The 143,392-nt window shown below is 51.7% G+C and overlaps 3 protein-coding genes and 1 pseudogene across 5 annotated transcripts; 1 reads left to right on the top strand and 3 right to left on the bottom strand.

The window, feature by feature from the left end:
- Positions 1–20,321: 20,321 nt before the first annotated feature.
- LOC131754885 (protein SYS1 homolog) lies at positions 20,322–21,367 on the top strand (annotated as a pseudogene).
- A 40,979-nt stretch (positions 21,368–62,346) lies between these two features.
- PLPP2 (phospholipid phosphatase 2) lies at positions 62,347–70,461 on the bottom strand. Its single transcript, XM_059060950.2, is given in 7 exon segments — positions 62,347–62,755; positions 62,758–62,836; positions 63,089–63,265; positions 63,500–63,557; positions 66,788–67,062; positions 67,243–67,394; positions 70,338–70,461. Coding segments are annotated over 7 exon segments (966 nt in total). The 5' UTR covers positions 70,390–70,461; the 3' UTR covers positions 62,347–62,582.
- A 7,202-nt stretch (positions 70,462–77,663) lies between these two features.
- Positions 77,664–99,251, bottom strand: MIER2 (MIER family member 2). Of its 3 annotated transcripts, none has more exons than XM_059061493.2 (14): positions 99,184–99,251; positions 91,705–91,795; positions 90,888–91,030; positions 87,482–87,607; positions 86,926–87,049; positions 86,300–86,391; positions 85,962–86,031; positions 82,434–82,585; positions 82,240–82,321; positions 82,055–82,149; positions 80,539–80,663; positions 80,322–80,455; positions 79,086–79,524; positions 77,664–78,639 (listed from the first exon to the last, which is right to left on the bottom strand). In XM_059061493.2, exons 1-14 carry the CDS (start codon positions 99,190–99,192, stop codon positions 78,618–78,620), a joined length of 1,704 nt encoding a protein of 567 aa, XP_058917476.1. In that variant the 5' UTR covers positions 99,193–99,251; the 3' UTR covers positions 77,664–78,617. The 3 variants fall into 3 exon arrangements, with proteins under 3 accessions (XP_058917476.1, XP_066889387.1, XP_058917479.1); XM_067033286.1 differs by having other exon boundaries at positions 85,971–86,031; XM_059061496.2 differs by having other exon boundaries at positions 87,482–87,602; positions 99,184–99,216.
- A 7,898-nt stretch (positions 99,252–107,149) lies between these two features.
- SPMAP2 (sperm microtubule associated protein 2) lies at positions 107,150–122,504 on the bottom strand. Its single transcript, XM_067033332.1, has 10 exons — positions 122,471–122,504; positions 122,081–122,420; positions 121,081–121,197; positions 120,861–120,932; positions 120,321–120,382; positions 119,595–119,664; positions 117,985–118,102; positions 115,740–115,899; positions 107,279–107,425; positions 107,150–107,244 (listed from the first exon to the last, which is right to left on the bottom strand). The coding sequence occupies exons 1-10, from the start codon at positions 122,502–122,504 to the stop codon at positions 107,150–107,152; spliced, it is 1,215 nt and encodes a 404-aa protein (XP_066889433.1).
- Between the last annotated feature and the right edge of the window lie 20,888 nt (positions 122,505–143,392).

The raw sequence follows: 143,392 nt of genomic DNA, 5'->3' as shown, positions 1-143,392 counted from the left end.
GAGGAGTGAGGCTGATGATGGGGTGAAGAGGCCTTCCGGGGAAGGGGCGGGGCTTTTTCCAAGGGGGTGGGGCACCACCTCCTTTTACCCGTTTCTGGTCGTTCATGTCCAGTCACGGCCACCGGTGGCTGTGTCACTGAATATGCTGATATAGTAAATTCAACACGTGATGAGACTCAGTGTCTGTTGCAGGTCACATTCGTTGCCATCTTGGTCCCAGCTGGTTCCATCTGTTTGTTTGTTTGTAGCTTCCTTTCTTATCTCTGGACCCGTTAACTTAAATACTTAGGTGAACTCCTGCTGAAGGTGGGGGTGGAGGACAGCCCTGTGAAAGGTGGGTGCACAGGTTTTGAGCAGGGCCTGCAGCAGCTCTGACAATAGAGGCAGAGCCTGAGACGGGCGGTCAGTCTGACGCCCGCACCGGGGCCTGTGGTCGGCTTGCGGAGGTGGTCAGCTGGGGCACGTGTCAGGGGAGGCTCAGAGCAACAGATACCCGTCCTCTCTCAGTCCTGCAGACCAGACGTCTGACAGCAAGGTGTCCCAGGCCCGCGCTCCCTCCGGAGGCTGCAGGGGAGGGTCCTGCCTGCCTCTTCCAACTTCTGGGGGCTCCAGGCATCCCTGGGCTTGTGGCCGCATCCCTCCTGTCTCTACCTCCATTTTCACATGGTGCCTCCTGTGTGCTTGTGTCTCTCCTCTGGTCTCTTAGAAAGACACTGTCACTGATTTAGGGCCACCCTGATCCAGGATGACCTCATCTTCAGATCCGTAACTAATTATACCTGCAAAGACCCTACTTCCAAATAAGATTCCATTCTCAGATTCTGGGGGGCATGATGTGGACATAAATTCTGGGGGCCCCCATTCAACCCACTGTAGCACCCAGTTCCCAGACGCCAGCCGACCTTCCTCAGAACAGCATCAGGCTGGTGCTGTTCTGTGTTTCTGCACGGAGTTGTCTCTTGTTTCCTGTGGTGACACTGAGGTTGGGTGGGGGGCGCTTCTGGCCGACCTCCCGGTCACTCCAGGGACCACGCTGATGTGTCCTTCCCGGGAGGGTGCGAGCACAGCCAGGGCTCCCTGGGACTGCTCCACACCGACCGCTCGGTGGTCAGACACCTGCATGGACTGGACCGGGCCCCGGACCTCTGCACCTTCTACCACATCCACAGCCTGGTGGACTCTGTGCGGGCCTCTGACCAGGAGGTGTGGACTGGCAGGATCGGTGCGAGCCCTCCTGCCTGTCACGTGGCCTCCAGCCCACCACAGACCCTCCAGCCCTGCCATGGACACCCCCATCGCATTAGCCCCCAAGAGGGCTTCTGGGAGGGGTGAAACTTGACCATGAAGACAGGGCAGGCCCTAACTGCAGCAGGTGAAGGCAAGGACTGGGGGTGCTTGGCTACTTGTCCCCAAAAGACCCAGAATGTGGGCTCTGACTTGAGGGGTCCACCTCCACCTGGGCTCACCTGGGGGGTCGCTGCAGGGAGAGCACATCCTTGGGTGATTTTTCCAACTCTCCCCCCACCAGCTTCACCGCCTGGGCCCCCCTGGCCCAATAATAGTCTTTAAAGAGTGTCTCTCACCCAACAGGCCTGCGTGGGAGATTTTAGTATTGTGTGGGAGTCAGCGACCAGCGCCCATGGGTCCTGGGTGTCTTGGGAGGGGCGGGAGCCTCGCTCTCACGTTCCTGCCCCAGTGCACCTGGGGTCCGGGCAGCAGACCCAGGCTCTGTTCTGGCAGAAGCTCCCTCTCTGTGAGCAAGTCTTCCCCCGCTCCCCTTATCCTCACTGGAGGCTCAGGAAGCCACAGCATCGGGGCACCTCCAGCACCAGGACCCCACCCTAGGGAACTTCTCAAGAGCAGGGACCAGGCCTGGAGGTGGAGGGGAGGAGTGGGCAGCCTCTTCAGGATCCCCGGGGCTAGATGCCTCCTACGCAGGAGGGCCTTGGACTCAGCTTAACTACCACCCAGGTCTCCTACCCCTCCCTGGTAGGGGGGCTCTTCAGATTCCAGGGCCCCAAGATCCTCCCCATCAACCTCTGACACCAACTGAAGAGTCAGGGGCCCAGAGACCCCCTCCCCGGCTTCTCTTTTCTTGGAGGCTCCCAGATTCCCCGAAGCTGTTATACCCCGGGTTTATTATGCTGAAGGATGCAAGTTAAAATCAGCGAGGACGGAGGCGACGAGCAGGGACCAGCCTCCTCGGCCGTGGCCGCCCAGGGAAGCCCACCTGAGTCCTGAAGTGCAGGGTTTATTGGGGTCTGTCACGTCCATGTGGGGACCACCGTGTGCCTGACCTTGGCCTCCGGCCCCCGGGGGCGACTCAGGAAGCCCCACCGTGTATCACGCCGTCAGCACAGACCGGCCTGGAGCGAGGCCCACGGAGCACGGACACTCCCGTCGGACTCAAGGTGACCTCTGGAGCCAGGACAGAGGCCCGGCCTCTCTGTGGGCAGGTGAACCCACACCGCACGGGCCCTGGTGCGGTGCCCGTTCCGTGGGGGCAGCTGGGTGCACGCGGGTCAGCCAGTGTCTGTGTCTCAGCCTGTGACCACTGACCACACTGTCCTGCTCTGCTCAAGAGAGCGAGGCCAATGGAGGGACAACGGGGGTGGGAACAAAGCCGGGTCAGGGTCAGGCTGGGTGAGAAAGGGCCAAGGAGCGAGAACAATGCTGCCCTTGCCTGGTGAGCCGAGCGTCGACGTCCGCCCTGTGGGCAGCCCCTCTCCCCACGTCCCGAGGCAAGGCTGCCTTTCCTGCACCCTGGGGCAGGGTCATGCCTGTGTATACAGCAGGACGCACAGCCGTGCACGCAGCGGGCCCGATGCCCGCCCTGGACGTGTACATGGGGGCCTGGTGAGGGTGGACCATCCCGACAGGACCTGGGCCGAGCCCGGGGAGGATGGAGGGGAGAAGCGTTCGGCAGCCCCTACTGGGGGTCCTCACCTGTCTGCACAGGTGGACTGAGGACACCGACCGGGGGTGGGCAGCCGGGGAGCCCAGTCCTGGGTCATCCCTGAGGCTGACGAGGGCTGTGGAGCTGGGCGTCATGGCGGTGGGGCGGAGGAGCTGATCGCAGGACCCTGTGGAGACAGAGCACCCGAGGCACCGGGGAAGGTGCAGACCGTGCCCGACGCAGGACGGAGACACCAGCAGGCGGCGCTGCAGGGGCGGGATCAGGGCTGCTCCCTGCAGGGCGGCCCCCGAGCCCCGCACCGCTGGAAACCCCGCGGCGTCCGGAGAGAACCCCAGAGGATGGGGGGCCGGAGGGGCGGGAAGAGTTTGGAAAAGTCACGCCATCTCCACATGTCCTGGGGGAGGGGTCCCCGCTCCAGCCTCCGTCCTTAGACTCTCCCCACCTGGGGAAGTCCGCGCAGTCAACAGCCTTGGAATTTGTTGGGAGGATGAAAGGGAAGGGGGGAAAGGAATGAAAAACAAGCTCTACGTGCTTGGACAGCACATGCCACTCTAATTTCCAATCAGGAAGAGGAATTTCTCAAAGGCTCAGGTTGCCCCGGTAACCAGAATGGTGGGGCCTGAAGCAATCCTGCCACTTTGGTGGCCGGTTCCAGAAACAAGTTGAAGACACTCGCTCAGGGGCACCGCGATCCGCAAGGCCTGCAGCGTTGTAAATGATAACTATGGCGGGGGGGGGGGGGGGGTGTCTTGGGGTCAGTAACTGAAAAGGACTTGAAAACAAGGCAGAATTGCAGGAACCAGATTGCAAGAGGTAGATTGGACTCGCCGTTAAAGCACATGAAAGCTGCTCAACATTGCCTATGATTCAGTTGGCCAAAAAGGGCGCACAGGTGTAAATCCATACGCCCTTGTGCCAACCGAACAGGCAGGAAATACAAATCAACACTACAAAGATGTATCGCTTTGCCCAGTCAGAATGGCCATCCTCACAAAGTATAAAAACAAGAAATGGAGGACAGGACGTGGAGAAAAGGGAACCCTGCTACGCTGATGGTGGGAATGTCAATTGCTAACAGCCACGCTGGTGAAGGGTATGATGTTTCCTAAAAATTCTAAAAAATAGAGCTATAGGGACTTCCCTGGTGGCACAGTGGTTAAGAATCCAACTGCCAAGGCAGAGGACACGGGTTTGAGCCCTGGTCTGGAAAGATAACACATACCACGGAGCAACAAAGCCCATGCACCACAACTACTGAGCCTGTGCTCTAGAGCCCGTGCTCCACAAGAAGAGAAGCCACTGCAATGAGAAGCCCATGAACTTCAAAGAAGAGTAGCCCCAACTTGCTACAACTAGAGGAACCCCGCACACAATAACAAAGACACAACCCAGGCAAAAAATAATAATTAATTTTTTAAAATAGAGCTATAGAGCATACGGCACTTCCACTCCTGGGTGTATATCTCAGGATAACCATAAATCCATAAGACACAGGCACTTCAACTATTAGCGCAGCCCTTTTGCAGGAGCCTCTACTTGGAAACAATATAAATGTCCTTGGAAGGAAAAACTGGATAAAGAAGATATGGTACTTATGTACAATGGAATATTACTCAGCCATGAAACGAATGAAATAAGGCCAGTTGCAACAACTCAGGTGGACTTAGGTACGATCATTCTAAGTGACATAAGTCAGACACAAAAAGACACTCAGCATAAGATATTACTTATAGGTGGAATCTAAAAATGGCTACACATGAACTAAATTACAAAACAGAAACAGAGTCACATATTTAGAAAACAAACTTATGGCTGCTAAAGGGGAAAGGTGGGATGGGGTGAGGCATAAACCAGAGGGTTGAGATTAGCACAGATATATTCCAAAGACCAAATAGGTAATCGACAAGACCTACTCTATGGCTCAAAGAACTGGACTCAGCACACTCTAGCCACCAGAAAAGAATATATACGACTGGTAAAGACCTGAAAAAGAATTTATGAATGTCTCTCTGTAAGTGAATCAAGTGGATGTGCAGCAGCAAGAAAGACAGCATTCAAAATCAGCTACACCCCATTATAAAAATAAATTACAAAAAAAGACACAGAGAGAAACTGTTACAAAATTCGTTCAGGGGCTGTGATGCAACCTGCATTGACCCCATCTAGATCCACAGCTAGACGGGACATAAGGCTGGACAATCGTGGGGCTGAGAGTTTTGGTGAGGATGGGACAGCAACTGCAGCCCTTTTAGAGTAATACTGCCTGGTCCCCAATCCATGGGTCTCAAACCTTCAGGTGCAGGGGACACTTCGTACAGCTACAATATGCATGAGACACACAGAGGATAGTACGCCGTCGGTTTGGGAAGAGTTTGGAAAAGGCATCTCATCTCCTCATCTCCAGGGAGTCGGGTTCACCCCTCCAGCCTCTTTCCTAACAATCTCCCCACTTGGGGAATCAGCACCTACAATGTCCTGTTTCGAACAGTTTCGAATTTGTCCAGAGGATGAAGAGGAAGACGGGTAACCAATGAGAGAAAAGCCCTAGGTGTTTGCACAGGCACATGTCACTCTAATTTCCAATCAGGAGGATGAATTGACCAAAGGCTCAGCTTGCCTCCAAAACCAGAATAGGGCTTGAAGCAATCCTGCTATTTTGTGGGCGGTTCCCCAAAAATCAAGTTAAAAAATGGAGCTCAGGGGCACTGCAATTCACAGACCTGCAGGGCTATAAATGATACCCATCCTGGAAAACTATCTTGAGGTAAGTCAGCGAAAAGGATTTGAAAGCAAGGCAGAATTGCAGGAAAGGGATTTCAACAGGTAGATTGGCCTCGCCCTTAAAGCACATGAAAAGCAGCTGAACTTTGCCAAGGATGCAGTTGGCCAAATAGGGAGTATGCGTTTTTCCTGAATATATTCAGGAAAAACGCATACGCCCTTTTTTGCCAAACAAAAAAGCGGACAGGGCTTCCCTGGTGGCGCAGTGGTTGAGAATCCGCCTGCCAATGCAGGGGACACGGGTTCGAGCTCTGGTCTGGGAGGATCCCACATGCCGCGGAGCAACTAGGCCCGTGTGCCACAACTACTGAGCTTGCGCGTCTGGAGCTTGTGCTCCACAACTAGAGAGGCCGCGACAGTGAGAGGCCCGCACAGCGTGATGAAGAGTGGCCCCCGCTCGCCTCAACTAGAGAAAGACCTCGCACAGAAACGAAGACCCAACACAGCCAAAAATAAATAAATTAATTAATTTGAAAATTTTTTAAAATATATTTTTTTAAAAAATTTTTAAAGAGGACAGTGCAAATCAACACTACAGAGGTATCACATCCCAGCCATGAGACGAGCCATCCTCACAAAGGGTAAAAACCACAAATGCAGGACAGGGTGTGGAGAAAAGGGAGCCCTGTTACGATGAGCGGGGGGATGTAAATTGCCAACGGCCCCTCTGGAGAAGTGTATCGTGTTTCCTAAAACATCTAAAAAACAGAGCTACAGAGCATAGGGCACTTCCACTCATGGGCATATATCTTGGAAAAACCAAAAATCGACAGGACACAGGCACCCCAATGTGTACTGCTGCTCTGTTTACAAGAGCCTCGACCTGGGTACAACTGAAATGTCCCTGGAAGGAAAAAATGGATAAAGAACATTTAGTACTTATGTACAATGGAATATTGCTCAGCGCTGAAATCAATGAAATAAGGCCAGTTGCAGCAATTCAGGGGGACTTAACTACAGTCACTGAGAGTGAAATAAGTCAGACAAAATGAATATTATCGTAAGATGTTACTTATAGGGGGAATCTAAAAATCGCCACACATGAACTGAATGACAAAACAGAACACAGTCATACATTTACAAAAAACACTTATGGTTGCTAAAAGGGAAAGGTGCGGTGGGGTAATGCATAAACCAGGAGGTTGAAATTGGCACAGATACCGTTCCATAAACCAATACTGGAATCGACAAGACCTACTCATTTCTCAGAAAACTGGACTCAGCACACTCTATGCACAGGAAAAGAATATATCTGACTAGGAGAAACTGAAAAAGAATTTATTGATGTCTCTCTGTAAGTGCATCAAGTGGACGTATAGAAGCAAGAAACAGCAATGGAAATCAGCTACAACCCCTTATAAAAATACATTTTAAAAAAACACAGTGAGAGAGAGAGGAATTCTTACGAAATTCGATCAGGGGCTGCAGTGCAACCTGGATTGACCACATCTAGACCCACAGCTGGATGGGACCTCAGGCTGGACACTCGTCAGGCTGAGAGGATTGGTGAGGATAGGTCAGCAAATGCAGCCCCTTTAGAGTAATACTGCCTTGGTCCCCATTCCAGGGGTCCCAACTCTCCAGGTGCAGGGAAATCTTCCTACAGCTAAAACATGCATGGGACACAGAGAGGATGGTCCACCCTCAGTTAGGGAAGAGTCTGGAAAAGGCCCCTCATCTCCTCATCTCCTGGTGCTCGGGTTTCCATCTCCAGCCTCTTTCCTAACAATCTCCCGACTTGGGGAATCAGCACCTTCAACATCCTGTTTTGAACAGTTTGGAATATGTCCGCAGGATGAACTGGAATGGGGGGAATCAATGAGAGAGCAGCCCTAGGTGTTTGCACAGGCACATGTCGCTCTAATTTCCAATCAGAAAGACGAATTGAGCAAAGGCTCAGCTTGCCCCCAGAACCAGAATAGGGCTTGACGCAATCCTGCTCTTTTGTGGTCAGTTCCCTAAAATGCAAGTTTTAAAATGGAGCTCAGGGGCACTGCACTTCACAAACCTGCAGGGCGGTAAATGATACCTATCATCGAAAAATATCTTGAGGTAAGGCAACGAAGAGGATTTGAAAGCAAGGCAGAATTGCAGGAAAGGGATTTCCAGAGGTAGATTGGACTCACCCTTAAACCACATGAAAAGTGGCAGAACTTCGCCAAGGATGAAGTTGGCCAAAAAGGGCGTCTGCGTTTTTCCTGAATATATTCAGGAAAAACGCAGACGCCCTTTTTGGCCCACCAGACAAGCAGGCAATACAAATCAACACTACAAAGAGGTGTCACTTCGCATCTGAAAGAAGGGCCATCTTCACAACTGGTAAAAACCAGAAATGCAGGTCAGGGCGGGGAGAAAGGGGAGTCCTGTCAAGCTGATGGGGGGGAATGTCAATTGCTGAAGGCCACTCTGGAGAAGCGTATTGTGTTTCTTAAAACATCTAAACAGCACAGCTACAGAGCATACAGCACTTCCACTCGTGGGCTTATAGCTTGGAAAACCAAAAATCGACAGGACGCAGGCACCACAACGTTTAGTGCTGCTCTGTTTACAAGAGCCTCGACTTGGGTACAACTTAAATGTCCTTGGAAGGAAAAAATGGATAAAGAAGATCGGGTACTTATGTACAATGAAATATTACTCAGCCCTGAAATCAATGAAATAAAGCCAGTTGCAGCAACTCGGGGGAACATAGGCATGGGCATTGAGAGTGAAATAAGTCAGAAAGAAAAAGAAACATCATAAGGTATCACTTATAGGGGGAATTTAAAAATCGCCACACATGAACTGAATTACAAAACAGAACAGAGTCATTCATACATTTAGAAAACACACTTATGGCTGCTTAAGGGGAAAGGTGCGGTGGGGTAACGCATAAACCAGGAGGTTGAAATTGGCACAGATACCGTTCCATAAACAAATAATGTAATGGACAAGACCTACTCATTGCTCAAAGAACTGGACAGCACGCTCTATTCACAGGAAAAGAATATATCTGACTAGTAGATACTGAAAAAGAATTTATTGATGTCTCTCTGTAAGTGAATCAAGTGGATGTACAGCAGCAAGACACAAAGATTTGAAAATCAGCTTTACCCCATTATAAATATAAATTTTTTTTAAAAGACAGTGAGAGAGGAATTCTTACAAAATTCGATCAGGGGCTGTGATGCAACTCGATTAACCACATCTAGACCCACAGCTGGATGGGACCTCAGGCTGGACACTCGTGGGGCTGAGAGGATCGGTGAGGATAGGTAAGAAAACACAGCAGCAGTTAGTAATACTGCCTGGTCCCCATGCCAGGGGTCCCAAATCTGCAGGTGCAGGGGAATCTTCCTACAGCTAAAACATGCATGGGACACCGAGAGGATGGTACACCGCCTGATCGGTAAGAGTTTGGAATAGGTACCTCACCTCCTCATCTCCTGGTGCCTGGGTTCCCACCTCCACTTCCTTCCTAACAATCTCTCCGCTTGGGGAATCAGCACCTTCTAACCCTCTTTCGCACAGTTTGGAATTTGTCCGGAGGATGAAGAGGAAGGGGTGGAACCAATGAGAGACAAGCCATAGGTGTTTGCATAGGCACTTGTCACTCTAATTTGCAATCAGGAAGACGAACTGACCAAAGGCTCAGCTTGCCTCTGGAACCAGAACAGGGCTTGAAGCAACCCTGCTGTTTTGTGGCCAGTTCCCAAAAAAGCAAGTTGAAAATTGGAGCTCAAGGGCACTGCAATTCACAGTCCTGCAGGGTTGTAAATGATACCTATTGTAGAAAAATATCTTGAGGTAAGTCAACGAAAAGGATTTGAAAGCAAGGAAGAATTACAGGAAAGGGATTTCAAGAGGTAGATTGGACTCGCCATTAAAGCCCGTGAAAAGCGGCTTAACTTCATCAGTGATGCACTTGGCCAAAAAAGGCGTATGCGTTTTTCCTGAATATATTCAGGAAAAACGCAAACGCCCTTTTAGGACAACCAAACAAGTGGGCAATGCAAATCAACACTACAAAGAGGTGTCACCTCGCATCGGACAGAGGGCCACGCTCACAAAGTGTAGAAACAAGAAATGCAGGACAGGGCGAGGAGAAAAGGCAGCCCTGCTATGCTGATGGTTGGAATGTAACTTGCCAAAGGCAACTCTGGAGAAGTATATTGTGTTTCCTAAGAAATCTAAGAAACAGAGCTACAGAGCATACGGCACTTCCACTCATAGGCCACTCATAGGCGTATATCTTGGAAAAGACAAAAATCGACAGGTAACAGGCACTCCAACGTTTAGTGCTGCTCTGTTTATAAGAGCCTAGACTTGGATACAACCTAAATGTCCTTGGAAGGAAAAAACAGATAAAGAACATGTGGTACTTAGGTACAATGGAATATTACTCAGCCTTGAAATCAATGGAATAAGGCCAGTTGCAGTGCCTCGGTTGGACTTGGTTTGATCATTCTAAGTGAAATATGTCCAACAGAAAAGAGACTTCTTATAAGATATCACTTACAGGTGGAATCTAAAAATTGCTACACATGAAGTAAATTACAAACAGAAACAGAGTCACATATTTAGAAAACACACTTTTGCTTGCTAAAGGGGAAGGTGGAGTGTGGTAAGGCATAAAGCAGGAGGTTGAAATTAGCACAGATACATTCCAAAGACCAAATAGGTAATCGACAAGACCTACCCTATAGCTCAAGGAACTGGACTCAGCACACTCTAGTCACCGGACAAGAATATATACGACTGGTATGGATCTGAAAAAGAATTTATTTATGTCTCTCTGTAAGTGAATAAAGTCGATGTACAGAAGCAAGAACCGGGCATTGAAAGTCAGCTACACCCCATTATAAAAATAAATTACAAATTAAAAAAAAGACACTGAGAGAGATAGAATTCGTTCAGTGGCTGTGTTCCAACCTGGATTGACCACGTCTAGACCCACAGCTGGATGGGACCTAAGGTTAGACACTCGTGGGCTGAGAGGCTTCATAAGGATGGGCCCGCAAATGCAGCCCCTTTAGAGTAATACTCCCTGGTCCCCATTCCAGGGGTCCCAAATCTCCAGCAGCAGGGGATCCTTCCCACAGATAAAATATGCATGGGACACCCAAAGGATCGCACACCATCTGATCAGGAAAAGTTTGGAAAAGGCACCTCATCTCCTCATCTCTTTGTGGTCGGGTTCCCCCCTCAAGCCTCTTTCTTAACAATCTCCCCACTTGGGGAAATCAGCACCTTCAACATCCTGTTTCGCACAGTTTGGAATTTGTCCGGAGGATGAAGCGGAAATTGGGAACCAATGAGAGACAAGCCCTAGATGTTTGGACAGCCACATGCCAGTCTAATTTCCAAACAGGAAGAGGAATTGACCAAAGGCTCAGCTTGCCCCCAGAACCAGAACAGGGCTTGAAGCAACCCTCCTGTTTTGTGGCAAGTTCCCTAAAAAGCAAGTTGAAAAATGGAGCTCTGGGGCACTGCACTTCACAAACCTGCAGGCTTGTAAAAGATACCTATTGTTGAAAAATCTCTTGAGGTAAGTCATCAAAAAGGACTTCAAAGCAAGACAGAATTGCAGCAAAGGTATTTCAAGAGGTAGATTGGACTCGTCATTAAAGCACATGAAAAGTGGCTGAATTCGCCAATGATGCAGTTGGCCAAAAGGGCGTATGCGTTTTTCCTGAATATACTAAGGAAAAACGCATACGCCCTTATGGCCTATCAAACAGGCGGGCAATGCAAATCTGCACTACAAGCAGGTATCACTTTGCCTCAGTAGAAGGGCCATCCTCACAAAGCGTAAATACCAGAAATTCAGGACAGAGCGTGGAGAAATGGGAGCCCTCTACGCTGATGGTGGGAATGTATATTGCCAACGGCCACTCTAGAGAAGTGGACCGTGTTTCCTAAAAAATCTATAAAACAGATGTACAGAGCATACGGAACTTCCCCTCATCAGCATACACTTCGGAAAAACAAAAATCCGCCGGAAACAAGCACCACAATGTTTAGGGCCGCTCTCTTTACAATAGCCTCGAGTTGGTACAACCTAAATGTCCTTGGAGGGAAAACATGGATAAAGCAGATGTTGTACTTATGTACAATGAAATATTACTCAGCCATGAAATCAATGAAATAAGGCCAGTTGAAGCAACTCGGGTGGACTTAGGTACAATCATTCTAAGTGAAATAAGTCAGACAGAAAAAGAGACTTATCATAAGATATCACTTATAGGTGGAATCTAAAAATGGCTACACATGAACTAAATTACAAAACAGAAACAGAGTCATACATTTAGGGCCTTCCTGTTGGTGCAGTTGCTAAGAAACAGCCAGCCAATGCAGGGGACTCCGGTTCGAGCCCTGATCCGGGAAGATCCCACATGCCGTGGAGTAACTAAGCCAGTGCACCACAAATACTGAGCCTGCGCTCTACAGCTCACGAACCACGACTACTGAGCCCGCGTGCCACAACTATTGAAGCCGGCACGCCTAAAGCCCGTGCTCCGCAACCAGAAAAGCCACCGCAATAAGAAGCCCGTGCACCACACCTAAGACCCAACGTAGCCAAAAAATTAATCAATTAATTAATTAATTTTTAAAAAGACAAGTTGCCAGCTGCCTTACTGTCTGGTGAGGGACCAATTTCTGGTTCATCATCTGAGTTTTCTGGCTCTGCAATGAAATGATGTAATAGGCATAAGATCTTCTGTTGCTACATTTAGTAGGTCACTAATTCCATGTTTGAGGTCTCTAGCCTCATGACCTAATCACCTCCCCAAAGCCCCATCTCCTAATACCATCAACATGGGAGCTGGGCTTCAAAATTTGAAAATTAGAGCAACAATATGTTTACACCATAACAGGGATCACAGAGTTAGATGATTTTTCCTTTCATGTTAAACGTTTTGCACATATATATTTATTTATTTTTTGCACATATATATTTATTATATAATCCTCAAACCCTTGTTTTTTTTTAAGATTCTTTTCGCGTATAAGCCAGTACAGAGCATTGAGTAGGGAGAGTTCCCTGTGCTATACAGCAGGTCCATATCAATACTGATCTATTTTATATATACTAGTGTGTATATGTCAGTCACATTCTCCCAATTTATCCCTCCCCCACTTATACCCTGGTAACCATAAGTTTGTTTCCTATATCCATGACTCATTTCTGTTCTGTAAATAAGTTCTTTTGTACCATTTCTTTAAGATTCCGCATATAAGCAATATCATATGATATCTGTCTTTCTGTGTCTGACTAGCTTCACTCAGTATAACAATCTCTAGTTCCATACATGTTGCTGAAAAACCCTTCACTGTGGGCTTCCCTGGTGGCGCCGTGGTTGAGAGTCCGCCTGCCGATGCAGGGGACGCGGGTTCGTGCCCCGGTCAGGGAAGATCCCACGTGCCGCGGAGCGGCTGGGCCCGTGAGCCATGGCTGCTGCGCCTGCGCGTCCGGAGCCTGTGCTCCGCAACGCGAGAGGCCACAACAGTGAGACGCCCGCGTAGCACACACACACACACAAAAAAACCTTCACTGTTAAGGATAACTCTCAATTTTTTCCAGTATCATCAGCAGTTCTTTCTGGCAGACATGTGATAACATTTTTTAAACAGAGATATTGAAACCAAGTCTCCTGACCTGCAAACAAACAAAATATCATTCATACAGTGAAAACGTCGCACATCAAAGAATGAAAGCACTTGGTCTCTATCTTTTTCCACCCACTGCTAACAGAGGGCAGAAGAGTTTGACGCACTAAACTTCCTTACGTGCACTTCTTCCTAATGGGGTATTTCCACCTAAAACTTACAAGAAGCGGGACTGAATCATGGAACTCACCAATCTCTACTACAGATTCTGAAGAAGCAAAAAAAAAAAAACATGATGAATCCATACAAAGGGTTATGTCTACATTGTGACATTGGTTTCCCTCACAGTGTGAACCCATTTCAATCCCTGTCACTTGAAACTGTTTTTATTTTTTTCAACCAAAAAAATGTTAATCTGCAGTCACACGCACCAGTAATGTTACACTATCCCTTGTGCAAGTATGTAGACATTCGAGGAGCTATGGGAGGCTAGCATGAGAGGCTGCCTAGAGTAATTGGGACATTTGTTTCTGAGAAGAATTCTGTAAACTCAGTTCCAGTAATGGCACTCTTCCCCAAATCAAAGGTTTAACAAGGGGGATGCAAGCAGAATAATCATGAAAACACAAAGCAATACAACAGCAACAACAAATTTCTAACTTCCAGTAACAGCTCAATTTAGAAGAGGGTTTATATCTTCAGAACAAAAGCATGCCTCCTTGACATTCTAACCAGTCAAAAGATGTGTATTCAACAGAAAATCTGTGCTGTTATTCCCATAAAACTACCCTTTACTGCTTCTGCCTCCAGTAGATTTCCTAAGCACTAGTGTTTTAATGTACAGGTTAAAAACAAAATCCTAATGTGATTTATTTATAATGTGTGTGTTCTTTGTCTTAACCTAGTATCTAAAGTCTTCTCCATGGCTGGACCCCAAATAATATTCCTTTACATACTAAGTGATATCTGGAGAGTGGGAGAGTTTAATAATTACCCTGCCCCTAAAGCGTACCCTAACCCTAACCCTAACACTCACCCGTACACTAAACCGTACCCTAATCCTATACCATACCCTAATACTAAACCGCACCCTATCCCATACCCTAACACTAACCCGTAGCCGTACCCTAAACTGTACCCAAACTCTAACCTAACCCTAACCCTAACCCTCATCCTCACCCGTACCCTAACCTATAACCTAACCTGTACCCTAATCCTAACCTGTACCTTAAGCTTAACCCGAACCCTTACCCGTACCCTAACTATAACCTGTACCCTAATCCTAACCTCTACCCTAACCCTAACCCATACCCTAACCGGTACACTAAACCCTACTTCTTACCACTAACTTAATTTATTTTTGTATTTTATAAAATATTTTCCTGGGGTTAAAACAAATTAGCAGAACAAGAAAATAAAACAAAGTAACCAGAGTGTCCCTCAAAAAGCTAAGACTGAAATACTTGGTACTTCTGTTCTATGGACTGTTATGGCGCCTATAAAAAGTGTAAGAGCTAAATCTGTTTTTCTACTGTGAGACACGTGATGCTCCGGATGTAAGGAACACGTGGATAAAACGAGAAAGCTACACGTTATGCTGGTCGTTTCAGGGAGTGGGAAAGGATGGCAAGTGGTAAAATATTATCTTTTCCATTCATCTTTTAAAATTTCATTTCTTACAGAGAACTTGAATTATAATTGTACTTTAAAAAAGTAACAATGGAAATTTAAAAGATAAAATATATATTGTGTTTAATTACATTTCATAGAATTATTATCCCTGAATCCTAATTCTGTTAGTACACCAATATAAAGATTATTTCTTAATATTTAGGTATAAGGAGAAAAACAAATACCGTATGCTAACACATATATATGGAATCTAAGAAAAGAAAATGTCATGAAGAGACTAGGGGTAGGAAGGGAATAAAACACAGACCTACTAGAGCATGGCCTTGAGGATACGGGGAGGGGGAAGGGTAAGCTGTGACGAAGTGAGAGTGGCATGGACATATATACACTACCAACCGTAGGGGGGACAGCTAGTGGGAAGCAGCCGCAGAGCACAGGGAGATCAGCTAGGTGGTTTGTGACCACCTAGAGGGGTGGGATAGGGAGGGTGGGAGGGAGACGCAAGAGGGAAGAGATATGGGAACATATGTATATGTATAACTGATTCACTTTGTTGTAAAGCAGAAACTAACACACCATTATAAAGCAATTATACGCCAATAAAGATGTTAAAGAAAAAATATTTAGGTGAGAACCATTTCCTTGTGTTTTTGAGAATAATTCTGTAAACTCATTTCCAGTAATGGCACTCTTCTCCAAATCAAAGGTTTAACAAGGGAGATGCAAGCAGAATAATCATGAAAACACAAAGCAATACAACAGCAACAACAAATTTCTAACTTCCAATAAGAGCTCAATTTAGAAGATGGTTTATATCTTCTGAATAAAAGTATTCCTCCTTGACTTGCTAACCAGTCAAAATCTGTGTATTCTACAGAAAATCTGTGATGTTATTCCCATAAAACTACCCTTTACTGCTTCTGCCTCCATTAGATTTATGAAGCACTAGTGTTTTAATGTACAGGTTAAAAACAAAACCCTAATGTGATTTATTTATAATGTGTGTGTGCTTTGTCTTATCCTAGTGTCTAAAGTCTTCTCCATGGCTGGACCCCAAATAATATTCCTTTACGTGTTAAGTGATCTCTGGAGAGTGGAAGAGGTTTAATAAATACCCAAACCTAAAGAGTACCCTAACCCTAATCTGTACCCTTACCCTAAACCGTACCCTAACCCGTACCCTAACCATACCCAGTAGCCGTACCCTAACGTGTACCCTAAACCATACCCTAACCCTAACCCGTAACTTAACCCATACACTAACCCTAACCCATAACCATACCGTAAACTGTACCCTAACACTAACCCGTACCCTAACCTTAACACTAACCCGTACCCATAACCTAGCCGGTACCCATATCCTAACCCACAGGCTGGCAATCCTGCACTCCAGCAATATTTACCATAGCCAGCACTTGGAAGAAACGAAAATGTCCATCAACAGAGGAATGCAGAAAGAAGAAGTGGTCCATGTATACAGTGGAATATTACTCCAATAAAAAAATATAAATTAAATTTAAAAAACAAACATAAGTAAGGAGACATAAGCTTTGGGGGGTTTATCAGGGCACATTGCACTCTAATTTATAACTGAGAACACCACTGGCAGGAAGGTCTGTTTTCCTAGGTACCCGAGTGGGGAACGTAGAAATGCTGCCACCCTCTGGCCGATACCTGCAACAGCAGCTTTGAAATCTGTGCTAATGGCCACTTCATATGCACAAGTGCTGCAGGGCTGCAAATGAAACATGCCCTCAACATGTCTTGATGCAGGTAAAGGCCAAAAAATTTCAAAATGTGGCACATACTTCAAGAAAACAATTTGGGGCTTCCCTGGTGGCGCAGTGGTTGAGAGTTCGCCTGCCGATGCAGGGCACACGGGTTTGCGCCCCAGTCCGGGAAGATCCCACATGCCGCGAAGTGGCTGGGCCCGTGAGCCATGGCCGCTGAGCCTGCGCGTCCGGAGCCTGTGCTCCGCGGCGAGAGAGGACACAACAGTGAGAGGCCCACGTACCGCAAAAAAAAGAAAGAAAGAAAAAGAAAACAATTTGAAGAAGTAAGCTGTAATAACAGTTTGAAAAATAAAAGGACATGCCTGAAAGCTGAATTTCAATACATGCAAATCCAACCACAAAGAGGTATCAGCTCACACCACTCAGAATAACCATCAGCAAAAAAACTACAAACGATCAATGCTGAAGAGGTTGTGGAGAAGTGCATACCCTCAATTTGAAGTGGGATGTAACCTGGTAAGAGCCACTAATAGGAACGGAATGGAGGAGCCTTTAAAAGGTAAACACTGAGCTACTATATGATCCAGCAGGCCCACTCCTCGGCCTATAACCTAAGAAGGCAGAATTGGAAAGACACAGGCAGGCAAATCTGCATTGCAGCAGTATTACAATAGCCAAGACATGGAAGCAACCAAAAAGCCCATCAACAGATGAGTGGACAAAGAAGAACAGGGACCTGTACAGATGGAATGTTAGCCAAGGAACAAAAGGAAACAATGCCACTTGCAGCAACATAGGTGAGTCTAGAGGTAATCATACAACTGGTAGTAAGTGAGAAAGCGAAAGACACATGTCCTATGATATCACTTACAGGTTATAGGTGTTCCCTAAAAATTGCTACCAGTGAAGATATTTCCACAGAGAAAGGCAATCACAGATGCACTAAACTGACTTATGGTTTACCAAATGGAAAGGTGTGAGGATTGGATACATTACCATATTGAGGTTAACAGAAATATACAAACACAGGTGAAATATATAATCACCAAAGACCTACGGAACACCAAGGGAAGGGTACTCAACATTGTGTCATAAGCTACATGAGAAAAGGATCTGAAGAATAGATATATGTATATGTGTAAAAGAACCACATCTTGCACACCTAGAGCAAACAAAACATTGTAATCAAATTTGCTGTGAGAAAAAATAAAAATTAAATTAAAAAACGAACAAGAAGTAGTGAGACACAAACTTAAGGGGCTTTTCCTGGCACATGCCATTCTAATTGACAACCTAGAATACGACTTCCATTATGGCTCTGTTGCCCTAGTAACCAGATTTGGTAAGGAGAAATGCTGCCGTTTCACACAACAGCAGCTTTAAACCCAGCGCTAATGGTCACTAAATATTCAAAATAATTGCAGGCCTGTAAATGACACCTGCCAACAAAAAAAATATCCTGGGGTTGTAAAGCGAGCACAAAATTCAAAAGACGTCAACATTTCAAGAAGACTATTTCAAGAGGCATATTTTATGCACATTTTGTCTTTTCTTGCTTTTTTTTTCTTTAAAAAGAAAAAGGGCATGGAAAAATGCTCAACATCAGCAATTAATAAAGCCATGCAAATCCAATCTACAGAAACGTCCACCTCACAGCCGTCAAAATGATCATCAGGAGAATAGTCTACAAAGAATGAATGCTGAAAGGGTTTTAGAGAACTGTGTGCCCTCTAGCTGCTGGTGGGAGATAAACTGGTAACAGCCAGTAGTGAGAAGAGAATTGCGGTGCATTTAAAGTTAAAAATTGAGCTACCATGTGATCTGGGAGGTCCTTTGATGCACCTATCACCTGAGCAGACCAGGATGAAAAAGATACAGGCTGGCAATCCTGCACCGCAGGAATATTTACTATAGGCAAGACTCGGAAGAAACCAAAATGTCCATCAACAGGAAAATGTACAAGGAAGAAGTGGTCCATGTACACAATGAAATATTAGCCACGGAAAAGAATGAAACTGTGCCGTTTGTACCACCATAGAAGGACCTAAAGATCATCACCCAACTTGAAGTACGAAAGAAACTGAAAGACAGACATCCTATGACATCACTTATAGGTGTTACCAAACAATTGATACCCACGAACTTACTTCCAAGAGAAGGAAAAGCATGGATTAAGAAAACAAAATTACGTTTAACCAAACGGAAAGGTGTAAGGAATGGATGAATTAGGACATGGGGGTTAACAGACATGTACTAATACATATGAAATATATAATCACAAAATACCTATGGAATACCAAGAGAGGTCTACTCAACACTCTGTAATAACCTACACGGGAAAGGATCCAAAGATGAATAGACAGATACATTGATATAATGACCCAGATTCTGTGCATCTAGGAGAAACGAAATATTTTTATCCAATTTGCTCTGATAATTAATAAAAATTAAATTTAAAAAACAAACAAGAAGTAAGGAGATATATAAGCTCTTGGGGGTTTGTCCTGGCACACTGCACTCTAATTTGCAGCCTACTAACACAATTTCCAGGAAGGCTCTGCTGCCCAAAAACCCGGAGTTGGAAATGGAGAAATGCTGCCGCCTTGTGGCCGTTTCCCGCTAGAGCGGCTTTAAGCCCACAGCTAATGGTCACTTAACATTCACAAGGGCTCAGGGCTGTAAAGGACACCTGTCCTAAAAAATTGTGCTGAGGTAGGGAATGGACAAAAAAAAATTCAAAACAGGCAAATTTTTCAAGAAGATAGTATGAAGAGGTAAGTTTGACTCACTCTCTTTTATAAAAAAAGGAAAATGGATAAAAGCTCAACCTCAGGAATTATTAGACTCATGCAAATCTAATCTACAGAAAGGTTTCAACTCACACCTGTCGACTGACCATCAGCAAAACGTCTACAAACAACAAATACTGAAGGGGTTTTAGAGAACTGTGTACCCTCTAGCTGCTGGTGAGTTGTAAAGTGGTAACAGCCAATAATGAGAACAGAAAGGAGCTGCGTTTAAAAGTAAAAATTGAGCTACCATTCAATCCAGCCGGCACACCACTGGACCTCTCACCTGAGAAGGCCAGAATCGAGAAGACCGGGTCGCAAAAGCTGCACTGCAGCCTTATTCACAGTAGCCAAGACAGTGAAGCAACCAAAATGTCCATCAACAGACGAATGGATAAAGAAGAAGTGGTCCGTGTACACAGTGGACTATTAGCCATGGAAAACAATGAAACACTGCTCTTTGAGGCACCATAGATGAGCTTGGAGATAATCACCGAACATAAGGTGGTGTCCTGACTCAGGGAGGATGGACGGACAGGCAGAGGTGAGCGCGAGGCCGAGGGGTGGTGAGCCCCTGCCCTCCAGGGAGTGAGGAGTCTCTAGAGGGCCGGGCCGGAGCTGGCAGGGTGACACGGCAGTCAGAGGTGGCAGGCCTGGGTTGCGATGGGCCGGGTCACTTAGGGGCAACCATAACCCAGTCCCTGCCCTACTGCTAACCCTTCAAACCACTAACACTAAGCCACATCTAAACAAGTCACACAAATACATCACGAAAAAGAAAAGTACACCAGTATACCTTATAAATATGAACGCAAGAGTCCTCCATAAAATTAGAACAACAGGTGTGTCCTCTCAGGTGCCGGGGCGGCCCAGGGCCCATGGCGCGGCGGTGGCGCTGACCCAGGCCCGGGCGGCGGCCGGGCCCCGCGGGCCGGCATGGCGGGCCAGTTCCGCAGCTACGTGTGGGACCCGTTGCTGATCCTGTCGCAGATCGTCCTCATGCAGACCATGCATTACGGCTCGCTGGGCCTGTCAGGCTGGCGCCGGTGGACGGGCTGGTGCGCAGCAGCCCCTCGCTGGACCAGATGTTCTATGCTGAGATCCTGGGCTTTTCCACCCCTCCAGGCCGGCTCTCCACGACGTCTTTCGTCCTCAACGCCCTCACCTGTGCCCTGGGCTTGCTGTACTTCATCCGGCGAGGGAAGCGGTGTCTGGATTTCACTGTCACTGTCCATTTCTTTCACCTCCTGGGCTGCTGGTTCTACAGCTCCCTTTTCCCCTCCGCGCTGAGCTGGTGGCTGGTCCAGGCCGTGTATATTGCACTCATGGCTATCATCGGGGAGTACCTGTGCATGCGGTCGGAGCTCAAGGAGATACCCCTCAACTCAGCCCCGAAGTCCAGTGTCTAGAGTAGGGTCCTTTGGACACCCAGCTGGGCACTTGACACCTTGGGCTGCTCCGACTGTCCAGATGAGGTCCAGCCCAGGCCTGAGAGGAACCCGGGAAATGTGAAGTCTCTGTTGGTGTGGGAGAGAGAGTGAGGCCCCGTCAAGAAGGCAGGTAGCAGGCAGGATCACAGCTGCAAGTACGGCCTCTGTCCACTGAAGCCTTGGTATCTGGGAGGTCGGCAAGGGGGACCTCTTTCAGGGTAGTAACAGAATCAGAACCATGTCACTCTTGAGCCACCATACCTGTCACCAGCCTGTTATTTTAAAAAGGAAAAAATAATAATAATCAAGGATATCTGATCACAGCGAACCACTCTTCTAGCCATCTATCTTACCTCCCTGGGACAGCTGTGAGCTTTGCCATGCTGCTGAAGTGCAGCTATTCTGTTTGGAGCAACACTTGGTTTCTGGATCCAGAGCCACAGAAAGAGATGTAGGCGCAAAGTAGCAGGCTGCTGTCAGGGAGAGGACCGCAGGTGGGGCATCAAGCGGAAAGAAGACACACAACCTGTGGCCTGCTACACTCGTGTGTGTACACCAGTGAACCCGTGATTGACCTTCTTCCGGTTCTCTCTACTGGGTCTCCGCCCTGCTGCCAGCGTTCAGCACAGCAGCCCGTGAGACCCAGAGAAGACTCTTAGCATCGGTCCCCATCTAACCCTCGAACTAGAGTCCCTGCCTGTTCTCCACGAATGACCAGGCGTCCCAGCTCCCACTGGACCTCCGTTCTGGCAGTAGTTCCCTTTTCCCGCCTTGTGTGGAATGACACAGTGCAGAGGGTACAGTGGGCGCCCAGACACAGGAAGCCTTCCAGCTTGAGGTGCACTCGATAGTGCCGAGGGAGATAGGAATTTGCTACTAAGATTTTTCTTTGGGGTGGAGTGTCCTCTGTGAGGGGCTTACAGCTGCGCTTCCTGTGTACATAAATACAGTATTTTCCACGGTTAAAAAAAAAAGTTAGGACAACATGGAACTAACGGACCATTAAATGGATGATGCCATAAGCAAGTGTCTCTACACCGGAAATGTCAGGTTGTTCAACGTATTAAAACTAAGCAATGTGGGCTTCCCTGGTGGCGCAGTGGTTGAGAATCCGCCTGCCGATGCAGGGGACACGGGTTCGTGCCCCGGTCCGGGAAGATCCCACATGCCGCAGAGCGGCTGGGCCCGTGAGCCATGGCCGCTGAGCCTGCGCGTCCGGAGCCTGCGCTCTGCAATGGGAGAGGCCACAACAGTGAGAGGCCCGCGTACCACAAAAAAAAAAAAAAAAAACTAAGCAATGTATTGAAGAACGATAAAGACGTGAAGTAAAAACACATGATCATATCAATTACTGCAGAAAAAGCTATAATCAAAATCTAGTGCTATTTCATGATACAAACACTCAAGAAAGTAGGAATAAAAGGAAGTTTGTTCAATATGAAAAAGAATAGTACAAAAAGCCACAGCAAACATCAGGCTCAATGTTAAAAACGGAAAGATTTACTCCTGAAATCAGGAACAAGGCCTCCACCGCTGATAATAGTGTCTGATAGTGTACTGGAAGTTCTACCCAGAGTTTTGAGGAAAGAAATAAAAGGCATCCATACGTGAATGGAAAAATTAAAACAGTGTCTATTCACAGAACACAGATCACACCATCTTCTATATAAAACTTCCTATAACAACAAAAATTTATTTGACTAGTCAATAATTCAGCAAAGTTATAGGGAAAAAAAACAATTCATAAAAATCTTATACATATATACTCGCAATAAATAATCTGAAAAAGAACTTATGAAAACAATCCCATTTTAAATACTGTCAACATTAACACTTAGGAATATATTGAATCAAGATACAAGACTTGCTTTTCTGTATGTAAAGTTGTCTGTACGTCTGAAATTACTGGAAAGTCAATTACTTTTCAAAACACCATGTCAAAACCATGCCAGAAAGGCCGAGGAAACATGAAACCTGCATACAGAGGCCAAGCCTTACCCAGATCCAGTTCACCCCAAGTCCACATGGCATTTAGAGGCACTGTGGGAAGACTGTATGAGGACTTCCCAACATAAAGGACCCCCTTCCTGCCGCGTTGTGGGGGACTTGGATGTGGTAGAAACAGCGGGATTTGGGAATTCCAGTTTTCCACATCATTCCACCAAAAAACTGTCAGAAACAATAAACGAATTCAGTAAAGACGCAAACGCAGTACACACGACTCAACTGCATTTCTAAACACTAATAATGAACCATCAGAAAGAGAGAAAAACCCTATTTATAATTGCATCAAAAAGAACAAAATACCAAGGAATAAATTTAACCGAGGATGTGAAAGACCTGAAAACTCTACGACATTGATGAAGAAACTGAGGAACACACAAATCAGTGCAAAGATACCCCGCGCTCGTGGAATGCAAGAATTACTGCTGCTAAAATGTCCGTTCCACCCCAGGCGGCGCACAGAGTGAATGCAGGCCCTGCCTAACCTCCGATGCTGTTTGTCACAGAAACGGAGCACATCCTCCTAATGTCTGTGTGGAGCCACGAAGGACCCCAAATGGCCAAGGCGACCCTGAGGCAGGAGAACGGGCTGGAGGCATCTCCCTCCCTGACTTCACACGACACGGCGAAGCTACCATCACCAAAACAGTGCGGAACTGGCTCACAACAGGCGCACAGACCAGAGGGACGGACGGAGAGCCCAGAACCCACCCCGCACGGGCGCGGTCCGTTAAGTTACGACAAGGGGGCCAAGGACACACCGAGGGGAAGGGCAGCCCCACGGTAAACGGTGCTGGGAAGACTGCACACCCCATGACCCACGCGGCTCCACCGCGCACCAACCTGACCAAAAACCCAGCTTTGCACACCAAGCCCTTCTGGGTCGCACGAAGACGGACCCCCCCCCCCCCCCCGCCCGCCGTCAGCCGTCAGTCGCCCACAGGAAGCTTCTCCCACTTCTCAATTTCCCTCACCTTTTCCTCCCGGCGTCGTCTGCGTCCTCAGGAAACCCAGCTCCCGTCAGCGTGGACGCGGCCCCGTGTTGTCCTGAAGCCGAAACCCCAGCGGGTCCTGAGGAGACCGAGCTCCTGCCAGCAGAGAAGCCGAGCGCAGCGTCCCAACCGCCGCCCCGGCGGTGCCTGCGGAGACACAACTCCCCTCAGCTGCGCTCAGAGCCGAGTTCGAGGGGCACGCGCATGCGCTGTGGGCCAGAGAGGCGGGCTCGGCGCCGCCACCCTGTGGTCAGTGCGAGAAGTGCAAGCCGTGCCTCCCTCACGGGTCACTGGAGACAGCGCCCCCTGCTGGCAGAACTGCTGCACCCATTAAATAGTGGAAATGCGAACAACTGAAGACAATATCCCATGGCTTCTCCAAAGTAGTTAAGGAACAATGAATTGGAAACCGTATGGAATGAAATGAATGTAGACACAAGCTTTACAACTTACACCACATTCACTCAAAATTATTCAGAGACAAGTTTTAAGTGCAAAACTATTCAAAATTATAGGAGAAAACATAAAAGAAAATTGATATGAGTTTGGGTTTGGTCATGTAGATTAGGAGCTTTGTAGTTTTAACACCCAACACAAAAAAGCAATCCAGAGAGAAAAACAAATGATTCCATGGACTTTATAAAATTAAAGATTTCTACTGTGTGAAAAACCTCATTCAGAAAATCGAAAGGCAACACAAAGTGGGGGGAAAAAACTGCAAACATAACTAATAAAGAATTTGTCTCAAAATATACAAAGAACTCTAACACAAACAACCCCATTAAAAATAGGGAAAGCTCTAAAAGGACACCTGGTCCAAGAAGGTACACAGTACACAAAACTGTGCCCAGGACTGAGGCGCAGAGAAACAATGGCCCAGCCCAACTCTCTGAGTCATTTGTGACCCTGGACAAGTCCTGTCCTTCCTGGAGACCTCAGAGAGATGGAGCGGGAGAAAGGGGAAGAAGACCAGTTATGCTTAAACCTAACTCTAACCCTGACCACTCTCACCACTTTCATTCAACATGGTCTACGAAGTCCTAGCCATAGTAATTAGATGAGAAAAAGAAACAAAAGGAATCTGACGGCAGAGAAAAAAGGAAGACTGTCACCGTTTGTAGATGACATGATGTTTTGTATGGAAAATCCTTAAGATGACCCCCAAGACAAACAGAACTCATTGGAAAATTCAGTTAAGTCGCAGGATACAAGATTAATTTATTGCATCTCTATACACTCGCAACAAACTATTGAATGAGAAATTAAGAAAACAACCCCATTGACAATGACGTTAACAAAAATAAATACCTAAGAATACCTAATAACCCAGGAGGTAAAAGACCTGTACTCAGAAAACTGCAAGACATTGACGAAAGAAATTAGAGACAACGCAAACAAGTGGACAGATATAACGCGTTCACGAACTGGAAGAATTCATATTGTTCAAATGATTCCACACCCCAGAGCAATCTAGAGATTTGATGCCATTCCTATCAAAATACCGATGGAATTTTACAGAGAAATAGAACAAAGATTTCTAAAATGTGTAAGAAACACAAAAGAACCTGAATAGTCAATACAATCTTAAGAAAGAAGCACAAACTTGGACTAATCATGTTCCCTGATTTCAGACTATACTACAAACCTAGAATATTCAAGACAGTGTGGTACTGGAACAAAAGAAACACACGTAGATCCATGGAACAGAATTGAGAGCCCAGAAATAAACACATGCTTATATGGTCAATTCATCCATGACAATTGGGGAGAAGATAGCCTCTTCAGTGAATGGTGTTGGGAAAACTGGACAGCTACATGCACAGGACTCAAATTGGAATCTTTTCTCATACCATCTATAAAAACAACCTCAAAATGAGTCAAATGCTTCAGTGTAAGATCTGAAGCCATACAACTCCTAGAAGAAAACATAGGCAGTATGATCTTTGACATCAGTCTTGGCAATATTTCCTGGATCTGTCTTCTCAAGCAAGGAAAACAAAAGCAAAATAAACCAGTGGGATTCCATCCAACTGAAAAGCTTTTCAATGGCAAGGGAAACCATCCACAAAATGAAAAGGCAGCCTACTGAACATGAGAAAATATTTGCACACAATATATGTAAAAAAAAAGAGTTCATATCCAAAATAGACCAAGAACTCATGCAACTCAAACTCAAAAAAAAAAAGACCCAGTTAAAAAATTGGCAGAAGACCAAATATGTTTCTGAAGAATGTATACAGATGGCCAACAGACACATGAAAAGATGGTCAACATCACTCATCATCAGGGAAATGCACATCCAAACCACAATGAGATTATCACCTCACACCTGAAAGAATGGCTATCGTCTAAAAGACAACAAATAACAAGTATTGCCAAGGAAGAGGAGAAAATGGAACTCTCATGAACTTTTTGGGGGAATGTTTATTAGTACAGCCACTACGGAAAACAATGCAAAGGTTCCTCAAGAAATTAAAAATAGACCTACCATATAATGCAGGAATTATGCTTGGGGGTATCTTTCTGAAGGAAACAAAAACACAAATTAAAAAGATATACTCACTCTTATTTTAAAAATTATTATGTGGCTGTAATTAAACTACTAGAAATAATAAGGGAAACATTTCAGTATAGAAGAAAAATAAGATGTGTGTTTCTAGTAAAAGAAGTTGTGAAGAAAGGAAATGGATTTTATGAAGGGAAAATGAAGTGATATTGTCCTGAAGCATCTCAAAAGAGAGATACTTAATGATGTGTATTTGGTATATTTGGTATATTATATTACACAGGAAGCATTGTCAAATAAAAAGTAACTTAAAAATAAAAAAGACATACTCACCCTTATGTTCATGGCAGCTTTATTGACAATAGCCAAGATATGGAAGCTAACAAAGTGTCCACCAGGAGACAAATGGATAAAGGTTATATATACATATATATATATACATTTCTTTAAATATATATATATATGTATTTATATATATTTACACACACACACTGGAATATGACTCAGCCATAAAAAAGAATAAAATCTTGCTACTACACGAATGGACCTAGAGGGCATTATGCTAAGTGAGATATAGCAGACAGAGAAAGAGAATTACCTTATGATGTCACTTATATGTAGAATCTACAAAACAAAGCAATTGAACAATCACAGCAAAACAGAAATGGACTCATAGATCCCAAGAACATGTTGGCGGTTGCCAGATGGGAAAGGGTTGGGGAATGAGTGCAATAGGTGAGAAAGACTGAGAGGAGCTGAATTGCAGTTATAACACAAATGTCGTGGAGATGTAATGTACAGAATAGGGAATAGAGTCCACAATGCTGGAATAATATTGTATGGTGAAGAAGAGTAACTAGACTTATCTTGGTGATCATTTTGTAACGTATAAAAATATCGAATCATTACGTTGCAAACCAGAAAACGAATATAATATTGCCTGTCAATTATGCATCAATTTTTAAAAAGAAGAAGAAAAAAATACTACCTGAAAAAAAGAAAAGAGTGTAGTGAGATAAAAAGTGGATGTCAGATGAAACTTTGAAATGGTGCGGGTTGAAAGGACAATGTCTGCTCAAGTAGCCCGGACAGATTGAGGATTCAAAGAGGAGCAGCCAAGGAGTACTACTGGAATGCTTGTTTGTTTTGCTGTTTAATTAGCCTTTATTGGGACTTCCCTGGCAGTCCAGTGGTTAAGACTCCACGCTTCCACTGCAGGTGGCGAGGGTTCGATCCCTGGTCAGGGAACTAAGATCCCGCATGCCGTGCGGCGAGGCCAAAAAAAGCAATAGGGTTTATTATTTTTTTAAGGAAGTTCTGAGTTCACAGCAACTTTGGGCAGAGTACAGAGAGGTGCCATACACCCCCTGCTCTGCTGTTGCTAATCCCATCATCCCCCCCAACACTTGTGCTCAAAGCCTCCCACTCCCCAGCTATCCTATCAACATTCTGTGTGTCGGTTACTATGGATGAATCTTCGTGGACACATCATGATCGCCGGAGTCCAGCATTTACCTTAGGGTTCACTCCTGGTGGTGTACGGTCTATGGGTTCTGACAAATGTATCTCACCATGAATGTATCGTATCACACTGAATAGTTTCACTGCCTTAAAAATCCTCTATTCTCCATCTATTTATCATGCAGCACCCCTCAACCCCACCACAAACCCCTGGAAACCCACCCCCTTCTGTGGTTTGCTTTTTCCCAAATGTCATATGTAGTTGGTATCCTAAGCTATGCCACCTTTCCGGATTGGCTTCTTTTAATGAGGAATATGCACTTAAGGTGTCCCTCCCATCTCCCCTGGCTCCTCCTCTCTCTCATTTCTTTTCAGTGCCAAAGAACATTCTGTTGCATGGATGGAGCCCAGTCTATGTGTCCATTCACCTCCTGAAGGACAACTTGGTTGTTTCCAAGCTCTGGCAGTTATGAATAAAGCTGCCCTAAGTGTCCTGGACAGATTTCTGTGTAGATGGAAGCATTCAACTCCTTTGGGTCCATCAATACCAAGGAGCTCAAGGGCTGGATTCATATGGTAAGGATGTGTTTCATTTGGAAACACACAGCCCATGTTCACAGAGTTTCTGAAGATGGTCGCTGAGGGCATGTCGGCATGCTGAGGAATCGAGCCAAGGAAGGAGGTAGAGTTAAAGATGCCGGCAGGGAAGATGTGGCCGAGACAGAACCTGACCTCCACCGTCTTAGAGCTGACGGCTGGTCTTGAGAATTAAACAGACATGAGACAGATTCACAGGAGAGAGGCATACACATTTATTTCCCATGAGTTTTACGTGACCCAGGGCGCCCTCCTAAGGAAATGAAGCAAGACCCAGAGAAGTGGCAAAACCTGAATGTTTTTCTGTTGGGTAACAATGTCTTGTTTGTACAGAATTCTCTCATTCTCGACTCCCTGCTCTTGAGGATAACACTGTCTCTCTCCTTCCAGCACAGGGAGGACCTCTTTCCTGGGCGGTGGGGTCGGGGGGGATGGATATGTGATCTCCTGCTTCCAGGAAGAAAGAGGACAGGGATCTCCACATCCTTCTTGCATGTGTTGTAGTGGGGGGTTGTTTGTTTTGGTTCTGCTGCTGTTTTGGTTTTGGTTTTTCAAGTGTCTGTAGCTCAAGACAATAATCTGGTTTCCTTTACATCGAAGTCCTTTAGCTGGGGTCTGGCTTTGGGCAGGAGGAGGGACACCTTTTCCTGACACGATGGAGCCAGGGCAGGCAGGGAGGGATAAGATGGGTGCGAGCCCATGCGCGCTCTTCTCTCACGTGTTGGGAAGATGCTTCTGCTCTTGCCAGGTGGGCAATTTCTCCATGAACAACCTAGCAAGGTATCAGCTGAAAAGAGGAAGAGCAAAGGTCAGAAGAACGTGGAGAAGATGGATGATAGACGCTGGGGTCTCCTGAGTAGTGATTTCATCAGAGGCACGTGCACATCCCTGGTCTCTGGACCAGCATGTTTAAGCCCGATTTGGTGTATAGGTCCTTTTCTTTTTTTTCTTTTTTTAACATCTTTATTGGAGTATAACTGGTTTACAATGATGTGTTAGTTTCTGCTTGACAACAAAGTGAATCAGTTATACATATACATATGTAATAGGTCATTTTCAATGTATGCTGCTACCATCAGGCTACTTTGGGATACTGTCTCCAGCTCACCTGAGCTGTGCCGTCGAGCCCACATAAGATGGGGCTCACCCAGGGATGGCACTGTGTCAGAGAAAAGGAGACACCAGTTAAGTCATTGAGCTCAAGGTATTTCCAAGAGAGTAACTCTCTGAAGTGGCTGAGGTAGACCAGCTGGACATCTGTCTGCTCGTTTGTTGGGTATGGGCTAGGGGGGTGTTTATTTTCTGGATGAGGTGAAAGAACTCTTAAAGGGGAGGTGTTTGTACAGGGGGTCTGGCAGGATGGGAGACTGTGGGTCAGTCCATGTGCCAAGAAATCTAGAGAATCTACAGTGGCTCAGACTCAGGCTTTTTCTCATAAACAGGCAGAGAGAGGAGTTGGCTTTGGTCATCACAAAGCTAACTGGTACCACAGTAGTCACGACAGAGGGTTCCCAGAATGAACTGATCTGCAGGGGCCAGCACGCCTGCAGCCCTCCCCGCTCAGACCTCAGGCCTCAGCCCCCAGATGGTGTACCTTTCACAGGAGAGACTCATTTCCTACTTTCAGGGAGACAAGAGAGGAGATCTCTTGCATGGGTCTTTCTTCAGTAACATTAAATCAAAATAATCAATATGTCATTAAGGCCTATTTTGAAGTGACCTGCCCTGGGCCGTAACAATACATACATACACACATACATACATACATACGAGAGAGAGAGATCAAGACAGAGAAAGAGACAGACAGACAAAAACATAAAGAGGCAGAGAGAGAGAATGAACACAGGAGAGAGGGAATGAGTAGAAGTCACACAATTTTCATCAATCAGTCCGCACGTTAGAAACCAGTCACAACGTCCATCCACCCTGGAGGGGCGGGGGTTGCACAAGAATATGTGAGCAGGAGACACGAAAGCCGGGAGCCATGGGGACGGCGGCCCACAAGAGGGCCAGGATGTGACACGGGACCTGAATCTAATCACAGCACGAGGACCTGGAAGGTTGTTGCCGGAGGGGGCGATGTCTGAATTTTACCGAGTTTCAACCCTCCCGGGGTGGGGGTGGGAGGACTGGGAAACTGGCAGGAAGGGGAGTGACTCTGCCTAGATCCCAGAGCAGAGCCAGGCCTGGTCAGTTGTGTTCTGTGCTACGCCAGCCCTTTATGGAATCCTTCCGTAATACTAGCCCACGGCGTTTACAGGCACTGTAGGTGTTTCTGGGTCTCTACACCTGCTGGCTTCCCTAGGAAGTAGATGCCAGAATGGCCCCCACTGCGCACATGGGGAGACCGAGGTGACCCTGAGACACACGTGGCTTGTCTAGGGTCACATCACTGTTGAGGAGGAAGAGCCGGGTGTGAGCTGTCCTCAGAGCTGGGGCCCTGGAGGCACCTAGGGCTTCCCACGGGGTGTAGGGTGAGCTGTGTTTGTGTCACTGTGTATGGACAGGGCACGGGGTAGGGGGCGAGCAGTCAGCAGCCCAGAGGGGCCCTTGAGGAGCTTTGTGTAAAGAAGAAACCCAGGCAAGGGCACTCCAGGAAGTGACCTTACTTCCCCGGCAATAGAGCCCAACAGAACTTGGAACCTGGGTGACGACACACCCACTTCTAGAAGAGCCCCCTACCCAGCTCACTTGGTTAGAGACACTGAAATGGACGAGTTGTGCTGTGTCCCGATATCCCGAGGCCGTGGCCTCAGGAAACGTCCCAGAAAGAGCATTTTCCAACGCTGCGGGCATTGGGTCAGATCTCACCCCAGACGCCTTTGGCCATTTGCCTGGAGGGACCCAAAGGTAACACTGGGAGGCCCAGGCCAGGTCACTACTCTGATCCCACTTGGGTTGCCCTAGGGCCCTTCCCTGGATGGGCGGGGTAGCTCTGCCTCTAGCAAGAACAGGCTGCTGAGGGGTCAGAAGCCTGGAGGCCCGGCCATGTCCACACCGCAGGCCCCAGCTGCCTGGACGGGATGGAGAGAGCCAAGGCGGCGCCCTTCTGCCCGAGGTTTAGGCCAAGCCCTCTAGGTGGATCTCCTTCCTCCCGGGCGGACCTGTGAGGCGCCATGGGTCTGTGCCTGATCTGGGAGCAGAGGGTCGGGCGGGAGGAATAAACAGTGAATATGGCCGGGCAGCGCTCTGATACTTCCAGGCCAGGCCGGCTGCTGGTCATAATTGCAGAGCCCCACCCTGGAGATCAGCAAGGAGCTCATCGATGGGGACACCCGATCCATCTCCCTGAGTGAGGGGCCAGTGCACCACACTGCCCTCGGGGGCCAGCACAGGCTCCAGGGGAGTGTGGCCATGGAGGGTTCTCCAGAACCACGGCCAGAGGGAAATGGAGAAGGCCTCCTGCCCAGACACCACCCAGCTCTGAGCTGCAGCACCGTGTCCACCCTCCCGAGTTAGCTGGAGGACCTGGAGCCCACCCCGGCAGAGCACAAAGATGGGAGGGGGTGCATGTGAGGGTGTGGGGAGAGGGGAGCGCTGGGCCACACAGGGGGGCGTCCCAAGAGGCTGGTGCCAAGGCTGCCCTCAGACCACCCACCTGGTGGGCTGCAGTCAGAGAAGACATCCTGCTGTGAGTTCCTGGACCGGGAATTCTCTGGAAAGCTCTGGGGGAGATTTCTGTCCTGGGTAGGGCACACGGAAAGGCAGGCGCATGGGTCATCCTTCTCTCTCAGCTCCAGGAGGAGACCCAGAGGCATTTCAGAAATCACCCCGCCCCACAGGCAGACCCGGATCTGCAGCCAGCATCGCCGTCAGCGCCCGAGCTACACCACGAGCCCGCGCCCCCACCCGAAATTTACTTTCGTTCCCCTGTCGTCGTTTGTGTTTGGGTGTTTTGTAATTTTATTTTTTTTCTTCCACATTATTTATGGCATCCTGTCCTTTATGTTTTAGGTGTAAAATAATACAACTTAAACTTTTTCTATTTTAAAGTGTGCAATTCAGCAGCATCAAGTACATTCAGAATGCTCTGCAACCATCACCACTGTCTAGTTGGAGACTGTTTCATTCCCCCAAAAGAAAACCCTGTATCCAAAGCACACACTCCCCGTTCTTCCCTCCCCCAGCCCCTGACAACCCCTAATCCTCCTCCTTTTTCTGTTTCTTTACATATCCTGGATACTTCCTATAAATGAAACCATACAAATGGTGGCTTTTTGTGTCCTCCCCCCTATTTTAAGAGGGAACTGGTGACTTTTTGTTTTTGTTTTTATTTGAAATAGCATTGTTGTTATTTGAAAAGGAAAGCCAGACGCCTGAAAGATAAGATGCCCTTTTAGTAAATATGTGTATAATCTCAGGGTAGACACTGCTGTTCTAGGTGTGACCACCAGAGCCAGAAGACAGCAGGGAAATGCTTAGCTCTTCCTGTGGCACAAACAAACGAACAAACAAGCCAAGAAAGGCAGCTGGAAAGACAGACCCCAGTCTGGAAAAACTTTCCTCATACCCAAGGCCAGAGAAAGGTTTAACACGCCTGTGGTTCAAAAACCTCTCAAAAATCAATATTCTACATAGAAGCAGAGCAAACACATGCGATTCTAACGACAGGCAACGTATATGACCCGTCTATGTGAGAGATGCTTGACCTCTCAGATGAGAACACAAACAAATGTGTACACTACGGAGACAGCACTGCTGACCATCCCACTGGCTGGTTTCTAGTCTGGTGACCACCAGCCCTGGAGACAAGGTGAGGAAGCAAAGGTCCCAGCAGATCCCTCGGAGGGAAGCGTGAGCGGACTCGCCTCTCGGGGAGAACAGTGTGCAGGACCCATCAAATCCAACAGGGGCGTCCCTTTACTAGCAGTGCTGACTCTCAGAGCTGATGCCACTTACAATTCCTGCACCATTTTTCAAAGACGTCGTTTCAAGGATATTCATCACAGCACCTGGCTGAAGGTGACAGGAAACAACACTAATGTTCGAAGCGGGCGGTGGGATCCATCATTTCTCGTTCACACGGATGAATGAACGCTGTGCAGCTGGGAAGGCGGGGGCAGGGTCTTACCTGATGACGGGGGAGACCTCAGGGTTCTCTTAGGTGGGAAGCTTGAGGACCAACTGTCTGCAGCCAGGATCCCATCTGTAAGACCACAAAGATGTGAGATCAACATAGAGGTAAGTGAATCTGCTGTGTGTGAGACAGACAGACAGATTGAGAGAGACACACCAAACCATTCATGATGGTCACCTCTGGGGAGGGGAATCTGCAAATCTCTTTTCCTTTAGGTGATATTTCAATTTTTTATAATGCATGTGTATTACTTTAATAATTCCAAAAAGATTAAAGTCATATGTCAAGTGTGATCCATTCAGCATGGCATCTATGGAGTAATTAAGTGACATTGTTTCATTTTTATTTTTAAAAGATTTATTACAAGGACAATAAATATGACAGTGAAATAATGAATTCTAAAGGAATTAAGAATCAAGCAAAGAACAAAAGCTACTGGTAACTCAGTTCCAGGCCAGCTAGGTGGCAGTACGCCTGGTTGGGGCCAGTTTATTCAGGAGGTTGTTTATGTTCTGAATCAGCATCCAAGAGAGGTGAGGAAGAAGGTAGATGAGACTTGTACACTAAAAACACCAATAGCTTGTTGAAAGAAATTAAGAAAGACCTAAATTCATGAAAACCAATCCCATATTCATGGATCAGAAGGCTTAATTCTATTAAGATGTGAATACTCCATGAATAGATCTAAAGATGCAAAGAACCCCTACCGAGATCCCAGGTGGTGTTTTGCAGAAGTTCACAATCAATCTGAAATTCACATGGAAAATGCAAGGGGCCCAGAATAGATCAAGGAATCTTGGAAAGGAAGAAAAAAGTTGGAGGGATGGAGAGTCAGACAGAGCCCTGTGGTTGCTATAAAGACAAGTTCAAATGAAGATACTTGAGAGTCAACAGATGCAGGAAAAAAGCCTTCTTGGAGCTCCCCTCATCTGAGCAAAAGCTGAACCTTCTGAGAAATGACCACAGCCCTAAATTCCCTCTTCAGGGTGGCTTCTATTCCCAGGAGAGAGACCAAGGGTAAACCTACCCAAAATCCCTTTTGGAGGGTGTTTTATGACCTTGAAGAAGATGCAAAGATCACTCATCCCTGGACAGACAAACATTATCATAAACTTTCTCATATCCCATTGTTTCCCAAGGAACCCATTTGTCTTTCCTAAATAAACCTATCTGTTCTTCCCATAGAAGCCAATTCTCCCTCTCCCTTTCCTCTGTTAAGTTTGTTTATAAGCCTTTAACTTTCACCATTTAACATGTTACCTTTTTTTTTTTTTTGACACACCATGAGGCTTGTGGGATCCTAGTTCCCTGACCAGGGATTGAACCCAGGCCCTTGGCAGTGAGAGCATCAAGTCCTAACCACTGGTCTGCTCTGGAATTCCTGTTAGCTACTTTTTTGATTGGCACCTGTGTGCATAGAAATAAACCTTTTCTCTTGCTCATTTACACTTCATTTCTTTTGGCTCTCTTTGGGGGTTACTCTGGATCGTGGGGGCTGCTCTTTTTTCACCCTCTTTAGTGACAACTTTTTGTCCATGGTTAAGTGATAAAAAAAGCTTATTGGTTCTGAGTTGCATTTGGAATAGGTATACCTTTGGAAACCCTCAGGGAGGAAAAGAAGTGTTCGACACTGCCCGGAGAATCTACTGGCTGTCCTGGCCAAACACCTGATAAAACTACATCGGCAAGGTTCTTTTTTAAGGTGCCCACCCTACAACAAAGATCCTGTTGAAACTTCCAGGATGATCAAATTAAAAGAAAGACAAAGGAGTGTCATCAAGGGCCAAAGAACACTTCCTTAACGAAAGCACAGAAATCAGATTTAGAGCAAAACCTAAAATCCATGTACGCCATCAACCCTTCCACCCGCATATACACTGTGCTCAATGCAATCTTCCGGACAGCCCCCTGCAGAAAATCCTAACCAAGATCGCAAATGGCCACATCCTTTGCCAAGACCTCCTGCTAATTTTCAGAACTTGGCCCAATTGGAGGCCGCTATTCAGGCCTGAAAGGAGCTATTTGTGAGGTCTCCTCTGCTAAGACCAACCAGCTAAAATGGAACCACGTGGCCTGAGCAAGAGAGAGCATGCGGAGCCTTTGTGGAAGGATCCATGAAAATATCTGAAAGGCACACAGCTCTAAATCCAGACACAGGAATATTTTGATTTACATCTTAGGTGGCAATCTTCTCCTTGATATAATGAAGCAAATTCCAGACAGTGAAGTTGGATGAGCAGGTGAGCTTCTTGAAGTAATCATTGAGCAGGATATGCAATTCCTTGAAGAATTAAAAACAACAGTGCTTGCTTTACTAATCTCATCTGTACAGAAACAGAAACGCAGCTCTAGGAGGAATTCAAAGCCCACCCACCCTTCTTACCGATGTCAAGGTCTCCACGTTCTTCTCATGTCTGGGCATTGGGAAAAGAACTGTCCTACACTCAAGAAAGAAGAAACACTTAAATAGTAATTGCCCTCCACCTCTGATAATAGGAAATATGCCCCAGAAGTTCTCTTTTAAGATGCTTCCATCCTTCCTCAGGCCCTTTGGCCAGCAAGAGCTCTGTCCTCCTGGTACTGAGAACCAAGTCTTTAAATGCAAACATCCAAGGAAATAACTCTAACTTGAGGGTGCCTTGCCTTTAATTGTGCTTCTTGCCCCCTGTTATAAAATATGAGACATTTGTTTCTTCACCTGATAAGTGCAATTAAAACCTCCCACACCTGCGGACCGCCCCCCCCTCAAAAAAGACACAATGCTTTCTTCCTTTGCATGCCCAGCCATTGAAAGTAACTTAGTCCACTAAAATCACTACCTGAGACTTGAAAGGAAAATGTTAATTGTAGGCAAACTAGATATTATATCCATTCAGATTAGCCTTTTTTTTTAATGTTAGATTTTTTTAATTTATTTAATTTTATTTTTTTGGCCACACCGCGCGGTATGTGGGATCTTAGCTTCCCGACCAGGGATAGAACCTGCGCCCCCTGCTGTGGAAGAGCGGAGTCCAATCTAACATTGGGAAGTCCAGTGTTAGATTTCTTTTTTGGTTTGTTTGTTTTTTTGGCTGTGTCGGGTCTTAGTTGCGGCACGCGAGATCTTTTGTCTCTGCGCCCGGGCTCTTCACTGCAGCACGCGGGCTTCTCTAGTTGCAGCATGGGGACTTCTCTGTAGTTGTGGCGCACAGGCTCCAGAGCGCACGGGCTCAGTGGTTGCGGCCCAAGGGCTTAATTGCCCCGTAGCATGTGGGATCTTAGTTCCTCGACCAGGGATCAAACCCACCTCCCCTCCATTGGAAGATGGATTCTTAAGCACTGGACCACCAGGTAAGTCCCTCAGATTGGCTTTTAAAAACACCAACATGGCCACAAGCTATTTCCAAAAATTCCTCTGTTCAGAATTTAGTCCACAACCTCTATAAGATGACATATATGGGCAAATCCAAATCTTAAAAATCTTCTCCACAATATTAGTAAAAAAAAAAAAAAACCCTTTAACTCTCACTTAAGTAATCTTTCTTGTTCCATCTGCCAGAAACACAATTCAGAGCTGACTTTTTTTTTAACATCTTTATTGGAGTATAATTACTTTACAATGTTGTGTTAGTTTCTGCTGCATAACAAAGTGAATCAGCTATATGTATACATATATCCCTATATCCCCTCCCTCTTGCGTCTCCCTCCTACCCTCCCTATCCCACCCCTCTAAGTGATCACAGAGCACAGAGCTGATCTCCCTGTGCTATGCAGCTGCTTCCCACTAGCTATCGATTTTACATTTGCTAGTGTATATATGTCCATGCCACTCTCTCACTTCATCCCAGCTTACCCTTACCCTTCCCTGTGTCCTCAAGTCCATTCTCTACGTCTACATCTTTATTCCTGTCCTGTCCCTAGGTTCTTCAGAACCTTTTTTTTTTTTTTAGATTCCATATATATGTGTTAGCATACAGTATTTGTTTTTCTCTTTCTGACTTATTTCACTCTGTCTCACAGACTCTAGGTCCATCCACCTCATTACAAATAACTCAATTTTGTTTCTCTTTATGGCTGAGTAATATTCCATTGTATATATGTGCCACATCTTCTTTATCCATTCATCTGTTGCTTCCATGTCCTGGCTATTGTAAATAGAGCTGCAATGAACATTGTGGTACATGACTCTTTTTGAATTATGGTTTTCTCAGGGTATATGCCCAGTAGTGGGATTGCTGGGTTGTATGATAGTGCTATTTTTGAGCCAACTATTTTAAATAAACAGATAATTTTTTATTACTCAGTTTTATTGACTCACGGCTAAAATTTTGGAAAGAAAGATATATCTATTTGCATTTGACTGCATAATTATGTACATCTTTTATTACTGGGGGGGTCTCAATCAAGAACTTAGGAGGGTAAAGGGAAAATTAGTTTTTCTACCATACGTATGCAATAAAATACTATTCGGAGATAAAAAGGAAGAAACCATCAACCCATGCAAAAAACATGGATGAATCTTACATGTATATTGCTAAGTGATAGAATTCAGTCTGAGAAAGCTACACAGTGAATGACTCCATTTATATGACATTCTGGAACAGGTAAATCAGAGATGGTAAACATGTTAGAGGGTGGGGGGTGTCAAAATATTGCATATGACACTTTAGTGATGGATACATGCCACTATGCATTAGTCGAAACCCATGGATTCTTGCAACCCAACAAATAAATCATAATATATTCAAACACGACATGGGAGTGTCATAGGGTGGAATAGAGAATGTGACAAAGAATCTGATTTATAAATGTATGGAAAAAATTCACTGTTGGTGGTGGGGCAAAAGGTACTTGACCTAGTTAACTATAGAAAAGAACGGAATCTGTACTACAAAGGCAAACTGTGCCATACGTAAATACTGGACTCTATAAGTTCTTTCCCATGCTGGTAGGAGCTAACAATACTGAAGGTAGTATATCTGTAATATGGAATGGAGCAAGCAATGAATTCAATGGATGAAAAATGGTGGAACCCTTGGAGTAGGAAGTTACAGATGAACAAAGGCGGAAGGTTACATTCCCCATGTAATAATTGATAGATTCTATTTCCTCAGTTCTAAAAACTTCTGTGCATCAAACGGTACTATCCAGAAAGTGAAAACACAGACCACACAATGGAAGAAAATATTTGCACATGAGACATATCTGAGAAGAGTCTGTTCTTCAGAATGTATCCAGAACTTTTACAAATCATCAACAAAAAAACAAATAAGCCCATTTTTTAAATGGACAAAGGATTTGCATGGACCGTTCTGCAGAAAAGACATACAAATGTCCAACAAGCAGATGGAAAGATTTCAAACATCAGTAGTCATAATGGAAATGCAAATTAATGCCATAATACAATACCACTTCACATACACTAGAATGGTTATAAACAAGAAAACTAAAAATAATATGTTGGCAACGATGTAGAGAAATTGGAACCCTTAAATATAGCTTGTGGAAATGAAAAAATGCTGCAGCTTTATGTGTACAATACTTTGGCATTTCCTTGAAAAGATAAAAATACAATTACCATAGAGTTCAAAACTCCACTCCTAGATATAGACCCCAAAGAAGTGAAAACAAAAACTTGTACACGATTATTCATAGCAGCATTGTTCACAACAACCAAAAGTTAGAGAGAATGAAAATGTCCACCAGAGCGTGAATGGATAAATAAAATGGAGTAGATCCATAAACTACCATATTATTCTGCCATATAAAGGAATAAAGTAAAAGGGTGCAGCCACTGTGAAAACAATATGGCAGTTCCTCAAAAACTTAAACATAGAGTAATGTATGACCCACCAATTCCACTTCAGAGCATATACTCAAAATATTTGAAAGCAGGAACAGATATCTGTACACCCATATTCGTAACAACATTATTCACAATAGCCAAAAGGTGGAAGCAACCCAAGTGTCCATCAATGGATGAATGGATAAACAAAATGTGGTATATGCTCAAGGAAATATTATTCAGCCTTAAAAACTAAGGAAATTCTGACATGTGCTACAATATGGATGAAACCTAAAGTCACTATGGTAAGTGAAATAAGCCAGTCATGATGGACAAGTATATGATTCTACTTCTATAAGACACCTTGATGAGAGACAGTCAGAAAGGGAGTGAACGTGGTTGCCAGGGGCTACAGGAAGTCAGTGTTTAATGGATACACAGTTCCACTTGGGGAAAATGAAACACTCTTGGAGGTGGATGGTGAGGATATTTGTACAACAGTGTGAATGTAGTTAATGCCACAGAATTGTAATACTTAAAATGGTTTAAATGGTTAGGGTTAGGGTTGGGGTTAGTTATATATTTGTAATAACAACTAAAAACCGAATGAAGTACTCACACATGTTACCACATGGAAGAACATTGACAACACCGTAAGTGAAAGAAGCAATACTGGAAAGGCCACCCAGACTGGACTCATAGTGTGCACTTTAAATCCATCAAGGTTTTGAAAATGAGGGAAAGTCTTAGCAACATTTCCAAAAAAGCAAACTGCATCAGAATGGAAAAAGACATTTTCATACAGTTGGGGCAGCTGGTGAAAGTTGAAGTGGGCCTGTGGAATGGATTATAGTGTGAAAACCATGTGATTTCCTCATCTGGGAGTTATGTGCTGCTACACGGGGACAGTGTTCCTGATTTGGGTCAAACACACTGCAGTATTTTGTGTAAAGTGGTAAGTGTGAGTATTTTTACTGTCACTAAAAGTTTTCTATACGTTTGAGATGACTGGAAAGCAAATTAAGCAAATTACTTTTCAAAGCAATCATGTTAATATGATGCCAGAAAAGCTGAGAAACATCCAACTTTTTTATAGAGGCCAAGACTTACCCAGACCAAGTTCACCCAAAATGATGATGCCAATTGCCCTTGTAGGAGTCCGTATGTTATTAAGAGGCACTATGGGAAGATTATATTAGTGGCCACAATGTCTTGGGTGTTGTGGATGATCTGGGATACAGTGGAAACTGTGGGATTTTAGAATTACAATTTTCCACATCATTCCACCAAAAAATTGTCAGAATATAGCTGCAGAATACAAAATCAATGTACAAAACTCAGCTGCATTTCTATACACTAATAACACACCATCAGAAAGAGACATTAAGAAAACAATCCCATTTATAATTGCATCAAAAAGAACAAATTACCCAGGAATAAATTTAACCAAGGACATGAAAGACCTGTACTAGGAAAACTATAAGACATTGATTAAGAAATTGAAGAAGGGCTTCCCTGGTGGTTCAGTGGTTGAGAGTCCGCCTGCCGATGCGGGGGACACGGGTTCATGCCCCGGTCCAGGAAGATCCCACATGCCGTGGAGCGGCTGGGCCCATGAGCCATGGTCGCTGAGCCTGCGCATCTGGAGCCTGTGCTCCGCAACAGGAGAGGCCACAACAGTGAGAGGCCCCCCTAGCACACACACAAAAAAAAAAAAAAAAAAAAAAAAGAAAAGAAATTGAAGAAGACACAAATGAATAGAAAAATATTCTGTGCTCATGGAATGGGAAAATTAATATCATTAAAATGTCCATCATACTCATAGCAATCTACAGATACAATGCAATCCCTATCAAAATATGAAAGGTATTTTTCACAGAAACAGAACAAACAATCCTAACATTTGTGTGGAACCACAAAGGATCCCGAACAGCCAAAGCAACCCTGAGAAAGGAGAGCAGGCTAGAAGAATCACGCTCCCTGACTTCAAACTATATCAGGGAGCTACAGCAACTAAAACAGCATGGAACTGGCAGAAGAGCAGACACATGGACTAGAGGCATAGAGCCCACATATAAACCCACACACATGTGGTCAGTTAATTCATGACAGAGTCAAGACACACAGCAGGCAAAGGACGGGCCCCTCAATAGAGGGCGCTGGGAAAACTGGACGCCCTGCGCCACACACAAAACCAACGAAAAACTCACAATGCTCCAATCAAGCCCTTCTTCTGCTGGGTCCTCAGCATTGGCCCCCAGCAGTCATCCACACACAGGAAGCTTCTCCCCACTTCTCCCACCATGACACCTCCTCCCCAGCAGGTCCTGAGGACACACAGCTCCCGTTCTCTGCGCAGGGAGCCAAGGCCACAGATAGAACGCGCATGCACTGCGGGGTCACAGAGGCGGGCTCCGCACCCCCGGGAAGCCGCTGGGGACATGCAGGCCACACCATCCCACAGTTCAGTGAGGACTGTGCTCCCTGATGGCAGACCTGGTGAATCCACTAAGATTTGGAGATAAAAATATGAAACAGGGCTTCCCTGGTGGCGCAGTGGTTTGGGGTCCGCCTGCCGATGCGGGGGGCGCGGGTTCGTGCCCCAGTCCGGGAAGATCCCACGTGCCGCGGAGCGGCTGGGCCCGTGAGCCACGGCCGCTGAGCCTGCGCGTCCAGAGCCTGTGCTCCGCAACGGGAGAGGCCACAGTGGTGAGAGGTCCGCGTACCGCAAAAAAAAAAAAAAAAAAAAAAAAAAAAAAAAAAAATATATATATATATATATATATATATATATGAAACATAGCCAAATAGCCCAGGACTTCTCCACAATTAGTTATGGAACAATTAATTGGAAACTGCATGGAATGAAATGAATGTAGACACAAAGTTTACAACTCACACCAAAATTTACTCAACATTGTCCATAGACAAATGTATAATGCAAAACTAGAAAAATTCTAGAAGAAAATCTACATAACCTTGGTTTTGAAACCACGCACCTCTGATCGGGACCTGAACCCACATGCCGGGACTCGGACCCAGCCAAAATCCAGACTGGGGACTAGAACCCACCGTCTTTTAATTAGAATCACTCACCTGGTGTCTGGACTTTAAATAGAATCACTCACCTGGTGTCTGGACTTTAATTAGACTCACTCACCTGGTGTCTGGCTCAGGTTCTTCGTGTCTCCAATTCAGCGAGAGGCAAAATAATAGGCAAAAAGTAGATTTATAGGGGGCTTCCCTGGCGGCGCAGTGGTTGAGAGTCCGCCTGCCGATGCAGGGGACGCGGGTTCGTGCCCCGGTCTGGGAGGATCCCACGTGCCGCGGAGCGGCTGGGCCCGTGAGCCATGGCCGCTGAGCCTGCGCGTCCGGAGCCTGTGCTCCGCAATGGGAGAGGCCACAACAGTGAGGCCCGCATACCACCAAAAAAAAAAAAAAAAAAAGTAGATTTATAGGACACTCGTGAGGGATGAAAGCGGGCAAGAGAGGGGGCTCTGCCCCAAGGATTAAGTGGGTTACATTTTTATAACCAAAGGGAAGTGGGGAGGGGGAAAAGACTGCCTTCTTTGCCATTCTTCGAGTTGAGGTCAGGCTTACATCACTGCACCTCTTTAGTATCAGGCAGGACACCTGTCCTTGGTCCTAAGGGTCATCACCTTGCTGAGGCAGCAGAATGCAGGCCTCATTTGTTCCTTTCACTTAATGACCTAGGGCTTATCTCGTGGTTTTATTTATTTATAGTTAAGCAAGGCTGCTTCTTCCCCGAAGTTCAGATAGCTTTCTTGAGCGGTCATTAACTCACAGTGTTCTCCCAAAGTTCCCTAGGTTTCCCTCTCTATCTATAACCCCCTACTGGGACTTCTACAGCTACCTGTGTAACTATCCTACTCTATCCCTATCAGTTTTGGTAATGAATTTTAACACAAAAATCCCAAAAGTCTACCCACAAAAGAAAACAAAATTATAATGTGGACTTTAGAAAATTAAAAATCGTTACTCTGTGAAAGACCTCATTCAGAAAAACAAAAGACAAGCCACAGAAAAAATATTCGCAAAAAACATATCTGATAAAAGTACTCAAATTATACCAAGAACACCAAAACAATACCATTTAAAATGGGTAAAGATCTAAACAGACACCTGGTCAAACAACATACAGACAATAAATAAGCATACAAACATATGCTTAGTATCATATACCATTGGAGAATTATAAATTAAAACAAGATAGCACTGCACACTTACTAGAACTGGTAAACTCCAAAAAAGTGACAAAACTGATTGCTGGAGGGTGAGGAAAAATAAGAACTCTCCCTCTTTGCTGATGAAAGCAGCATGTACAGCTGCTTCAAAAGACAGTTTGGGCCGGGGCGGGCGGGGCTGGGAGCTGAGGCTCGGGCTTCAGGCGGATCCCAGGGAAAGGTCTGGAGTTGGGCGGCGTGAACACGGCCTGAAGGAAGGGGCTAGTGCGCCACGGCTGGCCGGAGGGAGTCTGGTTGAAGTCTGGAGCTGCCGAAGAGACAAGAGACTTTTTCTTGCCTCTTCATTTGCTGGGGCGCGAGGAGAGGGGATTAAGGGCACCTCGTAAAGGAGCTCCAGAAACGGGCGCGAGCCACCGCTGTCGGCGCGGACAGCAGAGACGGGTGTGGGACGCTAGGGTTGCTGCTGCCGCCACCAAGAGGCCTGTGTGCGAGCACAGGTCACTCTCCACACCGGCCCTCCCGGGAGCCTGTGCAGCCCGCCACCGCCGGAGTCCCGGGATCCAGGGACAGCTTCCCCGGGAGAACGTGCGGCGCGCCTCGGGCCAGTGCAGCGTCACGCCGGCCTCTGACGTCGCACGCTCGCCCCGCCTCCGTGCCCCTCCCTCCCCCCCCCCGGCCTGAGTGAGCCAGAGACCACGAATCAGCTGCTCCTTTAACCCTGTCCTGTCTGAGCGAAGGGCAGACGCCCTCGACCTACATGCAGAGGCGGGGCCAAGTCCAAAGCTGAACCCCAGGAGCTGTGCGAACAAAGAGAGGGGGAGGTCTCTCCCAGCAGCCTCAGAAGCGGCGCATTAAAGCTACACAGTCAGCTTGAAGTGCCCTGCATCTGTGGAAAACCTGAATAGACAGCGAAGCATCCCAAGTTGAGGAGGTGGACTTTGGGAGCAAGATATACTATTATTTTCCCCTTTTTTCTTTTTGTGAGTGAGTATGTGGGTGCTGCTGTGTGAGATTTTGTCTGTATAGCTTTGTGTTCACCATTTGTCCTAGAGTTAGACCGACCCGGTTTTTTTGTTTGTTTGTTTTTCTTTAATAGAAATTTTTCTTCTTAATAATTATTTTTTATTTTAATAACTATATTTTATCCTACTTTATTTTGTCTTCTCCCTTTCTTCCCTCCTTTCTTTCCTACTTCCCTCCTTCCTCCCTTCCTTCCTCCCTTCCTTTCTTCCTCCCTCCCTTCCTTTCTTCCTTCCTTCCTTCCTTCCCTCCCTCCTTCCTTCCTTCCTTTCTTTCCTTTCTATTTTTTTCTCCCTTTTATTTTGAGCCGTGTGGATTAAAGGCTCTTGGCACTCCAGCCAGGTGTCAAGGCTGTGTCTCTGAGGTGGGAGAACCAACCTCAGGACACTGGTCCACAAGAGACCTCCCAGCTCCACGTAATATCAAATGGTGAAAATCTCCCAGAGATCTCCATCTCAACACCAAGACCCAGCTTCACTCAAGGACCAGCAACGAACAGTGCTGGACACCCTATCCCCAACAAAGAGCAAGACAGGTCTACAGCCCCATCCATTAGCAGAGAGGCTGCCTAAAATCATAATAAGGCTACCAACATCCCCATACACACCACCAGACGTGGACCTGCCCACCAGAAAGACAAGATCCAGCCTCATCCACCAGAACAGAGGCACTAGTCGCCCCAACCAGGAAACCTGCTCAACCCACTGAACCAACCTCAGCCACTGGGGACAGCCACCCAAAACAGAGGGATCTACGAACCTGCAGCCTGCAAAAAGGGGACCCCAAACACAGTAAGATAAGCGAAATGAGAAGACAGAAAAACACACAGCAGATGAAGGAGCAAGATGAAAAGACACCAGACCTAACAAATGAAGAGGAAATAGGCAGTCTACCTGAAAAAGAATTCAGAATGATAGTAAAGATGATTCAAAATCTTGGAAATAGAATAGACAAATTGCAAGAAACAGTTAACAGGGACCTAGAAGAAATAAAGAGGAAGCAAGAAACGATGAGCAACACAATAAATGAAATGAAAAATACTCTAGACGGGATCAGTAGCAGAATAACTGAGGCAGAAGGACGGATAAGTGACCTGGAAGATAAAATAGTGGAAATAACTACTGCAGAGCAGAAGAAAGAAAAAAGAATGAAAAGAACTGAGGACAGTCTCAGAGACCTCTGGGACAACATTAAATGCACCAATATTCGAATCATAGGGGTCCCAGAAGAAGAAGAGAAAAAGAAAGGGACTGAGAAAATATTTGAAGAGATTATAGTTGAAAACTTCCCTAATATAGGAAAGGAAATAGTCAATCAAGTCCAGGAAGCACAGAGAGTCCCATACTGGATAAACCCAAGGATAAACACGCCAAGACACATAATAATCAAACTGTCAAAAATTAAATACAAAGAAAACATATTAAAAGCAGCAAGGGAAAAACAACAAATAACACACAAGGGAATCCCCATAAGGCTAACATCTGATCTTTCAGCAGAAACTCTACAAGCCAGAAGAGAGTGGCAGGACATATTTAAAGTGATGAAGGAAAAAAGCCTACAACCAAGATTACTCTACCCAGCAAGGATCTCATTCAGATTTGATGGAGAAATTAAAACCTTTACAGACAAGCAAAAGCTTGAGAGAGCTTTGAGAAAGCTGAGAGAGTTCAGCACCACCAAACCAGCTTTACAACAAATGCTAAAGGAACTTCTCTAAGCAAGAAACACAAGAGAAGGAAAAGACCTACAAGAACAACCCAAGACAATTAAGTAAATGGTAATAGGAACACACATATCAATAATTACCTTAAATGTAAATGGATTAAATGCTCCCCCCAAAAGACACAGACTGGCTGAATGGATACAAAAACAGGACCCATATATATGCTGTCTACAAGAGACCCACTTCAGACCTAGGGACACTTACAGACTGAAAGTGAGGGGATAGAAAAAGATATTCCATGCAAATGGAAATCAGAAGAAAGCTGGAGTAGCAATTCTCATATCAGACAAAATAGACTTTAAAATAAAAACTATTACAAGAGACAAAGAAGGACACTACATAATGATCAAGGGATCGATCCATGAAGAAGATATAACAATTGTAAATATTTATGCACCCAACATAGGAGCACCTCAATACATAAGGCAAATACTAACAGCCATAAAAGGGGAAATCGACAGTAACACAATCATAGTAGGGGACTTTAACACCCCACTGTCACCAATGGACAGATCATCCAAAATGAAAATAAATAAGGAAACACAAGCTTTAAATGATACATTACACAAGATGGATTTACTTGATATTTATAGGACATTCCATCCAAAAACAACAGAATACACATTTTTCTCAAGTGCTCATGGATCATTCTCCAGGATAGATCATATATCGGGTCACAAATCTAGCCTTGGCAAATTTAAGAAAATTGAGATCGTATCAAGTATCTTTTCTAACCACAATGCTATGAGACTGGATATCAATTACAGGAAAAGATCTGTAAAAAATACAAATGCATGGAAGCTAAACAATACACTACTTAATAACGAAGTGATCACTGAAGAAATCAAAGAGGAAATCAAAAAGTACTTAGAAACAAATGACAATGGAGACACGACGACCCAAAACCTATGGGATACAGCAAAAGCAGTTCTAAGAGGGAAGTTTATAGCAATACAATCATACCTTAAGAAACAGGAAATATCTCGAATAAACAACCTAACTTTACACTTAAAGCAATTAGAGAAAGAAGAACCAAAAAACCCCAAATTTAGCAGAAAGAAAGAAATCATAAAGATCAGATCAGAAATAAATGAAAAAGAAATGAAGGAAACAGTAGCAAAGACCAATAAAAGTAAAAGCTGGTTCTTTGAGAAGATAAATAAAATTGATAAACCATTAGCCAGACTCATCAAGAAAAAAAGGGAGAAGACTCAAATCAATAGAATTAGAAATGAAAAAGGAGATGTAACAACTGACTCTGCAGAAATACAAAAGATTATTAGAGATTACTACAAGCAACTGTATGCCAATAAAATGGACAACCTGGAAGAAATGGACAAATTCTTAGAAATGCACAACCTGCCGAGACTGAACCAGGAAGAAAGAGAAAATATGAACAGACCAATCACAAGCACTGAAATTGAAACTGTGATTAAAAATCTTCCAACAAACAAAAGCCCAGGACCAGATGGCTTCACAGGCGAATTCTATCAAACATTTACAGAAGAGCTAACACCTATCCTTCTCAAACTCTTCCAAAAGATAGCAGAGGGAGGAACACTCCCAAACTCATTCTACGAGGCCACCATCACCCTGATACCAAAACCAGACAAAGACGTCACAAAGAAAGAAAACTACAGGCCAATATCACTGATGAACATAGATGCAAAAATCCTCAACAAAATACTAGCAAACAGAATCCAACAGCACATTAAAAGGATCATACACCATGATCAAGTGGGGTTTATTCCAGGAATGCAAGGATCCTTCAATATACGCAAATCAATCAACGTGATACACCATATCAACAAACTGAAGGAGAAAAACCATATGATCATCTCAATAGATGCAGAGAAAGCTTTTGACAAAATTCAACACCCATTGATGGTAAAAACCCTGCAGAAAGTAGGCATAGAGGGAACTTTCCTCAACATAATAAAGGCCATATATGACAAACCCACAGCCAGCATTGTTCTCAATGGTGAAAAACTGAAACCATTTCCACTAAGATCAGGTACAAGACAAGGTTGCCCACTCTCACCACTCTTATTCAACATAGTTTTGGAAGTTCTAGCCACAGCAATCAGAGAAAATAAAGAAATAAAAGGAATCCAAATAGGAAAAGAAGAAGTAAAGCTGTCACTGTTTGCAGATGACATGATACTATACATAGAGAATCCTAAGGATGCTACCAGAAAACTACTAGAGCTAATCAATGAATTTGGTAAAGTAGCAGGATACAAAATTAATGCACAGAAATCTCTGGCATTCTTATACACTAATGATGAAAAATCTGAGAGTGAAATTAAGAAAACACTCCCATTTACCATTGCAACAAAAAGAATAAAATATCTAGGAATAAACCTATGTAAGGAGACAAAAGACTTGTATGCAGAAAACTATAAGACACTGATGAAAGAAATTAAAGATGATACAAATAGGTGGAGAAATATACCATGTTCTTGGATTGGAAGAATCAACATTGTGAAAATGACTCTATTACCCAAAGCAATCTACAGATTCAATGCAATCCCTATCAAATTACCACTGGCATTTTTTACAGAACTAGAACAAAAAATTTCACAATTTGTATGGAAACACAAAAGACCCCGAATAGCCAAAGCAATCTTGAGAACGAGAAATGGAGCTGGAGGAATTAGGCTCCCTGACTTCAGACTCTACTACAAAGCTACAGTAATCAAGACAGTATGGTACTGGCACAAAAACAGAAATATAGATCAATGGAACAGGATAGAAAGCCCAGAGATAAACCCACACACATATGGTCACCTTATCTTTGATAAAGGAGGGAAGGATATACAGTGGAGAAAAGACAGACTCTTCAATAAGTGGTGCTGGGAAAACTGGACAGCTACCTGTAAAAGTATGAAATTAGAACACTCCTTAACACCACTCAAAAAATAAACTCAAAATGGGTTAAAGACCTAAATGTAAGGCCAGACACTATCAAACTCTTAGAGGAAAACATAGGCAGAACACTCTATGACGTAAATCACAGCAAGATCCTTTTTGACCCACCTCCTAGAGAAATGGAAATAAAAACAAAAATAAACAAATGGGATCTAATGAAACTTAAAAGCTTTTGCACAGCAAAAGATACCATAAACAAGACCAAAAGACATCCCTCAGAATGGGATAAAATATTTGCAAATGAAGCAACTGACAAAGGATTAATATCCAAAATTGATAAGCAACTCAGGCAGCTCAATAACAAAAAAACAAACAACCCAATCCAAAAATGGGCAGAAGAACTAAATAGACATTTCTCCAAAGAAGACATACAGATTGCCAACAAACACATGAAAGAATGCTCAACCTCATTAATCATTAGAGAAATGCAAATCAAAACTACAATGAGATATCATCTCACACCGGTCAGATTGGCCATCATCAAAAACTCTAGAAACAATAAATGCTGGAGAGGGTGTGGAGAAAAGGGAACCCTCTTGCACTGCTGGTGGGAATGTAAAATGATACAGCCGCTATGGAGAACAGTATGGAGGTTCCTTAAAAAACTACAAATAGAACTACCATACGACCCAGCAATCCCACTACTGGGCATATACCCTGAGAAAACCATAATTCAAAGAGTCATGTACCAAAATGTTCATTGCAGCTCTATTTACAATAGCCAGGACATGGAAGCAACCTAAGTGTCCATCAACAGATGAATGGATAAAGAAGATGTGGCACATATATACAATGGAATATTACTCAGTCATAAAAAGAAATGAAACTGAGTTATTTGTAATGAGGTGGATAGACCTGGAGTCTGTCATACAGAGTGAAGTAAATCAGAAGGAGAAAAACAAATACCGTATGCTAACACATATATATGGAATCTAAGAAAAGAAAATGTCATGAAGAGATTAGTGGTAGGACGGGAATAAAACACAGACCTACTAGAGCATGGACTTGAGGATATGGGGAGGGGGAAGGGTAAGCTGTGACGATGTGAGAGAGTGGCAGGGACATATATACACTACCAAATGTAAAATAGATAGCTAGTGGGAAGCTGCAGCATATCACAGGGAGATCACCTCTGTGCTTTGTGACCACCTAGAGGGGTGGGATAGGGAGGGTGGGAGGGAGGGAGACGCAAGAGGGAAGAGATATGGGAACATATGTATATGTATAACTGATTCACTTTGTTGTAAAGGAGAAACTAACACACTATTGTAAAACAGTTATATTCCAATAAAGGTGTTTAAAAAAAAAAAAAAAGAGTTTGGCAGTTTTTTCCCAAACTAAACAAGTCTCACCTCAGGATCCAACAATTGCTCTTCCACCATTTAGACAACTGTTTTGATAAATTATGTCCGCAGCATCTCCATTCATAATGGCTAAAAACATAAAGAAATCAGTATGTCCTTCAGTGGTTGAAAGCATAAGCAAATTGGGGTACATTCATGTCATGGGAACTGAACATGCCACCCCAAAATATGTCTCTTTGGCATAAGGATTATTTGGGGCTGATGGTGTTTTTTTGTTTTTTTGTTTTTTTTTTAAAGGGACACAGGGACTTCCCTGGTGATCCAGCGGTTAAGACTCTGCCTTTCAATGAGGGCTGGATCCCTGGTCAGGGAGCTAAGATCCCACATGCCTTGCGGCCAAAAAACCAAAACATAAAACAGAAGCAATATTGTAACAAATTCAATAAAGACTTTAAAAATGGTCCACATCAAAAAAAATCTTAAAAAAAGAAAAAGCTCAAAAAAAAAAAAAAAAAGGGACACATAAGAATCTCTGAAACCCAAGTCAAGATGGCCCTTTTGTGAAGGAAATTTACATTTATAAAGGAAATCTTCATTTGAAAGATTATCTCCCTCCCCATACTAAGAATAGAAGGGTGTAAAAACCTCAAGAAATTCTTCTCAGTGGAAAAGGTCTGGATTAAATCTTCACAGCAACCACACCCCTGTATTCTGTCCATTTAAAAGAAAATGATATTTAAAGTGACTTGGGCCATTTCAGGGAGTTACTCAGTTTTCCTGGGTATCTCTCATGCATACAAGAGGTACACATGTTATTAAACTTCTGTTTTTTTCCTGGTAATCTTTTATTATGGGGGGAGGGGGGGTCTCAACCAAGAACCTACAATGATAGAGGGAAAGATTCTTTTTCCTCTCATACACATGCAATGGAATACTATTCAGAAATATAAAGGACTGAACCATCAGTCCATGCCAAAAAAAAGGATGAATCTTACATGAATTATACTAAGTGAAGTAATCCAGCCAGAAGAGGCGACACATTGTATGACCCCCATTCATATGAAAATGTGGAAAAGGCAAAGCAGAGAAGGGTAAACAGATTCTGGGGTGGGGTGGGGTGAAGGATTCCATTTGATACTTAAGTGATGGATAACGGACACTCTGCATTTGTCTAAACCCATGGATTTGTACAGTCCAATAAGTAAATCATTATCTATTAAAATTTATTTAGGATATAGGAGTGTCGCACGATGGAATGCAGAATGTAACAAAGAATCTAACCCATTTACAAACGTATGAAAAAAACTCACTGTTGGTGGTGGGGCAAAAGGTGCGGAGCTCGGTAACTTTGGAAATGAACAGACTCTGTAGACTAAAGGCAAAACGAACCCCACATAAACAGTGGACTCTATTTTATAAAGGTCTTTCCCATGGGGTAGTAGCGACCAATACTGAAACCAGTATATCTGTAACCTGGAAAAGAACAGGCAATGAATTAAACAAATGAGAGACAATGGGCGGCCGTTTTCTCACCGTCTGAGCGGAAAGTTACAGATAATCAAGGGGAGAAGGTTACAACATTCATGGGATAAAAGATCATGTTGGAGACACCAGTATAAACTCATCTTTAGTTTAATATGGATAAGGACAGTTCCACACAGAAATCTTTATAATTAGGTGAATGTACTGTCAGCAAGGGGGAATTTCCCTCCTGAGTTCTTGTGGCTGAACTGATAACAAAATTGCCACAAGACAGATTAACAGGAGGAAAAAACAAATCTTTATCCCTGCACACAGAGGTCTCACAGAAATGGGACCTAAGTAGTAGTCAGAGCAGGAGGCAGCTTTTATACCTTTTAGGCAAAGAAACAATAGATTTGTGAGGAACTGACAGGACAAAGAAAACTGAGGTTTGATGTGCTGAATTAGTGAAGAATCTAAACAGAGTCTGGGCTTTGGGAGTAAATTTAAGCAGTAGGGGCTTCCCTCGTGGCGCAGTGGTTAAGAATCCGCCTGCCAATGCAGGGGACACGGGTTCGAGCCCTGGTCCGGGAAGATCCCACATGCCGCGGAGCAACTGAGCCCGTGCGCCACAACTACTGAGCCTGCGCTCTAGAACCCACGAGCCACAACCATCGAGCCTACGGGCTGCAACTACTAAAGCCCACGCGCTCTAGGGCCCGTGTGCCGCAACTACTGAGCCCGCATGCTGAGGCCCCATGCAACAAGAGAAGCCACCGCAACGAGAAGCCCGTGCACCGCAACAAAGACCCAACGCAGCCAAAAAATAATAATAATAAAATAAAACCCACTTGGTGGTGGTGTATGATCATTAAAAAAAAAGAAGAAGAAGAAGAAGAAGCAACGAGGTTTGTTCATCTAGGCTCCTGGCCCCGAATTCCTTGTCTCTAGCAACATTGGTGTCCTTTTACCTCCAGATGCGCCTTTCACACAGGAGATTTATTTCCTGCTTTCAGGGAGAGAGAGAGAAGGTCAAAGTGTTCCTCTTGCTTCAGCCTGTTTCTTAAGTAACTTTAATTTTAAATGATCGGGCTTCCCCGGTGGCGCAGTGGTGGAGAGTCCGCCTGCTGATGCAGGGGACACGGGTTCGTGCCCCGGTCCGGGAAGATCCCACGTGCCGCGGAGCGGCTGGGCCCGTGAGCCATGGCCGCTGCGCCTGCGCGTCCGGAGCGGCTGGGCCCGTGAGCCGTGGCCGCTGCGCCTGCGCGTCCGGAGCGGCCGGGCCCGTGAGCCGTGGCCGCTGCGCCTGCGCGTCCGGAGCGGCTGGGCCCGTGAGCCGTGGCCGCTGCGCCTGCGCGCCCGGAGTCTGTGCTCCGCAGCGGGAGAGGCCACAACAGTGAGAAATTAATTTAAAATGCTCACTGTGTCGTTGTGGCATATTCTGGAGCCGCCCGCCCTGAGCGCCAATAACTCACACAGGGTGGAATGCGTGCCTAAATTTCCCTGAATTGTCAGCTGAGCACATTTAGCTCCCACATGTTTTAATATCATTCTCTGGTAAAAGGAACCAGGGCTCTTTGAAGAAGTGGCTGATACTAGGAGTGAGACAGTAAATATATCAGCCAGGATAACCCTGAAGTATAAAGAAGAAATTACCAAGAAAAAAAACCCACCGATGGAATTATGTCAAGGGAAACAGGACCAATGGAAACAGCTCTCAGTAGCCAAAGCAGGAATGAATGAAGCAACCAAATACTGTAGTGCTGGATTACAACCAAAAAGCCTAAAATATCTATCCAGGTGTCCACACTGGTAAAAATAAATGATTGCATAGATTTTTTTTTTTTTTTTTTTTTTTTTTTTGATAAATGAGGTTGCATAGAAATCTCTTATGCAGGGGGATTCCAAACAATTGATAAGACGCTCAACCATGCATCAAGGAAGTCAAGCTAACTCTCCTTTCCTGAAGTGTGGGGGCTGCATGGTGACCTACCTCCATCAAGGTCACTGACACAAGGCGTCTAGAAACTGTCAAAGCCAAGAGGAGCCCAAAGAGACATAACAAGTAAATGTCATGTGATACCCTGGATGGGATCCTAGCACAGAAAAGGTAGAAGGGAACCCAAATAAAATATGGACATTTTAGTTTAAAAGAACGTATGAATATCGGCTCACTAACTGTAACAGTTCTGTAGAAAAAGAGGAGAAATTGAACGTCAAATATGAGAACCCTATTGCATCAAACTGGAAAACTAGTGGAAATGGGTGGTTTCCCAGTAAAAATACACATTAACAAAATTGACCCTAAAATAAAGAAAATACAAACAGACCAGTTAACCACCTGGGGACCCCTTCCCTCCGCTGGTTCTTTGCTCATTGTTCAGGGGTTTCCCTCTCCTGGGAAAAGGAAGGAACAGGGACAGAGATGTTCGGCAGCTCCCCTAAGACCAGACCCCAACCAGTATCTTCAACTCTTCCAGCCATGACACACCCAGTGAGGACATCTGAAGGAATCTCAGGGATTATGGATTCTCAAGTGTCAGGACTTTTTTGATTGCAAGTGACTGGACACGCTTACGGAAGTAAAATAAATTAATATCTTTAAATGATAGAAGTAAACTAATAATTGCAAGAGGCAAGTTGAAGAATGGCTTTGGACCTGGCAGACCCAAGGGCTCACCCTTTCGCAGTGTGACCTGGTCCCTCTCCAGCGCTCCCCTACTAAGTGCCCTGGGGTGGCCCATTCACAGGCACAGTCTCTCACTGCTTCCGCGGCCTCCAGGATGAAGCCACCCAATGTCCATTCTACTGGGAAGGGTTTCTCCGTCCCTAGGGCTCCATGAGAAGTCACAGCTTTGAATGCCTTTGGCCTGGCTTGGGTCACATTCTCATCCTTGAGCCCATCAGAGCACCCACAGGATGGAACATGGGATTGGCTGGACTTGGATCATAACACCCATCTTCACGGTGGGTGAAATGTAGGGTCAGCCCTCTGGAACTGTTTGGACTGGAAGCAGGTGAGAGGTAGTTCCCAAAGGAAAGCTGAGGTGCTGGACTTGGACATGAGGACAGATGCTGGCTCAGCGAAAGCAGCAGATTCCACATCACTGACAGCCCACACTGTATAGCTGTGAGATCGGAATCCCAGTGAAAGAACGGGTTGACTCAGGGTCAGGGGCTGCAGCCACCCACCCGCTCTTGCTGTTCTCCCAGGATGCCAAGCTCTTCCACTTGCTGAAAAAGCAAGGTAGGCACTGGTGGCAAACTCAGGGCTCCTGCCTTGGGCATTGGATCCCTGCATCTCGGAGACTGGCCCAGAACAGCCCATGTGTCTTCGACCGAATGCTAGGATGGCAAGGAAACTCTTGCTCAGTGAAGCAGAGGGAGGCTCAAGGATTATTCCATACCATGGAATCCACAGTTGGCTGGCTTTCTTGAGGCAACGGGGGCTGGACCATGGACGCACGTAGCTCTCCAAGAACACAAGGCCTGAGTGGGAAACTGCCCACTGGGAGGCCCAGTTGCTCCCATATCTTTGATTCTCAATGAATATGAATGTCAAACTTTGTTACAACCAGAAGGCCAAAGGACTGCAGGGCCACCGTCTGGTTCTTGTGGCCAGGGCCACACTCAACGTTTAGGGGGCCATTACCGAACTGGCTGTGAGGAAGGAGGCCCTTTTCCCAACCGTAGGGATATTGGGAATTAGACAATCCCAAGGGGCTCTCTAGGCTGCCCAGGAAAGCTTATCAATCGCCCAGCAGCAGGGTCAGCTCAGTAACTGGCCACGGGGGCTAGACGGGGCCCAGAAAGACCTGAGCTGGAGAACGACAGATGCCTGCCTGGATGGCCGGAAACCAAGGGCTGTTCTGAGACTTGTTTCTGCTGCCCACTCAGATGGGACAAAGGATTCATCAAGTCCCAGGAGGGCCACATCAGCCATCAAGAAGGCAGCACCTGGGGGCTGGCAGGTTGCTGCACCCAGTGCTGCATAAATCTATACACGTCTACTAAGTACCCTCATGTGTCAGGGCTGTGCTGGACCTGGGGACTGCCCAGATAGGGGGCCAGCATCACCTTCCCTGCCTGACTCCTGAGGCCCTTCACAATCCTTGATTGAGGATAGGTTGGATTGAACCAGTCCGTGACCAGTGTGGACATTTCATTCTTCCACTGTCAAGAGTCCAGGACTAGGCAGGGCAGACAACCAACTGTCCAGCTCAACTCCTGACTCAGGTGTAAGACCTGAGGGTCTCTTTGAGGCCCCTGGTACCATGCGGACCCTTGTCAGGCTAGGGCCTCGTGACCAGGTGAGTCCTATCCATCCTGTAGGCCTCAGAGAGATGGGAAAGAAGAGGGGGAAGTGGGCCAGTGAGGCTTAAACCGAACCCCAACCTTTTAACTTCAAGCCTTAAACCCTAACAACTCTAACCCTGGAACCCTAGACCTTAGACTCTAAACTTTGACCTCTAACTCTGACCCTGACCCTTAACCCCTGACTCCAATCCCAACCCCAAACCCTAACATTTATATCCTAACTCTAGCCCTAACATACAATAAACTTTTCCAACTGAACCAAACAACCAAACAACCCAACGTTTAAATGAACAAAGCACTTGAATAGACAATTGTCCAAAGAAGGTTTACAGTGTATAGATACAACAACTGACTTTTGAGTTGTATTCTGCAACTTTGCTGAATGCATTTATTGCTAGCAGGTTTTTTGGTTTTGGTCTTTAGGGTTTTCTATAGATAAGATCATGTCATCTGCAAACAGGGACAGTTTTCTATTTCTTTGCATCTCACAAAGTTTTGGTAGGCTGTGTTTCCATTTTTGTTTGTCTCAAGATATTTTTAAATTTCACTTTTTATTTCTTCTTTGACCCACTGATTGTTCAACGTGTGTTATTTAATTTTCACCTATTTGTGAATTTTCCAGTTTTCCTTCTACCATTGATTTCTAGTTTTATTCCATTGTGGTTAGAAAAGATACCTGGTGTATATCAATCTTCTTAAAGAGTTGTGACCTAACATGCGATCTATACTTGAGAATGTGCCATGTGTGCTTGACAAGAACGTACATCCTGCTGTTGTTGGGCTGAAAGTTCCACATATGTCTGTTAGGTCCATTTGGTCTGTGTTGTTATTCAAGTCCACTGATTTTTTTTTTTTTTGCTTGTTGTTGGTTCTGTCTGTTAGATCTACCCATTACCAAAAGTGGATAGCAAAGTCTCCACTATAATTGTATGGCTGTCTATTTTTCCCCTCAGTTTAGTTTATGCAGAAAATTCCAATTAATTGATATAGTCACTCAGCCACCAAGGATATGGAGCTACCTCCCCATTCCTTATGACCTTGACCTTAATCTCATCCTGAACCTAACCTCTGACCCTGACCTTAATTCTAACTTGGAACCTTAACCCTAACTGAATTTTCTTAGTTTTAATTAATTCTCTAAACAAGAATATCTCAAAAGAATTCCTCCGATGACAGAAATATCCTTTTTCTTCTCCTCAGCCTACTGTGACTGGTAAACTGGATTTTTATTTTGTTACTTTAAATTAATTTGAATTTTAAAAGTCACGTGGCATTAGTGGCTTCCATATTTGGGCAAAGCACCACATGGCGCCCTGTGATTAGCCTAACAGATTATCACCGCATGTGTGGATGACTCCAGACCCCTAATGCTCTTCCTTTAATGCAGGTGGATATTCAGAAACTATATTTACATTCTGGCCTTTCAACTTGACACTGAGGAGACCCACAGGAACACCAATCACCCACCTAACACACCCTTAGGATATCACGTATACATTTCCTACAAAAGAGACCAAAGGACCTTGGAGAGCTCCCTGGCATGGCTGTCAGGAGTGGGCCAGACCAACCTGAATTTCACCTGTGAGAAACAGAACAAAGCCACCGCTGTCACTGCAGGAACCACATCAGCTTTTTCCTGCTCAGGGAGACACCGCTGAACCTCTACAAATTCCCACAAGTGGAGATGAAGGCGCGGTGGGGCAGAGCTGAATAGACGTCCTGTCCAGCAACAAAATACGGCAGGAAAACAAATTAGGAGAGAATGTCCTTGTACATCGTTCAAGGTGGAAAACCGGAATGCACAGAACTGGAGTGGCATGTTCTTAACTTGACTCGGCAGCGACACGGGAGAGAATGAAGACTTTACAGACTAAAGTCAACCGCAGGAGGTCCTGGAAATAGGTTCTGAGCAATTTTTCCAGGTAGCCCTTCCAGTGACGTTGAAAATAAAATATGGGGAATTCCCTGGCGGTCCAGCGGTTAGGACTCGGCGCTTTCACTGCCAGGGCCCGGGTTCAGTCGCTGGTCAGGGAACTAAAATCCTGCAAGCCTTGCGGTGTGGCCAGAAAAATAAAGAAAGAGAGAAAAGAAAAGAAAACATGGTACGAAGCAACCCTTGCAGCTGCACTTATTGAAAGTAACGTTGGTTAATATCCAGATCACTTTCCATGGCAGGTGAAAAGGAATATTATTCAAATGAGTACCACAGAAGTGTTCTCTCTTGATTGTTTCCTTGGAGAAGGAGATGACCGTGCTTTTCTCCTTCCCATTCAGGTCTCTGAAGGCCCCTGTGACCTTCTGCTGACTGTCAAGGGCCGGTCACCAGGTCTGAGTCACGTGGCCCCCAGGAGGGCTCCTCTGGCCTCAGGCGTGGTGTTGGCTGCCGCCCCATGGCTGCGCCTGGGCGGGGCTGTTGGTCTGTGATGATGTGAGGTTGGTGAACATTCTCTCTGGAGGCCAAGGAAAGACACGCCCAGGGGAGATCTGGGCACCCTTGCAGGGTGGATGCCTGTTGTCAAGTGATTCCAGCCTTTTTCCACTTGGAAATTGTTACTTAGTGCCCTGGATTCACCCCAAAATGTAGCTATCAATTGTAGAAACTGGGCTACTTGGATCCCCCAAAAACTCACACTGATAAAAATGAGGCCAACTGGGCTTCCCTGGTGGCGCAGTGGTTGGGAGTCCGCCTGCCGATGGAGGGGACGCGGGTTCGTGTCCCGGTCCGGGAGGATCCCACGTGCCGCGGAGTGGCTGGGCCCGTGAGCCGTGGCCGCTGGGCCTGCACGTCCGGAGCCTGTGCTCCGCGGCGGGAGGGGCCACAACAGTGAGAGGCCCGCGTACCGCAAAAAAAAAAAAAAAAAAAATGAGGCCAGCAGAAAAATTCTGGAGCATGTTTATGTCAGATACGGGAAGTCAGCAGGGCGACAGGAGACCTAGGAGCTGTCCAGCTGCTGAAAATATGCTAAAAGAGGCTTAAGAAAAATCACAGGTTTTCAAAATTGCAGTAGAACAGCACTCACCCCCACCCCCACCCCCGCCATAAGAGGTGCTCGATGGCTGACGGTACTGGCGGGGCTGGACTAGCAGGCTTGAGGCTGCTAAGCCTCCAGGAAGAACCCCCAAACCACACAGCCTCAGGGGGTGACCCTCCACAAAGTCCCTACCAATGGCCTGTTCGTGGTCGGTCAGACAGACATGAACGTCCTGACATCCACTGCTGCTGGGAGCCCGTGAGCCGGAACCGCTACAGTAACCAACGTTACAAAGTTTTTCAGTTAGGATTTTATGTTGTCACCACTTAAACAGGGATCTATTTGGTGAATGAGGAATGAATAGATTATTTTTCAACTGAGGAAGATTTACTTAGGCAGAGCTTTCCTGTTTTGAATTACTGTAAAAGTTTTCAAAATACAGTAAAGAGAGAGACATAATGGATTCCTATACACAAACAGGCAGACTTCCTAATGACTAAATTTTGCCACATTTTCATCCCATTTTTGTACTGTGAAATATTGTCGGTCACAGCCCTTCACAAACAACACTTCACCGGTGAAAAAGCAAGCGCGACTTCCTACAAAACCACAGCGCCGTCCTGCACAGAAATTCCTGCGCACGGTGCAATACTCAGTTAGGAGGGCTTCTCAAAACCTGATCAACGTCAGAACGTTGAGGGTGGAGAACATGCCATGAGACATGATATTTACCTGGCTAAGGACCTAGGAGTCGCCCATGAGAATCAATTAAAGAAACACCGCCCCCACCCCGCTCCGTGTAAAGAGGAAAAGAGAAACGATTATTTTTGCCATAGAACCACAAGGACCGTAAACCTCAAACTACACACGAGTTTCCTCGCAGCGCTGCCTGGGTGTATCAATATGCCCTAACTTCCAGTGCGACCACACACTGATGCTTGGATTTGTAAGAATTACGGAACCTGAAACGCCGCACCTCTGCTCTTCTTGTCAGATGCAAACCGATGTGTGCAGCGCCCTGTACTCAAAGAGTAAGAGCGAACGCTGCCCCCCGACCAAGGCTGTGACCTGCCCGGCTCCTGAGGATCCTTTGGGGGTGGCTGTCTCCTCCGCTGCTCTCACAGCTGTGGTCCTTGGGGTCTTCGTTAAGCCCGAGACTCGCCCACAGTCAAGGCCAAGAGCGAGACTCTCAGCTGCGTCCTCCTCATCTCTCTGTGCCCAGGCTTCCTGGGCGGCCCACCCCTCATCGGCCGTCCCAGCACAGCCACCTGCGCCCTCCAGCAACCACATCTGGCACGGTGTTTACTGGGCTGTTTCCACTGTTTGGGCCCGAAACGTGTGTGTGGTCTTAACTTTCAGGATCACTGCTCCTGGGAGGAAAGGTGGTGGGTGTCAGGGGCACCCGACTTCACCTTTCTCATCCACTCCCCAGTCCACCCGCCTCCCTGTGGAATCTGCCTGGGGACCCCTCCTCTCCTCACTGACCCAGGCACGCCCTCCAAGCCCAGATGCGTCCTCCTCGCCTGCGACCGGGGGCTTGGGCCCTGTCTTCTACTGTGTCCTGGGATACCTGGGCTCCTCGCCCTGGCAGCTTCACCGGGGCCTTCCTGGTCCGCAGCCTGCCCAGTACCTTCAAGGAAGCCAAGTTCCTGACCTTCAGTGTCCTGCTGAGCTGCACTGTGTGGGCCACCCCCCCCCCTCCCCATCTACCACAGGCCGAGGACAAGGCCCAGGTGGCCGTGAAGATCTTCGTCTTCTCCGTCTTGGCCTCCAGTGCAGGCTGCCAGGCTGCATCTTTGCCCCCAGGCACTGCTAGGGACCAGATGAGAACACCCTGAAACGGATACAGAATAAGAAAGGTTCTGGGTGCAGGTAAAACAAAAACAGACTCTTAAAACGAAGTCACCCATTTTGCCCAGATACCTGACAAGAGATGAAACTTCCTACTCACACTCCGGTCGAGCAGGTAAGCTCTGTGTATTCTGCAGGTTTCAGGGACCGCGGCCCATCAGTGATCAGGTCCAGAAGCTTCGGTCACCTTGGACACCTTCCTGGCACGTGGAGTCTATCCGCCATCGTCTGTTCCACCTCTTGACCCCCTGCCCCGGCCTGGGCCCCAGCTGCCCTCTACTTCCCGTTCTCTCTTTTTCCCAATTACAAACGTCTTCCCCACGCTAAGGTTTTGAACCTATCTTCCCTCTTTAAGGTCTGTTTATGGCCTGATCTAGGCCGCCCGCCTGACATTCACTTTTGTGGATGGTGAGTGAGGGGTTCCCATTCCAGGGCAGGAGTCATGGGGGCCCGTTTCTGAAGGCCCATGCGCACAGGGGTCCCTGTGACCAGAGGGAAGGGGTCAGGACTGGGGGAGTTTCAGCCTCAGTGATTCCTCCAGGGACACAGGGAGCGGACAGACGCAGGCGGGCATTACTGAGACGGGACGAGCCGAGGGCAGAGGTCCTGGTCATTCGAAGGGGAGGGACTCTGAGGCCTGCGCCGGGGCTGGGGTGGTATATCCCCAGGCAGAAGGGAGACAAGGAGCCCGCTCCAGGCCCACGTGGGATCTTTCAGACTCAACAACGGCCACTGCAAGGCTGCACGTGGCAGGGCCCACGGAAGCTGCCCTCTCAGCAGACCTGAGCACAGCCCTGCATACAGTCAGTCTCTGGGGGTGCTGCTGAGGACCCAGGCTCCTGTGGCCATGGTCTTACGCATATCTGAACTCCTGCCCAAGCCCTTACATTTGGGGGCCTGCACACGGGGGCCCCCGGCAGAGGCCTCCTTACCGGGAGGAGGAAAGAGCCGTAAACACACCTCTCCACTCGACCTGGACTCAGGTCTCTGCCAGCCTCCCCGGCCCCAGGGGCCAAACAACGGCAGGTGTCTTTCGTTCAGGGCTCTCTCTGCAGGGTCGACACCCCGACTGCTTGTGCAGGTCCACCTGACCCCCAACCCTAGCGCCACAGGAGGGTGGAACGGGCAGTCGGCCTCCCTCCTGCACCCCTCCTGCCCACGTGACCAGAGCAGCAACGCAGGCATGGCTGGTTCGCTCAGCTGAGCCCCCAACCAGAGAGGGTCTCCCCCTCTGCTGTAGGGAGAGAGTCCTCAGAACGGCCATAAGGAAGAGGTGCTGATAACATCTGTCAAGCAAACGCCCTATTTTACTAAAAATCCACACAGACGTCACATTTTACAAAAACGGCATCCACTGGGATCTCTCGGTCCCTTCCCTAACCCAACAAAAGACAGGGGCTCTGAGGAAGAGTCCCCCGCCACACGCTAGGGCTGCCCCAGGTACCCCCTGACCCCTGGCCCAGGGCATGGAGGTGGGGTTAGCGGAACCCACGCCAGGATCCGGCCTGGGGCCTGTGCAGGGCCCTCACCGCCATCCTGGGTTAGGGACCTGCCAGGACCATGGACACACTCGCCGCCCACAGCCCGAGCCCCAGCTGGACGCGGCTGCGGCCCCAGCAGGAGGAGACCTGAGGGTCTCAGGAGGAGGGGACCCGCAGCGGCTGCAGCCAGCCTCGCCCAGGGTCAGTGTCAGTGATGGCTGGGCTTCCGCTCCAGCTCCTCCTCCTCCAGGCAGTGCCGCGGGGGCCGGGCTTTGAAGAAGTCGGAGACATAGCGGACCTGGCGGAGGAGAGGAAGGCAGGAGCTGACTGGGCGGGGACAGGACAGGACAGGGCAGCACAGGGCTGGGAGGGGCAGCAGAGCCCAGGAGCTAAGGGGCACCGTGGCGGGGGCAGAGAGGACAGCAGATGTGGGATCTTAGGAGAAAGATGGGAGGAGAGGGCTAGGGTCCTGGAGAGGCAGAGAGAGGGCAGGAGGGCCCCAGACGGGGGGTCTCTGGTCAGGGCAGGGGGTCGGGGCCTGGGAGCTCACAGTGAGGCCGGCCACCAGCGCCCCCTGCAGGAGGCCAACGAGAACATCACTCCAGTGGTGTTTGTGGTCAGACACACGGGTGTAGCCCACGTAAAGGGCAAAGGCCACCAGGAAAAACTGCACGGTGGGCCGCAGCAGCCGTGCCCACTTCCAGCACAGCCGGGCCTGCACGTAGAGCTGGGGGCCAAGAGCAGCCGTCAGCACGGGAGCCTGCCAGCCCACCCCCGCCGGACGCACAGACGGTGACACTGAGGCCAGGAGCCTGGAACCTGTAGGCCCAGGACCTCCAGTTTTTATCAACCAACCAGAAGCCCATCCATCACCACCTCCACCCACCTCGCTCTACTGAGGCCCAGGGAAGGGCCTTGGCCACGGCTCCACAACAAGCAAGTCACAGAGAAACAAACTCACCGCCAAGAACATCATGCAGTACATTCCAAAGGAGGAGTGTCCAGAGTAGAAGGATAATCTGAGAAAGGAGAGCGCGGCAGGTTGCACGAGGGCCCACACTCAGCACCTCTGCCTTCAAACACCCCCGGCCCCGGTCCCATCCTGCCACGCCTCCCAGAGTCTGGGAGGATTTCAGGTAGAAACACGGCCACTGTGGGACACCATCAGGCCTTCCCTTTCCGTTTCTCTGACAATGCGATAGGGTCTCGCGGTCTTTAAGGCCTCCCCGCAAAGATGCCGCAGGCCCCGAACTCAGAACCGAGGGCAGATAACTGTGTCCAGCCAGCAGCGTCACTTTCACTGTGTCTCTTTTCAAGACTATTTTCCACCCGTGGTCGCTGATACAAGGCTCACATTTTCTTTTTATATAATTTCAAGTTTTAACAAAGGACATCAATGGACAAGAGAAAAGATGGCAGATTAAGAGACTCCAAAGGTCCATCCCCCCACCCCATAAAAGCAACTAAAGAACTGACAACAACGGTTACCAATCAGATTGGTTGGTGGTGGCCGTGGAGGGAGAACAGAGCTCACTTACAAAGAACTGAGATTGTCTGGTCCTGTCTGATGGCTCCCTGGATCACTGGTCGTAAATATTTACAGCACATGCAATGGTCACCACTGCCTGGGGCAACGGATAGCAGCTGCAGCAAACAGACTAACCGAAAAGCTTGGGAGGAAAGGCCAGGGAATGAGAAGCTCTGGAGAATAAGGGCTGGGATTCCAGAGGCCAGGGCTGGGCCTCAGGGCTCAGGAAAGACCTGAGAAGGCCCTAAGCTCTCACCTCTGGCTGACCGAGCAAGAAGTAAAGGTTAAGGCAGTTGTCAACTGACACGCCCCAACATAACACACAAAGCCCATCTGTAAAATGGAAGGGTTTTTTTCCCCCCGGTTCCAGGTATTTAAGACCTATCTGTCCAATCGCTAGCTGATGACTCAGCTAGCAGCAGAACTTCACGGCCACTCAGACTCTACAAAATTAGTTCACAACACTCACTAAGCAAACAACCAACAACTACAACAAACAGCAAAAACAAGCCCTGGGGAGAGGAGAATCTGATTTCCAGTGTTGCTACATTATAACATTTAAAATGCCCAGTTTTCAACAACAACAAAATTATAAGGCATGCATGAAAAAATGTGGGAAATACCCAGGGAAAAAAAAATCTATTACTAGAAGCTGTCCCTGAGGAAGCCCAGATGTTAGACTCACTAGATAAAGACTTTTAATCTGCCATTTAAAATACGTTCACAGAGCTAAAGGAACTGTGAGAATGATGTCTCACCTAATAAAGAACACCAAAAAGAAACAGAAGTTATAAAAAGGAAACAAATAGAAATTGTGGAGTTCAAAACTATAGTATCTGAAATAAATCACCAGAAGGGCTCAAAAGCAGATCTGAGCAGGCAGAAGAAGCGTGTGTGAACATGGAGCCAGGTCAGTCGAGACTTTGGGTCTAAGGAACAAAAAAAAAGAATGAAGAAAAATGAATGAACCGCAGAGTCTTGTGGGACACCATCAAATGTACCAACATATATACAAATAAGAGTCTCAAAAGGAGAAGAGAGAAAGCGGCAGAAAGAATATTTGAAGAATATTTTCACCAAGTGAAAAACATCCATCTACATATCCAAAAAGCTCAATGAACTTCAAAGAGGATAAACTCAAAGAGAGCCACAAAGAGGCACGGTATAATCAGGCTACCAAAAGACTGTCAAGGAGAAAATCTTGAAAGCAGCAAGAGAAGGGATTCACTTTGTACGAGGAATCCTCAGTAAGATTAGTAGCTAATTTCTTATCAGAAACCACGGAGGCCAGAAGGATGACATATTCAAAGTACTGAAAGGAAAAAAACCCCTGTGAGTCACAAATTCTACATCTGGCAAAACGATCCTGTAAAAATAAAAGGAGAAATTTAGACATTCCCAGACCAACAAGAACCAAGAAAATTTATAGCTCATACACCTACAAGCTCTACAAGAAATACTAAAGGGAGTCAGTCTTTCATGGAGGAATGAAGGATACTAGACAGTAACTCAAATCCACAAAAAAAAAAAAAGTAAAAGTCACCAGTAAAAGTAATTACAAAACATAAACAGCAGTGTTAATGTATTTTGGTTTATAGTCCTGCTTTTCCCCACACGATCAAAAAAAGAAAAAACAGGGGCTTCCCTGGTGGCGCAGTGGTTGGGAGTCCGCCTGCCAGTGCAGGGCACACAGGTTCGTGCCCCGGTCCGGAGGATCCCACATGCCGCGAAGCGGCTGGGCCCGTGAGCCGTGGCCGCTGAGCCTGCGTGTCCGGAGCCTGTGCTCCGCAGCGGGAGAGGCCACAACAGTGTGAGGCCCGCATACCGGGAAAAAAAAAAGAAAAGAAAAAAACAACTGCACATAACTAAACTTACTGGATCATTCCAGAATAAATACAAACATCTCATCATTATGTTGTACACCTGAAACTAACACCATGTTATATGGCAAATATAGCTCAATTTTTTAAAAACCGCATAAAACAGTAATGATAAGTCTATGTTGATGAGCACACAATGTATAAAGATATAATCTGTGACAATAAGCTCATGGAGTGGGGGGGCCGAACTATATAGCTGCAAATTTTGGGCAGAGTAAATACCTATTAACAGAAAAGGCAGTAATGGAGAAACTGCAATACAAACAAAAGAGATACAATATACAGAAAACAAATAACAAGACAAAGGACATTACATAGTGAGAAAAGGATCAATCCGTCAAGAAGGTATATCAATAACAATTACAAAGACATAAGCACCTAACAACAGAGACCAAAATACACAAGGCAAAAACTGACAGAAGCTTAAGATGGGTAAATTGGTGAATTTTATACTGTGTGAACTTTTACCTCATTTTTAAAGAAGGCAAATAAGGCCATCAATTAAAGGGAAAGTTCACCAGCAGAGATGGTGAGAGGACAGGGCAGCAGCCTGAGGACGGGCCCTGAAATTTAGAGGAGGTGGGTCACTCCTCCTGACGCCTCCTGCTCCGCTCCAGGGCCCGACGTCCCTGGCGCCACCTCACCTCCCCGCCTGCAGGACACAGGCCCATGGGCGCCTGCAGGCCTCGCCCCTGCCTCTTCTCTGCCCGGCGTGGAGCCTCTGTACCTTCTACACCTGACAACTCATCCCTCAGTATCCGGCTCCCGGGGGCCCTTCTCCAGCCCCCCACTCTCCTCCCCGGGTGCGGTGTCTGCGGCCCGGGCCCCCCGCAGTACCCACCTGGACCTGGTGACGTCAGCAGGGCTTCCCCTGCACACCTCAGCCTGCACGTACGCGGAGCAGTTGACGCGGCTCCAGTCGGGGTCACACACGGCCAGGAAGTTGGGCCGCAGCCGGCCGGTCATGTACTTGGCCAGGTCTGTCAGCGACTGGCTCACTGCAGCCCCGAACAGGAACGTCCCCAACACCTTGTAGAGGGCGGCCAGGTACTTGTTGAAGTCGGAGCGGGAGTAGAGGCGGTCTGTGTACACCAGGTAGGCCTCTCCGGCCGACACCTGCGGGCAACAGCCGGGGACTTCAGGGCCGCTGAAGGGGGTCAGGGTGCACGGCCTCCCCGCGGTCGCTGGGGAGATGGGAACTCCAAGGGGGCCCTCTTCCCCGCGGGCGCCACCCCCCCATCCTGGGCGGGACTCGACCCGCTAACGCCCCCGCCCCCCACGCCCCTCCCGCCTTACAAGGATGACGGTGGTGGTGATGATGACGGCGGCCATGAGCCCATGGGTGATGGTGTCTGGGCGGTAGGGGTACCGGATGGAGTCATCTCCGCAGTAGAATCCTCGCTTGTACGGGGCGTTCACGAGGGTCAGGATGGCGGAAGGCAGACAGGCTGGGGTTGGGGAGAGGAGGCCGGTAGCCATGAGGTTCTCCGGGCCCCAGGGCCACGCAGACGAGCCTGCGCCGGCACCGGGCGCTTGGACGCCTGCCTCAGCCTCCCTCCGGGTCTCCTCACCTCCGAGTCCACCCGAGAGCTAGGAGGAGCTTTCCTCGCAGCAAATGGGAGGTCACTGCCCCATGAAACCCCCTTGTGGTTCCCTATCATCATCAGATAGACACCAACGTCCTGCCCAGGCCCAGTGTCCACCGCCCCCCCCCCCCCCGCAATGTCGCCCACCCTCTCCCCGCCTCGCTTCCCTCCAGCCTCCTCTCTGCCCTTTGCACGAAGCCGGCAGGCAGCCAGCAGGGCCTCTGCTCTCCTTCCGTGCTCCTGGGAGCCCTCTCGCAGCCGGAAACCTCCGTTCCTCACGGCCCTCGCCTGTGTGCAACCGTGCAACTGCCATGTGATACCCGAAGGATCCCCCCGGCTACACACAGCGCTCTGCGGGCACCTGCGGGGGTGGGGGCAGCACCTGTCGTGTTCAAGGCTGAGGCCCTGGGGCCTGCTGGGGCCTGGCTGAGGCCAGTGTTTAACAGGCATCTGTTAAAAGGAGGACACCCTGCTCGTCCTTCTAGGGCCGGCCAGAGAGATCGGGAACACACCTCATCCCCGCGTTGTCCCCGGACCGGCCACGCGCTGACCCGACAGGCCCGCGGCCCGGGCCCCGGGAGCTCAGTCCAAAGGTGCTTCCAGGAGCCACAAGTCATGACCGGGCCCTGCCTGGCACGGCCGCAGGCCCGGAGTCCAGAGGCCCTGCCAGCCAAGGGCGACCAAGGGCGGCTGGGGCACAGGGCTCCCTGCTCTCCAGGGTGGGTGCACAGAGACAAAGCCAGGCAGGGTGCCCTTTGGCCTTGGCAGGGCAGGTGACACGTGAAAAAGGGTGTGGCTCTGCTGGGGCCTGACGGCCAGAGCAGAGGGAGGGCAGGGCCAACTCCTCCTTCCAAAGGCCAAATTCAAGGGCCTCGGGGGACCGCCATGTGACGATGGTGCTGCTATAGGGAGAGACTCGGTGAAGAACACAGAGATCTGCCTCATGCAGCTGAGAGCAGCTGGGGATGAAAGTAATAGGCACACGATGACCGGCGACCGCAGGCGGGGAGGTGGCTTAAAGGAAGAAGTACAGAGGAGACCTGGGGAAAAACACATCCCCCAGAGGGGTGGCCAGTGCCAAGGCCGGAGATGGGCCTGAGCCTGGAGAGCAGAGTGCCGGGGAGAGGGGCTCTGTGGGGGGCGGGGTGGGGGGGCGAGGGTCTCAGGAGGGTTGCAGCAGCGGGAGGAAGTATGTTTCCAAAAGACCTCTCTGGCCAGGGTGGAGGCCTAGGAGGAGAGGCCGAGAAACCCCACGGCCTGAGCCGGGCAGGGGCTCCCACGGGGGCCCGGGCATCGAGTCAGCCTCTCAACTGCTGTCCCCAAGCCCCAGCCCTCCCCCCTGGAGATTCGGGCACACACACACACACACACACACACACACACACCCTCCGATCAGAACTGGAGCTGGGCTCTCCCAGGATTCAGGACACAGAGGTCAGAGCACAGGGCTGGAGCCTCCCTCTGCCTGGGCCGCGCCAGCTCAGATGTCCCCGCAGCAGACACCACCAGAGCCTCCCTGCCCTGGTGTCAACCCCCGGTGTTTTCCCCGGGGCCCTTGTCACCATCTAAGACTGAACTGTTCGTGTCCTGAAGCTTCTAAGACAGGGAGCTGGCTCTGCCCGGGCCCCCAGCACCTGGCACATGGCATCTGCACCCAACCTAATCTAAGCTCCAACCCCCCTCCCTCGCTGCTGTGTGACCCCCAGCGGGCACCTGAACATCTCTGGGTGTAAACTGGGGAGCCTAACAGCACTCCCTCCTAGGCTGATTGGAGAAAAAGGTTTAATTATTTGCATGTTGCTTAGTGCCTGGCATACAGTCAGTGGCACACAAATGTTTAAATAAATAAGTGCTCAGGAAACGATTCCCAGGGTTGGCAGATGCCCCCCGGGGACCTCCAGTTGCCACCTGGCGCATCCCTAAAGGGGTCTCTTCTAGGACATGGGAGGAGAGCCTGGCCTCTGCCTGCAGTCAGGGCAGACCCCTCAGTCCCCAGCGGAGGAGCAGGAGCCAGACTGGGGACAGGGCAGTGTAGGCTGGAGGGGCCCCTCCCTGCGCCGGGGGTAGAATTCCCGGGCCATTGTCCGCACAGCCCAGGAGCAAACACACAGCCTTTGTTTCCGGGACCCTGGAGGAGGGGCGGGGAGGGGGCCTCTGCCCCCAGCTTGGCCCGCAAACCCGCCCGACAGGTTTGGCCCGCGCCACCCCGAGGCCCCCAGTTCCACAACAGCCTGCGGCCCAGTCCTTCTCCCGGCCTCTCCTGGGCCCCAAGCGAGGAGGGCGACGGGGCGCGGGTTCGAATCCCACCACTGCCCGTGCGCCCCCGGCCAGGGCTCCGCCCTCCCAGAGCCCACTGGACCAGACGGCCCAAGGTGCGGGGTGGAGGGCCTCCCGGGGCGACCCGCGGCCGCGCCCCCTGCCCGGCTCGCCCGAGCCCGGCCGACGCCCGCGTGAATCACCGCCCGGGCCGGGCAGGGCGGGAGGGGGAGGCATGAGCGGCCCCCGGCAGCGACTTCCTGCTGCCGCGGGCGGGGGACACCGAGCCCCTCCGACCGGGGATGCGCGGGGGAAACTGAGGCCTGGGAGGGCGCGCGCGGGCTCCGGGGCACGCGGGGTGGGGGCGCGTTGCTCGATCCGCGGCCCGAGGGTCCTCCCCCGGCTTCCCCCCGCTCCAGGGGGCCTCCGAGAGGTAGGGACGCTGCAGCCCCCAGCCCGTCCTACAAAACTTTGCGGGGACCGGGGATGGGCCCGCCTGGGAAAGGGTCCTCCCGCTCCCACACACACCCGGGTCCCCGCGGCTCTTACCGACCACCACGCACAGCACGTCGAGCAGCACGAAGACCCACCTCCGCTCCATGCCGCCCGCGACCCGCGGCGCCCGTCCCAGCGCGTACCGTCGCGTCCCAGCCGGGCCGCGGGGAGGGGCGGGCAGGGCAGGACACCGGAGGGAGGGGCGGAGCCTCCATGGGGAAGGGGGCGGAGCCTGCCTCCGCCCCGCCCGATGCGCGCGGGGAGGAGGGGCGTGGGGAGCGCGGGGGTGGCAGGGGAACAGTGTCGGTACGAGACCCGCGGCAGGAGGGGCTACGGGTCTCCGAGCTGGGGGGATGGGGGGGGTCGTCGGCGCCCAGCACTTTCCCCGCCCCCCGCCGGGAGGCTGAGGCTCAGGGACGGCCAGTCCGGTGTCACCCCAGAGCGTCCGCATCCGGCCACACGCTCCGGTCACCCACGGATCGGGTCGGCTGAGTCGGGGGGTCGGGAGGAGGAACGAACAAACGAAGGAATGAGTGAGGGGTGAACGGACAGGCCGGCAGGAAGGGGTGTGGAGGAGGACGGAGCTCGGGCTCCCGCAGTCTGCGCCTCGGTTTCCTCTTTGGGGCACTGAACTCCTGTGTGCCTGTCTGAATACGTCTGAATCAGGAAGTGCCTACAAATAGATGGGGGGTGTCACGGCTTAACTGCAGGGTATTTTTTTTTTTTTCCTCCTGATGCTTAAAATCCTGGCCGCCCTTCCATCCCTGGCATTGGAAAGAAAGTTCCTCAATGCCCACCCAGTTTGTGCCAGGTCCTGCTCCTGGGTGGCACACTTCCTGCCCCCTTTTACAGGGAGCAAACCGTGCGGGCGGTAGGAACTTGCCCGCACGCTAGGAAGGGTAGGGTTAGGGTCTGTGCCCTGCACGCCCACCCGGTCCCGAGGCAGCCCCGAGCTGGGAGGCGCAGGAGGTCCACACACCCACACGGGATCCTTGGGGCTGGAACCAAATGAGAGGCCTCGGGGAGTGTCACCACCTCCTGGAGAGCCCTGCCTGGACCTGGCGAGACACAAGGGAGGTTCTGCCATTGTCTCAAGGTCACACGGCGGCAAGAGGCAGGGCTGGGGTTGGAACCCAAGCAGCCTGGCCCCAGCCCCACCCCCACCCCCAAACCGCGTTCACCGGCCCACCCCCTCCAACAATCTTAAAACAGAAAGATGTTTCCCGGCTTTATTTTAGAGACGAAGGAAGCCGCTTCCAGAGAGGGGCATCCCCTGGCCCAAGGTCAAGCAGCTGAGACGTGAACTCAAGAGTCCCCGACCCTGCTTCCTGGGAGGATGAACACAGACGCCTGCACCGTGGTGGGAGTGGGGGTTGGGAGAGAGCCAAGGTGTTGGGGGTGGGGGGGCGACAACGCACAGCTGATCTGTGGCTCCTCCACCATTGGCCAGACGGTGGAGTTGAGGCGGGTGTCTCTGGGCCGAGGCCCCTGAACCCCGGAACAACTTTCCCTAAGCAGGCCATCAGACACCGCCCCCCCGCCCCCCGGCCACACACACACTCAAAATAACTCAGCCCACCCCCAGGGGACATTACAAGGTTCTGCATGGAAGCTGCTGGACCTGGATTGTCCGCCTGCGGCGTGGCGGAGACAGTGCGGGCAGCACATCCCAGCAACCCCCCCTTTCCAGCCGCACACCCCGAGGAGTTGGGAAGGCACATCCTAAAAATGCAGCTTCCTCCCTCACCCCCAGACTTCCTCCAAGGCGTCCAGAAGAATCAGATTACTTGCCCGGAGCATTTTTCTCTGTCTGAGCAGGGGTGGGGCTGTCGCCAGGGACCCGTTTCAGGCTCAGGGGGACCCAGCAGCCCTGGACTCCTGCCAGCGTGGCCCCACTCCGGGAAGGCTCCGGCTCTGCCCACTGGCTCCTCCTGCTGTAATCACAGGGAGGGCTGGGCCCTATCATTCATTCATCCGTTCATTCATCCACGCAACGGAATTACACGTGTGAGGGTACCTGGCATACATGTTACCTGAATGTTAGCCGGTGTAACTACCATGGCACTTTTTTCACTTTAGCCCTGCGGCAATCGGGTGACTGCTTCTTTCTCTCTGTGTAGTCTTGACACCTTCAGTTCAGGTAGGGAAGGTGCAACATGGTAGTGGCATCAATGAAATGTGGGGTTCTTTATTTAGCACCTACTGCGTGCCGGGCGGGGCCCGCCAAAGAGGAGTGCGGCGGCCGGCCTGGGTGGAGACGGTGGGGTTGAACCCGGGAGGCTCCAGGGGAGGCTCCCGCGGGCAGAGACTGGGCCGGTAGCAGCGTGGCCTGTTCCTGACGAGCTGGGAGACCAAGTGGCTGAAGGGAGAGCATGCGGCTGGAGCCGAGGTGGCCACTCTCCCCTCCCTGCTGACCTGTCTCACGCTGCCCTTATCAAAATGTGGCCGCGGCAGCAAGGATGAGAATCAGGGTTAAAATTAGGGCTAGCTGGGGAAGCCCCGTGGGACCAGCAAGGCCCGCCCCCGGGTGGGGGGGGCGGGGGGGGGGCGGAGCCGGGCCGGCGGCAGGATGTAACCGAGCCCCTAGTTGGGGCCCGAGCCCCGCCTGTGTCTCCTGGAGACTGGGCCTCCCCTTGTGCCTGGCGGTCACCGCCGCCCTGCTGCCTCACCCCACCTGAGGGGCCCAGGCTTGTCTCAAGGAAGAGGTGCTGGGCGTGGGGAGAAAGGTGCTGGCACACAGTAGGTGCCCCCTGAGTGCAGCCTGCAGCCCCGCCTCTCTCTGCACTGCTCGTGGGGCTCAGGCCACCCTGGAGTTAGCGCCTTGACACGGGCCCCACTCCCTGCCGAGGGCCCTGGAGCCCAGGCTGTACCCCAGGTGGCTGTGCCGGGCGCGCCCAGGCAGGGAAGGCTAAGTGGGCGGTCGGCGCCTCAGCCTCTCCATCTGCACGATGGGCACAGGCCAGCGCCCGCCCTGGGGTCATGGTGAAGTGCCTGACCGGTGGCCAGCCCCGCTAGGAAGCACGACACAAAATGGTGGAGGTGGGCACCTGAGGTGGGCTTCCGTCAGAACCCAGCGTCAGTTCACCCAGAATCCCAGCACCGCGTGGCTCCCAGGACTCCGCCACCCCTCAAGGGCGCACCACCTTCCAGTCGGGGACAGGGTCACCTTCCCGGTTTAGCACTGAGTCCCCATCCGGGAGCCCCAGGCCCAGTGACGTGGCCCCTCCTGCAGGCCACCCCGACCTCACGGCCCCCTCCCCACCCCTCCTGTGCTCTCAGACTGTATCTGCCGACCCCCAGGCTTGAGCCCCAGGAGGCAGGACAGCGCAGACCCGGTGCTCAGTAACTGCTTCTGAATGAGGGTGAGCCCGTGATCAACGCCCAGCCCAGGGGCCAGAGCCTGAACTCTCACAGGACCACGGCCGTGCGAGACGGTCACAGAGCCATCTTCACGAGAGCCGGTCTCCACCTGCTTCTCAAGAAACGAGGGAAGACGGGGCAGGTCACACCATCGAGCACGCTGTCAAGCTCCGAGCGCACCCCTCCGTCCCTCCCCGCAAAGCCGCGGGCCCGGGTCCCTCAGGCAGGTTACGACTGATGAGGAAAAGTGACACAGGCGGCACAGGAGGGCCAGGGAGTCCCCCAAACCTCAGAGGCCAAGAACCCCCTTTCCGTGATCCCACCACCGTCCCGCGTGTCGCCCAGCAGGGACGGCCCACTGGAGCAGGGGCTGAGTTCACTTCCCGGGGGCTCACCACGGAGCTCGAGCCCAAGACTCCTCTGAGCAAGGGCTGCGGCTCCAACGACGGGGGGCGGGGCCGTGTGAGCAGGCATCGGACCCCCGCAGACGCCTCCACACTGCAGCTCTGGAGCCACCACTGCCCACCCTCCAGTTCCGCTTCGGGGGGCTGGCTTGGCCAAGCCCCACCCACTGGACCCCCGAGACGGGGAGGCGCTACGGGCTCCAGTCAGCGCCCAGACTGGTGGGACGGCAGCGGCCTCTGCCGGACGGCGCCACGGCCCAGCCCCGACCTCTGGCCATTCACCGGGTGTCCGACGTGCCAGGTGCCCGGGCTCCGTATCCTTACCCCAGCCCAGCAACAGGGCTGCCAGATTCAACGAGGACACGCACAGGACTCCGTTAAATTCGAATCCTAGGTGACCGGCAGATCACTTGTTACCGTCAGTATGTCCCAAATGTTATATGGGACATACTTACACTGAAGTATCTGTCTACCTGTGATTCAAATCTGACTGGGCGCCCAGTGTCTCATCTGGCAGCCCCATCCCAGAACCACAGACCAGGAAAACAACCAGCGTGGGGACAGAAGCGCTGGCTAAGCAGTGGGGTCGGGTCTGGGCAGCCCAGTCCCACTCCAGAGCCCAGGGTCCCGGGCCAGGGAGGCCGAGGCCCCAGCCCAGGACTGGCAGCTTGTGGCCGCCTCCTCCGTCCCCCTCCCAACCCCAGGAGCTGCCTGTGGGTCCAGCCTCCAGTGTGGCCCTGGCTGATGCCAGGCTCCTTCCGCAGAGGGGCTGGAATCAGGGTCACCTGACTCCATGCCGCAGAACCCTGGCACGTGCCCTGGGAAGGCCCCTCAAACCAAGCACCCGGTATGGTTAGAATGTAGGTCACAAAAGCGCTCTACTGCCCCCTGTGTGGCGTGGAGAAGGCCCTGGACAACCTGGAAAACAGTAAAACTACGACGACACTTCTCTTTGTAAGCAGCCCATCCCAGGGGCTGTGCGGGTGTCCCCGACCACCAGGGATGGGGCGGGGGGACCTGGGTGTGGTGCGGTGCAGTTGGCGACTCTGCCCTCGGGTCTGGGATGCAAACGAGTGGACCTGCAGGCAGGCAGGGCCTGCCTCACCATCAAGACCCCCGAACCAGAGGTGGATGGCGCGTCGCCTCCCGCTCCACTTCCAGGGCCTCTTTGTGAACGACGTCCAGCAAAAACCAACAGTACGGAAGGCTCTCGGTCAGCAGATGACGCCCCTGAGGGGAGCGACGGTCACTCTGCACCAGCTCAGGAGCCTTGGAGGCCCCTGCTACCTGACAAGCAGATTTCCGGTGCCCGGGCCGAGAGGGACAGCCTCCTCTGCCCGGCCCGACACGGCCCCCTGGCCCCACTGCTGACGCCGCCCCTGTGGGCCCAGCTGCCACCCTTCCTGCCCACGCGCTCTGTGCCCCTGTCACTCCTCCCCCTGGAACGGCGGCCCCTCCCCGCGAGGCCTGCCCGACCACGCGAGGGGGGGCGGTGGCCCCCGCCCAGCCAGAGTTACTAGTGTGGTTGTGGGTACAAGACCCAGAAACAAGGCTCACCCAACCTTCTGCAGGGACCACAGCCTGAGGGTGGCCGCCTCGGTCACCACAAGGGGCCGTGTGCCCGGGCACGACAGTGAGAGGGAGCAGAAAGAAGAGAAGCGGCACACCCCGCAGGGACGCCCCGACGCTTGACTCCTGAACCCGCTCCCGTCTGCGGGACTCCCTGCACAGCGCCACAAGCGGGGCTCCCGCAGCCTCGCGCCAGGCGCTAACATTCTGAAAACCGAGGCAGACAGACACCAACGCGGTTATGGCCAGGAAGGCGCGCAGAGCAGCAGCTGCCACAGCCACAGGGAGGCCGGGCAGGGTACTGGCAGGATCTGAGCCGACACTGAGGAAGAGACTCCTTCAAAACAGCCACGAGAGTGGGAGACGCTGTGACCCATAACCATGGGAAAACAGTTAAGAGATGTGTGTCCAGGAATAGCCCAGATGGTGAACTATCCAAAAGTTTAAAGTAACTATTATAAAAAGGATAAAGAACGTACCAGAAAAAAAATTGGAGAATTTCATCAAAAATATAGAAACAAAAAAACTGCAAATACTAGAATCAAAATATACAGCGTATGTGTCACAGACACAGTGGGACGGGCCAGGTGGCAGCCTGTAGCAGTGGAAGGAGGGATAGGGAGCAAGGACGGGTCCAGACACGCAGGGAGAACAGGACGACGCATGCAGAGTCTGCAGACGACGACAGGGGTTTGCTGAATAACCAGGGACCCAGGAACAGAGCCCAGAAGGAGCAGCAGAAACACCTGACACGTGACAGCCAGGAAGCCCCCCAGTGATGAAAGGCATCAACCCTCAGGTCCAAGGAGCTCCATGTAGGAAACACCAGGCGCAACACATCCAAACATACAGAGAAAATCACGGTAGGAAAGAAAAGACATAGTATTTAGGGAACACAAGTGAAAATGCCAAATTTCTCGTCAGAAAACAAGAGAACCCAGGAATAAATGGAACATCTTTAAAATGCCGAAAGCAAAAAAGGAAACCTAGAATCTTATACCACGTTAAAAGGAAAAACAGTGCTTGGGAAACCAAGGAGGGGTACGGACATTTTCAGCCAACGCGCGGAGAGCACACCGCGCAGACTCACTTCCCGCCTCAGGAGGGTGAGCCTGCCTTTGGGGGCCGTGGGAAGCACCTGTTGGGACGGGGCCGACAGCCCCAAGCGCCGCGGAGCCGGGTAGCCTCAGGCAGGGGCGCACGGAGGGGCAGCCACCCTGGAGGTTCTCACAAAAGCACAGGGGAACCGCTGCGCGGTCCAGCTCCTGGGCGTTCTCCACACACACACCCGCACACGGGGGCCTAAGGGCGCCGCGTCCGCCGCCGCCACGCCGGGGACACCGAGGTGCCCTCGGGCAGGCGAGCGCAGCAACGCCACAGTCCGTTCCAGGAAACACACACTCAGCACGAAGAAGTGAACAACGGAGCCACTGACAGCCATGGAGGAACCTTAAACGCACAGAGGAGCAAGAAGCCATCCTGGAGAGGCCACTTACTGAGAGAGGAGGAAACCACAGGACAGCAAACGCCACCTCTGAAGCGCTGAAAGCGTGAGCAGACCGAAAGCTCCGTCACTACCATTCCAATCCCTCCCGTCCCAGCCGAACGCCCCGGGCTCCCACGCTGGCGCAGCCAACTCTGCCGGGGCTGACCCCCGACTCCACACACCCAGCACGGCTGGTGGCCGAGCCTCCTCCTCCGCTCGGCCTCCCTCCCTGTCCAGGCGGCCCTCACCTCAGCCTGTCCACTGTCTCCACAGGGACCGCCGTCCCTGCCCCACCGGCCTTCGGGCCCCTGCCCCGCACGTGTGGGGCCCCAGCCTTGCCCTCACGGGCGCTCACAGGCAGGCCTGTCCCCGCCAGGGTCCAGCTGGAAAGTCCCCTCCACTTGCCCGGCCTCCTCCCTCGCACGGCCACTGAGACACGGAGCACGCTCCCCCACGACCCCCGTGCCCACAGGTCCCTGGATGGGGCCCAGCACGGGGTCCACCGAGGGACCGGCACCTCCTTGCGCCCCCCCCCGCCTGACCCACCACGAGGCACCCACGGGGCTTCAAATCAAGTTTAATAAATAAAACAGCAAGGGGGTCAAGGCAGTCGTCACTTCACAGTGTGGTCCTTGGTGGGCCGAGGGAAGGTCGAGCCCGGTCCTGCGGACGGGCTCGAGCCAAAGCCCCCCTTGGTGACACCGGGGCCAGGAGCGCTGCCCTGCCCCTGGAGGACCCCACTCCAATTTGTAAACAGAAACATAAATAAAACGAGGAGGCTGTAGAGAAGGCCCAGGACCCCAAGCTGTCTTGCTGGGAAGCCTCAACAGAAACACGACCTAGGGGGTCAGGGAAACGGGCTGGAGCCGGGCCCCTCAGTGCGGCAGGCGGCAGGCCTCGGTACCAAGGGGCTGTGAGTTCTGCGTCCTCAGACCCACGCCCGAGGCTGCCGGGGGCCCCGGGGTGGGGGTGGGGGTGGGGTGGGGGCATAAAGTGCGGCTTTTCCTGAAGTGGAGCGCGGGTGGACGTCAGGGCGGGGCGGGCCGACATCGAGGTATATGGCTCTGTGCCCCACAGGGTTTGGCACCGAGTAGCAGCTGCCCCCTGAGCCCTGGGCGGGGGCAGCCCGAAGTCCGGCCAGGCGCAGGGAGACGGGCGGGCAGAGTGCCGAGGGTGCCGGCGGAGGCTGCTGGTAGGGGCGGCGTCCGGCCCCACCTCCCCACGTCTCTGGCGGGGCCGGGACGCCTTCCTCGCCTCTGCTGGCTGGACGGGCCAGCCCTCCGCGCCCAGCCGCCCGACAGGTCCCGTGGTGGGCACAGAGGCCGGAGCCAGGCAGCGGTGCTGGTGCGTGTGTGGCGTGGGGAGGGGCCACCACTCAGCCCGGTCCTTGACGTGCTCTGAGCAGAGGAGCTACCGGAGGCCCGCGAGGAGGGGAGGGTCAGGAAGACTGACAGGCAGGCCTCACAGCGGCCCCGAGTCCAATCTGGGCCACACACGCCCGCCTGTGGCCAGGGATCAACAGGTCATCACGTTACAGCTGCAGGGGGAGAGAGGGAGACGGGAGGTCAGTGCAAGCCCAGAGCAAGAGGCCCAGCACGGGACATGGGCAGGACGCGGGCTGGACCGTGGCCCTGCCCCCACAGCCGGCACAGCCGCCCGGCCTCCCCCTCCCGAGGCAGCACTGTCCTCGGCGGCTGCCGGGGGAGGGCTGGGAGGGCGGGCAGCTCGGCAGGGCCGGGAGGAACCTGGCACTGGCCCCGTCTATACCTTCTTGGATTTTGAGCCACGTGAATGTATTACCTAGCCAGGAAGATAAATGAGCCAAATACAGAACAGAGAATAAAGCTAAAGAGACCACTGGCCTGCTCCGTGGGGCCACGCCATCCCTGCGCCCCGGGGGCAACCCCACCCACTGGCCTCAGCTTGGCCTGAGGCTGGGGTACAGCAGCTAGCGGTGGGGGGGTGGGGGGGGGCTGCACTCACTGTGACAGGGGCTCCGAGCGCAGCCCAGGGGCTGGGCACGCGGGGTGGGCGGCCAGGAAGGGATTCACATCCCCGATGCCGATGAGTCCAAACTCGGCAACCGACAGAGCCACCTGTGCGGGGGCCACGGCCTCCTCGGGCTCTCCGTCCGTATCCGCATGGCTGGAGGCGAGGGGCAGCTCCTCGGGGAGGGCCCCGGGCGGGGCCAAGTCCACAGCCAGCCCCGGGCTGGCACCGGGCTCCGGAGCGGCCGTGGCGGGGGAGTAGAAGGCTGGCTCAGCCAGGGCTGCGGGCCGCCGAGGCAAGGGCACAGCTGAGGGCGCGTCGACGTCCAGTGGCTGGAATGAACAGGGCCCTGGCTCCGAGGACGGGGGGCCGTCGGGGGCCCCCCCAGGCTCGCCGAGACTCCCAGACGTGCTGCGGTCCACACTCGGGGGCTCTGTGGGGGGAGAACACGGCTGTGGCCAGGCCCCGACAACGCCCATGCCCAGCTCCACCGGGTCAAGGGCAACCCGGTACGGCCCGCTTGCCCAAAAGCCACGGTCACCTCAGGCTGTGCCCGGTGCGGGTCTCCAACCTGCCGGGTCCAGCAAAGCCAAGGACCCCTCCTCACAAAACGCTCCCACACGAACATGTAAGGCACACAGGGATGCAGAAAAGCCGTCACACCGGAAGGGCACACTGAGGCTAAGGGCCCCGCCTGGGAAGGTCGTGACCCCCATCCTTTAGGGCAGGACAGGACGCAGCAGGTTCACAGAGAGAGAGGGACGTGGACTCGGGGAGCTTCTGCACACGGCCGTGGGGCCAGGCATGCGGACAACCCCCCGGGCAAACCACAGACCCAGCTGGACCCTGGAACCAGGACAAGGGAAGGCCCAGTGTCCAGGAGACCCACAAAGCAGAATCCTTGTCCCCTGAGGTCCCCTTCAGAAACTGCAGTCGCCGCCTGGGCTCTGTCCTGCTCCCACACGGCCCTGGGCCCGGACAGGAAAGGGGGCGCAACACCCCCTGGGCTCCCACCTGGGACGGCAGAGGAGCCCCACTTGGGCCCCAGGCCGCACAGGGCACCCCCATGTGGAGAGCCAAGCCCCGAGGATGACTCGTGACACCCTGTGAGACCACGTGGGGGTGACGAGACATCGGCCCCCAGACGCCACTCGCTCCTCCGTGTCCACCACCCAGGTCCGGCTGCCGGGGAGAAGCGCCCCCCGAGAAAAGGGGCCACGCCCCGCTCACCTGTGGGCATCCGGGCCAGGGGGTCCCGCTCGGGGCCCGGGCCGTTGGCAGTGGCGGGCAGAGGCAGGGGCGGCGAGGAGCGGGGACGGCCGGGGCCATCGGGGTCACCGCCGTCCAGGTCCTGGTCCGCGTCCCTGCAGGGAGAGGGAAGGTGAGGGCAGGGGCTGCCTGGGGCCAGGGCGCCTCCCCCGCCGCCCCGCGGACACCCGGCACGTACGCGGTTCCCGACGGGCCGTACTTCCGGCGGCCCAGCCGCGTCTGCTGGGAGAAGTAGTCGTAGCGCTCAGACTTCTTCCACAGGTAGTAATACTCCACGCACTCGCCCACGGACCGCGTGCGCACCTGCGGGCGGTGCTGGTCAGCGCCAGTCAGCTTGGCCCCCAGCCCCTCCCCAGCCTGCTCCCCACCACCCCGTGCCCTTAGCTCAGCACCCCATCTCGTGGCCCCCGCTCCGTGCCTGGCCTCGGCTCCAGGCCCGCCGTCCGCCCCCCTCGCCCCGGACGCCCCGAGGACGGCCGCACCCATGCGTGCTCTGTTCCTCGCGGGCCCGGCCCAGAGAGCACGCGGAGCGAGCCCGCCTCTCGCTGAGCGTGGGCGTCACTGGTGCCCCAGGGAGAGCCGTCGGCACTGGGGCACGCCGGGTGCGTGAGCCAACTTGAGGGCATGTTAACAGCGGAGCACGCAACGCCAGGCCTGCCACCTGGAAGGCCAGGGTGGCCCCGCGGGCTCGTGTCCAGGGTGAGCCATGGGGGCGTCTTCCCGTGTCAGAGGACCGCCCGCAGCCAGGCCGGGGCTGCGCCCGCAGCCGACACCCCACCGCCGCGGGACCCAACGCTGTGCCTGGGGAGGGCTGAGACGAGCAGGCGCGGGGCAGCAGCGGCCTCCGCTACGGGACAGGCGAGGCGGGAGCCGTGGGCGCTGGTCCCAGAGGACCAAGCGCTGCCTGGGAGCGCTGGGCTCGGTCAGGGGGGCACCGTCCCTGTCCTACAGAAGCCCCGCGAGGGCCCCTCACCCACTCCAACCTCCCAGGGAAGACGCCCAGACCCCAACCGTGAGCCCCGTGCCGGCCAAGCCCCGCTCCTCCACCTGCCGCACCCCTGTGGGGAGCAAGACAAGACGGGGACGAGGGGCAGGAGTGGGAGCCACCGCGACAGCGCAGGGGGACACTCGGGCTCCCAGACGAGCCACGGGCGCCCGGCCAGGCAGACGTCCGAGGCGGTGCCAGAGGTCAGCGTGGGAGTCGCTACAAGGGAGCCACCGGCAGGGAGCACACGAGTGGGTGCGGGGAGACCAGTGGCCCAGCTGGTGTTAGGGACACGGGCCTGGGGAGGACGGGGGGGGACGTGGACGTGGAGAAGGGCATGAGGACCCAGCACGAGCAGCCACTTTGGTCGTGCCCGCTTGGTGCCACGGTGGGAGAGCGTGTGTCCCTGGACGGAGCGAACATGGAGACCCTCGGTCCCCACGGCAAGGGGGGGACGGCGGGATCCCGGCGGGGGTCAGCGCCGGGGGGCTGACCGGCGCTGGGCAGGAGACCCTTCCCCAGACTGGAACCTTTCCGGGGGACGGGGGAACTAGAGGGAGATGAGCCGGGGAGCCCACCACGAGCTTGGGGCTTCGTCCTGACCTCCCGCCGCGGGCGGACAGCAACGGTGCCGGCTCGCAAGCCCGCCAGCCCCAGAGCAGCCCCCAGCAGGCCGGGAGGCGCGGCGGGCGGGCGGGCGGGGCCTCACCTTGTTGGCCTGGATCAGGTGGAAGTTCTTGCCGTGCACACGGAAGCCGTGCTCGAAGTTGCGGCGCTCCTCCTCGCTCCAGGCGCACAGCCCGTCTGCGAAGGTTGGAGTGGGGGTGGGGGGCGTTGGTCGGTGCGGTCCATGGCGGGGGCAGGGGGCGGGGTGGGGGCCGGGGCCGTGCTCACCTCGGATCACCTTCACGTTGAACCGCAGCCTCCGCAGGGCCTCCTCGGCATTGAAGTTGCATTTCACCAGCTCATACAGTGCCTGGGGGAGGGGGGCCACCGCGGCCAGGACAGGCGGTTTCCCCCGAATCCGTCACAATCACACCGGCACGCAGCCCCCGCCCCACGGCTCCCCCGCCCCCAGGGCCGCCCACCTGCTCGCTGTCTTTCACGGCCTCTCCCTCCGGGAGCTGCGGCTCGGCCGCCTCGTGCCACCGCCGCTTCGCCGCCCGGTACAGGAACTCCTCCACCTCCCTCTCGGGAAGGACGCTGGGGTCCCAGAGCAGCTGGTCTTCGTTCTCGTGGACTGTGCAGGAGGGGGCGAGTTCACATGCCGGCGCGCAGTCTGCGCCTCCTCTGACCGCCTCCCCAAAAGCATCACCAGCGGGCCAACTCGGCCCCTCTGGAGGACACGGCCCATCGGGGGCCTGGGCCTCCACCTCCGCGTCTCACAGGGCCAGCTCCGGGCACCTGAGTGCTCGAGGTGGCGGGAAGGCAGGAAGGGGTGAGAGGTCCGTGGGCCCCGAGAAGCCAGTTATCAAGGCCAGCGTCCCAGAGGGGGCAGCAGACTAGCCCAGGCTGGAAGGGGGGCTTCTGAGTGTGGCCCATGAGGAGGGGCTGCAGGACAAGCTCAGGGAGGCGAAAGGCAGAGGCCCAAGGGAGCAGCAAGAAGAGCCCAGACTCGATCAAGCACAGTGGGGAGACCTGAGTGCCAGCGGCCTCACTCGGGCAAGAGCTCCCACGGCCGCCCCAGTCCCTATAACCGCGGCATCAGCCTCACAAGAGCCCCGTGAGAGCAGACCTCCCGGGGAGAGGAGGGAGGGGAGGAGAGGGCAGTAGAGGTCGTGCCCTGGCGGGGGAGGGGGGCAGATGCGTCAAGGAAGGATAAGAAAGGGACTCTGGCTGCAGTCTGCTTTGGCGGGGGCGGGGAGAACAGCCTCCAGCGGCTCCAGCGGGGAAGAGGCAGAAGGGAGAGTTCGGGGCCAGACCTGGGGAGACCCCAGTGTCAGCATCTCTTGATTACTCAGGGAAGAACCACAGGGGCCAAAAACTAGACAACACACACAAGCCGAACAGCCAGTGCAGTGGCTGAAGAGTGGAACAGCTCCATGCTGGACTCGCTCTTGCGGGGGAACCAGTGACTCTGGGTCTGGCGCCCCTGCAGACCTGCGGCCACCTCTCTCCGTCTGCAAAGTCAACCCCGAGCCCCAGCCCCTCTCTAGAGAAAAGGCGACACCTGCCACCATCGCCATGTGCCTACCTATGGGGCGAAGGTGAGAGGAAAACCACGTGACGACACGTAACTCCACAAACAGCTGGACATCAGAATGTTAGCAGACAGGACTTCCGTATAACTAAGCTGAATGACTTAGGGAAAGGACAAAATGAATGGAAAGCTGGGGGATTTCAGCAGAGAACTGAACTCAATCCAAAAGAATCACACAGACATCCTAGGGCTGGAGAAGGCAGTGCGTGAAGTATGGACCCACTGGGCAGCTTCAACAGCAGCAGAAGGCACGGTTAGGGAAACTGGGAAGAATCTCATTCAATAAAATCAAACTGAAGCTTAAAGAGAACATAGTGTGGGACATGTGTAAGATGGTCAAGCAACCTAAGACATGTATAACTGAGTCACGGAGGAAGAGGACAAAGCACAGGACCAATTTTGAAGAGATAATGGCCAAGCAGTGGTTAAGAATCCTCCTGCCAATGCAGGGGACGCTGGTTCGAGCCCTGGTCTGGGAAGATCCCACATGCCGCGGAGCAACTAGCCACAACTACTGAGCCTACGCGTCTGGAGCCCATGGGCCACAACTACTGAGCCCGCGTGCCACAACTACTGAAGCCCACGCACCTAGAGCTCGTGCTCCACAACAAGAGAAGCCACCACAATGAGAAGCCCGCACACCGCAACGAAGAGCAGCCCCCGCTTGCCGTGACTAGAGAGAGCCCACACACAGCAATGGAGACCCAACACAGCCAAAAATAAATAAATAAATAAATAAATTTTAAAACACACACACACAGTCAGTGCAGTAATGCAAGAAAAAGAAATAAAACACAGAAAGATCACAAAGAAAGAAGTAAAGTTATCATACACAAATGATATGATTGTATATGTCTAAAAGTGCAAAAGAATCTACAAGGTAATAAAATTAGTAAGTGACGTTAGCCAAGTCACTGTGCACAAGATTACTTAAAATAATAAACTGCATTTCTGCATTTCACAAGACTGCTACAATGAAAACTCTAAAACTGCTGAAAATAAAGAAGACCTAAGCAGAGAAGTAAGCTATGTTCCTGAACTGGAAGTGTCAATATCGTTAATGTATCAATCTCCCCCAAATTAATGAAGAGCCAATGCAACCATAATCAAAATCCTAGCAGGCATTTTTGAGACAAATGACAAGCTAATTCGAAAACTTATACAAATAAAAGTTACAAAGTTGGAGGGTCTGCACCATCTCAGACTGACTTCAAAGCTGCAATAATTAAGAAAGTGGTAAGGACCCAGGGTTAGACAAGAGAACAACAGAAGAGAAGCCCCCAAAGGCAGATATACATCACGGGCATGATTTCTAATAACGGCACCACTGCAATTCAGTGGGGGAAAGAATGGACTTTTCTTTCCATCCGCAGGGCGGGGTGTGTGTGTGGGGGTCAGCCCTGACCCATACCTCCAACCATACATTAAAATTAAGTTAGATCATAGATGCCAACATAAAAGGGGAAATAAAAGAGCCTATCTTCAAGACCTGCAGATTCCCTAGGCAGCATACACACACACACTGTGGTGAAAATAAAGATAAGCTGGATTTCACTGAACTCAGACCCCACAGACGGGGAGAAAACAGCCGCAGGGCACACAGCCAAGCAAGGCGCACATCCGCACAGAAAGGACTCCCCCGGCTCACAAGAGAAAGGCGACCCAATTAAGCGGGGAAAGCCCTCAGCAGGCACCTCCCAGGAGATACCAAGTGGCCAGCAACTGCAAGTTAAAGCCACAGCGGGGCACAGGTGCACGCCCGCCAACAAGGCAGACCACACGGGGCGCTGATGAGGGCGCAGAGCAACTGGGACTCCCGCACGGCTGGCAGGGGCCCCACCCGGTGCCCGCCGGCGACGCCCCAGGGACAAGTGCGTGTGTCCACGGAGACTAGCACGCGGCAAAGCGCCATGAACACCGACCGGCACGAGGGCGCGGGGGAGCCCAACACCGCCGCGCACGCGACGCGCGCACACTCGTGCCGGGGGCGCGAGGGACAGACAGACAACAAGTCCGGGACGGCGAGCGCCCTGGAGAACAGGGCCAGGAAGAACGCGGAAAGACACGCGTCTCTGGAGGGCATGTGGGACGAGCCCGGGACGAGGTGAGGGGCTGATGCGTGGGTGACGGGGGAAGAGCCCACACACCCACGGGGATAAGCGCGGCAGCCCCGGCGGGGGGATGGGAGCGTGGCCCACAGGGCCCAGGACCAGCCCGCGGGGAGCGATGGCCAGTTCCCAGAGTGTCCTGCAGGCTCAGCTGCCCCGGGGAAGCGGCCACCGGACCTGGGCCAGGACCCTCAGGCTCGCACCGAGGACCTGGGAACTGGCTCTGGCTGGACCCGCAAGTCTCTCCTGGAGGAGTGGGGTTGGCATTTCTCCTACTCCCTGTGCTCCCACCTCCCAGGCCCACTTACTCTTCTCACCCTGACGGTTCGAGTGCAGCCTGCTGAGGTCGGCTTGGAACTGAGGTCCAACCATGATCTCCTGCAAAGGCAAAGGCCCAGGAGGGTCAGGGCAGACGGAGGCCCTGGCGCGCGGTGCCGACGGGGGCTGCAGGCCACCGCCCAGAGCCAGGCCACCTGGCCCGGGCTGTGAGGGGGGAGGCAGAGGCCAGCCGTGCGTGTGACTGCGTCCGGGGCAGCCAGTCCCGGGGCGGGGGCGGGGGGCCTTGGGGCTACGGCACTCACTCGCGGTCGAGTCCCAGCCCAGCAGAGGCCCGCGCCGAGGGCGCCGCCGGGTCGGGGCAGCGCACCTTCTTACACTTGTTGGCAGGAAGCGGGTCCTCCTCGGTGTCTGACGAGCTGGAGGAGCCAGGCTCCTTGTCTGCATCAGGCAGGAAGCGGGCTTTGGGGAAAGAGGAGCAGGTGAGGCACCTCCTCGGCCCCGCACGGCCCCCCAGCCAGCAGACCCCAGGGCCTCCACCCCACGCTCCATCCTCCTGACCCCCACGTGTGCCCCTCCTGAGAAGCGGCTGGGTCCAGGCCTGGCCGGGTGACGGGGTGTGATGGGCACAGAAGCGGGGGCTCAGGAGGCCGCTCTCTGCTGCAGTCGTAAACCAGGGGCCCAGACCCCCAGCACCTCACGCTGCTGCTGCTCAGGCCACAGAGACGCACGGGCAGTGAGGGGTGCGTGGCCCAAGGGTGCTGCCCCGGATGTAACGGACTTGCAGCCACAGGAACCAACGCGTCCCCTCCTCACATAAACCAAGATCACCAGCCTCAGCTCACGGGCAGGGCAGGCAGGGCACGGTAGACGGGTCCCTACAGGGGCTCGAACGAGAGCAGGGCACCCCCAGGGGTCCCGATGTCCGTGCCGCCAGCGGCCCGGGGCCCCTCCTTGCCCCGCCAGCCCAGGGGTAGGAGCGGGTGGGACACCTACGTCCACTCTGATTAGGGAAAAGGTCAGAGGCCTCATGGGAGGTCACAGATGGGGTGAGGTCATCGGCTGAGGACTGTGTTTCTTCCTCTTCTTCCCCTGAAAGCAAATCCTTCGCTATTTGTTCCTTTGAAGAAGAAAGTAGAGAACGTTTGTGCAGTTTGTTTTAACGACTTCAAACAACCCTAACCCGAACAGCATCGATGGTGCCAACACGGGCGAGCCTCCCTCTAGGTGCGCGGGGCTCCCACGGGGCTGCCTCCCTGCTCCGCGGGCAAAGCAATGGCACGAGGGAGGGCCAGCCAGGGGCACCGCGTCGGGGAGGGACACGGCCGCCGCCCAAGGCTGAGGGCAATCAGAGCCCCTCCCTCCGAGCCAGGCCAGGACCTGCTCGGGACCTGGAGTGCCTCTCCCTCCCAGAGCCGTCCCTGTGGCCACCCTCACCCTGGGTGTGTGGCCGCAGCCAGCAGCACTAGCTATACCCACGCTGCCAGGCTATAAGCCGGCTGCTGCCTGTCCAGCAGGGCCTTCCTGCCCCCCCCGAAAACCGCCCCCTCACCTTGTCCAGGGTCATGTCCGGGAGGTTGGCTGTGGCGTCGCTGCCCTCGCTCTGGTGCTCCGAGACGGGGTCCGAGGGCTCGTAGCCATAGAGAGCCAGCAGCTCGTCAAGGGGCATGTCGCTGCTCTGGGGGGCAGGGCTCTGTCAGCAGGGCTGCTCTGGGGCTCTGCTCCCCCACCCCTGAGCCCGTCAGCCCCACGACCGGTCACAGGGACTCACCCCAGCCAAACCGCAGGCCCAGCCCCTCGTCTAAGGGCCCCTCACAGCCCCAGGAGGACACCGATGAGATGCCTGAGCCCGGAGGCATCCGCTGTCTGCCCAACGCCCCTGGCCGCTACGGGCAGAAGCCGGGCGGGCCCCCGTCCACCTCCACCTCCCCGCCCAGGCCTGTGCAAGCTCCACTCAAGCACTGCGAGGACACCCAGTGTCTGGAAATCAACTGTCACCATACGGGACATCAATAAACAAGAAGGGGGGAAACATGGCCCTTTAAAGAACGTAAAAAAGGCATCTGGTCAAACCAACATCACTCCTGATTTCTTAAAACCCTCAGCATGCTAAGTAAAGAGATGGACGCCTCACCGACGTAACGGAGAGGCGGCTGGCCCGCGCCGCACCAACGACGAACAAGAGGACGCTCGAGGGCCCCACGGCTGCCTAACACTGCCGACAGGTGGGGCCACCGCGGCATGACAAGAGACAGAAATAAGACCCTTAACTGCCGGGAAGGAAGAGACAAAAACTACCACTACCTTCCACTCCGGTACTGCTTTCCGATCCTGTGTCTGCAAACCTCGCCTGCTCAGGGCCAGTGCCGCTGGCCATGCTCCGTCCTGACCCCTGAGGGTCACGGTCGGCTTCCAGCCTCCTGGACACGCCCTCTCGTTCTCTCACTGTCAACTCCTGCCTGGGGGGCTTCGGATCCCCGCAGAAGACCCCCAGCCCTTCCTCTCGGGTTTCCCTGACCAGGCTCTCTTTTATTCTCACAGCACCCCCGGTGGGGATCACTCACTGTGCTCCTCCCAGTTTCTAACTGTGCACCTGTGGGTGGGGTGGGAGCTGACACGGTGGCTCCCCGGGAAGCGGCCTGAGGGAGCAGCACGGGGGCGGCTGGGGCAGCCTCTGAGGTCAGGGCAGGGGCGCCAAAGTGCACGAGCGTCAACGCGTGCTCACTAAGGGCTTCAAGAGATGCCCGTCTCACCGAAGCATACCCTGCAATTCCTGTGTGACACTACGGATTGTATGAAAGCTCACCCTGAGCGGGTGTCGTTTTGGTCTTCCGTGGGAGGAAAGGGGAGGTAATGGAGACGGCACCCTGGAGCTCAGGGCTGGCAGACAACTCCCGCCTCCCGCCAGGCCCTGGCCAGACGAGTGAGACCACTGACTGCGCTTCTTGACGGAGTAAAACTCGGCGTAAAAGCTTTCAAGCACAAAGTTCCAATTTTGGAAAACTTGGATCTGACAGCATGAACTTCATAAACCACAATGCCTGCTGGTAAGGGAATAGAAAAGGCAGGTGTTTCTGATTTTGCTTTGGATATTAAATTCTTTCTTTTACTTAATCAGTTTACAAAAGTTATACCTGAGGAAATGAATTTTACTTTGTTTGGCCGGGCCGCATGCCTTGGGGGATCTCAGTTCCCCGACAGGGACTGAACCGGGGCCACATCAGTAAAAGCGCAGAGTCCTAACCACTGGGCCTCCGGGGAGCTCCCCTGAAGAAAGTTTAGCTGAGGTAATTTAGCTAATGAATAGCTGATTTTTTTGTTTTTTTGGTTACTTTTGAGAAGTTCTGAATTCAAGCCGAACTCCTTAAAATTGATTTTTCTTCTTTGAGCAGAAGATATGTTTTGGTTATAAGACCAAATGGGCACCAAGTGATACACAGCACCAAGCTAAATAAACGCCCTCTGATTAGTCCTTAAAAAAACACTCAAGTCCCAGGACTGAAAAGACGTCTGGTGAGATCAGTGTTGACATTTAACGGACTGAATGTCTGTGCGCCCCCCCACCCCAAATTGACATGATGAAGCCCCAACGTGACTGTGTTTGGAGATGGGGCCTTTATGGAAATAAATGAAGTTAAATGAGGCCACAAGGATGGAGCCTTGATGCAACAGGATCCGTGTCCTCATAAGAAGACACCAGAGAGCTAGCTCTCCCCGAGAGGACACGGTGAGAAGCGGCGTCTGCAGCCGGGAAGCAGGCCCCCACCAGACACAGCCCTGCCAGGCCCTGGTCTGGGACTTCTGGCCTCCAAAACTGCATGAAAATAAATCTCTATTGTTTAAGCAGCAGTCTGTGGTATTAACAAACGTGTGCTTTCTAGATTTCATATGGCGAACTCTGTGGACCTGTGGACGATTCATACGTCACGGAACCAATATTCACCAAACATCTCATCCACGCAGAAGGTGTCAAGATCACTCCAAAGTCAAGACCAATGGATCTTAACACCAAGGACAGAAACTTTACTGGATCTGGTTATAGAGTTCACTTCACAAAACTACCACTTGCTGCATTTTGGAGCAGCACCAAAGAATATCCACAATTATCTGAAAAGATTGTTAAATACTCCTCCCTTGGGGCTTCCCTGGTGGCGCAGTGGTTGGGAGTCTGCCTGCCGATGCAGGGGATATGGGTTCGTGCCCCGTTCCGGGAAGATCCCACGTGCCGCGGAGCGACTGGGCCCGTGAGCCACAACTACTGAGCCTGCGCATCTGGAGCCTGTGCTCCGCAACAAGAGAGGCCGCGACAGTGAGAGGCCCGCGCACCGTGATGAAGAGTGGCCCCCGCTCGCCACAACTAGAGAAAGACCTCGCACAGAAACGAAGACCCAACACAGCCAAAAATAAATAAATAAATATATATATATATTAAAAAACTCCTCCCTTTTCCAAGAACAGATCTATATGAGGCCAGATTTACACTTTAACCAAAAGAACAAATCACAACAGACTAACGTGTGCCTTAAAAGACAGCGTTCACAGAGATTTACAAAAAGTGTCAAACTAGTCTACTCTTCTCCCTAATTCTTTTATCTGGAAAATAGTTATTTTTCATTTTCCTAAAAATGTGTTCTTTCTACTAACAATGGGTTTGTCGTATCACCAACGTAAACAAAGCTCCTTGAGACCCTCAATAATTTTTAAGAGCACAAAAGGGGGTTCTGGGGGCAAAAAGTTTGAGAACAGTGAGTTCAATGTCTAGCCACCCGCTCGTCTGGAGCCCAGCGCCCCATGAAGGCGGGACTGGCCCGGTCCGTCCCTTGACCTCAGTGCCCAGCATGGTCTGGCCTGTGCAGACAGAGGGCCGGAGGCACAGGTCGCCGTGGAGTCCGAGGAGCTCGGAGACTAAGCAGACGTAGCAGCTGCGAGGCCCCCCGGACGCCCCGCCCACCGGGTACCTGGGAGACGAAGTCCTTCTCTAGCTCCTCCTCCGGCTTCTCTGGGCCCCGCGCGGCCCCCTCATGCTCCTCCCGGACTCCGTAGTTCCGAGACAGGATCTCTGCCAGGTGGAACTGATGGTCCGTGGACCCCATGGATACCACTGTGGGGAGACAGCAGCCCGTGTGAGCTCCTTGCCACCGTCCCAACCACTGAGCTCCTGCAGAGGACCACGGGGCGGAGGAAGCCTCGGGGGCCCAGCTGCCACCACAGGGGCGTGTGCACGCGCGTGTGTCCACGCGGGCCGGGGTCGGCACGCAGCAGCCCGACCGATGCTCAGCCCTCCTCTGGCCTCGGCCCAGCTGCTGGGGGACGTGACCAGATCTGGGGTTTTCCCAGGGAACCAGGATGTGTTCACTGCTCTCTCTCCACGACTGGTCTTCAATGAGTTGATTTTTAGAAGAAACAAAAAAGGAAACAGCTAGGTCTCACTCAACGCCAGCCTGGGAGCAGTGAGGGCCCAGGCTGGACCTGCACGTGGGTCCCGACTGCAGCAGGAGGGGCAGAGCCACAGGGAGCGGACGGGAGGGGCAGGCGGCCAGCTCAGGGGAGGCGCAGGGCCCCAGGGAGGGAGAGTGCCTGCCCAGCACCGCCTCCTCCTGCAGCCCCCGCCCCCAGCCTGGGCCTGGGCCGGCCAGGAAGGTCTACGGAGGCACTTGGTCTGGAGAACAGGAGACAGCCCTGGCCACCCCGCCCGCACGCCCCATCCCAGGGCTCCGGGGGCCGGTGTGCCGTCTCTCGCACGTGCCAAGGCCCGGGCCCCGGGGAGGAAGGTACCTGCTGTGGTCTGCAAGCCGGGCTCCCCGGGGCACAGGCTGTGAGAGAGGCAAGAGGCCAGGCCAGGGCTCCGCCTCTCTAGCGAGGAGGCCTGCGGAGGAGATGAGCAGGGTTAGGGCCACGGCCAGACAGGGCGGGCGAGGGTCAGAGCCAGCCCCGGGGGCATGGGGCACCAGGTAACAGGAGGCCTCCGCGGGCTGGGGGCGGGGCAAGGCGGGCCAGGTGTGCAGCCGCTCTGGAGTCCAAGCGTCCCTGCCTGGGGCTGGCGGTGGGAACGGCATCCACTGGCACCGTGAGGAGCCTGGGACGGCCGGCCACCAGCAGTGCTGATCACAGCCCAGGACACGGGGCCCAGGTGACCCAGGGCCACACAGAGCCCTGGTGCCACACCCCACAGCCAGGTGCTGACACCACAGCCACTGCACAAGGGACCAGCCTCCGAAACTTTGTCTTAAAAAGGCAAACAGCTGCTATGGAGAAATCTGGCAATTCCTCCAAAAGCAAACAGTTACCAAATGACCCAGCAATGAATTCTACTCCTAGGTACACACCCAAAAGAACCAAAAACATGTCCATACAAGGTGTACACACGTGTTCACAGAAGCATGACTTACCACAGCCAAAAGGTGTAAACACCCAAATGCCCATCAACAGGCGAATGAATAAACAAGATGTGGTCCATCCTTATGATAAAATATTACTCGGCCATGAAAACGAGAGAAGCACTGACACTCGCTACCACGTGGATGGACCCTGAGAACACGACGCTCAGTGAGAGAAGCCAGACACAGAAGGACACACAGGGTGTGATTCCATTGATGGGAAACGTCCAGAACAGGCAAATCCACAGACAGACAGTGGGTTCCTGGTGGTCAGGGGCTGAGGAGGGGGTGGGGTGACTGCTGATGGGGTCAGGTGTTTTTTCTGGGGTGATGGAATGTTCCAGATAAAAGTGAAGGTCTCAAAACTTTGTGAACATACTAAAAATCACTGAATTAAACACTTTAGATGGGTATATTTTGAAGCACATAAGTTAGACCTCACATTTTTTAAAAGTGCAAATGGAAGCATCGTAACAGCTACCACTGGGACTTCCCTGGTGGTCCAGTAGCTGAGACTCCACGCTCCCAACGCAGGGGTCCTGGGTTCAATCCCTGGTCAGGGAACTAGATCCCACATGCAGCAACTAAGAGTTCACATGCCACAACAAAGACCCAGGGCAGCCAAATAAATAAGTAAATAAACTTTTTTTTTTTTAATTGTCTTTAAAAAAAGCAACCGGGCTTTCCCTGGTGGCGCAGTGGTTGAGAGTCCGCCTGCCGATGCAGGGGACGCGGGTTCGTGCCCCGGTCCGGGAAGATCCCACATGCCGCGGAGCAGCTGGGCCCGTGAGCCGTGGCCGCTGAGCCTGCGCGTCTGGAGCCTGTGCTCCGCAACGAGAGAGGCCACAACAGTGAGAGGCCCACGTACCAAAAAAAAAGCAACCATTATCACGATGTTCAAAAATTTATTAAGAACAAGAAAAATAGACCAATATCTCTTACAAACAGAAACACAAAACTCAACAAAACCCAAGCAAACTGAGTTCAATGACATACAGAGAACACTGCACACCAATGAGGAGAGGCTCAGTGCAGGGACGCAGCACAGGTGTGACGCCCAACACAACCAACACAGTGACAGACTAAACACAAAATCCACACCAAAATCATCTCAGCAGATGCAGAGACGGCACTTAACAGAGTCCAACACCCTTTCATGATGAAAACACTCAACATATGAAGGCTGCAAGTGAACTTCCTGAAAAGGGCATCCATCCAAACCCCAGCTACTGCCACCCCTGAGGAGAATGGCTAGCGCCTCCCACTAAACCAGGGCACCGTCTCTTCACAACGTCGTCCTGAAGGAGGCACCAGTCGGGGTAGGAAAGTAAAATAAAAGGAATCCAAATTGGAAAGGCAAGTCATGACCTGGGACACAGAGGATACTAAAGAATCCACTAAAGAAACCAGAACTAATAAATGAGTTCAGCAAAGCTGCAAGACACAAGATAACCTACAAAAATCAACTTTACTCCTATATACTAGTAATGAATAATCCAAAAAGAAAATAAGGAAAACAATTCCATTTCCAAGAGCACCAAAAAGAATAAAATACTTAGGAATAAATATAGCAAAAGAAATTCAAAACTAATACTCTGAAAAGTGCAAAACACATTGAAAGAAACTAAAGATCTACATAAATGGAAAGACATACTATATTCATAGCTCAAAAGACTATTGCTAAGATGTCAATACTCCCCAATTCATCTACAGATTCAACAAAATGCCTATCAGAATCCCACTGGGCTTCTGTGTAGAAACTGACAGACTCCAAAAATCATATGAAAACTCAGAGGACCCCAAACAGCTAGAACAATCTTTAAAAGGAAGAACACTTCCCAATGTCAAAAGTACTCCAAAGCTACAGTAATCAAAACAGTGTGGTGCTGACATAAAGCTAGATATTTAGATCAAATTAATAGAACTGAGAGTTCAAAAACAAACCCATATATTTACAGTCAAGTGAATTTTTAAAGGGGCGACAGAAAAATTCAATGCGGAATGAACAGTCTTTTCAACAAACAGTGCTAGGACAATTGGATATCCAAACGCAAAATAATAACATTCAACTACTATCCTACACCGCACACAAAAACTCACGCAAACTGGATCAAAGACCTCAAATATAAGAGCTAACACTATAAAACTCTTAGAAGAAATCATAGCGTTAAATCTTTCTTACCAGGCAATGGTTTCTTAGATAAGACACAAAAAGCATAATCAACAAAAGAAAAAAATAGATAAACTGAACTTCATCAAAATTAAAAATTTTTGTGCCTCAAAGGACACCGTCATAAAAGTGCAAAGACAACTCACAGACCAGTAAAAGATATTTGCAAATCATACAGTCCCTTTCTAAAGGGACTAACAGGCAAAGTCTCTGAATAGACATTTCTTCAAAGAGATACACAAATGGCCAATCGGCAGGTGGAAGCAAAGGTCAGCATTAGGGACAGCAAATCAGCACATGTCAGACGCCACTTCTGTGACCAGGAGGACACATGGTATCAAGTGGGGGGGGGATGCGGGCACTTGGTGGGGGGGGGGGACGTGCAATGGGACAGCACAGGGAACACACCTGGGTGTCACCGGATGCCCCCCAACACGCCACCCTGGCACAGGGTGACCGTCAGTGAAGACAGGTGAGAAAGCAGACCAGGCCCCGAGGCAGAGCACACACAGTCTACTGACCAGCCCCGCTCCCCTCCGCCCGCAAGGCACGGCCCCCAGAGGTCGAGGCCTTCCCTCTGCACTGACCGCCCTGCTGTTCACACGCCCCTGAGCCCTGACCACCCCTTTGGGGACTCCTCGCCGGGTTCTTGTACACCACCTGATTAACAAGCTGCGTGTTTCTCTCTTGCAAAGCTGCCCTTGTCAGCCTGAGCCACGGGGCCCCAGCCAGGGACCCGGGGGGCAGAAGGAAAGGTGAAGCCTCTCCTCCCTGAAACACCCAAGACAGACAAAAACATTCATCCATGCCGAGACCTGTTCACGAGCGTTCTCAGCAGCATGACTCCCAACAGCCAAAGGAGGAAAGAACCCAAATGGCCATCAGATGGAGCATCACTCAGCCAGGAAAAGAGGAGAAGCCCCGACACTCGCTGCCACGTGGACGGACCCCGAGGACACAACGCTCAGTGAGAGAAGCCAGACCCAGGACACACAGTGTGTGATTCCGCTGACGGGAAACGCCCAGAACAGGCCGATCCACAGACACAGAGAGTGGGTTCCTGGTTGTCAGGGGCTGGGGAGACGGATGGGGGAGAGATGACTAATGAGTGCACAGTTTCATTTGGGCTGGTGAAAATGTTCCCAAATTGACTGGTGATGGCCGCACCACTCTATGAATATACTAAGAACCACTGAACCACACGCATTAAAGTGAGGGAACTGTGTGGTAAATGAAGTATACCTCAGGAAGGCTGTTTACAAAAAAAAAAAAAAAAAAAAATAGAATACAATAGTTAATAAACTAAATTTTCAAATTTTAGAAAAAGAAGTTTCGTAGGAATTTCCACACTGATTTCCTCACTGGGTCCTCAAGAGGTGATGTAATCATTTTCTTCATAAGAGAAATAAGGGACTTGAAGCTCAGAGAGGTCAAGTCAGTCACCCTCCGCAGTTCACAGCACCCTGGATGGTCCCGCCCAAGCCTAAGGCCCCTGTTTTGCCCAGGTGGGAGAAGGAAATGGTTGAAGAGCTGACTAAGCATGTTCTGGATTAAAAAGAAAAGGAAGGGGAAAAAAAGTGGGGTGGGGGAGGAAAGAAGGAAGGAAGACAGCATTCTACGGACTTGGTCCCAAAGGCGAGTTGGGTGGAGGAGGGAGCAAGCCCAGGGCGGGAAGGCTGGGCCCAGTGCTCAGAGGGAAGCGCTGCTGGGAGAAGCAGAGCAGCCTCTGGTTCCTGCTCGGCCCTCCCGGCCTAACCCGCAAGGAGACGTGTGGGAGGCCATCCTCCACGGTGGCTGCAGCCAGGCACTCCACCCACAGGCACCCTGTTCCGAGGGCTGGGCCTGGGACCCTGGTGGGAGGGCTTCCACGTGACCCCCAAGACTGAGCTGTGAAATGCGGTGCAGTTCCCAGCAGCCGCCCATGCTGTGAGGAAGCACAAGCCACGAGGAGAGGCCACGCCAGCAGGCGGCAGCACAGCCACACGTGGGCGAGGAAGCTTCCCTCCACTGGGGCTGGCTCAGCCCAGCCATCAACCAACCGCAACCAGCAATCACGTGAGGGACCGGTCAGCCCTCAGAGCCCGGACAGGTAATTAAAAACCGATGGCTAGTTTGAGGAACTGAGTGTCGAGGTGACTCATCAGGCAGAAGCATCAACCAGACGCCCCGCCCCCGCCCACACCCAGCCAAGGTGCCTGGTCCCGCTGGGCCACCCAGCACTTCATCCCTGTCTGACGGCCTGCAGGGCACCCGCTCTGGGCCAGGAGGCACGAGGCACTGGGTGCACAGCAGTCAATCGACAAACAGGTTCTGCCTGTCTGCTCTTGAGTCGCCCATCTCACTGGGGACACAGATAACAAACAAGCAGATGTGCACAGTACTGAGGGGAGGAAATGGGGTGGGGGGCCTGCACCACTAGGGAGGGCCTGTGACGCCGTCTCCAGGCAGCGGCCTCCAGGGCAGCGGGACAGCACCACACAGCGAGTCCCCCCAAAGCTGCAGACAGCACAGGGCAACAGAAGGAGCCCAGGGGGTGGAGAAGGGTGCAGGGGGAGATCCTCAGAGATCACGCCACCGGGCCAAGGGTCACGGGGAGGAGAAGCACTTTCCCCTGAGGACAACAAAAAGCCGTGTCTTTGAAGCACAAGACAGAGATGGTGGGCTCAGGTTTTTCAACGAGTAAGCTGGGATCCCGAGGAAAACAGTACAGAGCACTCCACCTTCTCTCACGGTGCTGATGGCTACTTTGGCGACAACAAAAATCAGGCAGCTAATCCTGGATCAAGCACTTGCTGCTCGGTTACGAATCGCCATTTTCATCGGTTCAAGACAGTGACTGCACAAGGTTCAGCTTCTCTGTGCAAGAATGGAGCCAAGATCTCATGAGACCTCCCCATCTCGGAGAGAGTGCCCGACCCAAGGTCACACAGAGTAAGAGGCTCCACAAGTACAACAGGTCTCCTGGACAGAGGCTGGCCATGCCCACCACGACTGTAATTTGCACACCTGTTGTCCTTCACTGCCAGACCCTAAGGGCTGCCCATGGAGCCAGGCATACGGACCTTCTTTCAGGAAACCAAACCCAATTCACTCAACAGGCACCACCCCAAACTGGACACAGGACAACAGGAGCGCCCTGGACACCCGGCCGCCGTGACGCTGGGCGGGGTGGAGTCGACAGCCAAGCCCCACAGCGCACGGGGCAGGCTGGCTGGGAGTCGGCCCCGTCCACCTGTAACACGCAGCTACCTGCCAGGCCAAGACAGCCGGCCCCTGGGGCGGACGCACACACGGAGCGCCGTGCCCCTGCTGGGCCGGCGGGAGACCCGGCTTCTGCCTCCGTCCCACAAGTCCAGCCACCACCCAGGAGGTCTGTCTCCCCAAACACCCTCTAAGGTAGGAAAGGTAGGAGAACTATTCTGGAAGGGCCCTTTGGGTCCAGCCACCCAGCGTAAGGCAGGAACTAGCTGGGGAGGTCTGGTCTTGGACTGAGATGCCCACAGTCTTTTTGGCGCAAACGCAGGGCCTGTCGCTGCCCCTGAGAAGGTCACTGGTGGGAGAGTATGACCAGTCCCGCCCTCTACAACATCCACCCAGTGTGCCAAGATACAAGCACCCAGTGTGGCCCCATAACCAGGCTGAGCATCCCAGGACCCGGCTGCACCTCACCGCGTGGGTGCCTGCTACTGTCTGGACCTGGGCGGCCCCACCCATTGGGTGAGGATCACTTGCTGAGTCCAGGGACCTTCTTGGCATCCCCAAACTGAACGTCTGCGCTAAGAGTCACGTTTGCTGAATCCCTAATAGGTGCATTATTCATTTCATCCTCACTAGGGCCCTATAAAGTGAGAGCAGGCTCGCACTGTTTTATCCGACATTCAAAAAAAGCCCTCAAAGTGAAAGTTTTTCATTCCTGGTTTGACCCGCCACGAAGCTATTCAGTGTCCTGATCCCGACGATCCCAGGTGAGTTTGCTCAAACATCACAACCCAAACCCTCAAATCCGAAACACTGAACTCCAATCCAACATCCATCTGGCCCCAAGGACGTGGGGGTAAGGGGTCTTGGGCCCGCTTTCCGGACAGAGAGAGGAGGCTCGGAGAAGTAACTTCAAGCCGCCGGTAAAGGCAGCCCTACGCCCCCCGCGGGCCGGATCCGCGCCGTGAGGGCCCCGGGTCAGAGCTCTAGTCCCGCCCGGAGTCCAGCGGGAGCGCGACTCCTTGGGGTCAGCGCCACGGGGGTGGGGGGGGTCAGCGGGCTGGGGTCCGGAGGGAGCGCGACTCTGCAGGGCGAGCCCCGCTGGCGGGGGGAGGGGGGATGGCCAGCGGGCGGGGGTCCAGGGGGCGAGGGTCTGGTGAGTCGGGGTCCGGAGGGAGCGCGTGCTCCGCAAAGTTGGCAGACGCGGGGCGGGCGCCGGGGGCGCCGAGCAGGGGAGCGGGAAACCTCGGGCGCGCACCCCGCCCCCGCAGCCCCCTCCCCACCGCGCCACACATGCGCACTGCCGCCCGCGATGTGGCAGCCGGGAGGGGGGCCCGGGGGCGGCCGCCGACGGAGCCCAGCGCCCCTCGGGCCCCGACGGGAGCAGCGCCGCGCCCCGCCCCCGAGCCCCGGGCAGGGGTTTCGGCGCCCGGGGCCCTCACGCGGCCCGGCCGGGCGGCGGGGGCGCAAGCCTGGGCGGGGGCCGGCTACCCCGGCCCGCTCACTCACCTCCGCCATGGCCGTGTGTGCGCGGGAGGCGGTGGCCGCGCCGGGATCCCCGGATGCGGGGCCGCGCGCTCATTGGCTGCAGCCCCTGGGCGGGCGGGGGCGCCGGGGCGGGGCCGGGGGCGGGGCGCGGGCGGGCGGGCGCGTAGTAGGTGCGCGGACGGGGACGCGCGGACGGGCGCGGGATGCGCGGGTTGCGGGGTCTCGCGGACCTTGGCCTCGTCTGGGAGGTGGCGGTGCCGTGGTGGAGGTGCCAATTCCTGATAAGCACACCTTAAGCACTGGTCCCAGTTCCTCCTTCCAATTTGTAGTGCCCCCGTGTTACAGGTAAAGACACGGAGCCCAGGAGTGATGGGCCACCCGGGTACGAGCGAGCGGCGGAGCCCGGACTGAAGCCTGGGCAGCGAGGTTCTAGAACTTTACGCACGTTTGCACCATTGATGACGGATCTCATTGGAGGCTTGGAACCTGAGTGCCCAGGTTGGGCAGGGGAGGTGGAGGCCTGCCCGGCCGCTGGCTCTGGAACTGTGGTTGTCATGGGTTGTAACTAATGGATGAAATGTGATGGGCCTGCGCTGGGCACTGAGGGGGAGAGTGAACAAAGCGGTCCTGACAAGGATTCCCCCACGTCTCGCATCTTAGACAGAGACGAGCTGGGGGCATCCAGGCAGAAGGTGTAGACAGAGTGGGCATGGGAGCCAGTGAGGAGGCCTGAGCAGGGACTAGGGTGTAGCTGGAGCAGAACCAGAGAGCAGGCCCCCAGGTTTCTGGCTTGCACAAACCAGGAAGAGTGCATTGGGGGAGGCGGGGACTCAGGAGCCCCAGTCCTTTCCAAGCTGTTGTTGATATCAGTGTCATCAGGGTGCTGAGGAGGTGAGACGCACCGTGTTCGATGCTTGATGTAAAAGCATTATGCCAGCGCTCCGAGAACCTACCAGCCAGGAGAGAGAACTCCTGTTAGAAGGCCTGCCCTGCTCTCTGCACGAGTCACTCGTTGCATGAGTCGTGGGCCCCCACTCACCTTGGCATACATCACCCAGACTGAGAGTTCAGGCCCTTGTGACAGAGGATCCTTGCTCAATCAATCAGTCAGTCAATCAGTGTGCCCTGCTGCCCTCGACTGGGCGCTGGACAGCCAGAGTTCCAGTGAGGCAGGGAGATGCACCAACAGATGCAGTGACTGTAGGGCTCTGTGTCATCATCACACATGGCAGGAGCCGAGGGAAAGGGCGTGAGTCAGCCTGGAGCAACCAGAGGAGACTCTTTGGAGGGAGCTTTGACAAGAATCATCAAATAGCCGTGAAATGTGGGGGAGCAGGGCGATTTGGATGAAGAGAGGGATGCGTTCATCCCTCTCTGAAAGTCTCTTCCCCATACGACAAAGCTGCAGTCATCAAAACAGCATGGTAGTGGCACAAAAACAGACATGAATCAATGGAACAGAATACAGAGCCTAGAGGTACACCCACACACCTACTGTCAATTAATCTTCGACAAAAGAGGCAAGAATATACAGTGGGAAAAAGTCTCTTCAGCAAGTGGTGTTGGGAAAGTTGGACAGCCTCATGTAAATCAATGAAGTTAGAACACTCCCTCACACCATACACAAAAATAAACTCAACATGGATCAAAGACTTAAATATAAGACATGAAACCATAAAACTCCTAAAAGAGAACAGAGGCAATACATTCTCTGACATAAATAGTACTGATGTTTTCTTAGGTCAGTCTCCCAAGGCAACAGAAATAAAAGCAAAAATAAACAAATGGGACCTAAGCAAACTTACAAGCTTTTGTACAGCAAAGGAAACCATAAACGAAAAGGCAACTTACAGACTGGGAGAAAATATTTGCAAATGATGCAGCTGATGAGGGCTTAATTTCCAAAATATACAAATAGCTCATACAAGTCAACAACAAGAAAAAAAACAGACAACCCAATCAAAAAATGGGCAGAAGACCTAAATAGACATTTCTCCAAAGAAGATATACAGACGGTAATCAGGCGCATGAAAAGATGCTCGACATCGCTAATTATTAGAGAAATGCAAATCAAAACTACAATGAGGTATCACCTCACACTGGTAAGAATGGCCATCATCAAAACGTCTACAAATTACAAATGCTGGAGAGGGTGTGGAGAAAAGGGAACCCTCCTGCACTGTCAGTGGGAATGAAAATTGGTACAGCCACTATGGAAAACAGTATGGAGGTTCCTCAAAAAACTAAAAATAGGGTTGCCATATGATCCAGCAATCCCACTCCTAGGTGTGTATCTAACAAAATTATAATTCGAAAAGATACATGCACCCAAATGTTCGTAGAAGCACTATTCACAATAGCTAAGACATGGAAACAACCTAAATGTCCATTGCCAGATGAATGGATAAAGAAGATGTGGTATATATATAATGGAATATTACTTGGCCATAAAAAGGAATGAAATAATGCCATTTGCAGCAACAAGGATGGACCTAGAGATTTTCACACTAAGTGAAGTAAGCCAGACAGAGGAAGACAAATACCATATGATATCACTTATATGTGGAATCTAAAATATGACGCAAATGAATACAAAATGTTCTACGAAACAGAAACAGACTCACAGATACAGAGAACAGACTTGTGGTTGCCAAGGGGGTGGGGGGTGGTAGAGGAGGGATGGATTGGGAGTTTGGGATTAGGAGATGCAAACTATTATATATAGAATGGAAAACAAGGTCCTACTTTATAGCACAAGAAACTATATTCAATATCCCCTGATAAACCATAATGAAACTATGAAAAGAGTGTATATATATGTATAACTAAATCACTTTGCAGTACGGCAGAAATTAAACACAACATTGTAAATCAACTATACTTCAATAAAATAAATTTAAAATATAAAAAAGTGAAAGTCTCTTCCCACAGACTATTATTAGAGTGGATAAATGAGGCAAACTTTCAGCCAGGTGAGAAAAATGAGGACTCCAAGTAAGGGGCAGATGGGTGCCCAGAGAAAGGATCACTTATGCCCAGGAATGCATAGCCTGTGTCTATACTTGAGGAGCTTCACACAAACCCGAAATAAGGAACATTCTATTAACAGGGGGAGAAAAGGACAGTATTCTTCAGAGATATTAGTGCCATAAAAGGCTGATCTGTGGAAATCTTCCAGGCATGACAAGCAAGCACAATGCCTGATGCTAGGCTGGCTCCAGTAGGGTGGAGGGAAATTTTTTAAAAATATTTATTTTATTTATTTATTTATTTAGCCTGCGCGGGGTCTTCATTGTGGCATGCGGACTCTTTGTTGCGGCATGCATGCGGGATCTTATTTCCCCGACCAGGGATCACACCCGGGCCCCCTGCGTTGGGAGCGTGGAGTCTTACCCACTGGACCAGGAGGGAAGTCCCTGGGCAGAGCAAAATTATTAGGTCAATTGACGAAACTGAAATTCAGATGTAGACGGAATAAATGCATTGCATCAACATTAAGTCTACTGGAATCAGTAGCTGTTCTCTGGTTATGTAAAAGAATGTTCTTCTTTGAAAATTCACGCTGAAGTATTTAGGGGCTACTATAGACTAAATATCTGTGTGCCCTAAAAATTCGTATATGGAAACATAATTCCCAATGTGTTGGTATTAGGAGGTGGGGCCCTTGGGAGGTGATTAGATCATGAGGGCGGAGCCCCAATGAATAGGATTAGTGCCCTGGTTAAAGAGACCCCAGAGACCTCCGTTGCCCCTTCTGCCCTGTGAGGACACAGCGAGAACCAGGAAGCAATCCTCACCAGACCCCAAATCTGCTGGCACCTCGATCTTGGACTCCAGTCTCCAGAACTGTGAGAAATACATTTCTGTTATTTATAAGCCCCCAGTCCGTGGCCTTTTTGTTAGAGCCGCCCCAGTGGACGATGACAGGGGTAAAGTGCCACGACGTATACAGCTCACTCTCAAGTACTTCAGAAAAGTATATTTTCTGTCTATAGAACACGGACGGGGAGAGACAGCAAACGAGCAGGCAAGGGGGGCAAACTGTTAATAGCTGAATCTGGGGAAAGGTATGCAGTTTGGGGTTTTTTTTTTACTATACTTATTCTTGCAATTATTCTGTAAAGCTGAATGATTTTCAAATAAAGAATACAAGAAATGAAACTAAGAAAATTAAAAACAGTGTGTTCAGCGGAGAGGTCAGAGAGCAAGAGGGGAGGCTGCAGGGGGCATTCCTGGCAGCAGGAACAGCCAAGGTGAAGGCGCGGAGGACACGCCATCCAGGAGCGCGGCCGGGCAGAGCGTCCCCGCGTCCCTCGCTTCTGGCGCTTCTCTGTCATTTCGACGGCGCGTGGGGTGAGGTCTGGGCCACCCCAGCAGCTAAGCGTCTTAGCCTAGCGGAGGGAGAGCTGGGGGAGGTGAGGGGTGGTGGGGGACGTGCAGCTCGGGGCAGCGGTGGAGCTGTGGTTCAGCCACTAATCTTTCTATTCCAAGTCTTCCCTCTAGAAAAAAGAGATCCTGGAGGGACCATGTCCAGAGAACATCATCCCGCGCTGAGCAGTTCAGGAGGGGCTAGTGGGTGCTGTGGGCATCACCTGCTCCCCAAACACACACACACACAAGCAGTTTCCCAGCTGCTGGGAACATCGGTGGCTGAAAAGAGATGTCACGGAGCCTCCGTCGCGGAGCCTGCCGCGTCCAGGCCCAGCACCTGTGACCAACAGGGGACGGGGTGAAGCTCCAGAGCTCCCCATGGGATCCACGGAGACTTTGTCATCTCTGCTTAGAGTCCTGCATCCTTCACCGCCTGGCCGGCGGTGACCACCAGGTCCGTCCCCACTCATTTTCCTATCTCAGCCTGTCTCGCAGTCTGTTTCCTGGGGACATAGCCTCTGGCACAAAGCATGAGTCGTGGTTTTTGTTTGTTTGTTTGTTCGTTTGTTTTTTTGCGGTACGCGGGCCTCTCACTGTCGTGGCCTCTCCCGTTGCGGAGCACAGGCTCCGGACGCGCAGGCGCAGCGGCCACGGCTCACGGGCCCAGCCGCTCCGGACGCGCAGGCGCAGCGGCCACGGCTCACGGGCCCAGCCGCTCGGCGGCACGTGGGATCTTCCCGGACCGGGGCACGAACCCGTGTCCCCCGCATCGGCAGGCGGACTCTCAACCGCTGCGCCACCAGGGAAGCCCATGAGTCGTATTTTGAAAGATTTAAGAAACAAGCAAAAGAAGTAACACCAGTTGAAAGTGTAACATAAATAGGAAGAACTAAGCCCGGATACTCGTCCTATCAGGAGATGTAAACGGGCCAAACTCAGCGTGATCCCGGAGTGGGTCACAGGGCAAACCCCGACCCTGAGCTGTGAACCAGCATCAAACCCGAGAGTGAGAAGGTCACACGGAGTCTCCTCCGCCCGCACACCTGCCCCGTTTACCTCCGCCCCAGAAACTCCAGCCTGTAGGGACAGAGGGCAAGTGAGCGGTTGCCAGGGCCCAGGTGGGAGAACAGCCCGAATACACAGCAGCCCCAGGGTTTGGGGCGGAGATGAAACTTGTGTATGCTGGTTGCAGCGGTGACTAGTTTACCTGCGTCAGTGCTGTGAAAACCCGGAAAAGGATAGATTCTCCTGTCTGTTCCGTCTCAGCAAAGCGGACCATAGATCGCATTGGTGACACGCAGTATATACATGCTTCTTTATTGACTCATTAAATCGTGAGATAATGATTTTTTTTTTTTTTTCTTTTGCTGTACGCGGGCCTCTCACCGTCGTGGCCTCTCCCATTGCGGAGCACAGGCTCCGGACGCGCAGGCTCAGCGGCCACGGCTCACGGGCCCAGCCGCTCCGCGGCACGTGGGATCCTCCCGGACCGGGGCACGAACCCGCGTCCCCTGCTTCGGCGGGCGGACTCTCAACCACTGCGCCACCAGGGAAGCCCGAGATAATGATTTTTAAGTGTAGGTAAAGTTACATTTTATTTCTTCTGGAGATGCAGCATGAAGTTTGTTTTTTCTCAGCTTGAAAAGGAACACTAAGATGCGAGGAGGTCTTTGACGAGAGAACGAGCATGTCGTTTTGGACATTGAGCTGGTTTAAAGTTTGTCTTGTTTTGTCTTGCAAGGTCCCTAAGGTTGACCATCCCCCACTGGTGGACATGCGCTGTTTGCCAGCGCTGCAGTCACCAAGGCTCTAAAGACGGAACCTCCAAGATTTCTAATCTGCACTGGTTTCCTCCTTCTGCTGAGGCAAATCACCGCAAATCCAGTAGCTAAAACAACACACCTTCATCCTCTAGGGGGCAGAAATCACGGTGTCAGCAGGGCCTCACTCTCTCCCGAGGCGCCAGGAGGAGAACTTGGGTCCTTTCAGGGTTGCATTCCTCCCTCTGCAAGCTGGAGCACAGCGGGTGGCTTTGGTGTCACACAATTTCCTCGGCCTCCCTCTTAGAAGGATGTGTGACGATATTGGACCCACCAGGGAATCTAAGATAACCTCCGTATCTCAAAATCCTGGACCTCGTCTGCAGAGCCCCTGTGCCATCCAAAGTGCCACGTCCACAGGTTTCAGGGGTTACGACCCGGACGTCTTTCGGGCTGGTATTCAGCTGCCCCCTGAGTCCACCCTGCGGGATGCAGGGCACCCCTGCTTCCAGGACGGACTCCCGAATCATCGGGGCTGCGAGTCTGCGTTGATCTGATCCTGGCGACCCCAGAGCAACGGGGACAGAGCCGAGGATTCTGTCATCACGGGACAAGCCTTCACTCAGCAGTGCCCACAGGTTCGAGGGAGCGAGGTCATCCGTCCATCCTTCCGTCCGTGGGTGTCACTGCATCATTAACCTTTCTCTTCTGAACCTCTGTCCAGGTCTGTACCTACAAATACTCAAAAAATGTCCTTTAAGTTACTGAGTGAAGCAATGTCCTCCAAGAGTCTGGGAATAACTGGGCCTCAGATCGCGGCTCGGGACCTGATGCTTGCTGGGCTCTGGGAGATGTGAGGGGCTGTCAGCACATCCCACCCTCAGGACCCAGCAATCAGTCCCCAAGTGGTCCATCTGGAGCCAGAGATAAACGAGACTTTCTCTAGGGTTGCAGAGACAGAAAAGATCTCTCTCCCACTGTGCTCAGCAGAATAAGAGCCCCAAAGGCAACCACGTCCTTCCTGGGCCCTGCGGATGTGTCGCCTCGCGGGGCAGAGGGGACTTTGCAGCTGGGATTAAGTTGAGGCCCCTGAGACGGGGGTGACCCTGGATTCCCCGGGGGGCCCAGCGGCATCCCAGGGTGCTTATAAGAGGGAGGCGGGAGGGTCAGGGGCAGACAGAGACGGGAGATGCTGCGCTGCTGGCCGTGAGGACGCAGGAGGGGCCGCGAGCCAGGGGTGAGGCACCTCTAGAAGCTGGAAAAGGCAGAACCGATGCTGCCCTGGAGCCTCCGGAAGGACCAGCCCTGCCCACGCCTGCATTTAGCCCCGTGAGACCCGAGCCGGACTCCTGACCCCCAGGACTGTCAGAGAACCAATCTGTGTGGTTTTCAGCCCCCGGTTCACGGTGAGTTGTCCCAGCCGCCGTGGGGAACTTGTGAGGACTGCGGGTCTTTCACAAACTCTGTGACCCTCAGCACAGGAGAGACACTGATAGCCCCCCACGTCGGGTCACTGCAAAGCTCATAATCACGCAACAGGCATCGGCTGGTTGATTATGGAGGTCACCGAGTCTGAGGTGCTGTGGACACCCAGGATGCGTCTGGATAAGCAAGTTGGGACAGAAGAGGTTCAGAGGGAAAGTTCTGACGTGGGAGAGCGTGGAGCCTGCCGTCCCAGGGGCTGGCGACGGCAGGGGAACGCGACTGGGGAAAAAGGGCTGCAGGATTGCAGGTCGGATGCAAACATAACACAAACATAACATTATTATTACTGTCTCCTCCGGCCCCCCGCCGCCCTCCCTGCTCCAGGCCAAAGCTCTCAGAGCCACACACGGGGTCAGGTTGCACTTGGGTGTTTACTGGGAACGGGCCGAGGGGCCAGGCCTGGTCTGCTCATGCTTTTTTGGTGACGCTCTTGGGGGTGGCAAGCTCGTCCAGGCGAGGGGACGCACGAGCCGCCAGGGAGGCTGGCGAGACGCGGTAGGGGTTGTAGCCCTCGCTCAGGTCCCTCCGCACTTTGGGTTTGGCCAGGGAGACGATGCGGGGACTGGCCACCGCCTTCTTGGTGGCCTCCAGCACCGCCCAGCACGGGTCTCGGTCAGGAACACACTTGTCCGACTGGGCCTTGGGCACTGGAGAGGGCGGGAGAGGGGGGTGGCGTCAGGAGCCGGAGCCTGGGGCGTGCGGCCCCCCACCCCACCTCCCCGGTCCCGCGGAGATCAGACTTCTGGATCGTAACTCCCAAGTTTAATGGCCTGTCTGTCAACAGATGATGGATAAAGAAACATGTCCCTCCGCACACGGGAGCATCACTGAGCCGTGAAAAGGGGTGAAGCCCTGACACTCGCTACCACGTGGACGGACCCTGAGGACACGACGCTCAGTGAGAGAAGCCAGACGCAGAAGGACACACAGTGCGTGATACCATTGATGGGAAACGTCCAGAACAGGCAGATCCACAGGGACAGTGGGTTCCTGGTTGTCAGGGGCTGGGGGAAGGGATCGGGGTGACTGCTGATGGGGACAGGGCTTCACTTTTGGGGGGATGGAGTGTTCTAAAATTCACTGTGTGGGACACAGAGAACAGACTTGTAGTTGCCAAGGGGGAGGTGGAGAGGGGGAGGGATGGATTGGGAGTTTGGGATTAGCAGAGGCGAACTATTATATGTAGGATGGATAAACAGCAAGGTCCTACTGTAGAGCACAGGGAACTATATTCAACATCCTGTGATAAACCATCATGGAAAAGAAAATGAAAAAGAATATATATATACGTGTATAACTGAGTCATTTGGTGTACAGCAGAAATTAACAACATTGTAAATCAGCTATACTTCAATAAAAAATTAAAACAATAAAATAATATACAATCTTTTAAATGATATAAATAATATAAAATAAAATTGATTGTGGTGGTGGGTGCACAGCTCTGTGGACGTACTGGAAAGTATTGAATTGTGCACTGTGAAAGGGTGAACTGTAAAGAAAAAATATTTCAAATGGCCATGGGTCCCAGATGGGGGACTCAGAGAGAGCAGAAAAAGGTGTCCTGGCAACTGGGGGTGAGGAGGGGGCTCAGGCAGCCCCTGCTGCCCCTGTACCTGCAGCCCCAGCTGGGCCCTCTCCACAGGGTCCCACCAAACGCATGGGAACCATACCCGAAATGGACTGGACTTTTATCGTTTTTAATTTTAATAAAATCGGTTAACTGATTTAAATCAATGGATGGATTGACTTTCATTCCATTTTAGTCACGGACAGACAGCTCTCAGAACAGCCCTGTGGCTAAGCCAGCCCCCCCACGTTCACCCGCCGGGACCCCCGGCCCTTCTCCTGCTCAGCCCCCTTCGCCACCTCTCCGCCACCCCTTCCTCCACAGCGGGAGCCACAGGGCATGGCCTGCGTGGGGACCAGGAGAGAGGTGACCGCTGGTGGCCACCGGTGACCACTGCCTTAACTTTGGGCCCCTCGGTTTTGAGGGCTGCCTTTCCAAACCCCTCTTTGCTCCAACAGCCTGCAATCGCAAAAGGGCCCTTCCCCTAGTCGGCAGACAACCCACAGTTCGGGGGAGAGGCCCTCGGTGAAAAGAAGGGGGGCCCTTCCACCAGCCTCAGGTTGGACCACAACTCCTGTCAGGTGACATGTGCTGGGGCCCCCAAAAGGGAGGGGCTGGGGGACCTCGGGAGGACCTGCCCAGAGCCCACCTTTCTGGGAGTCCTCAGGGAGACTCAGGGGCATTCCCTTTGTTGTAACATCTGGGCTCCGAAAAATCTGCTGGTCACAGCCTGAGAGTGTGGCTGGTCCACGGCCACACGGCACCCACAAATGCAAAACGGCACGGACCAGTGCCCACCCCACGTGGCCCCTGCACTGCATGCGTCCTCACTTCACTTTTTAAATGCTGGTCACAGCCATCAGTGGGTGGAAGTCTGCGATTGGAAAACCACAGCCCTACACCAGTTTTATCCATACACACGCCGATGTGCACTGATATGTGCTCCTGAAGCCTGGATGAATATACACGCGTGTGTATGTACAAATGTACATGTGCTTATATTCCAGACGTGTGTGTTCATGCACATGTGTGTGAGACAGGATGGTTTGAGAGAGAAGTGCGTGTGTCACCGTCACTGAACTGCCCTGGAGCCCGAGGGGAGGGCGGCCTCACTGAGGCTGCCGGCTCTGGAGGGGCCCCAGCAGCCAAAGCCGCGACAGTCCTGGGGACGGCGGGCCGGACCAGAGGGCAGACAGCAGAAGCAAGAAGAACTACAATCCTGCAGCCTGTGGAACAAAAACCACATTCACAGAAAGATAGACAAGATGAAAAGGCAGAGGGCTATGTGCCAGATGAAGAAACAAGACAAAACCCCAGAAAAACAACTAAATGGAGTGGAGATAGGCAACCTTCCAGAAAAAGAATTCAGAATACTGATAGTGAAGATGATCCAGGACCTCGGAAAAAGAATGGAGGCAAAGATCGAGAAGATGCAAGAAATGTTTAACAAAGATCTAGAAGAAGTAAAGAACAAACAAACAGAGATGAACAATACAATAACTGAAATGAAAAATACACTAGAAGGAATCAATAGCAGAATAACTGAGGCAGAAGAACAGATCAGTGACCAGGAAGACAGAATGGTGGAATTCACTGCTGCGGAACAGAATAAAGAAAAAAGAATGAAAAGAAATGAAGACAGCCTAAGAGACCTCTGGGACAACATTAAATGCAACAACATTCGCATTATAGGGGTCCCAGAAGGAGAAGAGAGAGAGAGAACGGACCCGAGAAAGTATTTGAAGAGATTACAGTCGAAAACTTCCCTAACATGGGAAAGGAAATAGCCACCCAAGTCCAGGAAGCTCAGCAAGCCCCATACAGGATAAACCCAAGGAGAAACACTCTGAGACACATAGTAATCAAATTGGCAAAAATTAAAGACAAAGAAAAATTATTGAAAGCAGCAAGGTAAAAACGGCAAACAACATACAAGGGAACTCCCATAAGGTTAACAGCTGACTTCTCAGCAGAAACTCTACAAGCCAGAAGGGAGTGGCATGATATACTTAAAGTGATGAAAGGGAAGAACCTACAACCAAGGTTACTCTACCCGACAAGGATCTCATTCAGATTCAATGGAGAAATCAAAAGCTTTACAGACAAGCAAAAGCTAAGAGAACTCAGCACCACCAAACCAGCTCTACAACAAATGCTGTAGGAAATCCTCTAAGTGGGAAACACAAGAGAAGAAAAGGACCTACAAAAACAAACCCAGAACAATTAAGAAAATGGTAATAGGAACATACATATCGATAATTACCTTAATCATGAATGGATTAAATGCTCCAACCAAAAGACACAGGCTCGCTGAATGGATACAAAAACAAGACCCACATATATGCTGTCTACAAGAGACCCACTTCAGACCTAGGGACACATACAGACTGGAAGGAGATTGAAAAAGATAGTCCATGCAAATGGAAATCAAAGGAAAGCTGGAATAGCAATACTCATATCAGATAAAATAGACTTTAAAATAAAGAATGTTACAAGACACAAGGAAGGACACTACATAATGATCAAGGGATCAATCCAAGAAGAAGACATAACAATTATAAATGTATACGCACCCAACATAGGAGCACCTCAGCACATAAGGCAACTGCTAACAGCTATAAAAGAGGAGATCGACAGTAACACAATAATAGTGGGGGAGTTTAACACCCTACTTACACCAATGGACAGATCATCCAAAGTGAAAATAAATAAGGAAACGGAAGCTTTAAAGGACACAATAGACCAGATCGATTTAATTGATATTTATAGGACATTCCATCCAAAAACAGCAGATTACACTTTCTTCTCAAGTGCGCACAAAACATTCTCCAGGATAGATCACATCTTGTGTCACAAATCAAGCCTCAGTAAATTTAAGAAAATTGAAATTATCACAAGCATCTTTTCTGACCACAACGCTATGAGATTAGAAATGAATTACAGGGGAAAAAACATAAAAAACACAAATGCATGGAGGCTAAACAATACGTTACTACATAACCAAGAAATCACTGAAGAAATCAAAGAGGAAATCAAAAAATACCTAGAGACAAATGGCAATGAAAACACGATGATCCAAAACCTATGGAATGCAGCAAAAGCAGTTTTAAGAGGGAAGATTATAGCTATACAAGCCTACCTCAAGAAACAAGAAAAATCTCAAGTAAACAATCTAAACTTACACGTAAAGGAACTAGAAAAAGAAGAACAAACAAAACCCAAAGTTAGCAGAAGGAAACAAATCATAAAGATCAGAGCAGAGGGGCTTCCCTGGTGGCGCAGTGGTTGAGAATCCGCCTGCCGATGCAGGGGACGCGGGTTCGTGCCCCGGTCTGGGAAGATCCCACGTGCCGCGGAGCGGCTGGGCCCGTGAGCCATGGCCGCTGGGCCTGCGCGTCCGGAGCCTGTGCTCCGCAAGGGAGAGGCCACAACAGTGAGGCCCGCATACCACAAAAAAAAAAAAAAAAAAAAAGATCAGAGCAGAAATAAATGAAATAGAAACAAAGAAAACAACAGCAAAGATCAATAAAACTAAAAGCTGGTTCTTTGAGAAGACAAACAAAAATGATAAACCTTTAGCCAGAATCAAGAAAAAGAGGGAGAGGACTCAAATCAATAAAATTAGAAATGAGAAAGGAGAAGTTGCAACAGACACCACAGAAATACAAAGCATCCTAAGAGACTACTACAAGCAACTCTATGCCAATAAAATGGACAACCTGGAAGAAATGGACAAATTCTTAGAAAGATATAACCTTCCAAGAGTGAACCAGGAAGAAATGGAAAATATGAACAGACCAATCACAAGCACTGAAATTGAAACTGTGATTAAAAATCTTTCAACAAACAAAAGTCCAGGACCAGATGGCTTCACAGGTGAATTCTATCAAACATTTAGAGAAGAGCCAACACCCACCCTTCTCAAACTCTTCCAAAAAATTGCAGAGGAAGGAACACTCCTAAACTCATTCTATGAGGCCACCATCACCCTGATACCAAAACCAGACAAAGACACTACAAAAAAAGAAAATTACAGACCAATATTACTGATGAATATAGATGCAAAAATCCTCAAGAAAATACTAGCAAACAGAATCCGACAACACATGAAAAGGATCATACACCATGATCAAGTGGGATTTATCCCAGGGATGCAAGGATTCTTCAATATACACAAATCAATCAACGTGATACACCATATTAACAAACTGAAGAATAAAAATCATATGATCATCTCAATAGATGCAGAGAAAGCTTTTGACAAAATTCAACACCCATTTATGATAAAAACTCTCCAGAAAGTGGGCATAGAGGGAACTTACCTCAACATAATAAAGGCCATATAAGACAAACCCACAGCAAACATCATCCTCAATGGTGAAAAACTGAAAGCATTTCCTCTAAGATCAGGAACAAGACAAGGATGTCTACTCTCACCACTGTTATCCAACATAGTTTTGGAAGTCCTAGCCACGGCAATCAGCGAAAAAAAAGAAATAAAAGGAATATAAATTGGAAAAGAAGATGTAAAACTGTCACTGTTTGCAAATGACATGATACTATACATAGAGAATCCTAAAGATGCCACCAGAAAACTACTAGAGCTAATCAATGAATCTGGTAACATTGCAGGATATAAAATTAATGCACAGAAATCTCTTGCATTCCTATACACTAATGATGAAAAATCTGAAAGAGAAATTAAGGAAACACTCCCATTTACCATTGCAACAAAAAGAATAAAATACCTAGGAATAAACCTACCTAGGGAGACAAAAGACCTGTATGCAGAAAACTATAAGACACTGATGAAAGAAATTAAAGAAGATACCAACAGGGGGCTTCCCCAAGTGGCGCAGTGGTTGAGAATCTGCCTGACAATGCAGGGGACACGGGTTCAAGCCCTGGTCTGGAAAGATCACACATGCCACAGAGCAACTAGGCCCATGAGCCACAACTACGGAGCCTGCATGTCTGGGGCCTGTGCTCCGCAACAAGAGAGGCCGCAACAGTGAGAGGCCCGCGCACCGCGATGAACAGTGGCCCCCACTCGCCACAACTAGAGAAAGCCCTTGCACAGAAACAAAGACCCAACACAGCCAAAAATAAATAAATTAATTAATTATTTTTTTTAAAAAAAGGCAGATGCTTGCTTTAAAAAAAAAAAAAGATGATCCCAACAGATGGAGAGATATACCATGTTCTTGGATTGGAAGAATCAATATTGTGAAAATGACTACACTACCCAAAGCAATCTACAGATTCAATGCAATCGCTATCAAATTACCAATGGCATTCTTTATGGAACTAGAATAAAAAATCTTAAAATTTGTACGGAAACACAAAAGACCCTGAATAGCCAAAGCAGTCTTGAGAGGAAAAAACGGAGCTGGAGGAATCAGACTCCCTGACTTCAGACTATACTACAAAGCTACAGTAATCAAGACAATATGGTACTGGCACAATAGCAGAAACATAGATCAATGGAACAAGATAGAAAGCCCAGAGATAAACCCATGCACCTATGGTCAACTAATCTATGACAAAGGAGGCAAGGATATACAATGGAGAAAAGACAGTCTCTTCAATAAGTGGTGCTGGGAAAACTGGACAGCTACATGTAAAAGAATGAAATTAGAACACTCCCTAACACCATACACAAAAATAAACTCAAAATGGATTAGAAACCTAAATGTAAGATCAGACACTATAAAACTCTTAGAGGAAAACATAGGAAGAACACTCTTTGACATAAATCACAGCAAGATCTTTTTTGATCCACCTCCTAGAGTAATGGAAATAAAAACAAAAATAAACAAATGGGACCTAATGAAACTTCAAAGATTTTGCACAGCAAAGGAAACCATAAACAAGATGAAAAGACAACCTTCAGGGCTTCCCTGGTGGCGCAGTGGTTGAGAGTCCGCCTGCCGATGCAGGGGACGCGGGTTCGTGCCCCGGTCCGGGAAGATCCCACATGCCGCGGAGCAGCTGGGCCCATGAGCCATGGCCGCTGAGCCTGCGCGTCCGGAGCCTGTGCTCCGCAACGGGAGAGGCCACAACAGTGAGAGGCCCGCATACCGCAAAAAAAAAAAAAAAAAAAAAAAAAGACAACCCTCAGAATGGGAGAAAATATTTGCAAACGCATCAACAGACAAAGGATTTAATCTCCAAAATATATAAACAGCTCAGGCAGCTCAATATTAAAGAAACAAAGAACCCAATCCAAAATGGGCAGAAGACCTAAATAGACATTTCTCCAAAGAAGACATACAGATGGCCAAGAAGCACATGAAAAGCTGCTCAACATCACTAATTACTAGAGAAATGCAAATCAAAACTACAATGAGGTATCACCTCACACCAGTTAGAATGGGCATCATCAGAAAATCTACAAACAACAAATAATGAAGAGGGTGTGGAGAAAAGGGAACCCTCTTGCGCTATTTGTGGGAATGTAAATTGATACAGTCACTATGGAGAACAGTATGGAGGTTCAAAATAGAATTACCATATGACCCAGTAATCCCACTACTGGGCAGATAGCCAGAGAAAACCATAATTCAAAAAGACGCATGCACCCCAATGTTCACTGCAGCAGTATTTACAATAGCCAGGTCATGGAAGCAACCTAAATGCCCATCAACAGACGAATGGATAAAGAAGTTGTGGTACACATATACAATGGAATATTACTCAGCCATAAAAAGGAATGAAATTGAGTCATTTGTTGAGATGTGGATGGATCTAGAGACTGTCATACTGAGTGAAGTAGGTCAGAAAGAGAAAAACAAATATCGTATATTAACGCATGTATGTGGAACCTAGAAAAATGGTACAGATGAACCACTTTGCAGGGCAGAAGTTGAGACACAGATGTAGAGAACAAACATACAGACACCAAGGGGGGAAAGCCGTGGAGGGGTGGGGAGGGTGGTGTGCTGAATTGGGCGATTGGGATTGACATGTATACACTGATGTGTATAAAATGAATGACTAATAAGAACCTGCTGTATAAAAAAATAAATTAAATAAAGGACAGGAAGAGAGTCAGGCCAACACCATGTAAAGAGCCCTTGTGCCCCAGCTTAGCTCTTTTGACCCTAGCCCTGCACCCCAAGTTTCCCTTCTGCACCCACTAGCTGTGCTGGGAGACCCACAAACCGCCCCCCCCCACCCAGAGGGAGCGATTCCCTCCACCAGCCCCCAGGGAGCCCATGCAGGCCACAGATGAACTTCCCACAGGGATTTGGACAGCTGGTCTGCAGTGCAGGTGGAGCTAGGGAAGCACAAATCTGGCAGAAGCAGGTCCAAGTTGACTGGCTGCCCCCACCCACGTCCAGTGGGGAAGGACGCTTCATAAGATGCCGAGTCCCCGGGGACCTGCTTACTAGCCAGGTGAAGGAGGCGGTTATAGTCTGACACGTGTGGCTTGGGTTTTGGCATGGGGTCCCACTCTTCCAGCAGGGCAGCTGGAGCCCTGGGCTTTGCCAGCTGGATGATCCTCGGACTGGGGATGGCCATCCGGGCTGCCCTGGACACTTGGGACACCTAGAAACAGAATTAGAGGGGAAAGAGTAAAGCAGCCCATGATTCCTCATGGCCCCTGGATCAGAAAGACCTTGAAGGCAATACTGAAAGACAAAAGACTGATTGGGAAGAAGTTAGTTTGCAGTGTGTTCAGCAAAGGATTAGTAGTAGCCATCATAAATAAAGAGTTTCTCTAAATCAATAACATGAGACATCAATAGGAAACTGAGCTAATCGTGCAGGAAAGTAAACCCAAAGGATCAATAATCCTCTCTGTGCACCAGGGAAATGTAAATTAAAACAGCAAACTATCACTCCATGCCAACAAATTTGGCAAAAGTGAAAAAGTCTGGCATTATCAAGCCCTGGCAGGAAGGTGGGAGGAGAGAGATCCCGATACGTGGCTGGTAGGAGGGTGAACTGTACAAGCACTTGGTGTGTGTGTAACATTTAATGTTTTACAAAAGCTCTCTGCTGGGTGCACTTTGGGTAGGAGACTGCCCAGAGGCAGAGGATTGGCTGTAATGTTCTCTAGGGAGACTGAAAGATGAGTCCCTTTCCTGCTGAAAGTGTCCTGCCGAGTAATCACAGACACTACTCTTGTCAAAGACACCCTGGAGCTTACAATTTCACGGCCCTCTCAACCACCCCTTCCGTCCCCTCTCCTTTCTCCCCCTCCTTCTCTGCCCACCCGGACGGCCCCCACAGCTCAGGTCTCCAGAGGAGGCAGATGAGTCAGCCTGCGGTCCTGCCCTCAAGGGGCCTCCCCTCTGCAGGGGTGACAGGCAGGGAAACAGTCACTTATCCATGCATTCAAAGAATATTGACGACCTCTTCATGCCCCGCACGGGGCTAGGCCGTTTCTGCAGTAAGGCCACAGCAGACACGGACACATGTCCTCAGAGAGCTCACGTTTAAGGGAAGGATGACAGCCCATCCAGAGCGCACGTGAAAGAGGCGGGGAGGAAGCAAGATGGGGTGTCGGATGGGGGCCCCGCCAGGCTGGTCAGGAACATGCCCAGCTGCACGTGCCAAGGCCCAGGGGCTTGTTGAAGGACCGGCATGTAGTCCAACAGGGGGCACATGGGGTAGTAGGGACGGAGAAGGCCCCATCCTGCTGGCTTCCCCGGGGCACTGGGGAGCCACAGAGGGTGTTGGAGCACAGAAGGACTCGAAGCCTAACCAAACTGACTGCTGAAGGCTTTTTCTTGAGACAACTGGGGAAACGGAACACGGACTGGGTATTTAAATTCTTTCAGTGGCATCTTTGCTGTTAGGGGTTTTAAACTACCCTCGCCTGTTAGAAGTCCATATGAAGAGTTTCTGGGAGAGGCAGTGCGTTGTCTGCATTTCGTTGTAAAAGTGTTCAAGTTGGCGTTCTGTCAAACAACCACATGAAGAGACACGGATCCAACGCACATTAAACCCCAAGGCCGTCCCACCTCACACCTGTCAGGGCGGCCGGCCGTAAAGGAATAAACGGACAAACCAGCAAACGGACACACGGTGCCCGACGGGGCGGCCACTGTGGGAGCAGGTGGTGAGTCTCTGATAAAAGTCGGACAGGACCCCGCTTCTGGGTGTTGACCCTGGAGATACAGCAACGTATCCCACAGAGACCCAGACGCTCACGGCAGCCGTGTCTGCAGGAACCAAAACCCAGAAACAAGCACGCGTCCTTCGGTGGGTGCGAGATGCCCCCAGGGTGGCCCCTCCCAGGGGAGCACGAGTCCGTGCCGCTGGCCAGGCCGGGGGCCGCGCAGGTGCCGGCGGGTAGCTGCTGGGGGCTGCCGGGGCGGGGGGAGCCTCAGCGGGAGGAAAGCAAAGGACCAGGCTAAGAATGGACTGAACTCCGCCATCACCTCTGAACCGCGGTTGCCCCGCCCCCGTGGCAGCAGCCGGCCCGGCTCCCGGCTCCCGTCTGAGCAGACAGGTAGGGGAGGGTGGTCCCCGCGCTGCCTTCAAAGCCCGGGGGAGGAAAGTAAAGCCTGTTCCTGAGCAAACCCCGGGGACGCCCGATGGTTCAGGGAAGCAGTCACACGTCTGTCTGTGGCCTCTTGTCCTTCCGGACCCGCTGAGGAGCTCCAGGGGGAGAAGGGAACCCACCTCAGACATGTGTACGCTCCAGATGTTATCCCGGACCTTCGGGGTGGCCAGTTCCCGCAGGCGGCTGGACGCTCGGTACTCCAAGGCGGACCGGGAAATGGGCCAGATGGGCGTGGTCCTAAGGGGGAGCCGGGCCTGAGACCCTAACCCGCCACCCGGGGCCATGTCTGCGTGCTGTGTGTTCACGTCTCCTCTCTGACCCTGGGGCTCGGGGAGAGCCTGGTGCAGTGCAGGGTTTCCAAAATACCTCCAAGAGGGCTTCCTAAAAGAATCCCTAACAGAGCCCCCTATTCTCAAGGATGGAGCAACCCCCTCCCAGCCGCCTCCCCTCCTCCCACCATCAGGCTGGGGTCAGGAGGTGGATCAAAGGGGTGAGAGTCAGCCCTGCCACCACCCCAGCTCCCAAAATCGGGTCTCAGCTCCGACTCTGCCCCAGAAACAGCCGTATTTCATTGATCCGAGGACGACTCTGATTTTCACATCTCTGAGGCTGGAATGCGGTGGATAAACACCGTCAGCCCGTCCACGACACAGAGGTCACCCCAGATTACAGGTCACACAGAGGTCACCCCCCAGATTACAGGTCACACAGAGGTCATTCCAGATCACAGAGGTCACCCCAGATTACAGGTCACACAGGGGTCACCCCCCAGATTACAGATCACACAGAGGTCACCCCCCAGATTACAGATCACACAGAGGTCACCCCCCAGATTACAGATCACACAGAGGTCATTCCAGATTACAGATCACAGAGGTCACCCCAGATCACAGGTTACACAGAGGTCATTCCAGATTAAAGATCACACAGAGGTCACTCCAGATTAAAGATCACACAGAGGTCACCCCGCAGATTACAGATCACACAGAGTTCATTCCAGATTACAGATCACACAGAGGTCACTCCAGATTAAAGATCACACAGAGGTCACCCCGCAGATTACAGATCACACAGAGGTCACCCCCCAGATTACAGATCACACAGAGGTCACCTCAGATTACAGATCACATAGAGGTCATTCCAGATTACAGATCACACAGAGGTCATTCCAGATTACAGATCACACAGAGGTCACCCCCCAGATTACAGATCACACAGAGGTCACCCCCCAGATTACAGATCACACAGAGGTCACTCCAGATTACAGATCACACAGAGGTCACCCCCCAAATTACAGATCACAGAGAGGTCACCCCCCAGATTACAGATCACAGAGGTCACCCCCCAGATTACAGATCACAGAGGTCACCCCAGATTACAGGGCACACAGAGGTGCCTCCAGATTACACTCCAACCAGCATTAAGGTGAGAAGTTGTGGTCACAATGACGGCCACAGAAACGGTGGCTGGAGCCTGTCAACGTGGGTGAGTGGGGCTCTCTCGGGCATGTTTTCCTTTCCACACGTGCGTGAGATAGGAAACCAGTCTGTGTCTAACAACACCAGACCCCACGTCAGTAAGCGTGGAAGCCGCAAGAACTGAGACAGAATCGTGCCAGGAGGCAGGCGCCTAAAACCATCATTCTCACAACCGCCAGCTGCCCAGAGCAACACCAGCACCTCCCCCGAAAGCCCCGACGAAAAGGGGTCCCTGCCCGGCCGCCCCCTACCTGTTGTTGTTGTAATACTCCGAGCAGAAGTTCTTAGGTCGGGCCAGCTCCTCCAACCGGCGGGACACCTCTGCACAAAAGGGGAAAGAGCTCCCTGGAAACGCGCCCCTCCCCGAGGGCTTCCTTCCTCCTGAATCCAGCTTCACACAAGGGACAGCTCACCCAGACACCCTCACCTGGGGACCGCGGGGCACACAGGGGTGGGGGGGACGGGGGCTCAGTCTCCTCTGCAGGACGGGCCTCCGTGCTCACTGCAGGGGATTCTAAACCCAAGAGAGAACTGGCCCTGAGCGGCTCTCCAGAAATGAGTTTTCCTGAAATGCTTTATTCAAAGGGATCAGCAGCTCTGGGAAGGAAAGGGGTCTTTTGTGAAGTTAGTACCGACCCCACTTTGACTGAGAGGCAAACTGTGATTTCCCCTGGAGAGCTTGCCCCCCACCCCTCCCCCGCCAGGACCAGCCTCCAGCTTGGGGACAGACTCCAGAGAGGAGACCCCTGGGAGACGGGGGGTGGGGGGGGGGCGCTCCTGGGAGATGGGGGAGGGGCCGTCCCGCAGGGACCCCCAGGGAGGGTTGGGGCTGGGAGGTCTCCCCACACAGAGCCAGGTGCAGGTCACGGTGAGATGGGGGTGACCCGGCCGCAGGAGCCTGGCCAGCCCCCCTCCCCCTGATGCTCAGCCCCCCTGCGGAGGAGGGGTTAGGGCTAGGGCTGGGCGGGTCAACCTACCCGGCACCGTGATAGTGAGGGTGGTATCCTCAAGAAAGCCGTCTGTCCAGTACACGGATGGCCTGGAACACAGCCAGCGGGGCCCAGCGTGAGGGAAGCCGGGGTCCCGGCGGTCTGCGCCCCATTCAGCTGCGGAACTCAGGGCACCCCATAAACACAGACAGCGGGGAGAGGGTCAGTGGGGGGGGGAAGGAAAGGAGAGAGTAAGTAGATGGGCAGCAGAGGCAGGTCAGACACGGGACACGCGAGAAGAGTCTTAGCGGCACGGGGAGCAGCGTATTCCGAGCAAGGCTGGTGTTCAGAGAAGGAGGGAGCTGGAAAAAAGAGGCGCGTCTGAGGAGCGGCCCGGTGTCCAGGAGCAGAGCCATCTCAGGCCGGATGCGGCTGGGGTCCAGAGCTTCAGGTAGAGCTGGGAATCCTGGGGCGGGGCCTGCAGTGCAGAGTCCTCCCCCCAACCCTGTCCCAGGAGAGGAAGGGTGGTTACGCTGAAGGCCTCCCTTCCCCACGATGTGGGCAGCGGCGGGGGGGGGGACGACTCACCAGTAGACACAGAACTGCAGGTTCCTCGTGCGGGGGGAGATCCAGGCGTAGCCCCTGCAGCAGCGCCCCATCCTGCGAGAGACAGGGCCCCACACGCCTCTGCGCTGGGCTCCGCTGGGCTCCGCTGGTTCGGCCGGTACCCAGAGGCTGCCTGCCGAGGGCACCGTGTCCCCTCCCAGAGCCCCCACCCCCACCCCATCCAGGCCGCCCAACACCTCACCTGTCTTTCAAGACTTGCCAGTTGATCTTGGGTTTCGCCAACTCCAACAGCCGCCTCTTCTTCCTCCTCTCCCAGCCCACGGAGGCGCCAGGGGTCCTCTGGGAGATGCACAGCCGGCTGAGGGAGGGTGGGCGCTGAGGCCAGAGCCCTTGCTCCCCCGGCGGGGTAGAAGCACCCTTGGGCTCTCGCCCCGCCCCCTGGAGGAGAGCCCTGGCACCACAGAGACCTGACCTGAAATCCTAGCTTTGCCCCCAGCCAGTGCCCTCGGTTCCCTCCTTTGTGAAATGCAACACAGACCCGCTCCCGCCTGCAGGGCCCCAGAGGGGAGGCTGAGCCCCGGACAGTGCCCCCAGGAAGCCCCCAGAGCGCCAAGGCAGCCAGTCTCCTCTCCCGGCTCAGACCCCTCCCCGAGCCCCGCCCATGCGCAGCGCCGCCCTCCACACGGCGCACGTCCCCTGCCCCGCCGGCCACATCACACGGGACACGGCACCCCGTGCGCTCGCCACACGAGCTCCGCCGCTGTGCCGGGAGGGCAGAGGCCCCTCTGCAGTGCCTGAGGGGACGCGTGCTTACCCAGGACCAGGAGGCGAGGGGTTCCAGCCGAGGAACCCATGCACACGCTAGGGCACGGGGTCCCTCCCTAGAGGCAGCAACCGTGTCTTTCCGGGCGTCCTCCCGGCCACCGAAAGCGTTTCTGGCAATTTATATAGTACTTGCAATGGCTTCAGCTTTGGGGGTTGGGAGATTTTCCCCCTTTCTTTTTCTTTCTGTCGGATGGAGGGCTCACGACCTCTCGACTCTGCCACCTCCACAGTTGGCGTTCGCATCGGGTTTTCCACGACGACTCACCTGCCGCCTGGACGGGGCTGTTTGCCGCCTTCCTCCTCAGAGCAGCGAGGGGCTGACAACTTCACCCCTAGAGTGGGCACCCAGGCCAGGGCAGCCACGCCCAGGGCCACCCGCGCCCTCCCCAGGCTGGGCGCCCACTCCTCCTGCCCACCTCATCTCAGGCACGCCCTCCGCGTCTTTCTCCAGAACCCTCTCCAGCTCCGCAAGGGCCTCCTCCGGGTTCTGGGTGTCCACGAATTCTTCCCCAGTCACCTCCTCAGGGGGCGTTTCCTCCTCTTGGCCTTCCAATCCCTGGGGCCCATCGTCCAGACCCTGGTACTTGGGGTCCCTGGACCCTCGGTTCTCATACGTGGGGCCCTGGAGGCCCAGGGTGCCGTCATCCTGCCCCCTTTCTGGCTGGTCCTCGGCCTCCGACATGCTGTAGAGCAAGCTTTGCTGGTGGTCGCCCACGTGCTGGGCCCTTCCCAGCGCTGAAGCTTTGCTCCTGTTGTCTGTGGTCACCGGGCAACAGGAGCACGGCCCGCCCACATTCTCAGCCTACATTCCACGCCCAGCGCATCTGAGGCGGTGGGCATCCCTCGTGGGGCCGCCTACCCCTGCAACCTCAGCCCGCCCGCTCCCCTCCTGCAGCTCTGCTTTCCTGCTCCTTAAACATGCACCTACCTCAGGGCCTTTGCACTTGTCAGTGCCTCTGCCCGCACACGTCCTTGGGGGCTCCTCCTCGGGAAGGCAGCCCCATTCCTGGGTCTCCCTGCATCTCGGCACTGGTTTGACTTCTCCATGGTGTTTGGCACAGCCTTGTAGCAAGTCGCCTTCCCAGGCCAGGGGCGGCGAGTGCCCCATTCACTGGTGTCCCGGGGCCTGGGAGGGCTCTCGGGGAAGGGCTGCTGAGTGAGCAGTTACCCTGGGAACGGGGCTCGGTGTTGGGGCACACACCCAGCTCCACCCTACATTTCTTCTTAGTAAAGGACCTTGTTTGTGTTCAGATGGGGGAGTCGCTGCTGGGGGTGACAGTTCACCAGGGGTCCCACCTCCTCCCCAGGACTGGCTCAGGAATGGGACCTGAGAGGAGATCTGCAGGGGTTTTGAGGGATGGTGTCCTCTCTCGAGACAGAAGGAAGAGAGCCTGTGTCTTCTTCTTGGTTATTTCTGGGACTGCGTGTGATGTCTAGAGCACAGGCGGTCACCTTGCTACCAGACACAAGTCCACGTGGCCTACGCACAGGGAGGCCAAGCAAACTGTAACATCAGAGTTTGGAGCAGAGAAAGGTTTATCACAGGGCCGAGCAAGGAGACGGGTGCTAGTGCCTCCAAAACCCCGAACTCCCCGAAGGGTTTCAGCAAAGCCTTTCTAAAGGCAAGGTGTGGGAGGGGCGTGGTAGGTTATTGCAGGCTTCTTGGTGCTGGAATCCTTTTTCCTTGCAGCTGTCCACCTACCTCAGGTCATGAAGTTCCTGTCAACCTCCAGCAAGACAAATGTTATTCTCTGTCCTGCACTTTTTATCTCCCTAGGAATGAGCTCTTAAAGGTCAGAGCCCTGAAACTAGGGCTCTCCTGTATATTTCGGGCTACAGGCAACATTCTCATACAAAGGTGCAGAGCCAGCTTGACTAAGCACGGGCCACAGGGCACAAAGGTTAGAGCAAAAGAAACAGATCTAACATGGAGTCAGATTTGTTCTTCCCTGTTACAGTGTGACCACGAGACCTGCTAGTCTAAGGATGTGAGCTGATAGAGCATGACTTGGTGACCCTGGAGTCTTCTGTGTCTGGGTTTCCTGTTACTTGACACAAATAGTTCCCTTAGGCTGAGTTGTTGTAGCTGGGCTTTCTGTTCCCTGCAGCCACAAGCGCCCTGATACATACCCTTCCAGCCCCAGCATTTCATGAGAAATAACTTCAGCCATAGCTGGTGTTCAAAATAGGCTGTCTCACATGGTCAAAAGAAGGTGATCATGGGAATTCCCTGGTGGTCCAGTGGTTAGGACTCAGCGCTTTCACTGTCAGGGCCTGGGGTTCAATCCCTAGTCAGGGAACTAAGATCCTGCAAGCCATGTGGCCAAAAAAAAGAAGGAAAAAAGGGCTTCCCTGGTGGCGCAGTGCTTGAGAATCCGCCTGCCGATGCAGGGGACACGGGTTCGTGCCCTGGTCCGGGAAGATCCCACATGCTGCAGAGCGGCTGGGCCCGTGAGCCATGGCCACTGAGCCTGTGCTTCCGGAGCCTGCGCCCTGCAACGGGAGAGGCCACAACAGTGTGAGGCCCGTGTACTGAAAAAAAAAAAAGAAAAAAAAGAAGGAAAAAAAAAGTGAGAAAGTGATTGTTAGGATACTTGCTTTGTCCTCACGGCCCCAACTCCCATCCCCCATCCCGGGATCCAGCCTTTGGGAAGCCCCCTCAGGGCATCACAGGACCACATCCCCCAAACCCTCTGTGTGGAGACACCCCACCCAGCGTGACTCTCCATTCCTTTGCTCGGCTGTTCCCTATGCATCATTTAAGACTCTATCCTATTTAACAAGACACAAAAATGCTAATCGTAAATGACCGTGCTAAATTTTAGTTCTTCTGATCATCAAAAGACAATAAAATGAAAAATCTAGACACGTGGCACAAAAACAGACACACAGATCAATGGAACAGCATAGAAAGCCCAGAAATAAACCCAGGCAATTAATTAATTGGTCAGTTAATCTACAACAAAGGAGGCAAGAACATACAATGGAGAAAAGACAGTCTCTTCACTGAGTGGTACGTGTCAAAGAATGAAACTGGAAGATTCTCTAACATCATACACAAGAACAAACTCAAAAGGGATTAAAGACCTACATGTAACAGGAGAAACCAGAAAACACAGGCAGGACACTCTTTGACATAAATCTCAGCAATATTTTTTTGGATTTGTCTCCTAAAGCAAAGGAAATAAAAGCAAAAATAAACAAACGGAACCTAATTAAACTTAAAATCTTTTGCATAGCAAAGGAAACCATCCACAAAATGAAAACGCAGACTACCGAATGAGAGGAAATATCTGCAAATGATATGACCGATAAGGGGTTAATATCCAACATACATAAACAGCTCATACAAGTCAACATGTAGCAGCTCTATTTACAATAGCCGATATATGGAAGCAACGTTAGTGTCCATCAGCAGAGGAATGGATAAAGAAGATGTGGCACATATATACCATGGAATATTACTCAGCCATGAAAAAGAACGAAATAATGCCATTTGCACCAACACGGATGGACCTAGAGATTATCATACTAAGTAAGTCAGACAGAGAAATACAAATACCATAGGATATCACTGATATGTGGAATCTAAATATGACACAAATGAACTTATTTACAAAACCGAAATAGACTCCCAGACATAGAAAACAAACTTATGGCCAAAGGGGAAATGGGGTGGAGGAGGGGTAAATTAGGATTTTGGGATTAGCAGATACAAACTACTATAAATAAAACAGATGAACAGATGAAGTGCCTAGTGTACAGCACAGGGAACTATATTCAATATCTTGTAATAACCTACATTGAAAAAGAATCTGAAAAAGGGTATACATATATATATATATAGCTGAATCACTTTACTACACACCTGAAACTAACACAACATTGTAAATCAAGTATAATTCAATTAAAGAAAAGGAAATCAAGGAACTAAGAAAAAGCAAACTAACAAAAACAATTTTTTTTTAATTAAAAACTGGGCAGAAGAGCTGAATAGACATTTTTTCCAAAGAAGACAGACAGATAGCCAACAGACACATGAAGAGACACTCAACGTCATTAATCATCAGGGAAATGCAAATCAATACCACCATGAGGTATCACCTCACACCGGCCAGAACGGCCGTCATCAAAAAGTCTACACATGACAAATGCCGGAGAGGGTGTGGAGAAAAGGGAAGCCTCCTGCACTGCTGGAGGGCATGTCCATTGGTGCAGCCACTATGGAGAACAGTACGGAGGCTCCTGAAACAACTAAAAATAGAGCTATCGCATGATCCAGCCATCCCACTCCTGGGCACATATCCGGAAAAAAAATCACTCATTCACAAAGAGAGGATCGGCTGCCTGAGACCTTCATGTACCGCTGCTCCGTGTTCATGCCCACGATGGCGCAGCCACGTGGCTCGGCGCGGTGCCCGTGGACGTTGCCCGCACGAAGGCGGGCAGCTCCGGCGGCTCCTGCAGCCGGGGCTTCCGCCTGCCGTGACGAGGGGGCAGCACAAGGGAGCCGCGACCCCGACTCCACCGACCCGTCAGCACTCCCGCCCCAGCTTGCCGGCCTCGGCCCCACTGACCGCTCGGCTTCGGACGGGTCGATGTTGGCGCCAAACCTGACGACGTGATGGTTCTTCGGGTCCGGTGCGCTGCTGCAGGGGCAAAGCGTCCCTACCTAGGAGGGGCTCCCGTGGTTGCTGTCCGGCTCCTCGGCCTCCCTCTCCTTCTCCTCCTGCTCGGCCACAGGGGTAGGCAGGCCGGGGTCAGCGGCCTTCCAGGAGCCCTCCCGCCGCAGCCGGGGCTGCAGGTCCCCCGATTCCGCACCCCCTGCGCGCCTCCCACCGGCAGGGACTCCTGGAAGGAGGAGGCCTGGTCCCGCACGTCCTTGGCAATGGTGCTGTGGGAACGGGAGCTCTCACGGGGCCAGATCTGTCGCGTGCCCGTCGGGCCCCAATTCGGCTGCGCCTCCACCGTGTCCTCACCGCTCGCCTCCACCGGCGTCCTGGTGCAGAAGAGGCCCAAGTCTGCAAGGGAGGGCCGAGCAGGGTGTCGGGGCAGGAGCGAGGCCCCAACTCACCCTGGTCCTTCTTGCTCCCCGAGCCTCTGACGGGACGGACACAGGCTTCTCAGAGCTCAGCCCAGGAAGAACAGGAGAGAACCCCAGCCCCTCTCCCAGAGTCCTCAGGTGTCCATGAGGCCACAAGTGCAAAGCACCTGGCACGCAGTAGGTGCTCAATGAAAAACAGTTTCTTTACGTTATCACTGGATCCAATGAAAGATCTCGTCAAGAGAAAGCCTAGAATGTGCTCCATAGCAGTGGAGGATACATGGGTAAGAGAAGGCTATAAGTACAGAGGAAACAAGATTGATGTTGACAACGCAATATGGTTTACTTTTACTTTTGCATGTGTTTGTTTTTTTTTGTGTGTGTGGTACGCGGGCCTCTCACCGCTGTGGCCTCTCCCGTTGTGGAGCACAGGCTCCGGACGCACAGGCTCAGCGGCCATGGCTCACGGGCCCAGCCGCTCCGCGGCATGTGGGATCTTCCCGGACCGGGGCACGAACCCGTGTCCCCTGCATTGGCAGGCGGATTCTCAACCACTGCACCACCAGGGAAGCCCTTTGCATGTGTTTGAAACTGTGCACAATATAATGTTGAAAAAGAGAAAAAATGATACGTGCACCCCAGTGTTCACAGCAGCACTATTTACAACAGCCAAGACATGGAAGCAGCCTAAGTGTCCATCGACGTACGAACGGATAAAGAAGATGTGGTACGTATATACTACGAAATACGACTCAGTCATTTAAAAAGAATGAAATCGTGCCATTTTCAACAACGTGGATGGACGTGGAGGGTATTACGCTCAGTGAAGTACATCAGACAAAGAAAGACAAATACCGTACGATAACACTTGTAGGTGGAATTGAAAAAATACAACAGAGACTTCCCTGGCGGCGCAGGTTGGGGGTCCGCCTGCCAATGCAGGGGACATGGGTTCAAGGCCTGGTCCGGGAAGATCCCACACGCTGAGAAGCAACTAAGCCCGTGCGCCACAACTACTGAGCCTGCACTCTAAAGCCTGCGTGCCACAACTACTGAGCCCACGTGCCACAACTACTGAAGCCCGCGTGCCTAGAGCCCATGCTCCGCAACAAGAGAAGCCACCTCAATGAGAAACCCACGCACCGCAACAAAGAGTAGCCCCGGCTCACCGCAACTAGAGAAAGCCCACGCGCAGCAACAAAGACCCAACACAGCCAAAAATCAATTAATTTTTTTTTTTTTTAAAGGAGCAGGTGCCTGGTGTCAGGGAAGTGAAGGCAGAGACTAGTAAAATCCCATCTCACATCCATTCAACTAGCAGAAGTGTTAAAGGCCAACCATTCAAATGTTGGAGAGGATATGGATCAATGAGTGATTTGGTCCAGCTTCGGAAACCAATTTGACATCATCTCATCAAGCCGAACACTGGTCTCCCTAACGCCCAGCAATTTCACTCCTGGATCGATCCCAGCACACGCATCAGGAGACCAGCCCTGTTCGTAGTGGGAAAGAGTGGAAAACAGCCCGGGACCCCACCCACGGGCGAGCGGATGGGAGACTGGAGACCTGTACAGCAGGGACCATGAATGAGCCGTGGCCACGGAGCAGCACAGACACAGCTCAGGAGCAAAGCCGAGGGGAAAGAGCACGTCCACGTGCGCACCTGTGCACCTGATGGGCTCCTAAGAGGGAGAGAACAGCGACCTGTAAAGGACTCAGGACAGTGTTGCCTGCGGGTATTGCAGATGGAGAAGTTACTGATGACGTTCTTATTCGTGGGTGTTCTTTACAGTATGAAGGAGTGGGTGGCAGGAGAGACGGATGAATAGATAAGAGACGGTCACGTATACACAGACGAACTTGTCTACGAAACAGCAACAGACTCACAGCCATAGAGAACAGACTTGTGGTTGCCGAGGGGGAGGGGGGTGGGGGAGGGTTGGATTGGGAGTTTGGGATTAGCAGATGTAAACTATTATATATAGGCTGGATAAACAACAAGGTCCTACGGTAGAGCACAGGAAACCATGTTCAATATCCTTTGATAAACCGTAATGGAGAAGAATATGAGAAAGAATATATGTGGAGGGCTTCCCTGGTGGCGCAGTGCTTAAGAATCCGCCTGCCAGTGCAGAGGACACAGGTTTGAGCCCCGGCCCGGGAAGATCCCACGTGCCGCGGAGCAACTAAGCCCGTGCGCCACAACTACTGAGCCTGCGTGTGTACAGCCTGTGCCCTACCACAATGAGAGGCCCGCGCACCGCGATGAAGAGTGGCCCCTGCTCGCCGCCAACTAGAAAAAGCCTGCGCACAGAAACGAAGACCCAACACAGCCAACAATAAGTAAATTAATTTTTAAAAAAATATATGTGTGTGTATAACTGAGTCACTTTGCTGTACAGCAGAAACTAACACAACATTGTAAATCAACTCTACTTCCATAAAATACAATTTAAAAAACCAGCAGCTGCTTGAAATCTCCCTCAGTAAAGAGAAAGAGAGGGTCACACGAGAAAAGGGGGAGGAGACACACGGGCAGCTGGGTCACCGCTCAGCTGTCTCACAATTTACCTGCACCCAATTTCTTTTTAAACAACTCCCAATTCAGCAGGGCCCACAGAGAAAGTCACCCCGATGCTGAGAAGCACGAAATACATCCATTCATTTCAAACTAAGGAAACTGGGCGTCCAGACGCAGAATATGGGCCGGAACCCAGGGACGCTGCCCGACGCTCGGGCTCGCTCTCAGTGCGGCGGGCGGTCTGTCTCCAGAGCCGGCAGCGCCACCTGGCAGCTCCCCCGTGGAGCGGTGGAGTCAAACCCCCCTTGAATCTGGGTGGGGGCGCTCTGGCCAGCAGAATGGGGCAGACATGAGGTGCCGGGCCTGCAGCTCCTGCCTCTGACCACTGCAGGGGTCACCAGGGAGGAAGGCTGACCGCTCCGCGTCCCCCACGCTGGGAGGAAGCCCAAGCAGCCACTCCAAGGTCTGGGCCGGTACCCAGCTAGGCCCCGACAGTCAGGGGACTCCGGCCCCAGCGGACACTGCGTGGACCAGACAGCTGTCCCACGGGGACCAGCCCAGGACGCAGACCCCCGGCAAGCAACACGCTGCGGTTTTAGGTCGCTAACTTGTGGCTGTCTGCTACGCGCCAACGCGTCACTGAAACCCACCCTCCCCATCCCTTCCGGAGTCCTGGGTGAGTTTATCCAAGCGGCCCAGGTGGGGGTCTGCAGGGTCCCCGCCATCCACTGCCCTGGCCCTACTCCATCACCCTTCAGGGGAGCTGCCTCCTTGCTGCCCGGTTGCCGAGTCCAGGCTTCAACGGCTCCCCGCACGACAAGCTAATAAATCGAGTCGTTGGGACAAGGAATAGCGACTTGATCTAGAGAAGACCGTGGACTTGCGTCCCAAAGAGCCATCTTCCCTGAGAGTGCGTGCTGGCTCCTTCCATGCTGAAAAGGGCGGGACCAAGGCCAAGCACTTCCTGGCTCCCGTCAGCCTCCGGAGGGCAGGTGTTAATGTCTTCCTCGTCAGGAGGTTTCCTGGGAGCTGAACAGAGGTGTTTTAGTTTCACGCTCATTACCTGGGAGGCAGGGTTCCCAGAGATGGGCCATTGTATTTAATTTAAGCTGATATGCAACATCCCCGTAGGGACTAGCTTGTAATAGAATACAAGGTTTCTTCCCTATTACACCCACCTGTGCGCTTACCCTTCCCTTGGTTTTCATGTGAATGAGTTCTCCAAGAGGCACCTTGAATTTCACCTCCTCCAAGAAGCCTTCCCTGACCACCCATCTGAAGTAGAGCTTCCTTGTTTTCCTACCTAAACCTACGGGAATTTTGTTGCTGTTGCATAGCTTTTATCACGACCTCACGTATTGCATTTTTAACATATCTGTCGTCTTGTTAGCCCATTAGAATACGGGCTCTGCTGCAGCGGGAAGGTGCCGTGGGCTCCCGGCAGGGAAGAGGCTGCAGTACCAGTGACGGACACAAGATGCCGCTGCTCTCAAGGGCATGTTGGTCCCTCCGCCGGGGCGTTAATATTGGACCAAGGTCTCCGCGCAGCATCTCCTTAGAAGCCCCGCCAGCACCCCCGCCCCCGCGCCCCCCGCAGTCTCTCCTGCGAGGTGGATTTTAATCATCCTCATCCCCGTTTCGCTTTCACCCAGGAGGAAACAGGCTCAAAGAGGCAGTCGTTGCCCAAGATTGCGCGGGACTCGTACCCACAGCACACAGTGCTAAAGCTGCCTGCGGTGGTGCCTCCAGCTGGGGCCCCATTTGCAAACTGCAGTGGTGATGGGAAATGCCGTTGACCAAAGATCAAGGATGCACGGGGCCTTCCCGAGTCTAAATTATTCTCCCTGGAGACCAGCCACAACTCTTCCCTCACTCAGCAGCCTTCCGTGGCTCCCACCTTCTACAAGAATGTTTCCCAAAGCAAGGACACACGGATTGGTGTCTTCAAGGTACCATTAAGTGGGATACAGTCCCATGACAAATAACATCAAATAAGGGGATGAGACATTACTCCCCTCTCCCTTCTACAGCCCTTCTGGGAACCTCAAGAAGAAAGTCTCAGCAAAAGTTTAACCTCCCCCAGTTTTGTTCACCCCTTTTAACCAAGGGAGAGCAGGCCCAAGCCCGGGGCAGGTCGGGAAAGCTAGAATTTAATAACCTCACTTTGTTCTCATTGGTGTTTGTTTGCACACCTCGTTTCTGGTTGTTCTGTAGTTGTTTTGAAATAATTGCAAACTTCCTAGAAAAGTTGCAAGAGTTTCCTGAGAATTCCCAGGGACCTTCGCTCAGACCCGCCAGCTGTGACATTTTGCAGGTAGCTTCATCTTCTGTCTTCACTCTCTCCTGCACGTCTGAGGACAAGCTGAAGGCAGCACGCCCCTTTACCCCTAAATACCCCAGTGTGTTTCTAAGAACAAGGATGTTCCCTTCTGTCACCTCAGCATGACTGTCAGAATCAGAAAAAAGTAGCACTGATACAATACCCTATCTAATCCAGAATTTTTGTTCAGATTTCACAGGCTGTCCCAGTAATGTCCTTTGCAGCTTTTTTTTTCCTGGCCCGGGAGCCAGTCCCAGTGCAGCAAGACGTTTGCCTCCTTTGTCTCCTCTAATCTAACAACGCTTCACCCTGTCTTTCACGACCTGAATGATTTTGCGGAGTTCTGGTCAGTTATTTTACAGGAGATCCTTCGTCCTGGGCTTCTTTCATATTGTCTCGTTATCAGTGAGAGGTTGTACGAGTTGGCAGGAATGCTGTGGTGCTGTGCCCTCCTGGGAGGGTGGTGTCCAGAGCACAGGGGTCCCGTCGCTGGTGACGTGACCTCCATCCTCTGACTCAAGACACCACTCCGGGATCCTCCACAGTCAAGTAAAGGCGTTCCCCTTGAAATTAATACGTCATCTTGAGGGAGCTGCTTTGATCCCAGGCAGACCCTCTGTTTTCCCTCATCAAATTTCATCCACTCGTTTTTACACCTTCTCTCTTTTCTTTTTCTTTTAATGTTTTCCTTTCTTTATGGCAAGTTGTATCGGTTTTCCATTTACAGAGACAATACACCTCTTTTTGCTCACGTGTATTCAGTTAAAAGAAATGGGTCGATGTTCTGACTTGAAGAAATACGTCAGGCCGTAAGAGTACAGGTGAATATGGCCAAATTGGTGACAGGGATTCAGAATCCAAAGGCTGTGGGTTCCCCTCTCCCGACATTCCTCCTGCTCAGTGGCGACATCCCTCCCCAGATGTGCCCCACCCCCGCAGCAGTTCCCTTGCTGGGTTTGGAGATGTGAGCCGCGTGAGGGGAGAGATGGGTCCCCGCTGGGGCCTGGCGTCCCCACAGAGCCTGGTGGCTTGTAGCATTGTATGAGCCTCCTGCGGCTGCTGTAAAACACCGCCCCGAATGTAGTGGCTTCCAACCAGACACATTTATCCTCTTACAGGTCTGGGGTCAGAAGTCTGACTCGGGTCTCACTGGGCTAAAGCCAAGGTGTGGGCAGTGTTGGTTCCCTCAGGAGCATGCAGGGGAGAATCCGCTCCCATAGATATGAGAAGTGAAACGGTGAGCAGACAACTCAGAGATTAGCCGCCTCCAGAAGTACGACCACCGGGAGTGGCGCTGAAAGGGCTGGAGCAGGGGCCGCCTGGTGGGAGCTGGAGCCACAGGGTAACGCCGTCTAAAGCAAGCAGAAAGGGAGGGGGAGAAGCTGAAGGAAAATCTGAGCTACATGAAAACCCTCAACCCTTTTGCATGTGGCAAGATTGCATTTTGCTGTAATAATTAAATTCATCTACCACCGTGGCATCTTTTACAAAACTTTATGACCACGGGAGTCGGACGTCACAAAGGCCCCAGTTCGTCATCCTTCCCTGTCCCCATGCCCTCTGTCACATGACTTCGGGGTCTTTCTCTAAAGCAGAAGACAATTCTCCAGGCCAGGATGAGGTCTGACAAACAGAATGAGGTGGAAGGGATAGCCCTGCCTGGTGTGTTTCCTTTGCCATCGCCGTGGAAACGTGTCTGGTGAGGCTGCTGGAGGATGAGACGAGGACCACGGGTGAGGCAGGCAGCTGGCCAGGCCCAGGCATGTGGCCCGGGCCCAGGCCAGCCCGGCCCGCCCCAGGCAACGCTGAGTCATGGGTGCCGGTTCTGAAGGCAACACCCCAGGGAGGAGGGCTGTCTGCCTCGCGCAGTTTTGCGACAGAAGCCAAGGGACCCGCTGCCCTTCCCACCTCCGGGTGGTTCGACCGTGCAATGTCCATCACCTCGGACAAAGGAGGAGCCAGAGGAAGCAGAAATGAGGCTTCAGGGTCCCAAACCCTCTGCCTCTGGATTTCAAAGCGCGCTCCAGTTCCTACGGAGACGCAGGGAGGGAAAATCATAAGACCAGCAAAGCTCCCTGCATGCCCCCCTCCACTGAGACTAAATTCGTTCCTCCTGAGTTGGAAGGTCCATAAGCTAGGCAAGAGTCCACCCTGGGGGTCCTGGGAAAGGCAGCCTGGCCCACCTACCCACACTCAGGCAGTGAAGATGACAGGGGGACCCGGCGAGGCTGGGGGGGGTCTGAGGGTGGCCCAAACGGTGACCAGAGTCTAAGAAGAGCCCAAGGAGGTGGCGTGGGTCCTCCCCATCCGCTGCGTGTTTTATTCACACATAATAGAGTCTCCCCTCAGCACCGTGGACATTGGCTCATCCTCTGTTGGACCATCTTGGGCTCTGTGGGTGTTGAACAGTATCCCTGGTCGCCACCCCCTCGATGCCAGGAGCACACCCCCCCACTCGTGATGACCACAGATGTCCCCAGACACGGCCCAGCCTCCCCTGGGGGCAGGACCACCCCCGAGAGAGAATGACTGACGTCCAGGCGAGGCCCCGTGTGGTATGTCCACGTGGCAGGGCAGGAGGATGGGATGCTTGCCATCTTCTCTTGTCTCAAATAGCAAACGTCCTCCACTCATATTTAAGAAACTTCATCCTTCCTGAAAAGGATACTGCTCTTGGCCTTGACTTCTCTGGCCCTGATGAGGAGAGTCTATTTTTCTCCCACAGTGGAAGACCCCAGAAAGGAGGTTTGGCTAAGGGTCTAGGCAGAGAGCTCAAACCAGGGCCCACAGATCCCTTGCACAGAAGCTGGTGACAGGGTGAGATGCATGCTTCCTGAGCATCTGGAAAGGGTGCTGGCATCGGCAGGGAGAAAGCCAGGCCTCAGCAGACAACATTTGGAGTCTGGTTTCACGGGTGCAGGCACCACCCAGAAGGTGCTGGCTTATTAAAATAGACGAGTGTTTCTTCCCACAGACATCTGGGTGTGCGCAGTCCTTGCCCAGCTCCACATGAGGCTGTGCCCCTCCCTCTGGGTACTTTTTCTACTTTTTCCTGTTGAAGAGCATCTCTCCTAAGTGTGCAGCTTGATGAACTTTCACAACAGGCCACACCCAAGTGACAGCCCCCAGGACCTCCTCGAACCCCCTCCATCTCTTCCCTCTTTCCTACTCCCCTCCCCACCCTCCACTCACATCTCATTGGTGGAACTTAGTCACATGACCACACCTGGCTGCAAGGGCAGCTGGGAAATGTAGTCTTTTTTTGAGATACACGCCTAGATGGGCTTGAGCAATGAGGCAACCTGTTCTCTCCTCCAAAAAGAGGCTCCTGGACTCCTCCCAGCAGGACTCCCTCCTCATAGCCTCCCGGTTCTGCTGTTCTGTGGTTCCGTTGGCTCTGCCTCCTTTTGCATTGTATTCATCATCAGATGGCACCAGGGCTGCAGCTGCTCCAGACATCTCATCACGAAGCTGCAGTGGCCACAGGCAGAAAAGGGACCATTTTCCCGGGCCTCCCTCTTAGGAGCAAGGAAACTTTCTGTGGTCAGCAGAATAGCAACCCCCCAAAAATGTCCACATCCAAGTCCCCAGAGCCTGTGACTATGTCCTGTTGCATGACAAGGGGGAACCAAGGTTGCAGATGGAATTAAGCTTCTAATCAGCTGGCTTTGAAGTGGGGAGGTTATCCTGGACTGTCTTCTGGGCCCAGAGTAATCACAAGGGCCCTACTAAGTGGAAGAAGGAGGCAGAAGAGAGAGAACCGGAGAGAGGGCAGCAGGAGGGGATCAGTCCCTGTGGCTGGGAGGTCACACACTGAGGAATGTGGCGGGCTCAACAAGCTGCCCCCCCCACCTCCCTCACATCTCATTGGCCAGAAGGGTGTCACACATCCACACACAAGCCAATCCCCAGCAAAGGGGTGGGGCACCATGAGGACTCATGCGGGCACCCAGGCAGGGTGGGGAGTGGGCGCCAAACAGTAGCCAGGCTCCTCCACAAGGAAGCAAGCGTCTGGCAGGCAGTGTCTGCCCCGGGAGCATGAGGGGCTGGCACGAGGGGGGGACATCATGTGCACGGGGCAATGGCGGGGTACCTGCAGGGCCAGGGACAGCTCGGAGATGCCCAATGGGAACGCCCGCCCACCGCCTTGCCCAGCAATGCCTAACCGCCAAAGCCCATGCCCCCAGGAATTTAGGCTCTCCTTGTCCTACTGAATTGTGTGTCCCCAAAAAGACATGTTCAAGTCCTAACACCGCCCAGTGATCTGAGAGGACCAAGAGGAACCTCGCTCTGTGTGGTCCCCAAGGCTCTATAAACTCTGACCCCAGGGCCAGTACCATCTCCGAGCTTGGGGGAGGGGGTGCTCTCCCCTTTGCCTCTCCCCCAAGCCTGGCTCCCTAGGAGGTCCAGCCCAGGCTCCTCTGAGCTGTCACCTGCTGACCTGGCTGCCAGCATCAGCTGCCATGGCAACCTGCTCGGGTACCAAGGCCCTCCCCAGTGGGGCATCATTGGAGCAGCTGGTGACATGTGAATATGGACAGTGGGCTGGATATGAGTATTGTATCGATGTGAAATTTCCCCATCTTAAGAACTGCACCGGGTTATAAAAGAGAATCCTGGGTTTTAGAAAATGTACAGTGATGTGTTTATGGGTGAAAGGGGCATCACACTTCTAACGTAGTCGTAAGTGGTTCAGAAAAATGCGTATAAATATCTATATATGCACATAGATAATAGATGTAGACACAGGTACAGATAGTTACGGACACAGAATGTGACAAATCAAATGGAGCAAAACGGAACCAATTGGTGAATCTGGGCAGAGTCTATAGGAGTTTCTGGCACTAATCTTGAAATTTTCTGTAAGTTTGAAATTATATCAGAATTGAATGTTATGAAAACAGTATCCAAAACGCAGCATTCTGGACCCCCAGAGACTTGACTTTGCAGGTCTAGGTGGCCTCAGGATCCGATTTAACCGGCAGCCAAGGACCAGAAGGGTCGTTGTTGAACTGTGTCGCCCAAACCGACAGGTTCAAGTCCCAACTCCCAGCTCCTGTGAATGGGACCTAATTTGAAAACGGAGTTTAACCATAAACAAAACGAAAAGACAACCTATGGACTGGGAGTAAATATTTGCAAATGACGCGACAGACAAAGGATTAATCTCCCAAATATACAAGCAGCTCATGCAGCTCAATATCACAAAAACAAACAACCCAATCCAAAAATGGGCAGAAGGCCTAAATAGACATTTCTCCACAGAAGACATACAGATTGCCAGCAAACACATGAAAGGATGCTCAACATCACTAACCATTAGAGAAATGCAAATCAAAACCACAATGAGGTACCACCTCACACCGGTCAGAATGGCCATCATTAAAAAGTCTACAAGGGCTTCCCTGGTGGCGCAGTGGTTGAGGGTCCGCCTGCCGATGCAGGCGACACGGGTTCGTGCCCCGGTCCGGGAGGATCCCACGTGCCGCGGAGAGGCTGGGCCCGTGAGCCATGGCCGCTGAGCCTGCGCGTCCGGAGCCTGTGCTCCGCAATGGGAGAGGCCACAGCAGTGAGAGGCCCGCGTACCGCAAAAAAAAAAAAAAAAAAAAAAAAAAAAAAGTCTACAAACGATATGAGGCCGATGTGGCCAGCTAGGCGGGTATCCCCTTCCGCTCCATGTGTGTCCCTCCGGAAGCTGTGAGCCCGGTGGAAGAGGACGACCTTCCCCAATAGAGGAGGACAGTTCTTCTTCAGTCAAGGGTATACAAGTAGCTGCACTCCCCTGCTCGAACCTCCAGACAAGCTCTCAAGGTCCATTTGTAGGAGAATGTAGGGTAGTCAAGTTTCCAAGACTCCAGACACATGCAAATGAAGTACTGCCTGTGGCAGTCTGCCTTTCAAAACAAAAGAGGTCTACAAATAACAAACGCCGGAGAGGGTGTGGAGAAAAGGGAAGCCGCCTACACAGCTGGTGGGAATGTAAATTGGTGCAGCCACTATGAAGAACAGTATGGAGGATCCTTAAACAACTAAAAATAGAGTTACTATATGATCCTGTAATCCCACTTCTGGGCCTATATCCAGAGAAAAGCAAATTTCAAATAGATCCATGCAGCCCAATGTTCCTAGCAGCACTCTACAATAGCCAAACCCTGGAAACAACCTAAATGTCCATCAACAGAGGAATGGATGAAGAAGATGTGGTACATATACACACAATGGAATATTACTCAGTCGTGAAAAGGAACGAAATAATGCCATTGGCAGCAACATGGGTGGACCTAGAGATGATCATACTAAGTGAAGTAAGTCAGACAGAGAAAGACGAATGCCATATGATATCACTTATATGTGGAATTTAAAATATGACACAAATGAACTTATCTATGAAACAGAAATAGACTCACAAACATAGAGAACAGATGTGTGATCGCCAAGGGGGAGGGAATGTGGGAGAGAGAAGGACTGGGAGTTTGGGATTAGCAGATGCAAACTATTATAGATAGGATGGATAAACAAGGTCCTCCCATAGAGCACAGGAAACTATATTCAATATCCTGTGATAAGCCATAATAGAAAAGAATATGAAAAGGAATATTTAAAAAATAAGGAGTTTGATGGGGGCTTCTCTGGTGGTCCAGTAGCTAAGACTCCACGCTCCCAATGCAGGGGGCCTGGGTTCAATCCCCGGTCAGGGAACTGAGCTCCCACAAGCTGAGAGACGTGGCCAGGAAAAAGAAAAAAAAAAAGACAGAAACGTGGACACAGACACCCAGAGGAGAGGGTCGTGGAGGACACAGGTGTGACTGGGACGATGTGTCCACAAGCCAAGGAACCCCAAGAATGCCAGCACCACCAGCATCTGGGAGAGAGCCTAGAACAGAACCCAGAGCGCCAGGAAGGAACCAGCCCGGCTGACACCTTGATCTTGGACACGTGACCTCCAGAACGTGAGAGTTGAGTTTCTGTTATTGGAGCCCCCAGTGTGTGGTTATAGGGCAAGGCAGCCCAAGAGATGAGCCCAGAGGGCAGCTTGGGCAGGAAGGCGGTGCTGGGGGTCCCTCACCCCCTTGGGGGTCACTGGATCCGTATCCAGACACTTCCAGGAAGAGCTGGCCACGGGCCCGGATGTCAGATATTCACCCATATTCACCTTCAGCATACACTGGGCACCTACTCTGTGCATACCTGTAGGTACAAAGTGCTAGGAGGGGAGAAAGCCAGTAGGGGTGTGAGGTGGCACGGGGGGCTGGTTCAGTGAGGCGGTATCAGGAAGCCCCACCAGGAAGGGATGCTGGAACAAAGTCTGACGGAGCTGACGGGGCGGTTTTGCGGTGTGGAGGGCCGGTGCCTGACCGGAGCACAGCCAGGTAAAGGCCCAGCGAAGGGCGGGGATGCTGGCGTGCGCAGGCCGTCGGAGTGGAGTGAGCGAGCAGCGGGAGGCCGGAGGAGAACCCCTTGCCCTGGGGCTGTGGCTCTACCGGGCCGCCGGCCCCCTGCACGGCCTGACTCACCCTCCTGCCCCGCCCCCTAGCTCCCTCCGCTCCAACCAGCCCAGGCCTCTCCGCGGTCTCTCCCCGCTGTGCCGGGCACAGGGCTGTCCCAGGGCCCCCCCCCAACCTCCCCCCGCCAGGCGCGCCCTCGCCCCGTGTCTCCACAGGGCTCTCACCGCAGAAAGGCCTTCCCTGGCCATCCATCTAACAGGTTCCTCTTCTCCCCCCACTTCTTTATTTTCTCCCTATAGCGCCCCCGTGGGGCCAGGCTGCCCCTCTGCGGTTAGTCCCCGCCTGGAACAGCGCCTGCCCCCGCCCACAGGGAGCCCGCCCCGCCACAGGCTCCTGGGTCAAGGGTCTGGGAAGGCTTCCCCGGCGGCGGCGTCAAGGGCGGACGCGTGCAGGCCCACGAGGGCCGGGCGGCCCCCACAGATGGGCTGCGCGTGCCGGTGTAATTTTAGGTTTCCTCGCCCATGGCCCGCCCTTATTATTGTGCAATGAAAGCACTCGAGGCAGCCGATCAGACAATAAAAAGCAGCGAGCGCATCGCAGTCAGCCACAGAGGTGGGGGGCGGGGTCTGCTGCGCTCTCCGAAGGTGGGAGGAGGCCTGGCCCCGCCCCCTGCTCGCTGACTTCTCCAAAAAGTGCAGCATCGTGGCATCTGGGTGGTCACTCGCCGGCTCGTGAGTTCAGCAGATACTTGTTGGGCACCTGTGCCCAACAGGCCTGGACAGATGGCAGGGGGACAGCCTGGCCCTCCTGGGGGGCTAGGGAGAAAATAAAGAGGGGCGGAAGATGGGGGCGTACATCTTAGATAGATGGCCAGGGAAGGCCTTTCTGCGGTAAGGGCCCTGTGGAGACCCGGGGCGAGGGCACACCTGGCCTGGGGGTTGCGGGGGGTTGCGGGGGGTTGGGGGGGGCCTGGAACAGCCCTGTGCCCGGCGTGTTGCAGGGACCGTGGGGAGGCCCGTGGCGGTTGGAACGGAATGAGCGAGGGGGAGAGGGAGGAGGTGAGGGCAGGAGGGGACGGGATGGGTCGGGTGGTGCAGGACCCGGGGGCGCGGAGGGCTCGGCTCTCACCCGGAGGGACGCGGGACCCCGCCAGGGCGGCGGGCAGAGAAGGGACGCGGGCTCGCTGCTCACAGGCGCCCTCTGGCGGCTTCTGGGAGAACAGACCGTGGGTGGCGCCGGGAGACGGGACAGAGGGGACTGCGGGGGTCCGGGAGGGGGTGGCGGGGGCTGGGGAGGGATGGTGGAGAAGGAGGATGGGAGAGGACGGTGGGAGAATGGGGGGATGGGGAGGATAATGGAAAGGACTGATGGGGTGGATGTGGGAGCAACGGTTGGGGTTAGGGTGGGGAGGTATGGGGGTTATGATGGTGCCATGGTGGGTGTGGATAGTGGGGCCTGACTTGCGCAGGGGCCGAAGAGGGGGCAAGAAATGGGCAGGTTTGGGGAAATGCTTTTTTCATGTCCTTTCTAATGAAATATAGCTTATATGCGGTAAATGTAAGTACATCAAGTACAGTGAACTTTTTTAAAAATTGAAGTCACATAAAATAAAATCATTCTGGGCTTCCCTGGTGGCGCAGTGGTTGAGAATCCGCCTGCCAATGCAGGGGACACGGGTTCGAGCCCTGGTCGGGGAAGATCCCACATGCCGCGGAGCAACTAGGCCCGTGAGCCACAACTACTGAGCCTACGCGTCTGGAGCCTGTCTCCGCAACGAGAGGCCACGACAGTGAGAGGCTGGCGCACCGCGATGAAGAGTGGCCCCCGCTCGCCGCAACTAGAGAAAGCCCACGCACAGAAACGAAGACCCAACACAGCCAAAAATAAATAAATAAATTTTTTTTAAAAAAAAAATTTTTAATAAATAAATAAAATCATTCTAACGTGAACAATTCAGTATCATTTAGTACAGACACAACATGCAACCATCACCTCTAACTCCAGAACATTCCATCTCTCTGAAAAGAAGCCCTGTCCTCATTAGCAATCACTCTCCATCCCCCTCCCCAGCCCCTGACAACCACGAATCCACTCTCTGTGTCTGTGGATCTGCCTGTTCTGGACGCTTCCCATCCATGGAATCACACCCTGTGGGTCCTTCTGTGTCTGACTTCTCTCACTGAGCATCGTGTCCTCAGGGTCCGTCCACGCCATAGCGAGTGTCAGGGCTTCTGTCCTCTTCCTGGCTCAGTGATGTTCCCGTGTGTAGAGGGACCACATTGTCTTTATCCATCACCTGTCGATGGACATTTGGGCTGTTTCCACCTTTTGGCTTCTGTGAATCATGCTGTTATTAACATTAATGCACAAGTTTTGGTTTGAGGAACAGTTTTCAATTCTTCTTCCATACCTAGGCATGGAGTTGCGGGTCATATGGTGATTTTATGTGTATCTTTTTGAGGAAATGCCAGTCTGTTTTCCGGAGCAGCTGCACAATCTCACATTCCCCGGGCAGCTGGAAGGTTCTAATTTCTCTACATCCTCTCCAACCCTGCTTATCTTCCGTTTTCCTGATCACAGCCATCTTTGGGGTGTGAAGTGGCATTGCTGTGGTTTTGATTTTCATTTCCCTGATGACTTATGATGTTGAGCATCTTTTCATGGAGTATTCGCCATTTGTGGGTCCTCTTTGGAGAAGTGTCTATTGAGCTCATTTGCCCATTTTTTAATTGAGTCATGTGTCTTTCTGTTGTTGAGTGGTAGGAATATTGTAAATGCATTCTGGATTCTTGGCCCTAGCGAACATTTATAAATAAACTCACCGAGCAACTGTCACCCAGATGAAAATGCTGACAGTGAGAGCCCCTCAGAGGCCATCCTCACCTCTCCTGGCCGCTACCCCCAGGTGGCCTGACTTCTGTCTCCAAAGACTCGTGTTGCCTGCTCTTGAACTTCTTACCTGTGGAACTGCACAGAGTGTCCTTCACTGGACAACATTCAGTGCTGAGGTCCACCCGGCTGTCACGTGCAGTGGTCCCCTCTCCGCAGGGTCGATTCTGGGCATTTGGAAGGCAGAGCTCGGTTTGCTGGCGGGCAGGACTGAATGGGGCCGAGAGAGAGAGAGAGAGAGAGAGAGAGAGAGAGAGAGAGAGAGAGGATCTCGTGAATCTCCCACCACACAACCCTCACATCCAAGCCAGCACATCCTGGACGCTGTGCGTCCTTGGTCTCTGTCAAATGTGTCCTGTCCACCTCTGCCCAGCCCAGTCCCAACACCCTCCCACCTCCTCTGGAATCAGCAGCAGCCCCAGCCCGGTCTCCGTGCCACCCAACAGTGCCCCTTCCTCACAGATGCCGCAGGGTCTAAAACATTAACCGGAGTCCCTCGCTCCCCGAGTTTCCCCGCTGTCCGCAAGGCAAAGTCCACCCTCCCCGCAGGGTCCACCTCTCCAACTGCCAGCCTCCCCGATGTTCCCAGGGGTTAAGAACGTCCCGACCTCGGATCCACGCAGCTCTCCTCCTCCCGCTCTGTGTCCTGCGCCTCCTCCTCCTCCAAGAAGCAGGCAGGGGTTCTGGTGACTCAGACCCCAAAACACGTGTGAAACAACCATTTGGGGGATTCCGAGGGTCAGGAAGAGGTCGGGGATGCTGGCTGGAGACTGGAAGGCAGACCAGGCATGCACTTGAAGACTCAGACGAGCCCCCCAGAGTTGAGCTGTGCAGCAGTTCTGCATGTGGGGATGCTGAAGCTGGGGGGGGGGTCTTGCCCAGGAGTCTCCGTAGGGAACGTCGGGAGCCGGGGGGGTGGGGGCAACCAGGATCCTAGCTGCCTCCCCGACTTCAAGGAAAAAGAAAGGCGTTTCTGTGGCTTGGCTGTGGGAGCTGAGGAGATGCTGGGGGGGTAGGGTGGGCTGTGGGGGGCTGGGCACCTCTGGCTGAGAAGCAGGGGGCGCTGAGCAGAAGTCAGGTGGCTGGAGGAGGGGGACTCTCTGCGTCACCATAGCAACCCAGGCCCTGAGCTCCTGGGAAGGGCTTGGGGCGGCGGTGGGGAGTTAGCCAAACTGGAAGGTCAGAGGGCACAGTCTCCACTTCTGACACCAACTGCAAGTTCGGGGGTCCTCCAAACCACCCTCGGCTTTGATCATTCTCTGGAAGGGATTCGCAGACCTCACTGAAGGCACCTGAGAGGCTGCACGGGTCACCAAGGGTGGAGCGCGGGGAGGGGGTCTCGCCATCACCATCGTCCACTGACGCCCCTCCCGGCACCACGGGTCCCATACGGGGGGTGGGAGGGGCAGTGCCGGTGCGATGCCTGCATCGCCCACCAGCTGACCTCAATCTCCAGGCCCGCTGATGCCGTCACCCGAGGCCACCCTAAAACGCAAGGCTGGTCTTGCT

This window comes from Kogia breviceps, chromosome 4, assembly GCF_026419965.1.
Source record: "Kogia breviceps isolate mKogBre1 chromosome 4, mKogBre1 haplotype 1, whole genome shotgun sequence".
Lineage (NCBI taxonomy): Eukaryota > Metazoa > Chordata > Mammalia > Artiodactyla > Physeteridae > Kogia > Kogia breviceps.
The sequence above is the reverse complement of the archived record's forward strand: the minus strand, read 5'-3'. Positions and strand labels throughout refer to the sequence as shown.

Bases quoted from the DNA above. Each gene is read 5' to 3' on its own strand.
- SPMAP2 (XM_067033332.1), bottom strand. From the start codon at position 122,504: ATGCCCACCGCCTCAGATGCGCTGGGCGTGGAAT. The intron at 122,421-122,470 runs GTAGGCTGAGAA...CGGTGACCACAG, and splicing joins AGATGCGCTGGGCGTGGAAT to ACAACAGGAGCAAAGCTTCA. The intron at 121,198-122,080 runs GTGGGCAGGAGG...ACCCTCCCTCAG, and splicing joins GAGGGCGTGCCTGAGATGAG to CCGGCTGTGCATCTCCCAGA.
- MIER2 (XM_059061493.2), bottom strand. The intron at 87,608-90,887 runs GTACCCGGTGGG...CCTGCCCCCCAG, and splicing joins AGAAGGACTTCGTCTCCCAG to AGCAGCGACATGCCCCTTGA. The intron at 86,032-86,299 runs GTGCGCTGCCCC...TTGCCTTTGCAG, and splicing joins CTGCCAACAAGTGTAAGAAG to GAGATCATGGTTGGACCTCA.